The 144,179-nt window shown below is 42.7% G+C and overlaps 2 protein-coding genes across 3 annotated transcripts in view; both read left to right on the forward strand.

Annotated features, from left to right (window-relative positions):
- Nucleotides 1-1,228: 1,228 nt before the first annotated feature.
- Nucleotides 1,229-61,098, forward strand: TEAD4 (TEA domain transcription factor 4). Its single transcript, XM_063321933.1, has 12 exons — nucleotides 1,229-1,293; nucleotides 1,640-1,718; nucleotides 34,932-34,996; nucleotides 35,897-35,959; nucleotides 39,703-39,837; nucleotides 40,690-40,733; nucleotides 42,918-42,973; nucleotides 43,765-43,895; nucleotides 44,842-45,015; nucleotides 56,397-56,537; nucleotides 58,009-58,161; nucleotides 60,859-61,098. Exons 5-12 carry the CDS (start codon nucleotides 39,727-39,729, stop codon nucleotides 60,970-60,972), a joined length of 924 nt encoding a protein of 307 aa, XP_063178003.1. The 5' UTR covers nucleotides 1,229-1,293; nucleotides 1,640-1,718; nucleotides 34,932-34,996; nucleotides 35,897-35,959; nucleotides 39,703-39,726; the 3' UTR covers nucleotides 60,973-61,098.
- Nucleotides 61,099-70,109: 9,011 nt separating this feature from the next.
- Nucleotides 70,110-144,179, forward strand: part of TSPAN9 (tetraspanin 9) — a 201,045-nt gene continuing 126,975 nt past the window's right edge. The window contains exons 1-2 of one of the 2 annotated variants that reach the window (XM_063321946.1): nucleotides 70,148-70,240; nucleotides 81,333-81,377. The gene's annotated coding sequence lies outside the window, so the exon portion shown is untranslated. Of the gene's footprint in view, nucleotides 70,241-81,332; nucleotides 81,378-144,179 lie in introns of both variants that reach the window. The other variant, XM_063321945.1, reaches the window with a different exon arrangement.

Genomic DNA, 144,179 nt, shown 5'->3' on the forward strand with positions numbered 1-144,179 from the left:
AACAGATGCAATACAGGGAAGGTTAGCTGAGAGCTGAAGCTGAATGGACAGGAAAAGAGCGGCTTCATAGTGAACCAGACCAGCGATCAAACCTAGTTCGAACCAACCTGCCACAAGGCAAGTCTGACAGGCGTGGGAGAATAAAGGACTGCTACCAAGCTGGGACTGCCTACTTTGGTGGTTGCTCCAGTTTTGTGCCAGAGCGTGCTTGGAGCCACAGTGCGTTGTCAATGTAGTGATGGGTCGTGGAACGTGCTTTGCAGATGAGGACGGGGAATTGAAGGCGGAGGGGTAGAAGGGATGTGTTGAGCCTCCACAGAAAAAGAGCAGCCGGTTTAAGGTCCATTACCTGCAGAGCGATTGAGGAAAGCCACAGAGGACATCCCTTTGCTGTTAAGTGAGTAGTTTACTTTCTGGGATGCTCCTGGGACAATTAAACTGTTACGACCGCTTCTGCAGCGTTGGGGTCGGTTTGTTTTGCAGTGGCTCAGCTACGCTGGGTGGAAATCACATCACACATCCCTAAGGGGCTTCGAAGAGGTGTTGTCAGCGGGCTGCGCCCGGCTCGAAGGGGCTACCCCGGGGAGCCATGCCCCTGTGCCAGGCCGCGGGGGGGACGGCTTCCGTGGGAGCGGAGCCCCCTCACCCGGCGCTCGGAGCGGGCGGCTGCTGGGCGGCCGCCGCCGAATCCCGGCAGCGCCGGAGTCCCGTCCCCGGGAAAGCACCAGGCAAGCGACGCCGTTTCCAGGGCTCTTCCCCCGGCTGAGGCCGGCCCGTCCCGGCCGCGGACTCCCAACTTCTCCCCGCCCGGGCGCCGCGCCCGCCCTCACCGATTCCTAGAGGCGGCGGCGTCCCGGCCGTTCGCGCCGCCGCCGCCCCCTTCCCCCGCTCCCCCCCGGCCGCCCGGAGTTTCCTTCCTCCGCTCCCCCCCGTGCGGGCCCCCTCTTCCGGCCATTGCCCGCCTTCCCTCCGCCCCGGTCACATACGGCCCCCGGCCGGGGAGCGCCCGGCCCCGCCGGGTTTTGTTCCCAACTCCGCCTCAGCCTCAGCCTTTCTCTCGCCTCCCCCCGCGCCAGTCCCCTCCCCAGCCCCGTCCCAGCCCCTGCGTTAGCTGGCAGTCCCCTCCCTCGGCCGCGTTCGTTTCATACCAACTCTCATTCCTCGCATTCCTCACTTCCTCCTTTCAAACTCCAGGGGAAATAAAAACCCTCCCTTTTCCTCCCGAACTCCTGCCCGGCCGCGGCTGCCGCCGCCCCCTCCTCGCCGCCCCGCCGGCCGCTTCGCGCTCCTCAGGTGAGTTTGTGCGCTTTGTGCCTCCGCTCCCGCCGCCCCGGGCTGACCCGCCCCCCGCCCCGCTCCGCTCCCCGCCCGGCAGGAGCTCCCGGCCCAGCATTGTTCGCTCCGTCCCCGATGCTGCGGGACCTGAGGAAGGGGGAGCCCCGAGGGCCCACCCCGGAGCCGCCCCGAGGGCAGCCGCGGCTCCCCGGCAACTTTTCTTTCTCTCCGACTCGGCAGCGGCGACGCTGAGCGAGAAGCTGACCCGCCCGCTCCCGCCACGCTCCCTGCGGGGTCGGGGTGGGGATCGGGCGGGAGCGAGGGGCAGGCGCGCAGTAACAGCCCTTATCCGCTCTTTTGGCAGAACGTCCTGGAGCAGAAGGAGGATTTGAAGCCGGTCCCCGCCGCCCCTGCGGAACAACGGCCGCTCCTGCCTCGCTCAGGTCGGGACAGGCTATTTCGCGATGGCTTTCGCGCGGGGTGAAGGAAGGGGTGCGGGTGCCCGCAGCAGAGGGGGTGCGAGGGAGGGTTTGGAGCCCCTCTCGTGTGCGACAGAGGAGGCACAAGTGTACAAAAGAAGCGATGGGAACATCCTCAATGGAGGTTCCGGCGGCTTCTCCCGTCGGGAAGGGGCTGCCGGCGCCGGTACTTGGGGAACTCAGTCGCTTGTCGCATAGGCGGAAAACTGCTAGCACTTTTAACGGAAAAATATAGGTTTCTGTAGCGTTTGTAGAGATGTTCTTGAGGGAGGGTGGAGAGAAGGATCAGTACTTTCTGTAATAAACTTTAATGTAAATTACGAAAGATGATTTGGGGGGAAAACAACAAAACAAAAAAATCATAAGCAAACCCATCCGTGAGAAGGCGTGAGGGTTGTTACAGGGCATTTTCCAAAAGATGAGGCAATATTGTTTTCCCAGATCAGTTAGTCTGAAGTTAGAGTTGAGTTTTGGTGGCATGCCCCTGGAAAGGATTTAAAGTAAAAAAAAAAAAAAAAAAAAAAAAAGCAAACCCAAACAAAACACGTTGCCAAGTAATCTTTTATCTTATGCAGATAATTCCGTTTAAATGGTTCCTTGCATGGGATGCTGAAGATAGGGCTTTTTTTTGTAGAAGGGGGAAGGAGTGTAATCCAGCGTATTTTAAGAACTTCTGTAAAGTACTTTGTAGTGAATGGTCATATATAAGTAAAAAAAAAAAAAAAAAAACCCAAAAAAACCCAACAAAACAACCAAACCCAAAAAATCAAACCCAAAAAAACCCCATATAGACCAAACCCCAACCACAACCAATCTACCAATTTTTTTTTTTTTGCTTTTGTTTAACCTGAAGTTACACTCATGTTACTTTCTAACCTTGAGTTCTGCGAATCCTCTGCAAAGGGAAGGTGATTATTTTTTTTCTTGTTTCCTATTACTCAGAACACATCGGCTTCCCCTAGACTTGATCGCGCTGTCTGTGTGCGAAGTGAGTGGAGCATTCATTCATCTGTCTGTCCATCCGTCTGTAGATATAAGAGGTTTTATTGTTTCTTCACCTGCAGAAGGCAGTGGGCAGTGGGACAGGGCATAGAGTAACAGGGAGGAGCGAGAGGAACAGAACTAGAGGGAAAGCAGACTGGGTACATGACAAGTGCTAGGGCAGGGTTGAAGCTGCCGTGCCGTCACCTGTGCGGTTAAAGCCTTTTGGTCTTGATAGCTGTTTCTTATGCCAGAGAAGAGGCTGGATTGTGCTGTAATGAATACAGAGGGGCTTCTTTATTAGGGCTGTTGGATGCTGAGGAACTCTCTGGTTCTCTTTAGGGAGTTGGGTTCAGTCACATTACGGAATTTTCCTAAATCCCCGGTCTGGATGGTTCCCTCAAACTTGAGCATGCAACAAAGTCTGTCATCTCTAAACTGGAGTATCAGCTCATTCTTTGTTTCCTCTCAGAGGTGATCTCTGGCGCAATTAGTGTGTATGTGAATGGTTGTTAGGAATTTCTCCATTCTCTTGGTTCCTCCTACGTCTTTTGGATTTTTTTTTTTACTGATGGCATTAAAGTATTTTAGCTTATTACTGTGGTAAGCTTTTTAATGTTAATGTATTACAGAACATCTGTGGTACAATGGTATGAAAGTAGTACTGCCAAGTGCTGAAGAGAAGGGCTCCATGTCACTGGATCTTTCTTGTGGTTTAAAATAAAATCACAGTTGCTGTTGGTTTTCGTACTCAGATATTTGTTTCACAGAGCTTGAATACAGTAAGTAGAGTTTTGAGAAGGTTGCTGAAAAGTACAGTTTACAATAGATGCTGCTTGCATATTTCTTCGGAGTGATATTATACTCATTCACAACTTTCCTTGGGAAAAATGTGACTTTTTCTAATTGTATCTTTCAGCTCTTGGTTCTGTCACAACATAACTCAAGCAGCAGGTCCATGAAGACTTTAGGCTGGCGCTGCTGTAGACAGGACCTCAAGCTGTCCATTTCTGTACTTGTCACACCTCTTTTCTTTGTTGCTGGCGTGGGTATTGGCACTGCTGTTTACTGACCCGGCCCAGGGGGCTGATCCAAACGAAAAGTAACACCCTCTTCTAGCAAGTTAGTTTTCAGCCACATCTGTTCTCCAGTCCAGTTAATCATACGGTCACATAAATGCTGGTGTGTCTGCAGAAGGATGTGCAATTACTCTGAGGTGGGCAGCGGGGGAAGAAGGGATACTTTCTTAGCAACGTTGCCATCTTTTCCCACCTTAAGTAGTTCCTTGGACCATGTCTACAGTCGCTCCTGTGATAGTGAAATGATTTTCTGTCTTATCTATCCACAACTGTATCTTAAGAAAGCAAATATTCATTGTTTTAAAGATCTGTTATACTTTCCTATAGCTCAGATTTGTTCTTTTGTTCATTTGTTGTTTTATTTGGGTTTTTTGTGTAAATGCTATGCAGTGGATTTTCCAGGGATTTTCTTGTGCAACTTTTTGCCTGATGTCAGAAAAAATTTCTTACTCTACTGCAACAGTTTTTGCCTTGGTGTATATTTCTGTGAAATGATTGCTTATTCTCTCTCTGCATTTGCACCTTCTAAGTTCTTACAATCTCCTAATAAGATGAAACTTTTAATATTTTTCAACGTCTATTATTCTAAGCGTAATGATTGGTTTTTATACTCTTCACTTTCTTCAATTTGTCTGTGTTCCTTATGCAGAACGAGATCTAATATTCCACGTGTTGGAGGTGATTTGTGTCTCTGTTGCCTGAAGTGATACCTGAGCGTGAGCAGACAAAAGTTACATTTTCTAGAAGTATTTGCTTTGCAGACAACTCTCTTATTTGTTCAGCATACTCACTCTTGCATGTCTTTAGCTCCTGCTTCTGGCAGGGCTTTTTCCTTTATTTATCTCCCCCTCCCTCCCCCCCCCGCCTTTGTTGTTTGTGCAATTTCTTTGCATTACTTTTTCCACATAGTCTTATCTGTCCCTGCTGCTTCTCTTGTTTGTTTTTGAGCTGTCTGAATGCCTTTGAGTTGTTTCCATCCACTGGTGTTTGTCGACTTCATTCTGTATCACCTTCAGATTTCCTTATCATTCCCTTTATTCGGCCTTAGATCTCTAATTAAGATGTCAAAGAAATCCCGACAGACAAAGATCCCTGCAGCAACCCAGTAAATGCCCCCTGTACCTGTTGGTTCCGCTTAGTTTTGAAGCCGTTAGTTAATTTTCTAATAATATGACCGGTACTCACCAAAGCCAATTTGAAGTAATTTTTCAGCTATGATTTCCTTGGAGAGTCGCAAATGCTATTCTAAATCTAAACCTATTACGTCATGCACTATATTCTTTTCATTCCCTAACTTCATGGCAATTCTGCCCTCCTTTGAAGAGCAATCAAGTTTATCAAGATTTACAGTAGTGTATGCTCCTCTCTCTCTCTCTCCAACTTCTGCATTATGTCCACCACCATGCTAAATAAATGCCCAACATGTTCCTTTGTAGAGCCTTGTCAGGAATTTGCCTGCGTGGAGCTGGTTGCAAGATCTGAGACTAGATTATTAGAAACAGTTTGGAGGTGGTGTTTTGGGTTCTTCGCTTTTTGGGTGGTTTTTTTTTTTTTTTGGTGTTGTTCCTACCCCTTGGGTCCTCCTTTTTCTGGAGATGATGCAGTCACTCCCCTTTGTTTTTTAACACTATATGAATTAGACGTCTTCCTGCTAGGGAGGGGCAGGTTTTCCAGTTCCTGGTGCCACTGGCTGAGTCACTGGCTCTGTTTTTCTGTTCTGTTGTATGTTTATAATTACCTTGTTCTTACCTTTGTTAGAATATGATTGCCAAAGGGTAGGTGTTTTACTTTGCTGTACTTCTAGGATGTGAGTGCCAGTGGCTTTTAGAGCCTGGAAATAAGCCTTTGAAGCATCTGCTTTGCTATTGCCAAAGAGAAAATAAATTAGCATAGTCCTCAAAGTGCACCCCTTCAACCAGTATGGTAGCCATTTAATGACAGATGTCCAGACAAAGTCTAACGTCTTGTTACCAGGACTGCTTTAACTGAAGGAGGAAAAGTCAAGAGAGCACTGAGCAGGTGGATACTGAAATGGAAAGGAGGATTTGCTGATGTGTCTTATGTTCATCTTACCTGATCGTACTTCTCCATAGCAGGTCCTTGAAATAAAGCTTACTGATACCAGACTAGCAGGATTTTGAGAGGCTCTCTTGGTTTGAAAATCTTGTCAGTTTAGGGGGAAAAAAAAAAAGGGGAGGTGTAAGAGAGAGGTTTGCATAAGAAGATTTTCTTTAAGTACTTTCATTGATCTTTTATTTATCTGTCTATAAATAAATAAAATACTATTTATTTCCCTACCCCTGTTTGTTTGTGAAGGATCAATGCAAACGGAAGAAAATAACTGTGCGGGGAAAACAATGTAAATCACTGTTTCTATCCGCCCGGTAAGCTAACTGAAAAATAGCGAAGCAGCATCTCTTTCCACTGTTTTTTTGGTCACAGGTTTTATTCGTAAGAACAGGTTTTAAAAATGAGACAAGTCTGTGGCTGTCTGTGTCCCTTTAAGAGTCTAGTTTTGCTTGGCTAGTTGCCCTTGTTCTCCTGTAGATTAATCCAGCAGAAGGTATATAACCTGTTGACCTTCCTGGTGAGAAGGGTCTGGAAGGGCAAAGAGATAAATCGGAAGGTTCGTGCTTTCCTGTAATATCTGGGGGCAAGTTTAACCTGTGTTTTTCAGCTTTTGGCATTTCTTTTTTTTTTTTTTCCCCTCTTTTTTTGCTTAGTGTTTCCCATTTGGTTGTGGTTGTACTTACAGGTTCTCATGATTTTTCACTTGCTTTCTGTGAAGTCCCTATATGTTTAGCAGTTTAGAAATGACAGTGTGTTTATGCCACAATTGAGAGGGAAGAGTTCTGACCTCAAAATTACACTAATCTGAGTTGAAGACGGCCCTACTGTCTCTTGTATCAAAGTGGTAGGAGAACTGGAATCTGGCTAAAATGGCTGGTGTCTGTTTGTCTGCTAGGTAATTTCAAACTCCTTTACGGAAAACCAAATCAGGTGGACTTTCCTCAGTGCCAGCCCTCAAGAAGCGATCATCTTAGCTGTAAGCATTGAATGTTCACCTACTGCATGTTCCAGGTGGGGCATGTACTCCAAAACTGAGCTGGAATGGCTTCTGAATACTCCAAGACGGTGTGGCTTTTTTTGGTAGCCATGAGTAGGGTTCATTCGTATGACATAGATGTTTCGTGGTTGTTCTTCACTTTACTCAGGCGTTGGTTTATCAAAAGTATCAAACACCTTTAAGCTGCCATCTAACTACTACTAAAATCAAGGCACATGCTTAATTGGATGACTGAATTGAGGTCCCATTTTATATACCTGTTCTGCCTGTTTGTGGTTTGCTTTTGTCTTGAGGCTTTAGTAAAGGGCTTAGCCCTGGCTGGGCAGGTCATGCCTGCAACACAGGTCACCAGCAAGCACTGCAAATGCAGAAATCTGGCTGTGTCTGTGGGTTGTGTGGTCAGTGCTTCTGTCTATTCTGTTGTAAGCCTCTTAGCCCAGGTTCAGCTATTTCTTTTCTTGCAGACTGGGTATAGTTTTGGAGCTAAACATTTTCACTGCTTTGGGTGAGATTCGCAAATATCTGTCTCCTGCCTGAGTTCATGTGAAATTCTGCCATTAATATCACGGAAGCTAAGTATGTCACAGTTCTGAGTGTTTTTTTGGGACACCTACCCTTGAGTCCTAGACAAGAGGTTGAGAGATGTCATGAACAGGAAGCAGGATTAGGAAATAAGAATTTGATTTGGATATCATAAAATGGACATAATGAGTCTCTCAATTTCGTGTTACTTGTCAGGAGAGACTGAAAAGACGCCTGACTTCCAGGGTTAGACATGAGCCCCTCTGAAGTCACGCTACTTGCAATCACAAATTACTTTTGAAGTTCACCTCTTCTTGTCTTGAAATTCTTGTCTGGATTTTGCCCCCAGTCTGATTTTGTCATTGGGTGGTTTGCTTAGGTTTTTGTGGTATAATTTTTTCTATAGGCAAGATGGGGGGCTTTTGAGTCTAATGGTGAAATTTTCAGGACAGCTGACTTTCAGAGGGTTTAGGAGACAGACTTTTTTAGGTTGCTATTAAAGGTTCCATACCCTTTAATAATTAAGGGAATAATACTCTTTGGAAAGATGCTAAGCATCATCTATTTCTGTCTCTAGCTTGGTTTGCTATGACTCAAGTAATTTTTATCAGTCAGTGTCTACACTTGTGTATACTTGAAGGGACAATTGTGATTTAAACATGTTTAGCTAACACTACTGGTGATTCTGCGATAGCCCCGTGGTTCACTGCTTTCTAACCAGCTCTGTGCCTGTTGGGAATGACTCCTGGCGACTGCTGCTGCTAGCACAAGAGTGGCTAACCATTTTCACCCTGCCACAACCTTCATCTGTTTGGGAAGCTGTGAAACACACGCCACGTGTCTTGGAAAGTCAGGAGAATGGGAGCTCTGGGAGCAGTTCCCGCATGGGAAATAACAGTGACTCCCCAGGAATTGCACTGTTCCTTTGAGGGCTGTGGCCAGCCTAGTGTGTGGCTCAGTCCCAGGGCAACCTGGCAGTGTCAATCTCTGCTGCCCTTGCTGGCTCATTTTTCTCTCCCAGCTGAGATGTAAATCACGCAGTAGTCACTTTGTCAGTGCAAGGCTGGTGGCCTTGTGAAGTAGCCTGTGTGTGGGAGCTGTGCACGAGTTGCCTGTGGCTCAGGCTCAATTCCCAAGTTGGCCACCCCTAGACTAGCGGGAGCAGAACCAGCCTTTTAAGTTTTGTTGTTGTTGGGTTGGGTATTTTTTTCCCTCCCCTCTTTAGGGCAAGCAAGGCTCTGTGTTCTGTTTCCTTTATCACAAATGTAATTAATTGGGTGGTGTGCAAGGCCACACACAGCCTTATCTCATCACATCCTGTTTGACCGAATTATCCAGGGCTGCAGGGATAGAAGTTCTCATCTCTCCTTGTTTTGATTTATATCACTGTGCTGGACACTACATCCTCTCTCTGTTTCAGTCAGAGCTCAGCTACTGCAATAATTTACGTGTTGTTTTGCTTTGCTCAGGAAGTCAGGTGCCTTTTGAACAGCAGTTGCCGCAGGCAGTTTCAGCGTAGCAAGCAAACGAAGCTTAATTTTGTGCTAGGCAGTGTGGTAAGCATTCAGCTGGAGCCCAAGTTTATGTTGGATATGATCTGAGGCTAGTAGTGCTTGTTCCTTTGTAAACCGGTATTATTCAGTGGTGAGACAGAGAGAAAAATCTCGCAATGCAGCCTATATTACCTTGCCCAATACCCAGAGGGAAATCTCAGTTCTCTTTTCTTCCTTGCCTGGTGCGGTTGACAATATGTTAAGAGCTTTGGCTTCACCTTTAGCAAGTAACACGTACCTTAACTGGTTTTATCCACAGGATTAGGCAGCATTACTTCGGTGTCCTGGGTGCGTAGGGATATTCACAGGGAATAGCCAGCATTGCTCAGGGATTGCAGGAGGCCCAGGGCAAAAGGTGAGATTGTAGCCAGGTCACCACTTAGGGCCTAAGTTGTTATGTTAGTGCTTGAATGGAGCCCCCCCAAAAGGCTCTGTGAACTGCACCCACCCATCTCCACTGTCGCTGGGTCTTGCTCCAGGCTGATTGAATGACAGGAGTGCAGCTCCTGAGGAACTCACGCTGGCTGGTGCTACACAAGTGCTGTTATCTTCCTAGATACAGTTCAGTCAGTGCTAGTTAGTCTTGCATCTTTATTTGGCTCTGCACAGACCCTGTAAACGTGTTCGTGATTTCTGTCCTCTTTTGTCTGCAAGCTTTGACAGACCTTAGTTATTGTTGAATAGCTGCTTTCCCACCTTTTCCTGTAGGTTTTTTTCCTGCAGCCTTTGAGTTGCACTCCTCTTGGAGCTACTCATCTACTGATTGCACTCGTTCTTTCAGAGGAACTGAGCTATTATTGTAGTGTCCCGTAGAATTTCCCAGCCTCCTCCCTCTGGTAAGTTTGAATGCTATCTTCCATTGTACCTTGTGCAATAGATTTTGTAGTATTCCAAACTGTTGCTTTCCTAAAGCTGAATCTCCTTGTACGACTGCATTGTGTAAGCTCGTTTGTTAGTGTGTTCTGGATGGAAGTAACTGACTGGTGGTTGCTGTCTCCAGGTTTTATTATTGTTATAAACTACTCTAAAGTAGCAGTTTGAGCAGCAGGACATCTGCTCTTCTGGCTGAACTGATTCTTTTTTTTTTGCAATTCTCTGACTGCTGATCAGATATGAAAATGTTGTGGTCTGGATCCTCTATAGTAGTAGTATTTGGCTCATGTTATCAAGGTAGTGAATACCGGGATTGTTTGTTTTCATTTGCATTACAATGACATCCAGGAATACCTGTAAGGGGAAGCAGACCCTGCCCCCACAGCTTGCAGTTCCATTAAATGAGAGTAAGGATGAAGGGACGTCCTTGGTAAAATTAGGTGACTTGCTCAGAAGCAGCGGTGGAACTGCACTGTCAGGCTCCACACGGCTCGGCTGGCAAGTCTTCTTGCCTGGGAGGGCTGAGTGAATGGGAACATCTCTGGTCGTGTGTCGTGCTTGAGACCGATTCCAGCAGGGAAAGGGGGTGGCCGGCCATAGAGTGGGGGGAGTCTTTTGGACAGACAGAGCAGCTCTAAGACGTCTGAACAACTGGAGACAGCTGGCTGCAATTTTTCAGATCGTCAGGAAAGTATGATTTTGTGTTGAGCAGCTGCCACAAACACTTAAGAGGGAGCTGTTACCAACAGTAATGACTGAGGGATTGATATTAGAAAGCAGATGTGTCAGACTACGGAGTCTGTTAAAGATGTGCTCCCTGTCAATGAAACCTCACTGACGGGCTCTTGGCAGCTGTCTAGCCCTGCAGGATCTCTGAATCTCAATGAGATACCATGTGTGAAAGGAAGGAGAGTTAGTGTTGAAATTACCAGCGTCGGAACAATTAAAAAAAGGTGCTGGAGCTGAGAGATTTTTGTGCTTTTTCCACGGTTTTGCTTTCCTCTGACCCAAAAGCCTGTTTTTGTGAGTGACTCATTAGGAGATGGGCCATGGCAGAAAGAATAGGGACCAAGCGTGAATAAGAAACAGTGTTTGGACAGAGGGAAGCATAAGAAGGAAGTAGAGATAGTGAGGAGGTGGAGGGGCTGTGAGGGCCTCGTGTCTTTGAACCTGGGAGAAAATCCATCCAGCACAAAGAAAGGTAGTTAATCGAATCTCAATAAAACAAGTGTGGGATCAGAATAAGAACAACCGTAAGGTACAATACGAGAAATATGAGAGCCAAGAAGAGGAGTGTAAGTTCAAATGGAGGGAATCTGAAGAGAACAAACACCAAGCCTGGGACCTCTGGCAAAACTTCCTGTTATGAGAATGGGACAACATCCTCTGACTCCTCTGATCCCAAGAACTGTGGCCGGGGAGGGGATTCAGATGGGGAAGGAATTGTCTGAGCATGCCTGGGAATTGGGATGTCTGTTTAGTGATTTCAGAATCAAATTCTCTCCACATCAGAAGGAAGCTTTGTGATTACAAGCTCTTCCACAGGCAGAACTTAAAAAAAAAAAAAAATTTGCAAGCACTAAAATATTTAGTGATATTAGAACACTCAGTAATACATTGACTGCACCAGTAATACATTAAATACACCATTAAAGTTACCCAGCTCTATGTGTATAGCTACTATTGATTGAATGGGGAAACAGAAGCAAACTGAAAGCTTGATGCTAACAGAAACATCTGTATTTTGTTAAAGTAGTTTCTAATGAATATTATTCAAACCTGTCTTATAAATAACTCATTCAACATTAGCATGTTTCTGGAAAATGCTCTGGTGATTCCGCTGACAGTTTTTCAACTTGCCATACTAATAAAGCCATTGATGATATAGTTTAGCCCCCAGCTTCTCTACAACTTGCTTTGCTTAGTTTAATAAATGGCCACCAGTGACTATTAATAAATGGTCACTTCGGCCACCAGTGAGTTCAGATCAACAGTGCTGGAAACAGAAGGCCTGAAGTGTTCAGCCAAAGAAGAGACCCACAGACCAGACAGCACCTGACCAGGTCTCCCTGTATTACTGTTGATTGTCTCTGAGCACAGAGTATCACCTGGGATTGCATGTGGAGCTTACTATTTAAGCAACATTATTTAAGAAAACTTTGCAGGCCCTTTAAGCCCTTGGCACCTTACTGAATTAGAGATACAGAGTTATAACGGTTTTCATGGCCATTTCAGTCTATGGAATTTCTTCATAAGTTATCAAAAAGAAGGCCAATTTGTGTTAGTGTCTGGGTGATTACTGAGGTTTCAGCTGGAGATGGCCAAACATCCTTGAGTTTAAAGTCTGTACACTTCCACTTTTCTCACCATCCACCGGGAATAGCTTTAGTGCCAAGAAGGGAAAGCAGAATCGGGTCCCATGGTGTAGAAAAGTTGGGACTAGCCACGATAGCACATTTCGGTGCCTGCCGACCTAGTTGTAACTTGGGATAGGACTAACATTGCTGGTCAAGGCACAAAAATAAAAAAAAAAGTATCTACTCAGTTCAAGATTTATGTAATTTCTTCCCTCACTGCTCTTATGTCCCGCGTCCCCCTTGATTTGTCCCAATGTGAGATAAGGCTTGCATATTCTGTCTCTTGCGTTGTGGACAGCATGTTTTATCCTCCACTTACTCTGGAGCTTAGATCAGAAAGGACCCAGTTTCCTTTGTCACCAAAGGCACTTGGTGCAGATGTGAAGCCTTGTAAAACATGAAACAATCAGGCAACAGCTCCTAGGATTTAGATGCAAGGCAGGAAGAGGGGGGAAGTTATACTTCAGATATATTTGCTTAGTTTCCAACATAAAGAGTATGCCATACTGAAATCATCTGCTAGGTATTCATCTGTGTCTGCATGCACTTTAAGGAGATGTAAATAACTAGATTCAAAGTAGGTGCTTTTTCTGGCTATGATGGCCATATGTTCCGCTGCTTGATAGCAGAGGTTGTAGCTTCCAGTGACCATGGCTTTTGGGAATCATACAGTTGAGCAGTTAGAGTATGATTTCACTCGGTGTGGAGCTTGCTGGCTGTTGTGAGACTTGCATTTCCAAATGCAGGTGGTATTATGAATACACTTGCTGTCACACCGTAGTCTTTCTGAATTCCTCCATTTCTCAGTCTGTCAGCCTAAGTTAAAATTAGCCTGTGCCTTGTGTCTGTGGAAATTTTAATGTGCATTAAATACAGAGGGCCTTGACAATCTTCAGGGTCTAGGGATGCTTGGGGAAATATCAAAAGAAGAACAGCTGGAACAGATAGCTCCTGCTTCTCTGTCAGAGTCCTCCTGTGGAAAGCTACTCCTCTGTGATTATTCCCCAGCAGGACAATCTCTTGAATACACATGTAACTTTTTTTTATTGAGCATCTGACAGTGAAAGGGGATTTACTGGTGGTAGGTGCTTGGTGAGGGAAGCAAGTGTTACCACTTCAGGATCTCTTAAAGTCACATTGCCTGCTTTGGTGCCATTCACAGTGTGCTTGGGATGTCTGTCCCAGTGGTAAAGGCCAAGCGTGAGTTCCCCTTTCTGCCCTCCTCACATCCCATTTTATTCTTTCTTCCCGTGCTCTGCAAGTGTACAGCATGGGTCGGACGATTGAAATAATCTAATGTAGGGGCTGAAGTGGTCAGGTGGACAGTGGTAGGCCAATCTAGTGATTCATGTGTTACAAACATTCTCATGGAAATAAATGGTATTTTCTAAATGTTTCCTAAATGTCTATGTGAACAACTTGTTAAAATGCTGCACCATGATGTAAGAAGTATACTGTGTCTGGAAATTACTCAAATTCCCAGTGTTGTCTTATTTGTTTCCTGAGCTTTCGGTGAGTTTTGGAGACGTAAAATAGGTAACTACGGCTGTCTAAAGTCATTAAGGAGCAGCAGAACCTTCTGAGAGCCAGGGTTGTCAACTCTTACAACTTCAGCTTCTGAAATTATAAAATTCTTAAGAATTTCAGCTTTTATTAAAAAAAAATAAATAAATCTAGTCTTTATGGTCTTGGAGAAGATTTTGTAAACGTGAAATCCAAAGAGGTAAGAAAACAGACACTTAAAAAGGAGTGTATGATGTAATGTTTTTTTTTTTTAAGTTGATATCAGAAAAGTTTCTAGAGCCATGCGCCCTAAATTTTTGAACTTCTGAAGTTGACTGAATGGACCTGCTTTGCCTATTTGGCAACTAGGGCACAGCACAAATTTTGTTGTAGCTAGTTTTTGACGTAGACCATGCTCGAATTTCTCCTCTGTTCTCCTTTATATTATCACTGTGATATTTCTGAGCTGGTCTTGGCTTGGTGTCTTGCACACCAGGTAAGCAGCCCAGCTTTGGGACAACAGTTTGACTTGGTATCTGAGACTTCTCTCTTTACTCTCTTATTCAATGCAAGTTTGATGATTCTGTTGCTCTTGCCAAAAAAACCTTATTCTGATTTTCTTGCTACACAATTCTTTGTGGTGATAAGCAGGGCAGTTCTGAACTCTCTTTTAACTGCATTCTTTGTGGCTCGGCTAACAAAACTATTAAAAAGGTAAACAAACAGTTTTGGGATTAAGGCAGAGAAATTACCTGTGTTTTTAGAAGCCATTTGTTCTCAGTATGGTTGACTGGAAGTGTCTGTACGGTCTGAAGCTGCTTTCTGAATGAGTGTTTCAGCAGCTCCACTCAATGACATCAGCCTCCACTGTAGGTGTTCATAAGTAGACTATAATTTATTGTAGTTTTCAAGAGCTAGCAGCTGTCTGCTTAGGCTCAATGAGAAACCGGTTTCTGCTTCTGCCCAGTGGCAAATCTAATAGCCTGAGACTGGTAAAGGATGAGGGAGCAGAGAGGCACAGAGAACTGAACACATTTGCCCAAGGTCGCTCTGAAGATGAGCAGCAGAAACAGGCTTAAGCGCCTAGGATTCTTGACCTGCAACCTAGTGCCTTTATCCTTTTACTCACGGTGCCTTCTGCTTCTGCCAGCATATAGTGCTGCAATTCGGGAGACATTGCATTAAACTGTCTGGCTCCAGGAATTGCTTTTTAGAAGTGCAGCTGATCCTTGAGAAGAAGAAATGTCAGTGTTAAAAATGACACCAACTACTAACTCTGATCCAGTGAAACAGTATCTAAGAAAATTTCAAGCCCAGTACTCGGTGATGACTAGATAATTCATCACTGCTTTATTTTGTATAGTCTTTCACACGAACTGAATCCCTGTATGCGTGCTTCAGAAACTTAAAAAACAGTTACACAGATAATGACAGCAGAGGGAGAAGGAAATTAGGAGACAAAAGCACAGGCAAGAAGACAGCTCTGAGGAGAATTGGGAAGTGATAGAGAGTTAATGAACCAAAGAGATACGGGAGCAGGCTGTTTTATCAGAAGGATTTGCAGAAAAGATTTGAATCCGAACATTAATAGAAATCAGGCACGTGGTTGAGTTACTGTTTAAGGTAATCTTGAAGTTAAAACCCTTGTCACTGAGGGTTTTTTTAACTTTTTCTTTAGAATCTCCAAATTTTCCTAGAGAAGAGGATTTCTAACTGACAGATGGGATGTGTTTGTCATCACAGGTTCCGAGTCTGCTTCTCCGTGTGGCACCTTGGAGTTTCTAGCTGGCACCATTACCTCCAACGAGTGGAGTTCTCCCACCTCCCCTGAGGGGAGCAACGACTCAGGGGGCAGTGAGGCCTTGGACAAACCCATTGACAATGACGCTGAGGGTGTGTGGAGTCCGGACATTGAGCAGAGCTTCCAGGAAGCGCTAGCCATCTACCCACCATGTGGACGGCGGAAGATTATCTTGTCAGACGAAGGCAAGATGTATGGTAAGGAGAAAGGAAGGGCACATCACAACAGTCCAGGCAACCTGCACCGTGCAGGCCACTTGCCTTGTACCAAATGATGTTCTGAACGAACTCTTTTCTCTCAGATGATCCCAAGTTGATGCAGTTGGTCGCTTCAAGTTGTATTTAGGAAAATCAGTGAAGATTTTAACATTCACAGATCAAAAAGAATTATAGATGTCTTTTTCAGGGGAGCATCAACAGCAGACATCCCAGAGTTGGGCATGCTACTGAACTAATCTTTGGATAGATATCATATAATGACTTCATGGTGTGACTAAGTCTGTCTTTTATGGAGTCTCTCGCTGCCATCTCCAACGTTCTTGTTATTCTAACAGGTAAAGGTCTGTGTCTGGCCCTAAAGGGCAGAAGGTCAGCCCCTGAATCCTTGAATGGCTCTGCTGGCGATGTGCAAACACCTAGTTTGTACACTTCAAATCTTAGGGGAAGAAAGCAGATCTCTGGCTGCTCCCTTTCGTTGTAGTTTGCCTTCTTATCGGATGTCTTTCACCTGTGGGTTCTTCTCAGCTAGCTAGCTACCCATCCCTGAATGCAGAGAAGCGCTGGCTTGCAGCTGCTGCGGAACTCTACTTTTTAGGTGGTAGACATTATTTTGAAATGGATTTTTGACCTCTTCCACAGTTACAGTTTCTCTCTTGATTTTTGTCTGGTCTGGTCTGGATTTTCTAGCTCAGTGTTGGAAGAAGCCACCTGGTACTTCTGTGACTAAAAAGCAAAGCAAAGGCTGAGAGTGCACAATATTTGGTTAAAAGTCCCAAGGCGTTAAAACTGTTTCTCAGACTAGCACTAGCAAGGATCTTACGGATGGCAGCCCTCTTTCTATCCAATCACTGTTTGCTTTTTTTAGGTTTACCTAAGATCTGTGTGTCTGCAGGCTCCATCATGGGAGCACCATGCCCTGAAGGATATGGGGCACTTCACAAGTCATCCTGCAGGTTTCTGTCCACCCATCGGGCCATTGTTCACTGAGCTGAGGAATAGATTGCTCTCACTATGGGGGCATGGGTGGGGTCTTGTTTACGCAGCCTTATCTCCAATGGATGGTTTTACTGGGTACATACATCATTGTATCTCTACAGAGCAATGTATGTTGAGTGAGGCTGATCACCGTGAGGCTCAGCAAGTGTCAGTATTCTGATGTAGACGTCAATTTCTGTTCTGTGATGGCACAGACATTTTTGTGGTTGTGCTATGGAACCGACTAGAGAACTAATCCAGTTTAAAACCAACACAGCCAGAAAGGGGAAAAAAGTGAACTTTAATTTGGATATGCCCCCTGATTTGTTTTCACTGCACAGCTACTTGTGCTGATACTTAGAGAAGGGATGAGGAGAGTGGGAATGAGCAGCCATGGTTGAGGTGAGGGTAGGACTGCTTCTTTCAGAAGCAATGCTTGCTTAAAATGTTATTCAAACCAAAATATTATTTGAAAATTCACCCATAGGCATAGATTAGTGACATGCTCCTTCCCACTGTTAAGTCTGCACTAGTTTTCAAGATAGGTGTCTTTTAAAATTACTGGTGAAAAAATACAGTTGTGTTTTAAGACTGCCTTAATTTGCTAATCATTCTGCATAGTCCCTGAAATACTTCATCTTTGGAATGAATGTGTCATAGCAGAGAGCAAAATGGGCCAGAAAAGAAATAAGAGTGAGAGCAAAAGTAAAAATGAAGTAGAATAGACTACAGGAACCAACAAGACTTAGTTGGGGCCTTACCTAGCATGGACTGGTATTTAATGGAGTCTCTAGTTAACTACGCTGGGGATCTGCAGAAGGTAAAATAACCCACTTGCAGGGTGAAAAGTTTAGGCTAGGCTCTGGGAGAAGAAATGAATCCTGCACGCCCTCCCCCACTACTCCAAATGGGACAGTGTCCCTGCTTGCCTTCAGTGCACCTGTTCCCAACATGGATGGTTGGTTTGATGTGCTTCTGAGAGAACTTGAGGCATTGATTTATGACCTCCTTTGCTTACTAGACTCCAGGATCCATGCCAAGAAAGCGGGGCCCAGCCTGGGATCTATAGAAAGATATGACCGGGCAGGGAGAATAAATATAGTCCCTGATTTCATCTTCACCCCTTACGAGCCAGCTCACGGAACAGGACAAGCTGTATGTGGAGCTGGCCCTGCCTCCAAGGGGTGGTTGTTTAGCTGTCCTGTGGCTGACTTGCACTGAACTCAATGAACCAAGGAGCGAGGTGTTACAGAGAACTGCGTGTGCCCCTTTCCCTTCACAAAAGGAGAACCGTTTCGCTGTTTCCCACTGAGGAGTAGCTTGTGTGGTACTATGCTTCCGGGTATGATGTTCCAGGTCCCAGGATTTGTGGAATTCTATATGCAATTTATATACTTACCTGTTGTGAGGCAACCTGTTATCAGTTTAAAGTTAGTAGTTTGTAGTGGTAAACATGTTCAACAAGCTGAAGTATGCAAAGCCAATAGGAAGAACTTGCACTGTTTTGTTTGACTACATTTAAAATTGTACAGAAAGTTGTGCTTCGGCCTGTACACAGCCTTCATGCTCATGTTCCCCAGCCTCTTCCAAGTCGGCTTGCTTTTTACAGCCTTTTAGAACACACTCTGCTGATTGCTAAGTGAACATGATTCCTACTTCACCTGGAAGTCAGCCAAGCCTCTTCTCTGTACCTTGATGATCTGCGTCTTGATGCCTTTGCTGCCTTCTTTTTTTTTTTTTTCTTTATCTTTTCCCCTCCTAGACATGTTCCATTACTGGAGGCAGCATCCTGACTGAATAAGCTCATACCACAGTACGGCTCCAGGTATAAGCGCTCACTGTCCTCTCCAGCAGTCTCTGCTTACCACCTGCTTAAGGCACAAAAAGCTGTCTGATATGGGATGCTCTCTTTTTCTCCTAATCATTGTGTTGACATTAGAAGCAGTGAGTCTAGAGCACCATTAACCTATTATCTGGTGCCTTCTGATACCACCAAGTTCCCGCAGGATCATTTTTTTAAGTGTTGCCTGCTGGAATACTATGGGGGTACCATATTATAAATCTGGCTCTTACACTTTCCAGCTGTGTTTTTCCATGGGAGAAATAATATCTGTAGTATTTGTACCAAATAAGCAATCACATAACTTGGTGTTAGAGTCACCATCTCCTGGCATCTTCAGTACTGATTTAGAGAAAAGAGAGGAAAAAGCTTAGTGTGATTTGCATGGAGATGTTAAATAGAGCAGGTCTCCCAACACTACTGAGGACAGAGAAATAAAAACCAGTAACTAGTAAGTGATGCTAATTTTGACAAAACAGTGCGGGGGCCTTGATTTACAAGTGAAGAAGTAAAAGCTTGGAAGAACTGAGCTACTTACTGCCTTAGCCATACAGCATTCACTTCTGCTGCACAAACATATGGCTTGGAGGACCTTTTTATAAGAGAAGCTAGAATTGGTGTCTGCTTGTTAGATTGCTGTTATGTAGGAGGCAGTAGTTTAGCAGGGGGTTTACAAACAGCTCAGCCATTTCTGTGCTGAGCAAGGGGGAGCAGACAGCTGGGGGTGTTACCAGAGACAGGCCTCTGCTTTGTTTATAACCATATGCTGACTGAATTGTTGCCTGTTTCCTACTAACCTTCTTACTGTGTGAGAAAAGAGTTAGTCACTGAGCTGATGTTACAAAGAGTGATAATGAGGAGACAGCCAGCAGTAGCTAATCGCCAAGGATGGGATAACAAGGAGTAGTTAATCACTTCAAGGTTCTTTTGTGCATCAAGTAAGTTCTCCTATACCAATTAGGACAGAGCTGTGGCTACTTCAAGGAACATCCTTATCATCGTCAAGAAGTTGGCCAACTTACAGTACACTTCTACTGTCCTGAGATGACTCAATACCTTAAAAGGATAATGTGAGGAAGGGTATCCCCACCCAAACGACCACCAAGGAACTCATACGTGCGCAAAAGTGTCGTGCTGATGCTGCAAAATTTAACACGCGGATGCAAAAAGGCTATTTGGTCATCCTAATGAATATGTAAGCCCAGGTGGAGTTATGTATTAGGTAGGTGGAATTATGAGCATCTTCTGTGTATAAATAATGAGTGAATGTCCCCGATAAGGCGTGCTAGATTTGTGGGTTTTCCCCCTAGCACCCGACATCAAATAAAGCAATATCTCCTCTCTAAACTACTTTTGGTTTCGAGAGCTTTTATTTCAGGTAACAGGGGCAGTCATCTATCTCCCAGGCTGGTGCCATCTGTTTCTGAGTTGAAGCCCTAATTTGTCTGATAGGAAATACTTAAAGATGTCCAAAGCTCAGAGGCTGAGTGATAGAAGGATAGTTAACCATGTTACTAGTTAAAACCTGGAGCAGGCAGTGAACTGCAAAGACTTGAGCTAGCAACATGAAGTAAGCTGGCATAAAAGATCAGTCTGACGAAAACTACCATGTCACAGGTGGTCCCTCCCACCCCTGTTCTGAAATGACTAGGTAAATCTGCAGAATATTGGCGTCATCTCAAAGGGTTCTGTTATCAGTTAATGTTTTCCCCAACCTCAAAAAGGCACTAAAAGTAAAACTGAAAAGCAAACAAATAAAGTCAAAGAAGCACAAAACATACAATGCCTGTCCCAGTTCATAAACACCACTTCTTGACGGGAGGGAAAAGCATGGTAGCTATTACAAATATGAAAATCTTCAAGGTGTCAGTCTTCAAATGCTTTCTTTCTATATCTAGTTTAGCATCTCACCTGATGATGTTTCCGTCAAAGCAATTGGAACATGCTGAGAATGTGCTTGCTCAGTTGACACTGAACTGGCCAGCTGAAGTAATTGCAAAATTTGAGTTTCAGCTGTAATATCCCTCAGAGAGATACTTCTACAGTTCCTATCCCTTCCATTATTGTGACCTAGTGAACTGTAGAACAGCCCTTTATCCCACAGTTGGGTAACAAAAGTTAATCTCCCATTTTAAACACTAGAAGATGGATGAAACTTAGGTTTGTGAGCAATCGGTCAGGATCCAGACTTTTCCCTCATCTCCTTTTTCTGGTGGTAGGTGTGATATTCTTGGAGTTGCTCAATGTCAAGGTTTTGTTTCACTGAGTCAGCTTTCAACTTTGCTTTTTTGTGGTTCTACTCCTTTGCAGTTGACTAGATGAAGCTAGATTTCTGGAGACCTTTGCAACAGGTTAAACTTCTGCTGGAGTTTGTCAAGTTTGTTTTTCTTCCGTCCTATTTGTAAGTCGAGTTTTTGGTTCTTCAAGTTAAACTGTATGTCAGTTTAAATGGTGTTTTCTCCATGCAAACATAAAAAGAAATATTTTTCCAGAAGTTCCAACCATTTCCGAACTATTGAAGAATTTACCACTTTTGAAATGCCAACCAACCAGGAAACTGCTGTTGCAGTTAGTACTGGCTGGGGCATCTTTCCTTAACATACTTAGTACTGAACAGAAATCTATTAGCAGTTTTATTGTGTATTACATGTTACCAAAATTATTGTGACTACTTTTTGGGGGGGCTTTATTCTGTTGTTTCAAAAAAGGGCACATACTGTTTCCTGTCCCTTTTAATTTTTATCAGCTTTGTAGTCCCATTTTTATCCGTCAGGCTTAAAACCAAGCATGTTGTGCAGAATTATGTCTTTCTCACTGTATACGTCTGCAGTCAGAGCTTTCATCATCTTTGTGTAACTTCCTTCATAAGCAACACTCTTCTGGTTCTTCCTCTGACTTTTTCATTTCTAGGTTTCAAATGTTTAGTAATTCTCCAAGGTAGAGTTGATTTGCAGTGGTATGTTGTCAGCAAGTCAATTTTTTTGCATTGTAAATAGCACAGCCACTTTAATGGATTCCTAGTTTAGTAAGCCAGCTTTATGCTTTGTAGCTGCATCCATTCATCTGCCTTGTACCTGAGTGACTGTCACGGTTTCATTTGTCAACCTTTTCCCTTGTTGCAAGTCATTGTTTTGCTTTTCCTGTGCTTCTGGATAACTTTACACACTTCCATTTTTTTTCTGAGAAGTTTAGTAAAAAAGCCTTAGTGGTTTGGTTTTGTGTTTGTTTTTTTTTTTACATTTTAAAAAACACTGCATACTTTCACAATTACATCCAAATATTTCCAGTTGCTAATCTGCTCTTACATATACAAAATGTTCATTTACATTTAAAATTTCAGATTGAATTAAAAACCTGAGAAAAAAATCAGACATGGAAAAGGAAAATTAATAATGTCCACTGGCTTGAGTTTCTTTTTTCCTTAAAACAAGCACACGTAAAGCCCTCTTCTGGACAGGTTTTTGCCAACACATAACCAGAAAAATCTCAAAAACAGGGGTTGAGTTCTGAGAAGAGCAACGAGCGTACCAGACTTAACATTGAGCTCTGGGAGTCGGAGGGACTGATTTAGGAGGAAAGATTAAAGTAGCTAAATATACATAGCTTGGCTAAGCGATGACTGAAAGGTGGAGGGTGGGGGGACACATAATAACAGTCTAAAAATATTTGAAGGGTGTTAACATTTAGGAGGGAGAGGGATTTTATGTGGAACATGTGAGCATGACTAGGATTAATGGGAGAGAAAGAAGGAATACAGGATGGGTATCAGGAGAAGCTTCATGACAGCATGGTGCTCGGTGCTGAGGTATCTCTCTTCTGTACCCAGTTAGACTGGAAATGCTGTTGTTTCAGACTTATAAATTGTATCAGACAAAACTCTAAGGAATATATTTGTAAAACTAGTCCTAAGGAGTGGTGGGTGTGCGTATGTATGTGTGTTTTGTATGGATGTGAGGTGGATTCTAGATTAAACATGCTTTCATTTTACACAAGAAATGGAGAACAGCGGGCATTAGCATTAGGTGGTGACGGAATATTGCTTTCCACTGTGAATATCTGCAGGTTTTTTTCAAAATTGTTAGTATTATGATTTATATTATGTGTGTTTTTGTGACATGAATAAATTTGAGACTGTGGACGCAGAGGCCCTTTCTCAGGTCTAAAACAGGAAGAGCAACCTTCAAGATAAATACAAGGAGTGCTTTCTCAGAATTTGTCTTAATTCTGTTCATTAGTCAGACATTGGGTAGAGAAGGGTGATCGCCTTTCTCAAGCAAGGGGCTGCACATACCTAGAGGGAGCTGATAAGTGTCAATATGGAGATTCCGTAGGGACCTGGCATAGGAAAAAAGGAGCTTGCTTATTTCTACAGTGCAAGTAAGCAAAACCTATCACATGAACTCTCTTTTAAAGTATCTTTCAAAGGCGTGCCTTATTGCTGGAGGGCGTGTATGAAATATAACTTAACAAAACTTTATTGAAGTATCCCTATACGTATGTTAAGCAAAACCAGTATAAGACAGTGTAACCTTTCCAGGTTCTAGTGCCTTAAGGGGTGACCCAACGTGAAGGAAAGCTGCTCGATCAGGAAAAGACAGTATTACAGCTAAAAGAAGAGGCAGTATTCTCATTCATGTAGGATCCAGATAATGAGCACAGGAGACCTAGGGCTGTCTGTTGGTTTCAACAGTTGCTCATTAGCTAATCCATAACAAGCCCTGTATTGTCTGTGTATGATGAAGATCTGGGCAGCAAAACTGGGAAGGCTGTGTGCAGTTTGTGCCCAAACAGATGGTCTTGTAAGTCTGTTGGTCACTGGCAGAGCTGAGTTAAACCTCTGGGGCTTGGGTACACCTGCTGCTGAAGGGTGCATAGCCAGCAGCTGTTCCTCGTTGCTGTCACCTTGAACTTGTGACCCATCTTCTGGGTACTCCTTCAAATTCCCAGAGGCCCACTGCATGCACATATACAGGCATGGTCGTGCTCTGTCTCTGACTTCTGGAACAGGAAATGACATTGTCTTCATTGAAACTTTTTCGTGTAAAAATGTTTTCAGAATCACTCTTTCCTCTCAAGTGTGATTTGTACAGTAATTGCAAAGCCCTTTTCAGGAGCTTGCATTGGAGTCTGTGAACTGGAGTGCCAGGAGTGTACTCATTCCCAATAGGAATGACCCAAGTTGTTGACTGCAAGTGCTCCAGACGTAGGCCTATTTCTAAACATGACAGTATTACAGGGAAACACACGTGCATGTATGGTATTTAGCACAATATTGCCTTCAGCCTTGACTGGGGATTATGAGCATTCCTGCATAGGAAAACTCCATCATCATCTTTAGTTGTAAAATCATAGAAAATGCTGCTGGGAGGGACCTTCGAAGGTCATCTTATCTGTTCCTGTACCCAGAGGCAGTGCCAGCACTACTTAAACTGTTCATGTCTAGTCTGATCCTTTGTGGCTAAGATTGGAGGAAAGTGATTTGACAATTCTAGAGATAGTAGCTTTCACCTAGAAGGTAGCTGAAGCACCTAGATATTTGCAAATTTTCTTCTGGATCCGCGCACATTTTTAAGTATCCCTGTAGCTTAAATAGTTTTGTCATCCTCTTGTTCCTGCTCTCCTGTCACTGCCTGAATCATGGTTGCCCAGCTATCTATCAGACTTACACTGTACACACAGTCAGGGAAGAGATGTTTAAAGAATGTAGAACAGAATTGCTCCAGTGTTATGAGCAGAAAGAGAGCAGGAGAGGAAATATCACAAGCCACTGTAAGGAAATTTGATGAGGTTGGCGGAATTCAGCTATTATCCAAACCAGTTCCTGGGTAGCTACCCAGTTATGAAGACTGCGCTTCTGCTGGGCTTTCCTGTCCATTCTCTCTTTTCACCTGTTGCAGAGTATGGCATCTTTTTGCTACTGCTGGGATGGTGTCAAACTGTTCTGTGTTGAGACTAAGAGTATATCTCCTTCAGAAACAGTGAGATGACCTAACAGTTCACTGCAGAAGAAGAGAGGAAGTTCCCACTCCCGTTACCTTGCTCCTCTGCTCTGCTTCCAGTTTTGTGCTCCCACTCTTTAGGCTAACTTCAGTTTTCAGCAGACCTCTTGCTGATCCATTTTACTTTGCTAAACCGATAGCAAACTACTCTGGCAAAATGAGCTGGACAGATTTCTGACAGATTAGAGAGCTGAACTGACCTGTGGAACAATTTTGTGAGAGAGTTAGGGAAAAAAGGCAAACACTTTTTCAGCAGTAGCCAGACGTTCATTTAAGCTGAAACTATAACTTGATGGTTTAAAGTAATCATGGGCAATGACTGCACTCCAAATTATTATGGCAAAAACTGAAGACTGGTGAAGTGGCAGCCATTCCACTTACAAAGTCAGTATTCCTGTATTCATATAACGCAAGAACAGTCTCTGTGTTCTTTTGCTCTCCTTGAAGCTGCAGCAGAATTTTCAGTCAGTTAGCTGGGCCTGGGTCCTGGTGTGTTCTTACATGTGAAGTGAAGTAGTCACAACCCCTCACAGGACTATGCCAGACCAGTCCGGATGCCTTGAGAACTGCGTGGTTCTGTGCTGGTCACACAGCAAGTGGCTACATGGATCTCACGGACCCCTTTTATCTCCAATTTCTGCGATAGCTGAAGCTTTGAGTACTTGGTCAGCCTGTCATCTGGGCACGTGCACAAGATTAGCACTTGGGGCAGAAATCTGCTAGAAACAGCGTACTACCGTTGGTGCCAGCAGAGGCAGGTGGCTGCAAAACGAGGAGGAGAGGTGCTGAAGTTTTTGCTATCCTTTGAGGCAATATCACTGAAGCACTGCTGAGAGTTGCTTTCAGATACCTCGCAGCTATTGGAAGTTATTGAAACGAGCAGACAAGATGTTTATTGACCTAAGGAAGGATTTAGCAGATGTCTGGGTCTGTAATGTGGAAATGGGACTCACAGGAACTGGAAGATGTTGTTATAGTTAAGCGTTAATTTCAGTGCTACCCTCAACAGTCGTGTTTTTCTGAACCTGGGCCTTGGTGAGTAAAGTGTTTGTGCTTGTATAACGTGGTCCTTCTCAGGTGTCCTAAGAGACTGTAAGCTGTTAATTTGACATGCCTGACGTGCAGGATGGTTATTGGTTGTTTCAGGTGTTATATCTGGTACACTCTCTGGCATCTGAAGGACGTGTATTGCTATATGGAGCTGCTTCAGTGTGATCGCGGGATTTCCGAGCCAAACTGAATGTAAACAATTTCTGTAAGTTTCTCATCAGTCTAACTCTGGAACAAGAACTCTAGCACCAGAACAAGTCCCAGCGCTGTTCCTGTTGCAGCCTTTAATGCATATATGGAGGAGTACATATTGGATGGATTATCTTACGTTTCTATGGCCTGAGGCAGTAATGTGGGAAAACACATCTGATGAGGACATTCAATTTAGGCACTGAAAAACTGTATTAAAGGCTGAGGGGTGGTGGAGAGCTGCGTAGCCTGGAGCTTCCCATTAGGCCGATGGCGAGGGATTGCTGCATGCATACATTGTTGTACCTTAGTAAAAGTTCATCTTTACAAGGAACAACTCCACGTGTCTTTGGGGCAGTAATGAGGAGGTACTTTAACTCTGTCTAGCCTTTACACAAACGATGCAAGCACAGGAAGAACCTTGCCTGTATTCTTACCAGTCTGTATGTTTGTGAGGGTTAGGTGGTGTACAGTTCCGGGATACAATTTCTCTGGTGGAAAAACAGGTTTAAGAAGTTCTGCCCTGATTCTTTCTCCGTTTTGTCTCTGCTGTGCCAATGCTGTGGTTAATATTGTCAAAAAACGCGCTAGCTCACCAATCCAATTAAAAATAAGCTGATTAGGAAAAACAAAACCAACAACAAAATCCAAATGGGGGGGGCTTATTTTTGAATTTTTGGGAATTAGTTTAGACTGGTGCGTCTTAGTCCTTATCCGCCGCCTCCCCTCCCCTTCTTCCGGTAATTTAATTGGTACAGCTGCACACACGAGTTGGTGGGATATTGCAGGAGGAGGAATGACCAGCTGAGGAGAGGGGAGCCTCTTCAGGTTGTTTTCTTGATGAAGAATTTGTTGCTGTAACTACCCGTGTGGTGACTGACTTTTCATTTATCTCCATTCCTTGTTTGGAACTAATAAGAAGCTTCCCAAAACCTGCAGGGTCTGTAATTATTATCCCTCAGTCATGCACCTTGCGTAAAGTGTTGTAAATTGGCCATCAAGAAACAGCAGTTTCTAAATGGGGATGGCACTTCTTGTGTTTCTAGGTGTGAATTTAGGTTATACAGTGGAAAAGGAGAGGAATAACCTTCCCAGCAAAAGGTCTTTTTGCGCAAGATGGGGTTTCAGTGTTTAGACCAGTTAGTAAATGAGACAACTGAGTTTTAAGACTCGAGACAGATTGCTCACCCAACTGCCATTTCCACACGTGAGGTGCTTGACTGGCACATTCTGCCCAGCAAATAGAGCTTCAACTTCTTTGTCCTTTCAAAAGAGGAAGGAGCTCAGCACTTCCACAGTCAAATAATGAAAACAGGTATGCCAGGGAAGAGCTGATGAAGTGGTGATGCTAATCACTTCAGTATTGTATTGTCAGGTTCCTGATTGTTTTGATAATTTTCAGAAGTACTGAAAGCTTTCTTTGAGTCTTCATCTCAAAATCCCCTTACTGTAGGGACTACATGAGCTCAGGGAATCTCCTTGTGGAAGGTTAATACTGAGCAAATTCAGGCATGGAATAAATGAGTGAGGAAACTTTCTTCTCACAGCTGAATATAAAATTCTCTGGTATGTGTAACTGTGCTATGGGAACGTGAACCTGAACCTGACTGTTAAGCACTGAAGCTCTGCATTGGTGGGTGGAGATATGTCTTTGTAGGACAGGCCAGTGCAGTAAAATGCAGTATGGTTTTCTGTGGTCTCTTTCATGGGAAGTGATCCCAGTATGATGGTCACAGTGGTGTATTAAGTCCTTTTATTGCCTCCTGAATGTAGTTCCCTGGGTTCAGTGTAAAAGTTAGGAATAAAAATACAGGTTGTTTAAGAAAAAAAAAAAAAAGCTTCAGAAGGAGCTCAATCAGAGTGAACTTCGTTATTAATATATCATTTAAAGAGTTGTCTCCTGCTCCTAACTAAAAATAAACATGCTGCTCCTGAGATCGTCCACTGCTGTTGGGGCTACTTCCCACAGGAATTTGCCACACTTGCAGTCCAGATAAATGGGAAAAACAAGACACCATGCTGCATTACTTGCTCAGTATGTTTAGTTTATAGGTACCAACAAAGTCTGAAGACCAGTGAAGAGCAAACAACAGAGTTTAGACATTGATGGTGGGGGAGTGAAGATGGAGGTTCCCAGGGAGAGGTAGAAAGATAGGGATGAATAGGGAGATGGTTATTGCAGAATTTTTATTGACTTTGGGGACAGCCTCTGCTCTGGTAGTGGAATTCATAGTAAAAGTAGGAGCTGAAACAGAGAGGGAGGAAAGGACTGAGCCTTTGAAAGAGTTTGGGTGTTGAATGTCATCACTGTATTATATAAGTTGTATACCAAGACAAAGCTCAGAAAAAAGGGGAGAAGTACCCATAGGAGAGATAGAGGCTAAAGTCTACAACTTCATAAACAAGTTTCCTGAAAAGAGATTTTAAGGTTGAAAGCAAGCATGATAAGTAATCAAGAAAGATGTGACATTAATGATTGCCAAAAGTCAAGGAAGATAGTAAGAGATGAAGAGAACCCAGACCAGAGAAGGAGAGGTCGCGTACTGCGTTTCCTCTCACCTTGAAAAAGCTAGGCTGGGAAATGGGGAAGACAGCAGAATTTTCTCACCAAGGCTTTGGTAAGAAAAGATGGTTTGTGGTGAAGGGAAAGTCCAATAAAGATAGCATTAAAACAAATGTTAAGGATTATATCAGTAAGAGTTGAGTATCTGTGCATTTTGATGAGAAGATGGTATTAGCCATCAGGAAGACAAAAGTGTGGTTTTTGATGCATGCAGCCTTGTTTCTGGAAAAGGTGATGCCCAGGAAGGCATTTAGTGTAGCTGGGAGGAGGGAGCAGTGGAATAAGAGATGGAAAGCAAGGCTGTGCAGGGAGGTACGGATTGGGGCAGATCCCAGTGGCAGTTAGTCCCATGTTGTACATGCACACGTGAACATAGCACGCACTGCTTTTGCCTCGAGTGTCATTCTGGTAAGACTTGCTCGGCGGTTAGTTTTGCTTTGTATGCATAGAGAAGCATTGACATTTGGTGGGCAGCTGAGGTGTCCCTAAATTCCCTCCTTTGTCTATATTTATTTGTCATGCTGTCTGATGCACACAGTTCATTATGTTTATGTTGATTCTAATGAACAGTTAACTAAATGCTTAGCAAGTTCAGGAGACAGCCATGTCCCAGGAGCTAACATTAAATGACACAAAGAGATTGAAATGATAAGTGAGATGGCTTCCTTGACCTTGCTTTGATTAACCTTCCACTAGATGCAGCTGGGTAGCTGCTTCTGTAGTTCTCTTACCTTTGCTGCACTTCACAGGTAGGTGCATATGTTTGCTTTGGGTACAGAAAAGATAGCACTACCAAGAAGCAGATATTTTCATGCAGTTTCCCATTGGAAGGATTTTGCAGAAATCATCGAGTTCTTTTCTCTTGCTCATCACAGAAGAGAGGCTTTTGGTTCTTCTACTTTCCTTGGCAACAGGTGTGTGTGGAATTATAAGGCTTAAAGACGTGCTTTATCTGCCTCTTGTACAAGCAGTAATATACCATTACTAGCAGAAAGCCAACACGAAGCTTTGATGTAAGACTGGGAAATGCTGTGGGGAATTTCCTTGATTTTTTCACCCTTCCTTAGAGGTAGACACTTCTCTCCTGTTATACCTAAAGGAGCACAGGTGTAGAATTGAGAATCAAAAAGCCTCTTTATTCACTTCTCTTAGCAACACCTTCCTGGATGACTAAATGCAAAATTTTGCAATTTAGTGTAAGACGGAGCGGGAGCTAAATTTATGCCCTTTGAAATTTATCTGAGTGAGAAGTAAAGAACATAAGAGAGTATCTCTTTACTCCTTTTTTCATGCCATGCTTCCAAGGGGAAGGCTATGGGGAGGATAAAGAGCTTTTGGGTGCCGCGCTGCAGTTGGTATGTTGGCCAGAGCTTCATGAAACCCAATGCGCAATTTCGACAGAGAAGGCACAACTGTTGGCAGGTTCTGGTGACCATGTCAGGCCTCAGTGGGAGTTATTCTAAGAACACAACATATGATCAGATTACTGAGAGACACTTTACATGGCTCTAAAAAATGAACCATCTGATGGTTTATGACAGCTCTGCCTGTTTTCAGCCAAGTGAGGAGTGCTAGTCTTTGCTGACCCTGCAGCCAGGGTCATGAAACAAAGAAAGCGCTTTCCAGAGGCTGCAAACCTGCAGGCTTCCAGCAACATAATACCTGCTTATGTCTACCTTTTGATAAGAAAAACAAAAGACATTTAGCACTTGCTTCTCTTGCCGTTTTGATTCATGGTAATTTAATACTTTCTTGTGGCAGAGTTTACTGGGCTTGTCAATTTGCATAGTTCTATATTTAGTAATCCCTGTGCTGCTGATGTCTTTGTAGAGTGGTCTGGGGTTTTTTTGCTACCAGTATGTTTATTAGCTGCCACCTTTCTGTTTTTTCCCAGCTCTGTGGGAGCACAATTCTGGAAGAGGAAAGCAGAGGTACTGAGTGGCAAATGGGAAGCGAATTCTAAAACTGGAAATTCTGAGGATCCGCGTTTGAATGCTCTCTGCAGAGAATTTCTATACCAGCTTCTAATATGTGCAATTTGTACAACAGTTTCCCCTCCCTCTAGGCTTCTCCAGTGAAGTGCATGGCCTGAGACAGCTTTGCAATTTTTGCTGATGTTGTCAAAGACAAACAGTTAAAGACACACTTAGGGAAACACCTCCCACTTTCCCAGGCTTGACTCCAGTTTATTGCCTCTCTTCCCCACTTCCTAGTCTCAGCTTCCCTTGTTTTATTCTCTGTAACACTCCCTCCCTCCTAATTCCTTCGATGAGGTGCTGGGTGGTGCAGGAGGTTGGGGTCACTGTGTAAAGGTTTCTTTCTGCCAGTCCTTGTTTTTTAGTTGTTTTTTTTCCTCTGGTGCTTCTTGCTGCTTCTCTGCATCTACATGGGTTCTCGACGGGCTGCAGTCCTTTCAGGGTTGTCCCTGCTCTGGCATGGGTCCTCCATGGGCTGCAGTTACCTCAAAGCGTATTCCTCCTGCCATGGAGCACCTCTTTCCAAGGGTACTTTTCCAGCTGTGTCCCCAACAACGTCCCCTACCATGTGTCTTCTTTTCTCCTCCCTTTCCTCCAAATGTGTCTTTTTATATATCTTGCATTTCTCCTTCTGTGCATCCTCACATGTCTCCTTTTTGTAGTTCCTTTCGTGTGTTTCCTCATGTGTCTCCTGCCCCTTTCCAAAATATGTTTGAGCAAAGGTAGCTTGTGCTCCTCTGACTGGTTGAAGTTTTGATGGATTGTTGTTTTCATCCATTTTGGAGATGGCTGGCATTGACTGTGACTATTATGGGGCTGTTCATGGCATCCTTTCACACAGATTAGCACTGCAGCCTTCTACTGCTGGAGTAGTGCTCTGTCAGACTGCTCACTCTTGGCTTTCATGGAAACACAACAAAGCTAAATGTGCTCCATAACATTTATTATATCTGGTTGAGAATCCATTGAAATTAGTTTTGCAAGGATGACCCATATTTGAGCCATTGTCTGGAGAGTTTCCATGTGTTCAAATTGTCAGTATAGCCCAATGCGCGCCCTTTAAAAGTTTGCCTGAAATTCTCCACATCCGTTTCTTCTCACGGCTAGTTTTTCCTCTCTTCCATTAACCCATTCCCCTTGCTCCTCAAAGGGTCATCTTGGTACATATAAATTTTCCTTCTTGTTTCTTTATAGATAATGGGGTTTGAGCACCTTGTTTTGTTCTGCACGTTTTCCACTTCTGATGTGTGTCAAACTGTCTTTCTGAAATTTCGTATACGCCAGCGTCTTGTGTGAGAAGAATCACTTCTGTTGTTTCTTACCTTTTAACTTGGATCCATGTCCAACAGATGGAGGCTTTGAAAAGCCATAAATATTATTCTTGGCACTAGGAAAAGGTGGTGTGGGTATGTGTTGCTAGTAATTGGTCTGGACTTTGTAAAAATGGTTACACTGGTTGGAAAAGCAGCCAGGTGGAAGGTAGCGTAACAGCATCTGCTCCCATCAAGCTCTTCTGGGCATGTGACCATGCTAATGCTGAAACTGTGGGAACTGAAGAGGTCAGTGGTTACACGCTGGTCGTTGGGTTTCTGGCACAAGGAATAGTTCCTAATTTGTATATAGAGGAGCTGGAGCTGTTTTCTTTTTTCAGCTTCAGATGTGAATTTCTCCAGGGGGAATAAGGAGAGCTTCTCTAATGGCACCATTAGGAAAAGATTAAGATTTGTAAATGTAAAATGCCTTCCCATCCCTATGTGTGCTTTGGTTACATTTCGTGAACATGGCTTAAATTCAGTCATGGGCATTTACATTCTTCTGTTTCAGAAACAGATGGAATTAGGAGCTTTCCCCTTTCCAAAAGAGTTGGGTAGTCAATCTCTAGCATAGAGTCCTTCCTTGCATTCATTTTGTTCAGGGTTGAGTTGAATGAGTGTAAAATAAAAACAGATGACAAGTTTTTCATGGAATATTAAACTACTGGAATAAATATTGCATCTATTTTCACTGCTTGCTTATTTGATGTCTGTGATGTCCTAATGTACAAGTTCTCCATTCAGCCTATAAACTTTCCGTAGAAAATACTGTTTTTTTCTTATTTTGTTATAAGTAAACTTCACAAAAGCTGTGGCGCTGCTTTCCGGTTTATTCCTGCTCATTCCTCAAACACTTGCAGCCATATAAGATGTCCCACAGCCTTGCGCTTCCCACTCACAACTTTGTATTGAGGTACTGTATCGCTACTAGTGTGGTCACCACAAATGTGTTATTTTGCAGAGCCTGCTCTTTCTGTCATGTTTTCTGCCTTGAATCAGCCTAGAGTTCAGATGTGTAGCGGCTGCTTTTCTGCTTCTGTTCTTTATTCCTCCGTCTCCAGGAAGAGAATAAAAATCTGTGTGTGCGTGTGTGTGTGTCTGCTTAGATTTGATACATGGGAGCTAGTGTATGGAACCTGCGTAGTCTGGCTCATGTCTTGGTGTCCACTCTCAAACAGTACTGTGACGCTAGCTGTGAATAGGGTCTAAGCGTGCTTCTCCTGTTCACTGCGGAAGTTGTCCCCTCTGAGGGGCCCTCCCTCGGCGGTAGCCAGGGGGGGTGGGGTAGGGGGGCAGGCCCCCTCCCTGGGGGGGTCTAATCTCACTGCGTCATCTCTTAAAATCAAGGGGTAAAACATAACTGTCTTCAGCCTGCAATGTATGCTTGTTCTATAATTGGACAAGGATTCCTTCACCTCTTCCAACCAGTGCCTCACCTTCCTGTTTTTGGGAACTCCCCAAACCTTCCGCAAAGCTAAGCCTCCTTCTCTGTAACTCTTCTGAAGAATGTTCCTTTTTTGGGATGCCTGCAAGAGCCTGAAAGCACTTTTAATTCACTGTTTCATGTCACACTGATAAATTCTGTGTAACTATTTCCATGTACTTCCCCATTGTTATTTATTTTCTTGTATTTGGAGTCACAGAATGACAGACTCATTTCAGTTGTAAGGGATCTCCTCAGATTGTCTAGTTTGGCCTATTGCTCAAGCAGGGTCAGCCACAGCAGGTTGCCCAGGATTGTGTTCAGTCAAGTTTTGAGTATCTCTGAGGATGGGGACTCTGCAACCTTTCTGGCCAGCCTGTGCCAGTGTTTGATCACCCTTACAGTAAAAAAGTTTTGTGTTTTTTTTATTTCTTTTTTTCAGATGGAGTTTCAAGTGTTATAGTTTGTGCCTGTTGTTTCTTATCCTCTCTGGACACTATTGAGAGGAGGCTGGCTCCCTCTTCTTCGTTGCCTCCCATCAGGGTATTTATATGTATTCATAAAACTCCCCCCGAATCTTCTCCAGGCTGAACAGGCACAGCTCTCTCAGCCTCTCCTCATATGAAAGATTCTCCAGTCCCTTAATCATTTTTGTGGACTTTTTTCTGGACTTACTCCAGTATGTCTACATCTTTCTTGTGACAAGGAGCCCAGAACTGGATGCGGTACTCCAGATGTTGCCTCAGCAGTGCTGAGTAGAGATGAAGGATCACCTCCCTTGACCTGTTGGCAGCAACGCTTGTGATGCAACCTGGGATGCTGTTGGCCTTCTTTGTCACGAGGGTGCATTGCTGACTCATTATGGGCTTGTTGTCAACCAGGACCCCCCAAGTCCTTTTCCGCCAAGCTGCTTTCCAGATGGTCAGCCCACTGCATATACTGGTGCTTGATGTTATTTTTCCCCGGGTGCAGGACTTTGCATTTTCCTTTGCTGAACTTCATGAGATTTCTGTTGGCCCATTTCTACAGTCGCAGTCCTTCTGAATGGCAGCATAGCCATCTGGTGTATCAGCCTCTTCACAGTTTCTTATCGTGTGTGAACTTGATGATGGTGCACTATGTTCAGGTCATTTATGAAGGTGTTGAACAGTATTCGCCCCAATACATCACTAGAGACTTGCCTCTACCTGGACTTTTTACCGCTAATCAAAGTCCTCTGGGCCTGTCCGTTCAGCCTCCTCGTCTGCTTATCTAACCCATACTTTCTCAGTTTGCCTATGAGGATGTTGTAGGAGACGGTGTCAAAAGCCTTACTAGAGTCACAGTATGTACAGCTCTGTACTCATCCACCAAGATAGTCGCCTCATTGTAGAAACTCAGGCTGGTTAAGTATGGTTTGCTATTTGTAAATCCATGTGGACTACTTGCAGTCACCTTTTCGCCCTTCATGGTTTCCAGGATTACATGCTCCATCACCTCCCGGGGACTGAGGTGAAGCTGACTGGCCTGTTGTTTCTTGGATCTTTCTTCTTGCCTTTCTGAATGTTTTAGGGAGAGTGGCTTTCCTTTTTCTTCTTTGTTTGTACTTGATCCATGTTTACAGCTTCTATACACTACAGTGATGCAATTATTAAGCAAAGCATATGATTCTCATTTTTATTGGTAATTTTAAGCTATACAGATGCAAACTGGGAAACAGAATTTGCAACCCAAAGTTCTGCGGCTGAAACTCAGATCTCTACCATGTGAACTAACGAGTACCTTTCTAAGAGATAAAATAGTGTGACAGAGCACCACCCTACTGCCGATCTCTATAGATAGATAATTACATTGTGCATCTTTTCCCTGGGGTCACAGCTTTCTAAACTTGTATTTGCGTTATTTCTCTGTTCCAGGACGAAATGAGCTGATTGCCCGCTATATTAAGCTGAGAACAGGGAAAACACGCACAAGGAAACAGGTACGTATAAAGTTTTCCCTGTAAACATTTGCTTCTCTGAACCACTAGACATGATGAGGGCTTACGAGAACAAATGCCTTGCTGTTTCTGCCTTTGCTGGAAAGAGGTTGTTGTGCTGAGTTGGTTAATGGTGGGAAAAGGCAGCTCAGGCATTTTACAGTAGGCCTGTAATGCTCATGTTTCCCTGCTACATCATGACACACAAATTTTTCTACTGTTAAAGAGTGTGAGATTTTATTTGTTTGGTCTACTGATGAATGTTTCAGTGAACGTCAGTGGTCCTCTATATGAAGATTCTTTGTTCAGGCCAGACAGATGCACAGCAACCATGAATTTGAAAATACCTGTCACACAGGATGAAATTCTTTGTAATTTGGGAATGACAGTCCAGGCTATGCGGGACAAAGCACTGAGCAACCTAGACCTGCTTTGGGTAGGGAGTTGGTGGATGACATCCAGAAGTTCCTTCCAACCTAAATCATTCTATGATACGTTTTGGCCCACATTAAATATGGGGAAGTTCTGAGGATCATTATATAGCAACCAGAGATATGGAACATGGGTTTTCCTTCTCCCAAGAGGAGGCCAAGATGAGGAGCAAAGAGATCAGAAACTCTTAATCCCTAGATTTAAGGATGGGCTCTTTAGTTTTAGAGGAAGTGTCTGGCTTGATAAAGCCATTTGAATTGGAAAAGGCCTTAATGGCCCATCTTTGCTGGTCCCCCACCTCATTTCATGACACTTACGTTTATGTTATGTTACGTCATTGCTACCTCAGCCTGCCCTCCCCTCAACTCTGAATAACTCCCTCTTGCACACGGTGCCTAAAGTATGTTTACTTCTGCAAGTAGCTACCAAGTACTCCTCTGGAATGAAGATTGATTTTGTCTTTCAATGCAGGTATCTAGTCACATCCAGGTCCTGGCAAGGCGGAAAGCTAGAGAGATCCAAGCCAAGCTCAAGGTATGATGGGTATCCTTTAGCATATCACACAAGCCCCCTGAGTCAGCCATTCCCTCATCCGTTCCCTCTTTGAATAGCTTTAAAAAAGGGTGAGATTAGCCTCTGAACTGTAGTAAGACAGGGAGGAAAAGGTACTTCCCAGGAAGTGTTGTGCAAACACTTGTATTGTTGTAGCTCTGTGACTCACGTTCTCAGCTGTGACGTCTCAGCTTCTTCCTGAGAAGGAGTGGTTTATGCTTACAAATACTGACAAGTAATCAGTCCCTGGTGTCACGCTGGCCTTGGGAAAGGGTGGCCTTATAGTTACTGCAGTGCTAGTTCCACCTCTACTAGTGGTAATGATATGGAATTGTCTGTGAGAAAGTGTTCTGAGTTGGCATAACCACTGAGAGGAAGCAATAAAGCCAGCTGGCATTTTCTCAGGTAAAACGGTGAATAGACTTTGACCCTTGATTAATTCAGACCTAATTTGAAGAGGGTTGACGAGAATGAAAATAGTTGACTACTTGCTTGAGCAAATCTGTGTTTTCCTTTCTGTAGGAAGAGCTCTGAGATCACACTAATGAACTGATACCTCTTGACATTTACTTCCACTCAGATTTGAAGCAGGGAGATGGGTTTTATGCTCAGACTGAATTGCCAGAAATGTCAAGAAGGTTAAGTTTGTGGGTGACAATTGCACAAGAGGGTGTCCCCTGTTAGAATGTGAGCCATCCAGAAAGGGCTTGCCGAGCAGGATATGAGGTCTGGTCCTTGTTACATGTCAACAAGACAGCCAGAGAAGGAAGGTCCATGCTGACCTTCCTGATTTGGTATGGCAGTAAGTGATCTGGAGGGAAGTGTGTTTGCTTCCCTCATCTTCCATGCTTCAGGTGATGATGAGGATCTTGACAGCCCAGTCCAGCCCTGACTATTGAGTGGCTGGCTGTTAGTGCTTCCTCTTGGCTGTCTGGGCAACTCCTCGCTGAGCACCGGGAGAAGTGGACTGTCTGCAAGTGAACCGTTGGCACTCAGTCTTGACCAGTGCTGAAGTGCGTGCATCCCTGTTGCAAGCAGTGATTACCTCTAAGTCATGACTGCACCCCCCACATCCCATCCTCAGGTCCATTTTTGGAAAACGGTGTTGTATCTGTCATTAGCCTGTTGTGTTTCCAGCTGCTCTGATAAAGTAAAGGAGCTACAAATTACAACTCTCTAATTTGGTGCTTCTAGGTAGGGCTGCCTAAGCTCGAAACCTGTGGTGCTGTTAAGCGGTCAATTCAGGTGGAAGCCTGCTTGAGAGGCAAGTTAGAGCGAGTAGGAAACAACAACTGCCCGGGGTGTTAAAAGATTTACTGCTGCTTATATCTGTAACCTTGATTCCGTTCCTTGTGTGTCACAGCTCTGGGATTTGGCATGATTGAAAAGCCGGTCAGCCGAGCCTGCTTCCACTTAGCACACAGGAGCTGGCCATTTTTGTTCTCAGGGAATGAAGGTGTCTCGGGGAGCTCCATGGAGCCATTGGTTGTTCTCCTTTTACACCACCCAGGCCATGCTGTGAGCTCTGCCCAGCTGCCTGCAGTGAACCATTCCCCAGAACCAGACTGTTCCTTTCTGCCTGCAGAGGCAAGTCTGTAGCACTGATTCAACTCATTTACTTCTTTGCTTTCGCTAGTCATTTTCATAGAGCAAGGAAATGAAATCACAAAAGCTGCTGCCCTTCTTCCAAGTTCCTGCTGATAGCTGTGCGTTCTTCCGTCACTGTTAATCTTCCATAGCAAGTATACGTTTTCATATGTAAATCCTAGAAATCAGAGCAGCGGCACACTGACTTTTCAGAGCAATTACTATAATACTGTTGTCTCCACACAAATTGGGGCGTCTTCTCTAAGTGTGCACTGTGCCTATAACAGATAGAGCTGGAAATTAGGGTAAAGCCTGGAGAAAAATCTGTTCCCAGAAGTCAATAGTTTTCCATGCCCTGGGTGGCTAACAAATATCACCTGTGCTAAGGAAAAAGAGGGAAGTTGTGGTGGTATTATTATTATGCGTTTTGAAAATAATAAAAGAAAGTACAAACACTGCAAATGTTTCGTAAAAGTTTTTGTTGCTTCATTTTCTCATTTATTTCTTTTTGCTGGAAATACGATACAAATGAATACAGAACTGTTAGCTGAAAGTGAAAGGAGATGTCTTTTACAAAAACATGCTTTTTCCAGCAGTCTCAGGCATGTAAACAAAACAGAAGAGCACAACAGGTGTTAATGGATAAAATCTTTTCCCTTCTTAATTGGTGTTTTTTGTTTGTTTGTTTGGGTTTTTTTTACTTTAACACTTCCACAAGTAAATGCTTTTTCCCAATAAACTCATGTATAAACTCAGGTAGACAAATACGATTTTTCAAGTGAGAAAGTAAGGGGAGGAAAAAAATCCTTTTCTGCAATGGCAACCGGGAAATGGTGCTTATCTGTGTCATGAAAAAACAGAAAAGAATCCTTACCCTTAACAAACGTTGTAGGTAATCCTTAAGGTATTCCCTAAAGCATAATTTAAACTGGATTCTGAAAAACTTTCCCATAGCTTTGGAGAATCTTAGGAATTTTCTCAGCAATTAAAATGTTTCCCTTCCATTCACTTGACTTGTACTAACGGGAGTCTCAGATACTGTAAAAAAGAAGATATGCAAGTTTTGCCCATTCCTACTGATCATTCCACTCGGACGTTATCATTTATTCTTGAGCTTTTGTTATGACGCCTCCTCCAAATGTTTCTGTGTTAGACACATCAGAATCCCTGGACTTTGAACTTTAAAAAACCTTAGAGAAAGTGGAGGAGTTCAAGTGAGGGGAGACCCAAGGGTGAGAACTTACTGCAGGTCAGTGAATGCAATTGGGAAGTGAGAATTCCTGAGGAAGACTGCGAAAGCTTACCTCTTTCAGCAGTTTCTCCAAGCCATGAATTCATATGTGGCATTGCTACTATAATTATAATGTAACAGATAAAGGTGGAGTGTTTGAAGGATGAAGATTAATTGGAGTGAACGTAGGAAGAAAGGCAGCATGTGGGGAAGTGCTTCTGTATATCTGTTCATTCCTCGGAAGAAGAAATGAAGAATGCTATTTGTTTTAAATATGCATCAGACCTCCTAGTCGTTGCCTGTAAAAAGGTGTGCAATTCCACAGCTCTGTTAAACTACAAAAGGGAATGTCCTTGCATATGTGCCCTGGGAGCTTTATTAAGATTTCCTCTTTCCCCTGGGATAGGAATAAAAAGATCCACTCTACCTGAGACTAATGCAGTCTCAAATTGAGGTAGTCTTTTTGCAGTGATGATGACAAACTCCTTTTATGACCTTGTTTTTAGAGGGTTTTTTGATAAGCAAGAGCCTTTCCCATTGAATATTCTTAACAACGATTAAAATACAAGAGTCAATTAGGGTTGTACTTTCCCTTACAAAACATTTCAGCTGTGCAGCTGAAAGCCTTCAGACAGAAAGGATAAATGCTTAGCAGTCTCTAAAACAGTCATCCCAGTATTTCAGAAAGGATGATTAATTGCATCTGAAGCTATAGTAATGGGTGAAAGACTTACATGCTTTGAAGAGTTCTTGGGACAGTTATTGGCAAGTTTGCCACCCAGGTTTTCAGAGATGCTTGTTCCCTACAAAGAAGCTGATGAGAATCCTGGTTATGCAGCATTAGACCCAGGCAATTTGTTTATCATGATAATAATTCCGGTTTTTCTGTTTCTACTCTTGCCCACAGGATCAGGCAGCTAAAGATAAAGCCATGCAGAGTATGGCTACAATGTCATCTGCCCAGATTATCTCTGCAACTGCCTTCCATAGTAAAATGGCCTTGCCTGGTCTCCCACGACCAGCCTACCCTGCTGTTTCTGGGGTGAGTCATTCAGTGTCTTGGAGGAGTTGGGCTGAAGACACTTGAGTATTTGAAAGGGTTGGGGCCTGCTCAGGAAATCCCTGAGAACATCAGAAGAATGGGCCAAAAGGCATTGTCTTTGTAGAGCAAGTATGTCATATGGCTTCAACAGTTTGGGTCTGATTTTGTGCTCACGCGGATGTAAAACCACAGAATTTCACTATATGCTTTTTTTAAAATGATATAAGTGAGAGAGAGAAGAGAGAAAGAAGAAGAGAGAAAAACCAGATCCTTTGGGTTTTCAGCTGCCTGAAATATTATTAGGTGCCTGTTTCACTTTCTTAGTCCAGGATCTTGTTGGATCAAAACCATTTGGGCCATCCTGACCCTTTCTCAAGCTTGTCATTCCCAAGCTCATCCTGAGTGCTTTGATCACAAATCGATGGCCCTTATGTAAAATCCTAGTAGAGGAGGCCTGTCAGCATCCCCTAACCTTTGAGTTGGGCCTAGTGAGCTTTCATTTGCCAAAATACTCCTGTGGAGCTCTCCTGAGGAAAATAGTCCCTCTAAGAGAGTGAGCATTATTAAAGCTTTGGAGATGGAGGCACAAGGTGCACACATAGTATTTAACATTAAAAACCACTGTTGAGTCAGTTGCTTGCGTGTCACTAGTAGTACTGTGTAGAAAGAAGGCAAAGACCAGTCAGCATCTCCACGAGGACGAAAGCAGGAAGGTAGAAAGAAGAGATATAGCTCAGTCACGTCTTTAAAAGTCTGTGAGGTTGTGGTTTCTTTCCTCAGAAAGGAGCAAGTCTTGCTTTTCATCTCTGTCCTAAGAGTGGTGACTTTTGCCTGTATATTGTTCTCTTGCAGTTTTGGCAAGGAGCTTTGCCAGGCCAAGCTGGATCTTCCCAAGAGTGAGTATTCCTTCACGTAAGCATCCAAAGCAGGTGCTTCTGCTGCTTCCTCTGCGGTGCCTGAAGAACACCGCGAGCTATTACAAGATTTATAAAATGCTAAGATAATGCAGTCTTTGCTCTCAGACAGATTCCCTGACCATGGATCGAAGACAAACTGAGAGTCATGAGAACATCTGAAATAGATAAAACCCTTCATGTGGTACCTTCAACATGGATTACACCCCTTTAATGTCACATGACTCAAACAGCCTAATATAGGTTATTTTAGGGAACTGTTGAGTTTAGCAGCCTGATAGAGCTGAGACTGCTGCAGCTCCATGCTCCCAAGCCCAACCAGTAGCAAGGGTGAGCATGTATTCCTGGTAGGCACGCACACAAATATGCACATACATTACACATACACACGTAAACACGCGTCTGGCCACACAGGACGACACAGACAGACAATGCTTGGCACTTACACAAACACAAACAGCACCAACGGCTTCATCCTGTACCCCTTTCTGGCTGATGAGGGTGAAGGTGTGTTAGTGGGAAATAATACGCGCGCACTGTGGGTCCATCCAGTAGCTGCCCGGGGATCCCTTGTCTCCCTGTGTGCCGGCACCCAGGCAGGTGAGCCCCCAAGGCCACAGCCCCACTCTAGTTGCCGGTGCAGGCACCTCACTCGCACGCACACAAACATATGTGCATATGCACAAACACACACACACAGAGTGAATCTCTCCGGTAACTGGACTTAGATAGACCCAGTAGCTGGATCTTCACTTTCCCTGGTTACCTCCCACAGAGATAAAGGCACACGCATATTCATCTTTCAGTCCACTTCCAGACTCCGCAGTCTCTCTGTTGTTAAGCCTGAGCCTCCTGGTCCTTCTGAAAGCATCCTTGCCCCTGGAGACACACACAGCTGGCTCCCAAACCATCTACTTGCTGGCTAGTCTGGCGTAATAGTCGCGACTGATCACACCCTCACTCGCTGCTGACGCTCTAGAAACAAACATACACACAGAACCCAGAGGCCCTCATGCAGGAAAACAATTGGAAATAGAATTTAGTAAGAAGATCGGACAGACTGGACTGACAAGGTGCAGGGCATGGACAGACAACTGTCCTGACCTTCTTACATGTGACCGGCACCTTTTATCACCATACTGTCCCTAAACATCCCTGTAACAAATTCTGTGCAACCCCCAAATGCTCTTCCCTTGCATTTCATAACGTGTCCTGTACCACCTAGGCAGTAACCCCCTCAGTTTGTAAGGTGGCTGGTTTGTAAGCCTCCTGGCTGGATCACTGGGCTGGTTTCACACCTGGGCAGTAGGGCTGATGGCTCTCCTGTCTCAGCCCTGGGAGGGGCCAGCGCAGGGCCATTGTTCCTCTGCGCTACTTTGTTGCTATGGAGATATACTTTTTATCACATTACCTAACAGTAGCAATTTAAGCCAATTTAAGGACAAGCAGGTGGGAGCACTTTCTTCACCCAAGAGACGTGTTCCTGCTGTCTCGTGGTGCTATTGATAATGCTTGTGGCACAGATCAGGGAACAGATACTATTAAAATATCTTGTGGGGGGAAACGGCTAGTAAAAGAATAGAAGCCATCCTATAAGAAATAAAAAGTAGATTTTATGCCTTTAGCTTGAAAGCGAATGTGGAAACATCAATGTGAGAGGTTCTTTTAGAAGCTTTAAGTATCTGCTATCCCTTATGTCAGATGACGTCTCCAGATCCTGTTTTTCCTTACAGTGGTGTTAAAAAGGAGCTGAGCTAGACTCCGTTGTGGGTGTGGAACATCTCTGAATCTTGGCCTAAAAGCCTCAGAGGCATACAGCCCAGACCTGTATCCACTTGCATGAATTTAGATCTCTCTGTGTTTGAAAGGAAAGGATAAATGAATGGCCACCAGGTATCCACAGGCTGATGAGGATCTCTGAATAACAAGTCTGCAGGGAGAGCCTGCTGAACACCTGCAAGGAGATCTTATTCAGTCCAGTCCTGGCCCCTTACTCTTTTTTGAGTCTTCCTCCACGACCCTCTCTTGCCCACACAGAAAGATAATTTCCCAAAGCCACTTCTGCCACTTTCTTACTTGGGGAAAATACTCGATCAGTTGGTCAAGAGTCTTTTTGTTTGTTTGTTTTGTTTTTTGTTAACCGTTTCTCTTTGTGTATTTCTGTAGCGTGAAACCTTTTTCTCAACAACCTTATGCTGTACAACCTCCTCTACCATTACCAGGTAGGTAAGGAAATGTAGTTCCTTGCTTTGAAATTATATTCCGACTTCAAAAATAGCCAACACTTTAAAAAGCTTAAAAATTATTTTTAAAAAATATTTTTACCTATTGAAATATTTCAGTGAGCTCAAAATTAATTTTTTATTATTTTCCCTTATCACCAGTTTCCATCCTTTCACTGAGAGAGCTGAAGCTTTTTAATTTTGTTTTATTTAAAAAAATCCAAAACTTCTTGTTATAAGACTGGTTGTTTTGGGGTTTCTGTTCTGTTCTGTTTATTTTCAGCAGAAAATAAAAGTTTGTGTATCTCTACTGTTCTTCCACCATGCTGCATGTACTAGAACACTGTTTTTCGTCATAACATGATTGCCTTTCCAATTTTTCATTAAGTAGAATAACAAATGTCTTTTCCTTCTCGGTTTCCGCATTTTGAGAGGTTAATGGTCATTTTAATGGTGATGCTTCATTCTGATACTAAAGCAGTTTATTTCACTGTTCATTTAGGGCTCAATCTAGGTCTCTTAAAGTTGCTGAACATGTTTTCTCTGGTGTCAAAACCAGGTAGATTGTCTTTTACATTATTACCAACCCTTACAGTGCTGTCTTAGCAAAAGGTAACTAGCAAGCCATTTAAAGCACAGGTATAGTGAGGACCTTGTGAATGATATTTTTGCATGATGACTGAAGTCATAAGAAAATGTAATTAGTCAGCTTTGACAACAGGTGTTCTATTGGAAAGCTATTGTGAACTTTTCTCTTTCTAAATTGTGTTATGTAAATCCTATGTGCTTAGGGTTTGAGTCTCCTACTGGCCTCTCGCCTTCCCCATCAGCACCAGCTTGGCAAGGACGAAGGGTTGCTAGCTCCAAACTTTGGATGTTAGAATTCTCTGCATTCTTGGAACAACAACAAGACCAAGACACAGTAAGATACACACTTGACTTCCACCCCTCATTAATTTTTGGTCTTCTGGTGGCTCCTGTTCATCATGGATATGTCATGCTACTCTAGGTTTATGGAAATACTTGCTTCATTGCTCTAATGAGAATAGAAAGCCTTCTTTGGGAAACACAAGATATCCTTCTCTTAGAGGGTAGAATTACCTATAGTGATATAGCCAGCTCTGTGCCATGTGCTTCTGGCCTCCCTTTCCAGGGTCATGGATGTTCACATACCAGACCTCGAGGCACTGAGGTCAGAAGACAGTGGCACAGCCCCTGCTGGGCTGTTCTAGCTGTCCCATTCAGCCTTGGAGGATAGACCCAGATTTAGGTGACGGTAAGGTCACATGAAGCCACATATTTCTCTGGTGTGCTGGGAACTTAAATTTGGGGACAATTGGGATGAATTTGCATCAGTGTTTTTCCATGGTGCCAACTATAAAATGAAAGTAGTAAGATTTGCCCGTCTCACTAAACCTTGTGATACTGCATCTTGAGACGTACATTGGTGATGAGCCAGTTACATTTCCTCTGTCTGAGATAGGAAAGTTCAGAAAAGATTTGGCTCGTACCTTGCTGTGGGATTTCAGGTAGGTCTTCACAGGACAGGATCATTGATGTCTGACTGAGTGACCTGTGACAGGTAACGCTGTATCTCAGGTTATTTCAGACTATATAGCAGCAGCCTGAGGCAATGGTTTAGAAGTGAAGATAGGAAAAAAACCACAGCAATAATGTTTCAGAAGAAGCAAAAAGCATGGATGTATTGACAGAAAAGAAATATCAGCATGAGCTGGTATTAGCAGAGGTACTGTTTTAGAAAGTGCTATCAAGTCTTCAGTGACTTCCAGCAGTCTTTTGTGAAGAACCATGAATGTTCAGTATATACTGAACAATTTCCTAATACCATGTTTTTCCTCTTCTTGCAGTATAACAAACACCTGTTTGTGCACATTGGGCAGTCAAGCCCCAGCTACAATGACCCCTACCTTGAGGCAGTGGATATCCGGCAGATCTATGACAAGTTCCCTGAGAAAAAAGGGGGCCTGAAGGAGCTTTTTGAAAGGGGGCCAGCCAATGCCTTCTTCCTTGTCAAATTCTGGGTAAGGGAAGGACCCTTTGTAGGGTACCCATTTGCTATGAAGTTCTGACTTTAAAAGCGGTGGACTCACAAGCTTTTATAAGACTGCCGCCTCCCAACACATTTTCTCTGTGCAGGCAACTTAATAGAGCCACGGTTTTCACTGGAGATCCTTCCTTGACTGCACAAGGCCCTCATTCTGGCCTGGACCAAGATGTACCTTTCACAATGTCATCCATAGAGTCGTTCTTGAGTAGTGCCTGGAGATTCTATTTGCTAATGGTAACTTGGGCCCTTTAAAATTTTTATTTATGTACAAGAGAAGAATTCAGTGGAAATTATTCTCTGCATAATCTTACGTGTTCACTTCTCTCAGTGTTGAGTGACTTCTCAATCAGAGGCAGCATTTTTACATCTCCTCCTATCTCGTTAGCTGCATTTTGTGTTATCGTTATCCAAGTACTAGTAATTTACAGGTGCATATTTACACAAGGCACAAGGACAGACAAAAATAAGGGAGACATATAATGAAATTGGATTATGTTGATAATATATTACTGAAATGACTTCTGGTAAGTTGGCAGAAATCAGCCTGGCAAAAGCCTACTCACTCAATTTGGAATTTTGTGCGTTAGCTGAAATTTGCAAAAACTGTGCCATTTTGCTTCAGGGTACACACAAAATAGTTTCAGTGATCGATATTATCATAGGTATTACGAGATCAAAAATAATAGCAGCTTGGGGCAGTTGCATGCTAGATGGCTGAGGGAAAGTGTAATGGGATTTGGAGCCTTTCACCTTGAGTTTACCACTTATAATTCAACCCCAAGTCAGGAGTGAGATAATGAGAAATGAGCTTTCGTATCTCATACTCTTCATACAAACTGGCACTACAAAACCTCTTAACTGGTGCTTTCAGGAGAAGGAAGTGCCTCGAGATGCAACTTCCCTGCTGTCCCAAGCCTGGCCTCTCTAGAAGTGAATTGGAGAATGTTGGGTGGGACTCTGCTGTCTAAGTGTCTGGTGCTTAGAGCCTTAGTTACTGGTGATTCTTGGAGACACATAATTTTACTACCCTGCTACTGAGCTGGGCGCCTCATGGTGTTAGCCTCTGTCAGAGTACAACAAAGCCTGCTTGGAAAGGTTGTTGAAACAAAAAGACCAGCCCTGTTCTGGTAGAAGAGAAATACTTGGGAGATACAGCAGCACCTTGCTGAGAAGAATATCCTTTGACAGAATCCGGGTAGCAATTGCCCTACTAAGAACTGTCTGGAAAAGGAAACAGAAGTCTGATGTGACAAAAGAGTAAGAGGGGATAGCTTCTAACAAATGGTCCTTGGAAAAGTAGGAGCTGGGAGAGCTGCATGCTGTGGGGCAGGGATTCCAGGAAAGTCTTCATGTGGAGGTGAAGAGCACTGGCTCCTGTGTGGTATCACTCTGAAGTGCTTTGGAAGTTTCAGGAACCAAAAAGGAAGAGCTTAGAGGGAGATGTTATGTGGGGAGAATAAAATGCTTTGTATTCCTTGACTTAAGAAGAGAGACATCGTAACAAAATTGTGACCTGTGATTTTATTTATCAAAACTGTTAGTGTGTTTTTGTTCTTGTGGGGTTGGATTTGGCATTGTGTTTGTTTTTTAATATCAGAAGGATAAATGTGGCCTATGCATCATGTCAGACCAACCTAAGTTAGGCTTTTAAAGGATTTATATGGTGGGATGTCATTAAGTTGGACACCTTCTGGGCTCACGTGAGGTGTCGTGTTCAGAGGTCAGCAACTCACTGAAAGTAGTCTTGCATGAAGAAATATTACATAGGGTTTGAAATACCTTTACTCCAACATATGTGTGATGTCCTGCGGCTCTGCATCTGTACACTTATAATGACAGGGATATTTCTGGGCTTGGTGTAATATTTTGACTTTCCAATTCTTTTTTCGGTACCCTTGCATTGCTGAATCCCATCTGGAGTTAACATCAGTTTTATTGGTAGAAACACTATGGGCTGTCACTTACAATTATGCTAATTTTACAAGTCAAGTCATTGACTGAATGGAAGCTTCTAAGGCTTTTAAGAAGTAAATCGTGCAATCTTGTTTTTGTTTCTCAGTGTAGGCAGTAGTAGGGGGACGAAAACACCATTCCTGATGGCATATTCTGGATGAAAAAAAGATTGGGGGCACTTTTATGATTTGCGGTGTGTTTCACAGGAGTACTTACATTAATCCTATTGCAAGATTTCAGCCAGGATCTCTAAGGCAATATAACTAAAGCAGTTCAAAAGAACTTTTTTTTGCGGAAAACTGCAAACCTTTTTGAAACTTTGTATTCAACATGCCTGAAATATTGTGGCAGTGCAGGCTTACGCTTAAACATAGCATGTGAACCATGCCTGTAATGCACCGTGCTACTCGTGTCATGGGACTTCCTGAGTTTGGTGTATTGCAGTAGATGCGTATAGTGCAACCGCCCCAACCAACAAACACTTTTCACAGATAAGGCAAAGTGATTTAAAAAAATAGATAACCAGAAGAAACCTAGATTTCAGCTGAGATTTTTATATCCCTCTGCATTTTTATACTTCTTTAACGGTATATGCTAGGGTGCTTTTTCATTTTGCTGCCTGATTGCTCTGGACAGCTATACAAATATACTGTTGATGTCCAAAGATGTGTTGGATAAAGCAATTACCACACTGTTGAATTTATAGCATCATTTTAGGATAAAAGTATTATCCAACAGCGAATTACTGGTAACCTTGAACTTGGTAAGTAGAGTTACATACTTGAAGAGGTGTTTGGAGACATGAAAATAGGATTGATTTTTCAAAGGTTCTGCATTGAAGTGGTGGTTGCAGGTGACAAAGACTTTTGTATGTATGTAGTTTTAGGCTTGAAGAACCTGAGGCAGGAACCTGCTGCTACTACACTAAGTATTCAATATACCAGATGATCTGTTGTGCACCAGAAGCCTAACTCTAAACACCAGGGTTGGGATTTCTTGACATCACTGATAGCACTTAGGATCTAGTGTGACTGAGAAAGAGATGTTCATGTTTGTTCAATGGTGCTTCGAACAATTTATACAACAGCCAAGAGTTAAAAGTTGATTAATTTGAAACATGAGTGGTGTTTGCAATTCTTTCTTGATTTTGGCATTGAGAGTTCGGTACAATGAAGTAACTCTTGGATTTGGATTGGCAGGTTGTGTATGACATCTGTGTGACATTTCTCTGTGCCCCAAGTGCATTCTAGCACACGACAATGAATGTGAGACATTAGCCTCCCAACACATGGGCAGTGGCAGCTCTGCTCTTTTCCAGCGTAATATTATCTCTACCACCTGTTACTTGGTTCTCCCCATGAACTCCTATACGCATCGATATTAATAGTTTGGGGAAGAGGCATTTTCAGGGCTTTGCACATTAGCAGAGTGGTGCACTTGCATCTTAAAGCTTTCAGAAGTTGTGAGGTTCTGGGTGGAAGACAGAAGGAAAATGACAAACGAGAAATTCAGGACAGGCAGTACTTTATCCAGAACAGCCATCTGCAGAGGGGTGGCTTGGGGGAATTACTTGGGAGACCTTTCCTGCGAATGATGAATATGTGTAGTAATTTCTTCTCCTTTGTGATAGGCAAGCTGAACCAATCACATCACTGGGTGTTTTCTTTCCATTGAACGAATTATACTTTTGTGGAAGGAGCTGAAGGGTTGCGCTGGAGACTGCTCTCCTGCACCTGGCTTCTCTTCTGTACCAAGCAAATCCAGTCAAAACAGCCACAGCGCAAACTCCCCTTGGCACCCTGCCCTGCCCACAGTATGCCTTCAATCCTGACCTGGCAGAAACCGCCTGGAGAGCAAGGAGATGGTAATTTGGTCTCCATGTCCATTCTGTCCTTGGCACTTCTGAGGTAGCAAACAAGACAGTAGCTAGCAACAGAGATTTTTATAGAATCATGGAATCATAGAATGGTTAGAGTTGGAAGGGACCTTAAAGATCATCTAGTTCCAACCATCTGCCATGGGCAGGGACACCTCCCACTAGACCAGGTTGCTCAAAGCCCCATCCAGCCTGGCCTTGAACACTTCCAGGGATGGGGCATCCACAGCTTCCATGGGCAACCTGTTCCAGTGTCTCACCACACTCAGAGTAAAGAATTTCTTCCTGATATCTAATCTAAATCACCCCTCTTTCAGTTTAAAACTGATACCCCTCATCATATCGTTACACTCCCTGATAGAGGGTCCCTCCCCATCCTTCCTGTAGGCCCCCTTTAGGTGCTGGAAGGCTGCTATAATGTCTCCCTGGAGCCTTCTCTTCTCCAGCTGAACAACCCCAACTCTCTTAGTGTGTCCTCATAGCAGAGGTGCTCCAGCCCTCTCATCATCTTCGTGGCCCTCCTCTGGACTGGCTCCAACAGGTCCGTGTCCTTCTTATGTTGGGGGCTCCAGAGCTGGATCCAGTACTCCAGGTGGGGTCTCACCAGGGCAGAACAGAGGGGCAGAATCACCTCCCTTGACCTGCTGGCCACACTTCTGATGCAGCCCAGGATGCAGTTGGCTTTCTGGGCTGAGAGTGCACATTGCTGGCTCATGTTGATCTTGATCTTTGCACATTTTTTCTAAGAATGGATCTGGCAGCCCATTAATTTCACCTGCAGTCACCAGCAGCACCTCCTATTGGTACCTTATGTAAGGAGACTCGGTCAACAGCCCTTCTTTTACCAAAGTTATTCCTCACAGTGTTCAACAGTATAGAGATTGTTGGCAGCAAAAAGCAGATTGAAAAACTGAATCGCGGAGGGAGTCTGTCTGCTGGGTGTCAAAATAACACAATCCTGGGGGGCTACCTAACTTGCAGCTACCGGTACCATTGGCAAGGCCTTCTGCTATCTTTGGCTAGCTCAGAAACTCTCCCCTTTCCTCTTTTCTTGGAGGCTGAAGCTGCAGAGGCACAAGTTTTGGACTGTTTTGAAGAATTGTATAGCATATGCCTTTCCATTGACCATGTGGGACCTGTGTACAAGATATCAGCAAGCTATGGTTTCTCATGGTATTTAATGCCATTTGGACTCTGGTGCATTCATTGCTTTTCAAAGCCTCAGATAAGCTGAAGACCGATTCTCAAAGGTCATATTCCCCTCTGTGAAGAGTTTCAGAAAAATTTTGATTCATAGCCTCATCCTAGTGGGAATGAGTCCTTTCTTGCTAATCAGTTGTGAAACTTACTCCCACCAAAGATCAGACAAAAATCTTGGCTTAGCATATGGCTAGGACAGTGCACAATGCCAATTTTTCTGTGTTTCTTTCTTGCGGTTGCGGAAGTTGAGTGATACACTCAAGCTCATCAGAGCTGTTTTTTCAGCAGAGCTGCTAAGAGACTCAGACCACCAGTATGATTTAAGAAAAAAAATAAAAAAATTAATACTAGCTTGTTGAGGGTTACTATGCCCTTCCCTGAACAAATCTCATCTTTTCCCTCTAGAAATCTTGTCTTGTAGGTATCTAAATATTCTGTTTACTTCTCTGGAAAGGAGGAAAACTCAGGTGTTTCCCCCAAAATATGTAGATCAGCTCTCTTGCATGCAATGTGCGGACCTCTGAGATGTGCTAGATCACAGATACCTCAGTGATTGTAGTTTCAGCATGTTTCGAAGTCATCAGGCAAGCTATGGCCAAGTACATCATCCGTGCTGAGCTTGCATAGTGAGTCGAATGCATCCCAGACGCATCAGATTGCTGTTATGCTAGAGTGTGCACAGCTTTTTCCATCTAGAACTTCTTGGACAGAAAGCAAGAAAGAACCATAACTTTGTCAGATAAAGTAGTGTGGTCCAGTTGGTGGTTCATGACTCAGATTTAGCTTGTAAGATGCCTCGTCTCTTTGATCTTCTACCTTTGCCCTTGAAGAGACAGAGAACAGCTGTTTGAGTGGTGGACACCACTTCACCAGCTGACTGCTGCTGCTGCCCCTGCAGCAGTGCCATCCTGTTGCTATCAGTGGGTAGTAGGACCCTGGGAGGCAAGGCAACTCAGTCCATTGGCTATGGACTTTCCTAAATCCTGACTATTCTCCTTTGGCTGCCTAGGCTGGGGTAAGGAATGTATCCAAGAGTTATCTTACTTGTTGTTGGACATACTAGTGCCAGTGAGGAGCTGAGGCACCTAGGTTCTAGTCTGAATCACATTCAGTTACGTATTCAACAAGTCCATGCATTCCCAGACTATAAAGTGAAGATTAGCCTTCCTACTAGATGAAGTGCTGGGAAGATGAATTTCCTTTAAGTCATAGTCGCTGTTATTCCCTTGTATCTTTGTAGGATGGAATGTGCTGGAGATCTTTTTCTGCTCACTGTGGGCACTCAGCTCAGGATTGGGTGTGTGCTTTGACACAAGGTTTTCTTTAGAAAAAGAAACTCCGAAAGTCAAGAGAAAGGAAGAGTCCTTTCCCCAAAGGAGCAATGTGGTTTCTAGTCCTGACAGCCTAGGTGTTGAGAGGAGCTCATAGGAATGTAGTCATGGAGGCCGTAGCATTTTCAGACGTTAAGTTAAAAGCAATAGCTCTTTTGGCCATTCGAGACCTCATGATGTGCAGTACGACTTTGCCCTGGTGCAATCCTGGGAAGTTTAACTGCACACATTAGTGATTTACCTCAGTGTCCAGATGACATTTAGAAGTTAATTTGGCTATGGCAGGTTACAGTGTTTTTCCTCAATTTTCTGCCTTGTGTCCCTTCAGGAGGTGAACATCTCCATAGCAGGCAAAGCTACAGATTGGAGTTCCACTCCTGAGCAGTTCTTTGGTCTCGTATTCGTGTACGTCATTGCCATGTTCAGTTTACATGAATAAACCAGGTTGCAGATAACTCAAGAACAGATATGTGTATGCTAAATGATCTCTGGTACTTCCACGTACCAGTAACTTCCACGAGAGGGTGGGAACCAGCAGCTGTTAAGTAAATAAGCTGTAACTGTAAGGCCAGCAGTATCTGAAGAGCCACAGCTCCATTCTCCTGCAAACGTGAACTGGAGCCCTCAGCTAGCTGCTGCTGTCATTCCCTGGAGTTGCTGAAATTCCACATATGTACATTTATGGTCTGAGATTTTCAGAGGTGACAGAAGGAGACGGGTGCACAGCTCTTGTTGACTGACCACCCTAAGACAGGTCTGGCAGTCCTAGACCATAAAAACGGGACATGCTTTAGAATAAAAGGTGCAGTGTAAATGTCGAGGAGTTCCAACGTGAGCCCATCACTGCAACGGGGCTTTGAGGAACCTCATTGTTCATGTTAGTGAATGGCAATGACTGCTTAATTCAAACAGTATTACCATAATTTTGCATACTGGCAAATAGTTTAATGTTGATTAATTAGATGTTAACTACCTGTGAAATTATACGGTCTGGTCTTTTGAAGGGAGACTCGCTAAATTGTGGGGGCACCTAGAGTAGCTTCTTAGGGCTAGTGCAGCTTTTCTTATGAAGTGGAACTAGCACCTTTCTGCTTTGCCTCATACTGACTGCACTAACTTTTTAATTTGCCATTAAGAGTTTAGGGGAATGTAACCTTAACTTTACTAGTGAGACACTGAAAATGTTTGTCTGGTGCTGCAGTGAGGGCCTTTGCTATGTTTATGTAGCAGTGGTCTGACCAAGCTTCTGTAGCCTTGACCTTTTGTTCTGTTGACCGAGTGGACAATTTCTTTGGGAAAGCAGAATTGGGTCCATACATTGTGTTTATCATCCCCAAGGGAAATGAATAGCTGAAAAATATTGTGAAGGACTCCTAGTCTAGTTCCTCTTTGGAGAAGGGAAGGAATTAATCTTTATTCAGACAGCTGGAGTATGGGTCAGATAAACAATACAGTTAGTTGCATTGACATGTAAATGAGTATTACAGTAACTCAATAAAAACCTAAACCAGAATACAGTAGCATTGCTGCTCTCTAATACATGTACAATTGTAGTGCAAACAAAGTAGCTGCAGAACTATAGTGGAGAAAATTTGATAGCAAGGACTTCGGCATGACCATAATAATTCTCTTTGCAACTTGAATTATGATTAAGTCTGTAATGTCTGTTCCTTGTTGCTATTAATACCTGTGCTACCAGGCTAAAGCTGGCCTGGATTTGCTCACATACACTACTCCAGTGCAGGCAAACCATCGGAGCGTAACACTGCATTACAGTTGCTTAGGTGGTCACGACAATGTCAAAGCTTCCAGTCTTCCTCCAGCTGTCATTTCCAAGTCTTGTGCAAAAGTTATCACTACCTCAGTGGTGCAAATGTGAGTGATGTAAAAGGATTTTTAAAAAAGTTTTTAACCCAAATTGCTTTATTGATATATTTTAACACATGTGCCCAAATCTGTTTTCAGCTCAATGAGGAGACAGAAAACTATGGGGGCAAAAAGGGAAAAGTTAGGAGACGCCAGGAACATATTCATCTGGATAAAATGTTTTGTGAAGCTTTCTTCTGAGGAGAAGCAAACATGGGAATAAAATAATTGCCAGCTTTGTATGACTATCTCCTGATAAATCAGAGGATACTTTTGTATGCAGGAGATGACAAATGAGGAAAACATAAAGAGATGAGTGCACAGCTGGTGTAAACTGGTATGAATGTATTACGCATGTAGGGCCAAGCATATTCACAAGGGTTGAAGATCTGTCACTATTTCAGAGGGAGGGATTCTACTTAAAAGGGGAGAGTCATAGAGATGGAGGCAAGCCATTCTGACAAATGGGCTTTCTTTTATCCATAATCTTTGGTGAAGATGGTACAACTGTAAAGGATTATGTAGAAACTGTGTGAAACAGTCATTTTGAAGAGTGATTTACAATCATGTATTTAAATACTGTGCTGTTATGATCTCCATTAAGAGAAGAGTGAGCAGAGCGAAAGCTGTATGTCCATCCCTAATACTGCCAATGTTGATGAGAACATTGGAGCATTCTGTGCCTGGACTGAATCTTTGTCCCACTAGAATTATCTGAATGCTACAACTGCTAGTCTAGGAGGTACCCGAGGAGATGCATTGCCCACCGCACTTCATATAAATTTGTCTTTCACTTGCTCGTGAGTTTGTACTTTAAAAAAAAAATCATGGTAATTGAATTTTATTGGTTTGTTTGCTTGGATCTTCTGTGGCATCACTTATCTAATGCAGATGGTAGTTTTTCTCTAGGTGGAAATAAGCGTGCACAATGGCACAGTGGCAGCAATGCCCCAGTGTTGGGCTAAGTGGAAAATGGAACTGTATCTTCTGAAATAAATGGGGAGATGGTTTATTTTATTTCTTTTACCACCTCCTCCTTCACCCACCTGAAGTGGCAAGTTAACAGCCATGGGAATTGGATTGAATGGAAATACTGCACATTATTACATGGCTGCTTTTCCTGCTAGTGCTTTTGGCATCACTGTTGGCAAAATGATGAATTCTTCTGTGACAATAACTGTGTGATGGGAGCTGCTGGTGAATGTTGTGGTACAGAAGTGGCCCAGGCCGACTGTCTAGGAGAAAAACTTTTAACTTGAAAGGAATGACAACAAAGCATGGCTTCTAGCAGGTTACTAGTTACTGCTGTTACTCAAACCCAGCAATCACTAGAAAAAGCAGTCCTGCGTTCTGCTTTCCCCATTGCTGCCCATCCTCCCGACACATGTTCTTTGTCTGAACACACACAAGTGCTGCTGAGTCGGGCTAGGTAACTGATCCCACTGAGAACTAGCTGAGCAATTCCTCGATGAGTTTTGTAATACAGCTACAGAAACATTTGTGCCAGTACAGGAGGAATGAGGAAGCAAAAACTGCTCTGGGACAGTGAGACTGCTCTCTCTTGGTGTCAGGACCAGCCTGGTGTTATCAGACTACAACTCTGAGGTGCAGTTTCCCAATAGGCCCAAGCCAACGTGATTATGTGTTGCTATCAAAATAGGCAGTCTTTGCGCCCTCAGCTTTTGTGTCTGTTCTCAGCTCTTCCAGCCTCTGCAGCTTTGTGAGGATCCAAGTGAGCATTCTTGTCTGATTGAAAACTAACCCACCAAAACCACACAAAGTTTGTTCTAGCTGTGATCAGCTCTCTCATCCGTCTAACCACGGAGTCGTACAATTGCTAACGGTGGCACAAAGGCAGCAGCATGCTTGTGTGGCTACAGATGGGGAGAAGGCTGGACTGGCAATTTCTAGATTTCTTGTGAAATTGCTATTGAAGAGAAATAGGCTAGCAGTATTATCTCATTGCAGAGAAGAGACAGGTGTTTTGTACGGCAAAGAAAAGGGGTGTTGATTATTGAGGTGGTCCACCTCCAAGGCTAGCATTGCTTGTCCTAAGTGCTGCTCTAGAGCTCAGACAAAAGACCTTCACTGACATTGGATAAGAAAACCATGGCATGGTTTTGGAACTGGAATGGCATCTAGTGCAGTCCTATTCACACTGTATCCACTGTAACAGGAATATACTTTATTCAGTTTCTTGTTTCCCTCAATTCAGCAGGAAGAATAGAATAGTCTGAAGTAGCCTATGGAACGGACCTTTTCTGCTGATGTAAGCTAGCACCTGCGCCTATGGAGTACAGAGAAGCTCTACCCTTTCAGTTTTGAAAGGAAGGGAGCGGATCTGGGCATTGCCACACACAACCTTTGTGTTTTCAGAGCTTAAGGGAACGGCCTCTTCTTTTCATAAGTGTGGTTTGACTGACCCCTGGTGGAAGCTTCAGAGAATCAGGATTTTTAGGAGATGGGTCCCAACATGAGGCTTCAGTTGGCCAACCTTAGGCACCCACGTTTGAAAACTGTGGCTGCTAATGGAGATGGGTTTGTATTCAGGTGGAACTGGGCTGGATCGATCAGCAACCTACATTCCTTATGTTGCATCTTGTCTACTTACATTCTTCGTATCATAGTAGCTGAGCATAATGAGCGTGTGCACATTCCTTCTTTCTGCATATCCAGGGTGGAAAAGCTTTATTACAGTGCTGTACTCTCCTTAGTGAGGCAGCCCAGTCTAGCCTGTCTGTTGCCTTGCTCTGTCTCTGCAGTGCTCTCCTGTCTGCACTCCACAGCTTTGTGAGTACCTCCACGCTGTCCTGGCACTGTTCAATTACGGTAAAGATCAGCTAAGGCAAGCGGCTGTGCCATATGTTTTTAATGTTAGGAGGGTATTCCACCAGATTTCCCCAATGTGTATGCAAATCCCTACCACCATTTTCTGAAGTGGGAACTGGATTTTAGTGCATAGTCTTCAGATTTCCCCTGCTGGCTTGATGCACACCGATCTGCTTAAGGAGCTTTGGACGCTCCAATACCTTACAGTCTTAGCTACACAAGACCTCTTTAGGTAATGGTGAAAAAACACCACAACCATCTATTGATAACCATCTGTTTTTCTTGCCTTTTTTTTGGCAGGCTGATTTGAACACCAATATTGAAGATGAATCCAGATCTTTCTATGGCGTTTCCAGCCAATATGAGAGCCCAGAAAACATGGTCATTACCTGTTCCACCAAAGTATGTTCCTTTGGAAAGCAGGTGGTGGAGAAAGTGGAGGTAGGGAGCAGACACCTCGGTGCAAGGTTCTCTCTCTCTGCTGTTTTGTCACTTCAAGTAATTGCATCCTGCATATATCTCAAGGCAAAATATATCCCATGCTTGTTGTCAGGGAGATGGATGCCATAGATTATTATTTCCGAGACACGCAAGTGTAAGATTGCTCCAGTCTGCAACATGGCTTTGTCTCAGGACTTCATTGAAGGTCTGGTAGTACTTGCTATTTTTTTTGTTAAATCTCAGTTTCTGAAGACATGTGAATATGTAAAGCTCTCAGCTCTGGTGATTCTCTAGGGTTTTTTGGGGAGCAAAGAAAAGCTAGGAAACCTGGACCCTTGTTTTGTAGTCCAGAAAGGTGAAAACAAGTAGGCGACACCTCACTCTCATCGGTGTTTTTAAACAGATCATTTATAGATTATAGCCATTAATTAATAGGCTGTAATAGTTTATAGACTATAATCTTATGATATTTTGAGGCTTATCTTAGTGCTTGTACACTTACAGCTCGAGCAACAGTGGAGCTGCATAACCATGCACATATCTGGCATTGAAGAAGTTCTTTCTGCTGCCACATTCTGCTGCTGAGAGCTGCTCTGACCTGCTTCCTGCTGCTCTCTTTCTCAAGGAGCCTTTAGATGCAGGAGGAGTGTCTGCGTGCAGAACACCAAGTGGTTTTGCGGCAGCTGTCAATTCAAGCTACATCCTTCCCCAAGACCCGTCTCTAGTCATACGATAGACATGCCTGAAGTCCGCAGTCCGGTTATGTATTTGCATGGTGGGATAGATAGGCCAAAGAAAGGTGTCATGGTGCACAGGAAAAGAGACCAAGCTCTTGAGGTGAAAGGAGGTAATGGGTATTTAAGGCTTTGCTGTGAAATGATAGAATCCAGCCTCAGCTTCTGTTCAAAGGGAGATGAAATACACAGGAGCTAAGGTGTGAATGTGAACAAAAAAATCCCTCTGTATAACGTTGGCCAGACCCTCTCCTAAAGGGAAGCAGAGATAATATGGTCTCTCTCACAGGCTTTAGTCCTTTACAGCTGTGAAGCATCCTGAGCATATGATTACCATCATTACTAGGAGCTTCCTGGTCTTGCTAAAGCAGCGGTTTTTAACTTTTTCAGTTTATCCACACCTAATATTTTTTCCAGTAGAGATACAGACCATAGTACAGCTGACAATTGGTCTGCTTCTCTTAGTTACCTTTCACGGCTCATTGGGAGCTTGCTGCTCGTAAGCTGGAACCCGCTGTTCTAAAGAAAAAAGAAATCAAGCCGAAGAAATTAGAGGGCTCAAGGATACTGACCTTGGTGTGAAGTACTGTAGAGGAATGATTAATCAGCTCATTACTGTTAGTAAAATTACTTGAAAATGACATTGTAATTTTTCTGTTCTTAGTCCCTTTATGTGATTAATGCTACTAATGTGACAACATTAGTCCCATATGCCCCTTTTGCGTTTTACATTGCAGACAGAGTATGCACGCTATGAAAATGGACACTATTCCTATCGCATTCACCGTTCCCCTCTCTGTGAATACATGATAAACTTCATTCATAAACTCAAGCACCTTCCTGAGAAGTACATGATGAACAGTGTGCTGGAGAACTTTACTATCTTACAGGTGGGACTTTCAACTGTTTTCATTGGAGCTTGGAAACGTGTAAGCCCCATGCAGGAGTTCACTGTTGTGAGTCAAAGCAGATTTCCTTTTACAGCTCGGCATCTAGTTGAACTTAGTATCTCTTACGTGTGTTGCATCTCAAGACCATTTATGCAGCTCTAGAGATAGTACCTCATGCAGAGAAGCAGCAGAAGAATTTGAGAGACCCGAGGAACAGAGGGGAAAAAAAAGAAAGATAAAGGGAGAACTCGTGATACAGAGAGACAAAGGATGCAAAAGTCAGTGAAGGAAATGCTCATTCCACTCTTAGATGAACGTTGAGGTCCTTTCTGTGCCCTGGCCCTTTTTGCAAGGTAAAAAAAAAAACAAGTGCACTGTTAAGTGGCTATATAATTTTGTCATGGGAAGAGTTCTTCACTGAGCAGGTAGGAAAAGAAAAAAAGTTGTTTCCTCAGGACCATCCTGAACCTGAAAAGAATATGGAGGCACATAAAGGAAGGGCATCATATAAGGGAAAAGGCATGTTGGGGGAAGCTCTGTGGCACCTTCATGAATCACTGCAACCTCTAGGTAGGGCAGTACTACAAGGCAACAGCAACTAGATTTGCATTAGTGTCTATGTTATACCAGGAGCCTTTCCAGGCTCGGATGCAGCCTAAATTTGGGAAGAGGGCAAAGACAGCTTAAAAGGTGGATTTTCCTAATGGAATGAGTTCTGTGCTCGCCTCTACAAGATGCTTCACAGATCTTTGCTCAGAGAACTTGAGTTTGGGTAAGTAGAAGAAATGCTAGAGGCCGTATGAAAGAATGGAAATCAAGTGGTCTTCGTACCATCTGGAGATCTTGTGGGACTTCATACAAGCCCTTTCACTGCTCTGTGGCTCAGGTACCTCAGCTATAAAAGACAAGGTTAATAATGTATCTCCTAGGGCTTTAGGAGGCTTTACTCCTTCATGTTTGTACTAAGGTCTTTAGCATCTGAAAGAGGAGTTTAAATGCTAAAAGATTTTTAGATGAGCAAAGGCATGAAGGGGGCAGGATCTGAAAGATGGAAGGCCTGTGTGTTGTAATCCATACCGAGGAACACTGTAACTGCTTTCTGCGTGTTTCATTCCTCAGTCAGGCCAGTGCTTGCTATAAATTTTATGAACAAAGTTGTCATATAGTTACACTTCCTCTGGGGCTTTATGTTTTGAGTAATCTCATGTCCGTCCCTTCCTTCTGTCACAGAGAGGCATGTCTCACGTAGGTACTGGCACAGCCTTTTATATACTGCCTTGCAGTCCCACTCCCTGAGCAGCAGGCTGAGCATTTTCCACCCCCCAGTCCCCAATGGGGACCTGAAAAATGATCATGCTTAATGCAAGGCGTGCTGCCAGTCCTCCGTCCCCACTACCAACTTCTGAGGCAAGTCTAATTATATTTTTTCTAGACACCTTCATGACATTAGATACCCCTAATCTCACAAGCATGATTTATCTTGCTTTGCACATTGCTCTGGATCTAGCCCTCCAAGATTTCAGAGCCCATTTTTCAGAAAAGGCTCTGGTGCCTTACCACACGTGGACGTGTATAATTCACAATGACCTGCAGAAGAAAGAGAAGGGTTAGTTCAGCTACAAAAGCATACATGGAGTAAGAAAAGAAAACAGACTAGGCCAAAATCAGGCTGTTAAAATTAATTAAGAAAGTTTGAAAACAGCTATTTTCTTTGTTTTCACAAGAATGGTTGGGGTTTTGGTACAGTTCAAGATGGTATGTATCTTCTGCAGTTGATTCGTTGCTACTGCTGATAAAAATGCATCTCCTCCTGCAGGAGAGAACTGCTTGAAGCTTTAGCTATGGCACAAACTCAAAATGACAAGAATGTGCAAAGTTGTGCAGTGACAGAGAGAAGGAAGCTGAGCTAGGGTGCAACATTTCGCTTGTCCCTGCCACATAGTGTAGGCAGGGCATGCTTCTGAAACTAGGACAACACTGTTCTAGCACCATGCTGCTGACACTGAGTCACGTTGCAGAGAAGCTAAGGTTGCTGAGGGACCATAGAAAAAGAAATGGAAAAAAGGGAGCTTCTGTAAGAATGCATGAGGGCAGCAGCCATCTTTCTCCTGACATCTACAGTGTACGGAATGGGAGGCGTAATGGAGTCAAACCTGTAAGTCTCCTGTAAAATGAATTTTACTCTACAATCCTCATGGTCTGTGTCTACCATTGACAAGCCGGAGCAGATGGAGGGATAGAACTGTTCATGGCTGTGATACATCAACACATACGTGAGCAGGAGTGGACGTGCCACAGCAGGTGGCCTGTCTATACCCAACAAACAGAGCAAAAAGAGATTTTCTGTGAAATACCTTCTCTCTCCTGAAATCTGCCACACCAGGGGATGGGAAGCAGAGGACCCAGTGGTCCTGCTTCCACTTATGTGGTCACTGCTTAGTCATGGCTTTCTTTTCTCCACAGTGGTCTCTGTTCACCTCTGTCTCTTTCCTGCATTGTAGTCCTGATGCTGCAAAAGTGCTTTGCTTGGGTGTGTGGCCACGTTGACTGGGGGTTGTGGTGGCAAAGCTGTGTATCATTTCTGTGCTTCTCTGTTCTTTGCCTATTACTGACTTTTTGCTCTATGTTAAATGTGTTGGAATATGTAAGCAGAGAAAGAGCAGTTGCCATCTCAGCTTCTTCTCCTTTTCTGTCTAGGTTGTGACAAACAGGGACACACAGGAGACGTTGCTGTGCATAGCATATGTTTTTGAGGTGTCAACTAGTGACCACGGTGCCCAGCATCACATCTACCGACTGGTGAAGGACTAGAGACTCTCTGCCCTGAGTCGTCCATGGGATGCATGTCTAAGAAAAAAGCCTGTGCTTGAACAACCCCTGCCCCCTCATACCAAACTGACAAATAAACTGCAGATATTGTGTATTTTCAGAAAAGCACCTCTGAGCTGTTTTGTGATTCACCCGGGTCAACTAAGTTTGTATCTCCAGGTTTGTGCAAATGGGGAAAAGACTTGGAGTCAAAGAAACAGGCAAATAACCGCTTAAGGATTTCACCACAAACAGCATCCTCTGGAATGTATTTCCCACTGAGCACACGCAGGGTGTGATCATACACATAAGAGGTGTGGTGTGCACCTGAGCATACAGTTAGGGCAATGGCAGGAGCTTCCACAAGTTTGACCACATATGAACAGGTTGAAAATATTCATGCTACATCTTGTCTGAGTGTGTGCACTCATGTACATTCATTTGTAGGTCAACACGTGCACAGACATGCGTACCGTACATTTATATAGATAGCAGTTGGACACGTGTGAGTACATGCATGTGTATAGAGATTGCACATGTAACCTACATATCTGCCTGTCTAGCTGTCTACCATAGCAGGTGTACAGTCACGGGCTCCTTCAGCCTTCCTCCTGTCAGAGGCTTCTGTGCATGATAGTGAGAGACCACTTCATGCAATACTTCTGAGGAGAAATCTGCTGCTGTCTTGAAATCGTCGTGTCTTATTTGAAAGCTGATATTGAGAGCAGTTATTCTTTGCTAGCTTGTAGAGAAGTGTGGAGGAACACACAGTGACTTAAATCTTTAGTATTCCTCTGGCTCATTGCTGGCTGATAGTACAGAGTTTCTTACTCTGAACTGTTTTCCAAAGCCTGTGTAAAAGTTATTGAAGCCTATAATGCTGCCTCTAGGTTTGTAATACTTAAGTTTATGACCTTAGGGTTCAATACAATCTTTTTCTGACTCTCTGTTTCAGCCGGGTGAGTTGATTCCTCACAAGGAATTCATATTCCAGCAACAGTGTTAACTTATAAATTGAGTTAGACAAGTTTATTATGGTAAAATTTTGATAGGGGATCCCCCAAAAATTTTTGTCTGAAGCATGAGTTCACATTGCTATGGCTGTCAGCAGTTAGATGAAAAGCAAATGACTAAAAGACCATTAACAAAGATGACAGATGGCTGTGTTAACTGAGGGGAAAGTGTGTACTGAAAAAGCTCTTTCAACATAATCGGTGATCTGGAGGGAGAAAGTAGGGTAAATTAATCTACAGATAGCATTAAAGGAGATTTTTGCAAGCTGAGTACGTATGGAGAACTTGAGCAACTTGAACACCATTGAAACACTAGGCTTCAATTGGAAGAATAAATACTAAGAGTTATTTGAAATAAAATTTAAAAGGTACTTAAAAGAACAAGAGAAAGATGGCAAATGAAAGGTAAATTATCAGAAAGATAATCAGTCCCTGAGAGATACATAGTCAGAACGTGATCCAAAATTGGACAGCATGATGGAACTAATTGCCAGAGGACAGGTGCACAAATACAAAATGACGGTGACAGAGATAAACATGACAGTCAGATGAAAATCTCACAGTGCTACCCACTCAATTTTAAATGGAGACATACACTGGAGGATGAACATTTCACTGCCTGTGGAAAAGGTGATTCCAGGCCGTATAAAGGGTATTTTATTTGGCCTCGCACGTGACTGATCCTGAGGATTTCCATTTCAACAGAGATTTCAAACAAGACCAGAATATAGGCTACTTGCAAAGCCCTACTGAGTGCTTCATATACAGGTGAAATTTTGGAATGGAATGGAATAGAATGGAATAGTTCCAGTTGGAAGGGACCTACAATGATCATCTAGTCCAACTGCCAGACCACTTCAGGGCTGACCAAAAGATAAAGCAAATTATTAAAGTCATTGTCCAAATGCCTCTTAAACATTGTCAGGCCTGGGGCATCAACCACCTCTCTAGGCAGCCTGTTCCAATGTTTGACCACCAGTAAAGAAATGCTTCCTGATGTCAAGTCTAGACCTCCCCTGACACAGCTTTGAACCATTCCCATGCATCCTTTTGCTGGATAGCAGGGAGAAGAGATCAGCACCTTCCTCTCCACTTCCCCTCCTCAGGAAGCTGTACAGAGCAATGAGGGCAGTCCCCAGCCTCCTTTTTCTCCAAACTAGACAAACCCAGAGTCCTCGGGTGCTTCTCACAGGACATACCCTCCAGTCCTTTCACCAGCTTTGTTGCCCTCATCTGGATGCATTCAAGGACCTGAACATCCTTCTTAAATGGTGGGTGCCAGAACTGCACACAGTACTCGAGGTGAGGCCTCACCAACGCCGTGTACAGTGGGATAACCACCTCTTTTGACTCACTGGTTATGCTGTGTTTGATGCACCGCAAGGTGCAGTTTGCCCTCTTGGCTGCCAGGGCACACTGATATTGAGCCTGCTGTCGACCAGCACCCGCAGGTCCCTTTCTGCAGGGCTGCTCTCCTGCCACTCCTCTTCCAATTTATACTTGCGCCCAGCGTTACTCCATCCCAGGTGCAGAATCTGGCATTGCTTCGTAAATTTTATGTCACTAATCAGTCATTGCTCAGTGCTCCAGTATATCCAGATCCCTCTGCAAGGCCTCTTGTCCCTCAAGAGAGTCAACAGCACCTCCCAGTTTGGCATCATCAGTTAACTTGCTAATGGTACATTCAACACCTGCATCGAGATCATAGATAAAAATATTGAGCAGAACTGGCCCTAGAATTGAGCCCTGAGGAACACTGCTGGTGCCTGGTTGCCAGCCAGGGGTAGCCCCATTCACTACAACCCTTTGAGCCCTGCCCTTCATCCTGTTCTTCACCCAGTGCATTGTGAGCCTTCTCATCCCACAGCTGGACAACTTGTCCAGAAGGATGCTGTGAGGGACAGTATCAAAATCCTTACTAAAATACAGAAAAAACTACATCCACTGCCTTCCCTTCAACCACTAGGTGAGTGACTATCATAGAAGATTATTAAATTATTTAGACAGGATTTGCCCTTTGTGAACCTATGTTGACTGTGCCTTATGATTGCATTGTTCTTTAAATGCCTTTCAATAGCCCCCAATATGATCTTGTCCATAATTTTTCCAGGTACTGAGGTTAGGCTAACAGGTCTGTAGTTTTCTAGGTCTTCCCTTATGCCCTTCTTGTAGGTTGGAATAACATTGGGTATAGCTTCCAGTCAGTGGTGTCCTCTGATTTTTGCGCTCATGTAAGCACAAACTGCACTAGGACTAGCCTTACAACACATAGCTCTGTACCACTGGAGTCCCAGTGGGCCTGGACAATCAATTAAATGTGGAAGGGGACTTAATTGCAATTCCTATTATTACATGCCAGTTGATCTGTTGTAACTGTCCAAGTGCAGGTTTCTGTCTGCATGTAGAAGGCCCCCCACGGGGCAGAGGGCAGGGAGTATTTACTGTGGAGCAGCTGGTGTGATACCGCCTCTGACAGGCACACTGCGCTTTGCTGGTCATGGCCTGCATCTAGGTCATAATCTGTGATTTGAAGCCTGGGAAGGAAAGGATGTGGGTAAGGAGGGTAGCAAAGATGATGCCATGAAGTCAGAGCTAGAGAAAGATGGTTTGGCTCTTATTATGGGAAAAGGAGTCAATTTATTTTTTATATATAATGAATACCATTCCACACACGCACACACCCCTCCCCCAATCTTGCAGACTCTACACTCTCAGAGGCTGCTTTTAAGGACTGTGCATGGCTAGTGCTGTTAACCTCTGTGCAGGAGCCAAAAGTGGCTAGTAAAGGACAGAGCACATTTTGCACCTATTAAGCAAAATCTACATCTTCTTCCCGCGCACAAAGTTCCTGCTGTGGCTACTCTCTCCAACACAAACAAATGCCTTCAAGAACTGACTTCCAAACAGCAACACAGAACACAGATGCTGACAGCTTTCCGTAAGAACTGTATGGCTGGTAACCAGAATCAGTTGAGCTTGGAGAAGGACAAGCCAAGTACTTCAAACACCTAGAAAACAGTGTCTCGAAACGTCTGCTCAGTGCTACACATGAAAAAGCCACACAGGCGCAGTTGTGCTCTTCCCCATTGGGTGCCCTTGCTAGCCACAGCAAGGTGACCAAACCACCTGGACCGAATTAACTATTTCTCTGCAAACCAACCAGCCCTCACAGTCGGCCATGTAGGTATGAATGGCACACTGGCTACAGTCCATTACCGATGCATGCAACTGCCTATTTCAGCCCTATGCAATTTCCTTCCTGATGTGTGAACCATGCGTGGAGCAGACAACAAATCAAATAAAACCTCACTAATGAGAAAAAAGACTGACTCTTGGGAAAAGTATTTTTAGCCAACACAGACAACAAATATGTTTTGAAATGGAAGCCTGTACAGAGAAAGGGCAGTGTTTAGTCTTCAGCGATGGAATATCGCTTATGATGTGTATTAGTGCCCTTCTGCAAACGTGAGCCTGGTGCCTTGCATGCATCCACTGCAAGTTTATACCAGTACAGCAGACCCCATGGAGTTGTCCCTAAAGGAGATGAGCCCTACAAGTCTACTTAGTCCATCATCTGATCATGAATAAAACCACATTAGCACAGTTTTAAGGTGTTGCCAAAGCAATGAATACAAGCCAACATGCCAAAGAACAGATTAAATTTTAGGACAGTCAATTTAGGGACTCTCATGCAAGTCTTCTTCTCACTTAGTAGCAATGAAAGCCTCTTCCCTGTCACTGTTCCTTTCTACTCTTGCTCTTGGAGTTCACAGCTCCTTGGTGTCAATAAGGATGTCTCAGCAAGAGACATCTACCTACCTTTCAAACTCAGTGGAGAAACAAACAGAAAATTCATGTGTCTGGGAGAGCTCACTTTTATGGAGGCTACCAGATGAAGAAGATTCAATAAAGCTGTGAGTACGGGAAATTTTGATTTGGACTGAAAGGGTTCTGTCCCCTTGCAAACTGGGTGAGATCCATGCAAAAATACTTCAAAGACTGAAAGGACTGTAGATCTCTGTCCCTAAGGGGTCCTTTATTGGAATTTCACTAGAAGAAACCAGACAGTATATCAGAACTAAGAGCCAGCTGCAATTTTGATGAAAATAAAGAAAAGAAAAAACCAAAAAGCAGCATATGTTAAAAAAGCTAGCCTATTTTCAAGAGGAAAGGCTAAATTGAACTCTGAACAACCAACAATAAATGAGGATATCAGAGTGTAATTTCTGTTGGGGCAGAAATACTAGAAATATTAACCTTAGCCTAACTTGCTGTAAAATCAAAGGACAAAACAGCAAAAGCTGATTCCCCTGATAACTTTGCAACCACAACACTGAGGCATTAGGAGATAAAGTGAACAAAACAGGGATCGAAATATCCATGCTTTCTTTAGAAAAAAGCAGCTCAAAAGTTTGCATTCAACTGCGGCTTCTTTCTTTTTGAACCCATACGCTTCTGTATATCAGCCCTCAATTGTGCAGCTACATCTGCTTGTGGAATCATGTCAAACTATGACTGAAATGATTCCACTTAAAGATAGTCTTATGAGATAAGACACAACAGACCATGGGTCTGAGCAACACAGAACTAGGTAAGACAGGAGCCCTCCCTTCACTTCAAAACCAAAAGAGACACTTCAGGTAAGACAAGTTCATTTGAATTCATTAATTTATCTGTGATGAAGGGGTGGGAACTTCTTAAGCTGACATTGCCAACAAAGAAAACATGCAAGTAGGCCTAGAGGCAGAGGTAGGGATTGAATTGAAATCTCTTTCTACTTCAATATCTATACCCAAGGTTGATTATTTCCTTGAGTATTACATACCTGTTTTAGCCTTTGGTGCAATGGTTTCCCAGTAACTTTTTCTTCCCCATTATACAGCTCATTTTTCCTTGGTTCTTTGACATCTTGAACCAGATGGAGTTGAAGAACTTGAGTGGTGATAACAAAGAGTAAGAACTGGTTCAGACAGGTGACAACACCCTCAAACATGCTCTAAAGCTATAGCAGATGCCGAGAGAACACGTGCTGAACCTCCAAGAAGCTGCCAGGGAGTCATGCAGCTTCATCAATCCTGCAAGCACAGTCTACACCAAAACCAAGTAGCAAGGCAGCAGACAACCAACATGCTTGCAATGGAACAGCAAGAGCGGGGCTTCTTTACAAGGGAAGGCTAGCCAGAAGCTTAGGTTGGACACAGCTCCTTCAGTAACCTCACAGACTGAGGTATAGTCCCATAGCATCTAAGCAGGTAAGCAGAGCAAGGGTTGCAAAAGTTTCCATTGATAATCCAGTCACCATCAGACAAAGGCCTTGTCAGGGCTGAAGTCAGCCCAGGACTAGACACGCAGACCTACAACATAGTCCAGATAATGACTGGAGCACCCAGACCTTAGCATAGATTAAGCTCCTGGGCTAATGAGCAGTGTGTAGGTACACAGAGTGAAACCCCAGGCAGAGCTAGTCAAGGGCACCAGAGGCCCATTAGTGCATTCAGGGTCCCAAGAGCAGCTTCCCCTCCCATCACGGTGTGTCCCACACCTTGCAAACATCTGCTTTTTTGGACAAACTTCTTGGACACCAGATCCAGATCTACTATGCTGGTAACCATGTTTTGCCTGCATTTGGGTAATTTAACATGCTGATTCAACAACAAGTCAAGACTCCAGATCTGTGATCCATACCATTTTTGGCCTCTTAAGTGAGCCATGAAGTACTGGTGCTCATTCTGACAAAAATAAGCAGCGCATCATTAAAGAAAAGCACCCCACTCACCTCCTTCAAATGGGCAATACAGCAATAATGATGGGAAGAACGTGAATATAGCAAAACTAGAGAGTCTAGATGGATGATTTCTTTCTGCCAAAACGAGAAGCACCTACTTTCATTTTCAATCTCCCTAATTTCGCTACAGTATTCAGTACACTGTCATGCTATTATTTCATCTGAAATTGGTGGCCGGGACCCAAAGCAGTCTGTTACACTGGAAAGCTGTGTGTCCATTTCTAGATGCCTGAAACGCAGCTACGCAAAGCTGTTTTCAAAAACTGTATGTAGCCTTTACGTTTGCTGGTCAGATGCCATAAGTTCAACTGAAGAGTTGCAAACTCTTTCTGTTCCTCATTGTATGGAAAACATCAGAGTGCCTCCATGTTAGATTTGGTCACATGTGGAAGACAGCTAGTTGAAGCTGAAACAAAAGTCTAACAAGATAACTTTCCTAAGCTTACTAATATATTGAGAAGAGATTTGCAGCCTAGTGCATTCTCCTTGGCAGAAAGTGCATCTGCAGTATCAGCAACTCCTGTCCCGTCCCCAGTTTCAGAGTGATCCTCAAATTCTTCCCTAAGTGCTTGTCAAGTTCATACAAAGCTCCCATATAATTTTTATCTTCTTTCCAAGCATTTTTTACCTTCTTTCCAAGGTAGACTCCAAATGAGGACTTGGCTTCACCTATTCACCTTTCACTTTGACTTGAACTACAGAAATCCCATATACCTGGGTATAAAGCTGCTCGTGCTTATGCCAACAGGTAAAGAACACAACATCATGCTGTCTCTGTTAAACCAACCAACCAACCAACCAACCAACCAACCAACCAACAGTAACACCACTGCCAAAACTGTCAAGCTTGTCCTCATTGTCTACTGGCTTCACGCACTGCTCATCTTTGAGGAAGTGGTTCTTTACCTCCAGAGTTTGAGCCTGAGTTATTTAAAGATTGACAACAATTCTGGAATGCCAATCCTTCAGTCCTCAGGTACAATGGAGTTACTGCGTTAGAGCTACAGCATCTGGGAGGTGGACCTTTTTTGGAGCCTAGAACGAAAGAACCAAATGAAATTCTCTCCACTGGTCTCTCTATCTCCTGGTGCATTGCAAGACAGATTTCCTTCATTGCTTGCTTTAAGGTAAACACATGGCATTTTGTACATAAATAAATGAAGAACGGAAAGCTGCTGTACATGCTTCTCTTCTGGGGGAGAGAGGAACAAACATGCGGCAGGTGGCAGTTGTGTTGTTGGCAGCACTACCACCAGGACGCTTAGTCTCCTGAACTGAGCAGTTTGTAAAAACCCACATAATTCCACAGAATGGAAGGCATGAGAGAATGTATTTGATGTGAACGTGCCCTTGAATTGAGAAGCATGACAACAACAGCAGCACCAGAGAAGGAAATGAGAATACACAGGGGACGTAGGAACCTGAAACAGATCTTCCTTACGCAGAGATATTTACGGAATAGCCTTGAGTTGCTCTTCATACACTGTGAAATACAGTTCCCCCCCAAGAGGCCTGTGTCCATACCTGCACTGGTCTGTCCATGTAGGTATCTCTGCTCCAATTCTAGGCCACTTCCCCCCGACACGCTTTGCTTAGCGGTCTGCACCAGAACCTTCTCCAGCTGTGTTAAGATTCGAGAGACACTTCTGCTGGAGACAGTGTCTGAAGTTGGTTAACTTTTTGTTGCACTTCCACCAATACCCGACACCCGGGGGAAGGCAGGTGGGGACTTCCTGCAGCATCTCAGAGGATCTCCCTCACGGACTGCAGCCTCCTCCTGCCAGGGCAGAGAGCTCAGGCAAACACTCAGACAAGCTCACCTGCTGTGCTACGAGCCACAACAACATAATGGCACTCGTGGGCTTGGGACTAACGAGCAGCTTAGCCACGGGTTTGCCATTTGCAGCAGCGGTCTAGCCGCCAGTGGCTTACATTCATCCCAGCCTCCTGCCGGCTCACAGCTTAACCTGGCTACTGCCCCTGCCTGCCGGAACCCAGCGAGGCGCTCAACACCAGGCCCCTCTCGGCAGGGAAAGCAGCTGAGGGAGGTGGGGGAGGCGGTCAGCCCCGGCGCAGCCCGCGAACTCTGGGAGGGCGCAAACGAGGGATGCCCCTGGGGTTCCGGGGGGCTCCCGTGGGGTGCGTGGGCGGCACAGGGAGCGGGGCGGGCCCCGGACGAGCAGGCTTCTTGGCAAAGCCCTCAGAAAGGGGATCCGGCGCGGGATGGCGGCGGTCTCACGCACCAAGCGGCGTGAGGCGCGCTGGAGGACTGGGCCGGCGGCCCTCCCTCCCCTCCTCCGCGGCGCTGGAGCCTCCCCTGGGCAGCGCCCCCAGCTCCTCCCCGCTCGGTAGCGCCGGTCCGAGCCCCTCCTCCCGTTTCCGCTGGCAGGAGCTGGATCCGTGTCCTGCCGTGCTCCTGGTGCTCCCCCACCACTCGGCCCTATCCGGCCCGGCCCGGCCCAGGGACGCGCGGGTGAGACCCGGCGCCGCGGGGGGCGGTGGAAAGTTGTGGGCGCTTTCCCGGCCTTGGGAGATGGCAGGAGCGGGGCGGGGCGGCGGCGGCGGGGGGCAGCCGGTGGCGGGGGTGCCGGTCTGGCGGTTGGGAGGCTCTGGGTGGGCGGCAGGGTCCCGGCGGGCGGAGCGGGGTGGGGGGTGCTGGAGGGGTGCGAATGGCTCGTAGGGGTGAAGAGCATGTGGAGAAAACAGTAACATCCCCCCTCCCCCCAACCGTCCTGGGGTCTGTATACATTTTTTGCGGAAACAGGAAAGTTAGTTCAGAGGGACGAGAGGAGCCCAGCGGCGTCTGCGTACGCGGTCCTGCTCTCTACTGAGGAGCCCGCGTTGCCCATCTCTTAAGGGGAGCAGCGAGGTTTCCCCCGGCCACCGGGGGAAATACGCCTGCAACAGCGCTGCTGGCAGGCGGGGGGCTTCCTTTCTTCTCCCCTTGCACACCCCCCGAGGCTGTAGCGGGGCGTGAGGGCGCAGAGCCGGGCCGAGCCTTGGGTGGGTGGGAGCGCGGAGAAGCCCCCGCGGGGGACAGAGAACGCGTGAGGCTGCGGGAGGGAAGCCCGGGAGGCAGGAGGGAGGCTGCGGTCCCGGCGGCGATGGGGGAGCAGTCCCACGGCTGCCGGGTGGGCTGACAGCTCTTTTCGGCAGTCGCCCGCAGAAGTGGTGCCAACGGTGCCTGCCTTCCCCCTTCTTACATAAAACTTGGCTCCAGCTTTGCCTTTTCGCGTTCAAACTTTTGGAAACTTTTCTTGCTGAATCTTGGATATCCGCTTGTCACTGTGCTCCTGATGGGAGGTGGGAGCTCCATGAGCGCTGCCCCTCTCAAAAAGGCCTCCAGCTCCAGAGATTGCTGGTGGGCAGAGAGGAGAGGTATGGGGATGCTGCGGTGGGGGGAAAACCAGACTACAGGGGTGAATAAAGCTGCCTTTCTTTACTTAGTCCTTTTATCATCTCTTTTGTTCTGTGCTTTTATTCTGTATAGTTTTGTGGTTTGAACCGCAGGGCTAGGAATGGGGGCACCTGATTTTCCTACCTGACTGCACTGAACTTATTTTAAGGCTTTGGGGTAAGTCACCTGGGATGTGACTAGGAAAAAATTGGATAATCTCCAGAACAGCCGTGAGAATCAAATCATGAGACTTGTTTGTGCTGTTACTTCTAGACGTGCCTAAACTTTACCTGTGGATGCCAAAACTTTAACATATTGCTGTAGGAAAGTTCTTAGTAACGGGTGCCACAGGTAGTTTTAATGGTTTGTTTACGTTGATAGATGTAATTCTTTATAGCCAGAGTGTAAAATGGCAAAGGATAATAGCCACTGAAGAAATGCATTCATATGAGTTACATCAGCAGAGTAGCCAAGTTAGCACTCAATAATTTAAAAAATATCAAAAGATAAATTATCAGTGTGATGTGCACGTGGTTGATAACACCAAGGAAAAAAGTCAGTCTTTATATTTCTATGGCTTTTGCTTCCATTTTGCATTTTTTGTGAGCTCCAAGAATGAAAACTGGTGGAGCTAATGTAGCTTCTCCCTCCATATCTTTCCCTTTCACGTTTTTAGACCTGTGCTGTTCAAATTGCAAATCCTACAGACAAGGCCTTTTCTGTAATGGGGCTGTGGAATTTATGGCAAATTTGGGTTTAGGCATCTACACTTCCTTTAAAACTAATTCTCATGAATAAAGCTGTTTGAGAAAACGTTGGGGTCAGAATATAACTAATGCAGCATCATTTGCGTTATTCAGACAAAGCTCTGAAGTTAGAATGGTCCTGTTCATCTGTCTTGAGGGGGTTAGAGGGTTAACTGGGAATGTCAGTGTTATCTTAGTTATTGTGGCAATTTTAACAGAAAATAGCCAGAGGAGATGCATATCCCACAGTCTTTGCTTTCCTTGCTTTTTAAAGTTACTTTCTTCCAAAGCAGGCCAAGCCTCAGCCTGTCTGTGAGTATATTCCTAACACAACCGTGTTTTTGTTTTTCTTTGTTTAACCCCTCTCTTCCCAAATGCACAAACTAAAACATTGCAATAAAGAAGTGAAACATGGGAACAGCACAAAATGAAGTAGCAAAAAAATACTGCTGCAGCAGTGCTTGGAGGTGTTACTTTTGTATTTGTGGCACATGTGAAACTAGCAGTTTGCACTAGAGAATCCAAGACTTTATCTCAGTATTACCCAGAGAGAGCTGGTATAGGGTTGGTTGGGCTTTGACCAGAAGAGTCTGCTTGTTTTAGAAGCAGTACATTAACATTCCTGTTGCGCTTGGGTTTGACAATTGAAAACCCATCTCAGTTTTTCACTTTTGTCGTGTTTCGGTACTGTGGTATTTGCAAGTGACTGATGCCCCATTAGTTTTCTGTATTGCAAGAATGTCACTACATTTATTGATGCATAAAAAGAGATGAGAACGCTTTAAAAATGTTGGGCACGAGCCAGCAGTGTGCCCTGAAGCAAAGTCAGCCAACAGTATGCAAGGCCATATTAAATAAGACTGCAACCAGTATACCAAAGGAAGTGATTATCTCCCTGTACTTAGCATTGGTTAGACAGAGTCTAGAATCCAGTTTTCTGCTCTTGGAAACAAGAAAGGTATGGATAAATTGGAGCTAGTCCAATGGAGGGCTACTGTGACTGCTGGGGTCCAGAGCACATGGCTGTTGGTAAGAAATGGGGAGCTGGGAGCTGAGAGTGGTAACCCAGCTGGCAAGGCAGGTATGCTACCAGCCAGGGTCCCATCCCGTGGTACCAAGTCAGGCAGCTAGTGCCAAGCAAGAGTCTAGATTGCCAGGCAGGTTTGTGGTGCTAAGGCAGGTCCAAGATCAAGTTGAGAAGTGAATCAACAGGTCAGGATCAGGCCCAGTGGTGATTATTGGGGTCAGACACAGTCCAGTTATCACAGAGCGGGTCCAGAGTGATGCAGCAGGTCTGACATCAAGTGAGGAAGTCACACCATGGGCCAGGGCCTGAATCATCAGGGTCCACGACCATATACAAGCATGGCTGGAGACAGGCACACCTACAGCATAGCTTTTGCAGGGACTGAAGGCCAAAGGCAGAGCTCAGACAGAGCCCCTGAGCCTTTAAAGGCCTTTCACTGTGCTCGGGGCCCTGATAAAGTATGAGAATAATATACTGAGGGAACTGGGCTTGTCAGCCTGGAGAAGAGAAGACTTTGATGGGACCTATAGTAACCTTCCAGTACTTAAGAGGAGGTTATCAAGAAGACAGAGCTAGGCTTTTGACATTGGTATGTGGTAGTTGGATGAGGGACAACAAATGTTGTTGGAGCCCTCAGCACAAGAAGGACATGGGCCTGTTGGAGCAGGTCCAGAGGAGGGCCATGAAGATGATCAAAGGGCTGGAGCACCTCTGCTATGAAGACAGGCTGAGAGAGTTGGGGTTGTTCAGCCTGGAGAAGAGAAGGCCCCAGGGAGACCTTATAGCAGCCTTCTAGTACCTAAAGGGGGCCTATAGGAAAGCTGGAGAGGGGCTGTTTGTGAGGGCATGTAGTGATCGGACGAGGGGTAATGGCTTTAAACTAGAGCAGGGTAGGTTTAGATTAGACATGAGGAAGAAGTTCTTTACAATGAGGGTGGTGAGGCACTGGAACAGGTTGCCCAGAGAGGTGGTGGAGGCCCCATCCCTGGAGACATTCAAAGCCAGGCTTGATGAGGCTCTGAGCAACCTGATCTAGTTGAAGATGTCCCTGCTTACTGCAGGGGGGGTTGGACTAGATGATCTTTAAAGGCCCCTTCCAACCCAATGCATTCTATGATCCTATGTAAGTTGAAAAAAGAAGTTCAAGCCAGATATAATGAAAACCTTTTCTGCTATGAGGACAGTCAAGTGTTGGAACACGTTGCCCAGAGGGGCTGTGCAATGGCTGTCCTCACAGGTTTTCAAGGCGGAAGTGGACAAAGTCCTGTTGTGCCCTCATAGCCGACCCTATGTAGGATAGAAAAAAAGTGGAATTAGATCACTTCATACGCCCAGGGAGGTGGTGGAGTCACCATCCCTGAATGTGTTTAAGAGTCGTTTAGGTGTGGTGTTAAGGGATATGGTGTAAGGGAGAACTTTGTAGAGTGGAGTTGATGGTTGGACTCGATGATCCCAAGGGTCTTTTCCAACCTAAATGATTCTATGATTCTATACTTAGTAAAGGAATTTAAAAAAAAAAAATTAAAAATTTTTCTTACTATGCTCAGGGTTTGTGCTGGAAAGGTGTTTGTGTCAGGGTAGGGCAGGGGGCCGAAGATACTTTATATATTTGAAAACTTGCTTTCCATTAGTGATTCTCAATGGACAAAGTGCCTTTTTAGTGTAAGATCACTTAAAGATGCTTTCTGGACTAGGTCAAGCTGTGTTCTTTCAAAATTCTTGTAGGAATTGTGATGACTAGAACATGGTGCTGAGCTTGGGAAAAGACAGTGCGTGATCAGGGAAGGGTTCTTACCTGAGGGTTACTGTCTTTGAGTCTGTAGAAAATAGAATAAACATGTCAGGATTAGCAGAGCGCTTCCTCAGTTGTGACATGGTTGTTAGTGGACCTTAGGGTTGAGTCAAACCTGGTAGGGCCAGCTTAGCAATACCCAGAGAATGGGAGTGGATCAGAAATAGGTCTTTGTCTTTTCCTTTCTACATGGCAGTGAAATTGTGGTGAAGTAGGGATGTGCTGAGGAACTGCCTTTTCGTCACTCAGTACAATGCATGCTAGAATTTAGTTCTGAGAAGCGCTCATTTGGAAGATACAAATTTTTGTATATTTTGCTCATGTGTAACAAGATGCTCTATTGGAGACAGAAGAGCTATCACTAGTGCACTCTGTCCTTCCTCTCCATCTCTTCTGGCTTCCTAAAGCTGACTTCCAAAGACTGTTTCTTCTGCTCCTTGTAGCCTCTCTCAGATGAAACTTGCATTTCTGAATGTCAGCACTATGTTTTCTGGGGAAAAAATCTGTCAGTTTGGTCTCATGGGTCACTTCCTCTGGTTCAGTGACATACTTCCTGGGGTGTGTTTGTGATGAGGCAGGATACTCTTCTCCAGTGAACAATGTTGGATGGTTTCCTCATTGCACAGGTGTTTCTGGGAAAGTCATGTGTCTCTCTGAGTTGTCTATTGCCACAGTTAGATGGCACTGTGCTTCAGCTGTCTTTCAACCCCTACCTCACCTTTCGTTCTAGGCCTGCTTTTGAAAGCCCTTCCTTTTCAGGCTCTGTTAAACTGTTTCTTCTGATATTCCAAGCACTTGCACTCATTGCTATCAAAAATAAACCTTAAGGGCTAGCGTTTGTAGTATAAGGCATGAGATAGCCTTATGGGGGTAGCTCCAGGCAGATGAGGCGGACTTAAAGGCTTATTGGAGCATATGTTTATGATTTAGTGGACAAAGGTATTAATTAAGCTTAGCATTTCTTTGCAGTGGTGTGAATATGATGCTGGGGTATTATGATAACACTGAAGGAATAACATCAGTTTAAAAGATTTGGGTTTGCATTGATCTTTGTTTCAAAAGGCATAACAGAAAAATTTTTCTTATTTAAGTTCTTTTGAAAGCACTTTTTTCTTTTGCTGTGAGAGTTCTCCTTTCTAATGCAAACTCTGTCCTGCCGGCCTAATGCCTGGTATTTCTGAAGGTGGAAATGACTAATAGCTAGGGTGTTTATTTCCATGATCCCTTTTACAAATGCAAAAAAAGGAAACAAACTGCATTAACTAGTGGAAAGCCGTTTACATTTCTGAGGCCAAGTCACTGCATGTCTCTAGGATCGGGTGAACTGTATGAACTGAACTTTAGTTTCTACACTGATATTGTTAAAGTAGAACTGCCTGTACTGTGGACAGTCTTCACCGATTTGCAATTGCTTGGTCCGGTCTGTGTATACTCATAATAAGGATATGATGGAGTATATCAACCTCACGCAGGCGTAGGACCACAAGAGCTGTATTATCCTTATGTGGCATGTCTGGGGAGGAGGCAGGGCTAGACTGAAGAAGGAGCTCAGGGGAAGTAAGCGAAAATGCAGGAGTCTTGAGAAGGCAGTAGGCTAAGGGAGAGGAAGTCTGCGGCCCTCCCCCGGGAGGAAGGTCTGAAAAGGAAGGATGAGGTGGTACACTGCATAGAGAGCTGATTTGAAGGAGACTGAGCTCAAAATCTCGTGACTCTGTCCTAGGGAACAGCAATGACCTCAAATCCTAGGGAGTAGAGCACTCTGTGAGCTCTCCTGTATTTGGTGCCCTCCAAGTTGATTCCTAATTAAAGTGATTTGACCTGAAGGATTGAGGGAGGCAGGGCATGAAGTTGAAGGAATCCTGGGTTTAGGACACTGGTGGGAAGGACTCATAGGAAAGAAAATGTTGTGATGAAGCTAGACAAGTAGCACTTTCTGATTGGTAGTTTTATCTGTATTCAGGGGTTGCACTGTTCTCTATAACCTCTAGGTAATCATTACTAATATCCAAATTAATATGGCTGTAGGGGGGCAAACCCTGAGAGACAACACTGTATATTCTAGTGTTACTAGCCCCAGTTCCTAGGCTTTCGCAGTTTGGTAGTGAGTGTTGTTTCTTCAAGTGCCTTATCACAATATGTTGACAAACACTGTTTTTATGGTGATTATAGCCATACTCAAAACTCATATTGAGCGCAGGCAAGGAGATGTTCTATTTGAATTTGCTCATTTCTAAAGATTAAATAAATCAAGAATGCTTTTGAAAGCGTGTTTTCCTTTCTCTGTGTCTATTGCTGTTTTTTACCCATAACTCTGCATACAGTTCAGCGTAAGGTGGTTCTGCCAGGATGTTCAGCTGTCTTTATTTTGAACAGTTCTTTGATTTCTCGAATATGTACTTACCCCAAAATCAGCTTCGCATTGCATTTTGTGTTAAGACTGTAACCTTATGTGAATGAAGATTGTTGATTTTCCTTGTTTGAAGAAAGTGCAGCTGAAGTTACAAAGGATTGAAAGCAATGTTTTAAGAGTGACTAGCATGTTGTTTCCACTTGAGGACAGTGTGCAGATTATTGTTTATATGTATTTATATGCACGTGGATAAAATACCATCAAGGGAATGGGATAATGGCTCTGGCAATAGAAGAGACGTGAACTAACAGGCAGACAGGAGCGTGCCTCCTTGTAAACTAAATACTAAATGGCTGGCTTAAAAGCCTGTAAAGGAAACCTTCCAAATATTAATAAAGTGATTCTTTTTCATACAGTATAGTGTTTGGATCTCTCTGGTGCCGCTGCGCTGTCTCACAAAGTTTTGGCAAGTAACAGTGACTCTGAGTGTGAAAAAGGCTCTTGCTGATCTGTTTCCCAGTAATGGAGAAAGTGTCAGGACAGGCGAGACTTTTGCATTTCGTAGCACCAGGGACACTACTGATAGCAGCAGAAGCAGCTATGAGGAGCTTATAAATTGTGTAGACACCTATTGCTGAGCTATTTGGTGCTGTAAAAGATGAAGAGCAAGGGAGGAGAACTGCAACTCTAGAAGAATTTCCAACTTATTCTCCTCACAACCACTCGGGACGGAAGAGGGGCTGGATCCTACACTATGAAGATTCTCCTGTTTCAGGTGGGTAATGGGAAAGACCCAGTACAGTATTTCAGGTGAATGTGGTCTTAGATTAGGATAAGAAAGCCATGGTGAAAGTAATTGCTTGGACCAGTGATCTGTAGAGGGATATGAAAGAGAGGAAGATAATTCATTATGAACAGGAGCTTTTTAGAAGTGTTCTCTACTTCAAATGTAGAAGGCAAAGTGAAAAGGACTGTGAAGCAGAGAAGGGTTCTTCTAGGGAGAACCAGGAGGAGGAAATGAGGACAGAGAGTTTACAGTTCCCACACCAATGTGGAAATTCATCTGCGTGGCTTTCAATTTTCCAAGTTCCATGTTGTCCCACCGTTTCCTGGTGGCATGGTGACCACAAAATATCTCCCAAGAGTTCTACAAGAAACCCTCCCCTTTTAATGCTATTTTTCTTAAAACAGTTTCTCAAGACAACTTTTTTGAAGCAGTCGGTTTTCCCTGAAAAATCCATCTTCATTAGGCTTTCCTTCTCTTTTTTGCTCTTAGGCTTTCCTTTTGTTACTCCACCAGTTGAAGTTCCCTACTCTCCACAGACCCCCAGACAATCTATTACGTCTTGTTTTCTTTACGAAAGCAAAAAAATCCTGCTTGTGTCTCATCCTAGTTTGATTTTCACCGCTATGTAGTCTCCATCTTCAACCCTTCCTTCTCATTTTATTCTCCATCAATTCCTCCTTGAAGAGCTGAGGAAGTTCACTCTATGGTAAGAGAACCACACATTCTATTTTGCTGTCTGTAGTCCATTTCTTCCTCACTGTTTTTACACTAAACCACAACAGGGGAAATAAAACTACTTCGAGTCATATGCAGCTTTTTTTTCTGAACTGCTTTTTAAAGAGCTTTAAAGAGAAATGTCGCTTCGTGCAGGAATCTCGACCTTTCTTCATGCTTTAGCAAGTAGCATTTAATTCCTCTGTTTTTTAAACTTGAAAGTCACTTCTGAAAATCTTCCTAAGGCACTTTTCTTTTTTGGACCTGCTAAGGCATCTCTCTCCTTTGCTCTTAAGAGGCACTGAGAGGTTAAATTCTTTGCTCTGAAGTCAGTAGAAGAAGATAGCTATCAGGCCGTTTCTGCTTGGATCACTAGACAGCCCTGTTACTGTTTCAAAGATCTGAAAATGGTTGGAGATGTAGGTTTTAATTTTATTAATAAAATACAATCATCCCGTGCTTCAGGGACAAAATACCCCCACAGCAAACTTGAAACTGTCTGTGACAGCCAAAGTAGATATTTACCTGGTGCTCGTGGCGTTAGTCTAAGACATCCATTTACAAAAGCAAACAGACTTTGCTTGCCCTTGGGACGTGATTTGAGGAACTGAAAGACGAGCACGCTTTATTTTAGAGGACCAAGCGTAGTGATGTACCTAACGGTTATCAGGAGGTAAGTGCCTACCAATCATTGAGCTTTCTAGAACATAAAAGATCTACTTTTTTTTTCCCTAGGTTTTGCTAGCCCTCACGTTTGCCCCTGCTCATTGCGGGGGGGGGGGGGGGGGGGGGGGGGGGGGCTGGACTAGATGACCTTTAAAGGTCCCTTCCAACCCAACACATTCTACGATTCTGTGTTATAGGGCTTCTGGTTTGGAAGGCAGCCCTGGCTCCTGACCTCCTCCTGCTGTGAACACTGGATTGGACAGATTACCTGGGTGTTAAGTACAGTTCCCCAATCATGTAGACAACATGGTGAAAGATGCAAGTTTCTGAAGGATTCGCAGGGTGTCTGTTCCTTGCATCATCATTTGTTACAACAGCCTTGTACCTATCTGACTCCTGTAGTGAATCTTGGAGGGTGTGAACTGAGCTCTTCAGTTGCATCTGCCTGTGAATTTTTGTCTCATCAGTTCTGGTCTGTCAAAAGATTCTTGTTTCTTTGAGTTTGAATGAAGTTAATCTTTAAATGTAGTTGACAGCATACCGTATGTTACATCTGTTTGACTAAGTAGCCAACATCTATGCAGTGGAAGCATGGGAAACTTGGATTATTTAATTCTTGAAATTATTTTTATATTTTTATAGTTATCTTTACTAAGCCGCAAAGCCGCATTTGACTTTAATATGATTAATTCAGTTGCTGAAATAAAGTTGTCTCTTGTGTCTCTAGGGAGCTGGTTTGGTTGGTTAGTTGCCTGCACGTGCTTGACGTAGAGCCTGACATCAGTGATGAACCTAGTGTTCATATAGTCTTAGTTCACTCTATGGAAGGTGTATAGAACTGATGTGTATGATGTGTTGAGGTGTCCATGTGCTCCAGCAGGTGTAGTGTGTGAACTGTGAAATCAAGAAGACCTTCTGTTGGTAAATTAATTCTTAAAACTGAATGTGAAAAGATTGAAGGTGAAGGCAGCTAATTAATTCCATGTTTACTTTTCTGAAAGGGGCAGTAGTTAGTTGTGAAAACGCCAATCTTGAAACCGCGTTTTCTTATCCATCTTTAAAAAATGCTTTCTATTTGAAATCTGAAAACATTTAGAAATTAATTACATTTTCACAGGTATGTTTGAGTACTTTTTATGACTTAGAGACTCTGTTTCCAGAGTTTAGCTCTGTTTCAGAATCCTACATGATACAGTGAGGCAGCCTGAGAGAAAGCATTAATTTAAAATGCATGAACAACAATGGAATAATAGAAACATTTCTGTTCACTAAGTTTGGTGAATAATCACCTTTTTTTAATAATCAATCTGTACTTTTTCTATGCAGCTGTAATAATTTTTATGGGTTTTTAAACATTTGGAGATGGTACTGTTCTGTGTCTCTCCTCCACGTGGTTGGAGGAAGTCCTCATCTCACATTTGTCAGTTTGCTAATTTTGTAGCATCCTTCTGACATTGGGGTGGTGCTGTTACAGCCCTGAAAGTATCAGTATGAATTTGAAAAAGTGGGGTGCTTGTTTGGTTTTGTGTGATTTTTCACTCCAGCAGTGGTTTGTTGGACTAGAAGCAAAGATGAGACCAGTCAGAATGTGGGACTGGTGCAGGAGAGTTCAGGGAAAGGTATTGCTTAATTTCTGTTCTTGCTGCTGTAAACAGGTCATCAGGTGTCTTGGTGATGATGGGGACCTGAATAAAGGGGAAGAAGCATTGGATTTTTCTGACTAGTATTGGGGAAGAAGCATTGGATTTTTCTGATTAGTATTTCTGATTTAATTGACACACAAGTTTTGCTTTTCCCCTTAATTTCTGTTTTCCCTTTAGCTTCTGTGAGTCTGTTTTAAAATTTTGCCTATTGTCATTATTTAAATTTGAGTCCGGATGAAATCAGTATATTATGCCCTTGAGACCGACCAGTGTTTAGACTTCAGAAGCATGTGGGATTTGACATAACTTTTCCTGTTGTTTGTTTGTTTCCCCCCCCCCCCCACCAATCCCTCCCTTTCTGTCCTCTTGAGGTAATTATGTTTGTGATTGAAGGTGAGTCCAAAAGGCAATGAAGTTCACTTTGGGCTTCTTGATTTCTCCAGGTTTGGTCTGCGACTTTTCTATTGGCATACATCCAGTTACCTCAAGTAAGTAAGATTTCTCTGAAGGGTACTCAGAGTCAGTCAATCTGATCTTTAATGCTGCTCACATTGACATTGAGGGGAGATGAATTGGGCCAACACTGAGCCCTTCTGAAACCTTCCTGTGATCTGTTATTTTCTTGCCAAAAATGCTGAGAGAGTCCAGAGTAACGTGGTGGTTGTTGGGGTTCTCTCCAAGTGCTGCTGTAGGTACCCAAGGAAATGTAACAGAGGAGGACAGTAATTCTCTTCATTATATGCAAATATTCTCCTTCCTCTGTTTTCTTACCTGTCTCTGACATTTGAAGGGAAGGAAGCAGGGAAGAACCAAACAGGGTTCCTACTGATAGCGCTTTCGTTAGTCCATACAAGTTTTGTCCTTCTATGCAAGCGGTATTTTATAAACAGGCTTGGAAAAATAGACTTATCTTGGAGGCCCCCAACGTTACCCTTGCATTTGGTGTCCTGGTGCAGCTGTGGGCCTATTGCTGTGTGTTTTTTCATTCCCTATGTTCTTCAGGGATTTAGCCTTGGCTAAGAATTGAGTGGAAAATGTGGCACTGCCTACCTTTTATTATGTTCCTGACATAGTAGAGGAAGCAAATTCTGGCCCTTCAGGGAAAGGAAAGGTGAGAGCCACCTTTCTGCTGAATGCCACACGTTCTGCTGCAAGGGGTGCAGTTTGGTAGGTCCTAGAATTGGGAGCAGCAGAGAGATAATAGTCCACTCATGCACTTGGCTTGCCAAGGACTGTTGCATACCTCTGTGCTGCTTCCGTAAAAGTTGTAAAGACAACTGCAGGCAAAGAACATCACCCATTTTGGGATAAGTGATGAGAGATTACAGTCTGTGAAGGAAAAAACACACACTGCAGTTGGGAAAGGCAAATGGTAGGTGAGGCTAAGAAAAAGAACTGCTGAAGCTTTTCTTTACTCTTGTGTTAATTATCATGACAGATGATGCCACACAATGACTCAGTCTTGGGGATATGGAAAAGATGCATTGACTGACCTTGGGATGCTCTTTATGTAAGGGACAACTGAGAAATACACTGAGAGGGATTTTTCAATGTCAAGGCAGTAGTTCTGTTGTCTAACTGCTGTGGAAAATTTCACTTGTAGGACCTGTATGTTTCTGAGAGAAAAAAAAATAGTAATAAGATGTATTAATAAGAGGTGTACAACTAGCTTAAAATATGTACATTTGCTATTGGACATAACCAGCTTCTGGATATTTCTGTTGCAAGAAAAAGAATGAGGAGATAGTTGGGGGGTGTTAGACATTGATATAGGTAACATCTGTGTTTGTAGTAAATGAGACAAAATGTTACAGTATGTAAGATAAAGAACGTATGACATCTCATGCTGTAGAATTTAAGACAGTTATAAAAAACTTCAGCTTAGGCATAGAACATGTCTCCTGCAAGGCTGCTGTGTGTTTATATCCTGCAATAATTTTTTCATTACTTTTTGCATGTGTGCCATGCTCTGAATCATACTGACTGATGCTCTGTTGATTCCTGGGTCCTAGGAAAGCGGGGTTCTCTTCTTGGGTGATGGAGTACACCAGGGAAAAGATAGCTGCAGGAGCTTGAAATGGTTATTTGTTCCAGAAGTTTTCTTTCTGTTCATCTGTGTGCCACTTGAAATGATTCCTATATTTTGAGCTCTTTCATCTTGTTTCCACCCCTTTAAAATTTGATACTGGAGAAATTAATGTAACATTATTTATAATGTTTAAACTGCCTTATGTTATGAAAGTGAGAATTCCCACAGCAGCCTTAACTCTTCCTCCAGAAGAGAAAGGACATCAAGTGAGTGTCTTAAGTTACACCGTTATGTAGGACTGAGTGCTAGGATGTACTGTTTGGCAAATATTTACATTTCAAATTTGGTCCAAGTCCATGGCAGTGTTGAAATATCATACGGTAATTGTGCTAAACGATCATATTACACTGGTAGATGGGCATAGGCTTGCTTCCCGGGATGCTAAACTGTGATTCACATCATCAAGGAGTACAAAAGAATCCGCATCCCTCTGAGAGAGAAGATAAATAGGATGTTTCAAACTTTTTTCTTGCATGCATGGTAATATGCAATTTTCTCTCCTTTCTGTTATGTTACTGAAATCAGTTTCACAGCAGATTGAAAAATTAGTATCCCATCTCTAATGGAGGTCTAGAAATTACCTCACTTTCTTTACCTCGCTGATCAGTGTCAGCTATAGGATTTCATATACCCTTTACTGTAATGTAAGGATTTTCTTTTCAAAGGTGTCCATTCTGCTAAGAATATAAAACTTTGTCATGTTGAGCAGAATGGCAAACGTGCTTTTTACTTTCTATGAAATAGACTCATGCATATTAAAAAGCTTGTCAGACTTGAATTTCTAGTATCTGAACAATAAATCTGTTGTTAAAATGATTGAATGCCTTGCTAGCATGTGGTGTTGAAGCGGAGTGAAATACTGCTACTTATCATTCAAAATTAGATGCAGCGTATTGCAAAAGCTATTGTAGGAAACAACTCAGTAGAGAAATCAGACCTAGATGATTAGTGGAGACAGTCTTCAGTTATATCTTAAAACCACCATTTACTGTGACTTTTTTTTAATTCTTTTTTTTTTAATTTTAAAATGTCCATAAAGCACTATAAGCCCTAACTGTTTTGGACTGTGAGCAGGGTTATTGCTCCCAAATTCTTTCTACTACACCCAGCAGGAGTGAGGTGCAGAGAGGACAGCCTGGGACGTACTGTACAAATATAGGCAGAAAGTTCCTTGAAAATGAGATCAGACAAGCAAGGTGAGAAAGAGAAGTATGAGAACAGATTTAGTTAACTTATTTGGCTGTCTTACAGAAACAACTTGATGACCTGGTTGTGTCAAAGGCGCATATTTATAAAAAGTGTGTAAAGTGCTGGGATGTTCCACAGTTGGGCCAACACCTTGTTCCTGTCTGATTTGAGTGACTTCTTGGCATTGGTCTGTCTGCTTTGTCACATGAAGAGCTTGTCCAATTAAATGGATGATGTTAGATCAGGTCTTCAGGAACATTGTTAGAAGTCCTGCTAAGGTGGCGTGAGGAAAAGAAAGTTCTTCTGGGCAGGAGCCTTGGGGTTGGCCTTTGGCCAAGTCATGGTAATTTTGTTTACAGGGGTTTCTGTTTTAAACTGGATTCTGAGGCCTCGAGGCAGAATTCTAAATTATCCTGTCCTGTAAGTTACTAAGTAATATGATATAGCTAAGCTTTAATGTGTCATAAACTTAAATCTCCATATATGAGAGCACCCCACTGGCAAAAGGTAAATTATTTATGGGCAAAGGAAAATAATTTCTCCCAGAGATATTGTTAAGAGCTATTCACTAGCTCTTCTCAGGTTGCTTCAACCTAGAATATTTGCCGGCATCATTAATTAACTTAAGGGGTTCTCTTTGGTGCTACCACTGTCGCCAGGAAAACATGTTTTCTTATTACTGCTTCTCCCTTGGGATATCGGATTTGTGGTCCTCTCCCACAGGTAGATTTTTATTTAAGTTTTTTAACACGGAGAAAAACTTTCACTTGACTCTTTAGTGACATGTATAACCGTGTCTCCTTATGAATGGTAGGGTGAGGCTGTCTCTTACTCATTTGTCACTGGAAGAATGTGTCACTGATGGAGCACCATTTTCTGCTCTTTCTTAGCTTGTTGTCCCTATTGCTTGTCACCAACCTCCTGCAGAGCTGTGGTCCCTGGATGCCTTCCATGCAGCAGTTCTTGAGCATGGCTGCCTCTGAAAGCAACTGGGGGGTGCTTTTCTCTGGTCTGAGATGGCCCGTGGTACATGTTTTGTTGCTTGCAGTGTATTGTCTCCATCACTGTGATGAAATGGAGAGGCCTCATTTTTAATAGTGATATGTATATGTTTATATGCTAGCCTATTGGACAGCTGCGAACTAAATTGAATTCCTTAAAGCAGTAGTTTTCAGTCTTTCTATTGTCAGACCTTAAGCATTTTCTTCTGGAGGCTGTCTGTACAGTCAATTCAGGCCCATTTTGAACTCTGATTTTTCAGCTGCTGGATTTAAATTCTTGACCCAGCTGTTCATGTCTGCTCTGCCCACCACGCTCCTGCTGCTCAGCTCCAGAGAGGCTATGTATGGTTAGGTGTGTTCGTCTTAAGGAACCAAGAAAATGAACTTATTAGAGTACAAAAACTTTCATTATCAGTGGATTCTTTCTTTCTTTTTATTCCTTTGCATAAAATCATTGCCCTCATAATCCCTGAAGAATTTCCTTCAGTGTAGGAGAGAGAAATTAGGTCACAATCTCTGTAGCTCCATGTTGGACGTAGGTGGGAATTTCAGGAATTACACGACTTTCCTTGCTAGTAGCCCTGATCTCCTCCACGTCATTTTCAAAGGGATGGCTCTGTTACTCAGCTAGGTTTCCCCCGAGCAGAAGTCAGAAGTCTTTTCCTTATGTACTCTACCTTTCCTTATATACTCTAGACTTTTTGTATAGTGTATCATTATGGATTGTAGAAGTCATTGCTAAGGTTTTTTGCCAAGTCCATTGTTTGGGCTGAAAGTTCAGTGCTTTTGAAAAAAAAGTTGGTAGGTAAAAAGAATAGCCATTAATCCTAGTTCTTTCCCTTCGATCAAGCTAGTTGATCACTCTTGCCCTTCGAGTTCCTGCCGTTGCGGTACTGGGAGGCTGTTAGCTTGTTCTCTGCCCTGTGCTGTTCTTGACTATGCTACTCAGCTGTTTATCTTTTCCATCCTGCCAGTTCCCTTACCGCCTGCCTTTATATTGCCCTCAGGCTGACATAGAGATTAATTGTGACCTAGTATTGTAGAATTTTTCCTGTCCTCACTCCACAAATGTTTAAGAAGGAAAACGGGAATTAGGAAACAAATGGTCAGTTAGCTAGGATTTGGTGTGCAGCATAGGAGGACAGAGAACACAAAGCAGTAGTGTTAATGGGAAAAATATGGCATAAATGCATTATTGCTGTATAGAGCTTAGGATGGGAGAGATGGAAAGCCTGTTGTATTTCCTCTAATTTGCCCTCAGTGGTGGGTTTCAAAGGGTTATGGAGAGACTCCCCAACGTAACTCACCAGGAGACTTCTTTTTCTAAGTGGGCTGCATCAAGCAAGTCCCAGACCCTTTTCTGATTTAATTATTTGATTGAGTTGAGGGTTGATAAAATCTATTTGGATTTTGATAAGATATTCAGTGACAAAGCCAGGCTTGACTGTATGTTGCTAGCAGTGGTAAGAATGGGGGAAGCCACTGTGAGCATGAAGAGTGAACTGTGTGTGCCTAAGAACAGAAATGGGATTTGGTGCCTGTGACTCTGAGCAGGACAGATGACAGATCTGTGGGGAGCAGTTGCAAAAGCATGAAGTCATCCTTACAGAAAAGTGAGTTTGAATTGGTGGAGAAAGTAAGCTTAAAGCACAATCCGACTTTGTAGAGGCTCTGTCTCTGACATAACCACAGAGTGCTGACACTGTGGTTATTTTGGATTGTTCTCAGCCTAAATAAGCTGAAGGGTGATGGATTTGTCACACAACACTACTGATAATAATAAGTATGTTAATACCAGTTACTGGGCAAAACCCATATAATGATGTATATCTTTTGGTCATATTAATTTTTGTAATCTTTTTTAAACGTTTGTGCAATTTAAGGTGAAAACAGAAAACTAGGTAGTTTCAGATACCCTTTTTTTAGAGTGGATTTAATTTCAAAATGTATTTGCTTTTTTGTAAACATACTTTTAAAAAGATAATGTCTAACAATTAGCTTATATTGTCTCCAGGGGGTTATTTTTAGCCTAAATAGTGTTTATTTATCCAATTGATGTTTAAGAGTTATATGCTTCTCTGACAGCATTTCCTACGTTCTTCTTACATGCCTTGTGCATGCTAATATTAGAAACAGTCGGGAGGAAGTTAGTGAAGGCTGTATGTTGTGACAGGTACATTTTGTTCACTATTTTGATGTTAATTTTTTAATGGTTGCTATACAATTTAAACTTAACGTTGTGAGTGGCGTTGCTTAAAATATATGTTATTAAATCCGTTTTTTTTCCTTGTGGCTTGTGATTCTAAGTTCTGTTCACCTACTAGAAAGTAAAGATGTGCTAACAGCTAGTTTCTGTATGGGAGACCTCACGCAGAAAAATTGTCAAGTGTGCTCTTTGTCCCGCCACACCTATGATATTTGGTGCTGTTTGGGTCATTCCAGAGACACGCATGATGGGCAGAGGACTCCAGGGGTGAATTGAATATTGAACAGTTTTGAATAAGAAAATTGGTAAGCTAGCAAAACTGGTATTCTTCCTTGTAATTCATTATTATAACCCTGTCAATTAAAAAAGAAAATTTGTGAAAAGCCGGAGAGTATGGCTGTATAAGAGTACTATTTTTTACCTTTGGCATTTACTGACATTTGTATATGGCTGTCTTTCAAAGCGAATGGCTGAAATAAAAATATTGGGGGCAACACTGACCTTTGTTAAGATTTTTTTGTAAGTCACAAGTGTTTGTTGCTTTAGTCTTCATTCTGCTTGTTTGGTTTGTTTTTTTGTTGTTTTTTTTTTTTTTTGGGGGGGTGTGTGGTTGGTTGGTTTGGATTTTGTTTTGTTTTTGTTTGTTTGTTTATTTTTGCTTTAAAGCTGCCCACAGCCATCTTTTATTTGTTGGTATGATGTACTATGCAATGAAGACTTAAGCCGGCAAAGAGCTTGTGCCAAGGAACGTAATTTTTAAATGTTTCCTGCTTTTGTATTTTCATGCGAGTGCTTCCTTTGATAACAGCACAGAACAATACATAGACTCAACTCTATGTTTTTTTTTTTTTTTTTTTAACAATTCTTACTTGTTCAGGAACAGTGGTTTACAGTTGGCTAGTACCAGTCATCTACAGCTGGTGGATGAGGGTGCAGTTGAGGGAATCCAGCCAAGCTCAGACAAATTCCTGTTTGTTAAAGCATTCAGAGCAACCCAATTTGAAAGGTAGTAAAGGAGGCTGATGAACCTCAGATGAATGAGAAGATAGTAGCAGTAGGTGGAAAGAAATAAAGTCTTGGCATGGAAATTTTCTATTTTAAGGGAGGGTGTGTGAAGAGAGAGAAAAAGACTGATCTTCAACATTTTTATAGGTTAAAATACTGAAACTGTTTAGTGATTTTTTTTTTTTTGTCCAATTTTTTTTTCCCTGCGCTCAATTTACAGAAAGCTGCAGCTATATTTGTGTACCTTTGTTTCAAAATAACATCTGGTAATTCACCTTATGCATTTTTATTTGCATTGTCATAATTCCATGGATACCCACTCAAAAAAAACATATGAAGTAAGTACTTAAAGTTGAAAATATACAGTATTATTATACACGCTGTCCTATCTTTTAATTTGTTAGTCTTCCAAGATTCTTAAAAGAAAGCTTTTGATTGCTTTCTGACATGTACAAGAAGGGGAGGTTCACTGAAACCTGAAGATGGGAAAAATAATGAAAGAAAATTGTGTACTGCTTTTCGTATAGCTTATTATCTTTATAGACTGTAGAAGCCATCATCAAGGTTGATGGTGGGGCTGTGAGTTTAGTGCATTTAAAACAGTTTAGGGGTACAGTTAGGTAATGAATACCTAAATATAATACTCAAGAAATCCTACTTGGAGAGGGATATTAAATGTTTGGTTTCGGCTCTTAAGTCTATTCTCCACCTATTAAGTTAAATTAGGGATTTTCAAGTGGTAACAATTTCTCTCTTCACTGACTGCTGTGAGATTCTTGTCCCTTCCTGTGAGAGTATAGCACTTGGCGTTTCAAGACTGCACATGGTCTCTTATTTTAAGTGAAGCACCGGCAGACTCTCCATCATGGTGTGTCTACTGACCAAGTGACACAGTTGACAAGGTGCTCACAAATGTCCTGTCAAGGGACCGGTGAGACTTCTGGTACTGTAAGAACATGGCACATGAGCGTGTCACCATGTGATGGGAAGGTTGTTGCATGAGATTGGCTGCGTGTTTATTATTCAGCAAAAACGGAGGCATTTTCCTCCCATTTCAGTAACTTCTTTTATGCAATGGGAGTGCATTATGGGAGCGTCAGGAAAAAGAGAGAAAGGAAACAGGCTGCAGGCCCTTGGGGAATTAGTCTGCCCACAGCTGTGAGATAGTCAACAAAGATTACGGGAAATGGGCTTTGGGGGAGATGTTATAAAAATGGATGGATGCCAGACTAGATGCTGTACTCATTCAGAGATTCCCAAAGGATGGTTCATGTGCTGGTTGTGGTACCTGAGCATGCCCATGCAGCAGAATTATCATGCAGAGAATGTGCATAAAGCGTTGTCATGAAGGTATGTAGCTGAGCAAAGTGATTTTGAAACTTCTGTACTTGATGAGCTCTGGTCTCCTCTACTGTAGAGCCTTTGACATTCCTATGAAATATTTATAAACATCGTTCTTGTTCTTAAAACTGTATTTATCTTTTGACCTCCTAAATATTTAACTGTGCTTCAGAGATCCAGAGTGCTTACTGTGATGTAATGCTTACTGCTGATACTGATGTGAACAACATGTAATTTTTTGACAGTCTTCACAAAACTGCTGAACAAAAGTAGCTGTGTAATGCGGGTGACTGTATGTGGAACTGCGAGTCATGGGAGCAACTCGAAGCCAAGTATTACATCAGACTCTGCATACCAGGCAGCAGTTTGGTTTGGCCCTGCTGGGTTATTGCTGCTCTCAGAGTTTGTGACAGCAAGTCTACTCATGACTGGCAAGTTTTAATCTAGATTAATGACATTAAATAGGGGTCACACCATTGACTGTTGTGGTCAGATACTTGATACTATTCTACAACTGGCAGGCTTCATGCTTATGATGGCTCTTACGGAGCAGATATGGTAAGGATAATAGCACTATAGAGGTGATACACAAGCCAAGGGTGACAATCTGTGTCATGGAAATTTTCCTAAGATGCTTCCAGCCTGATGAAAGGCTTGTGTCTGTATGACCTTATGCATCTTGGTACCCATATCAGTATGTCTGCACTGAAAGAAGCGTACGGAGGGAGTGGGGACACTGATTTAAATTGTCCTGAAACAAATACTGCTAAGTAAGCGCATAACCTGTGGGTGGCCAGCGCAAACATTCCTCAATGCTACGAATAAGCCAGCACTCCTTGAATGCAGAATAGGAAACAGTGGTGTAGGCATATGCCAGATATCAATGCCATTTCAAATACCATTTTAAAAGTATTTATAAATGCAGTTGCTTCAGAGTGGTGAGCACCCAAAATTAAATAAATATTGATGTTTGTGATGTTACTATCAGAAAGGGTATTGAATCTATTATACCACTGGCTCCCTTGTTGTTAGGGTTCTAAGGTGAGATCACTTGCAGAATTACTCAGGTTCGAAGGGACCTCCAGGGATCATTTAGCGCAGCATCTGCTCAAAGCAAGATCAATGCTGACTTCAGGCTAGGTTGCTCAGACTTTGTCCAGGTGGGTTGTGAAAATCTACATGGATTTAGATTTCACAACCTCCTGGACATCTGTTCCAGTACTTCATAGCAGTGATATTTTTTAATGTTCTGTGGCAACTTCAGTTTGTTTTCTCTTGTTCTTCTGCTGTATACCTTGGCAAACAGCCTGGGTCTGCACTCTTGGTAACCTTCTCTTAGGAACTGAAAGGCTGCTATTACGTTCCCCCAAAACCTTCGCAGGCTAAACAAGCCCAGTTTCCTTAGCCTTTCCTCACAGATCCAGTGCTCTAGCTCCCTGACCATCTTGGTGGCCTTTGACTGGACTCACTCAAGTTTATCAGAACCTTTCTTGTACTGGAAGGCCTAAACCCAGATTCAGTAGAGTGTTGAGTAAAGGAGAATAATCACTTCCATTATCTACTGTGTATGCTCCTGGGGATACAGTTCAGTAAGCTTTTAGCCTTCATTGCTGTCACAACATAGTTCTGACTCCTGTTTAGCCTAATGTCCACCAGGATCTGCAAATAATTTTCAGCAGAACTCCTTTCCTCTGGCCTGTCTAGGTCCCTCAAAATAGGTAGCCCTGTCCTGGAGCATATTGTCTGTGTCTGCTAGTTTGCTGTCACCTGCAAACTTCATGAGAGGGTACTGTGTCACCTTCTCCAGGTCATTGATAAAGATCTTAAACAGGACAGGCTGCAAGACAGACCCATGGGGTACTGTACTTGTTACTGGCTGCCTACTTAGAGTATGACCCTTCAACCACTATTCTTTGAGTCCAACCTTCCAACCAGTTTTTTACCTATCTGGTTGTCCACCCATCCAGACTGTGATATTGTAACTTGGATAACAAGAGTACTGTGAGAGATGGTTAAAAGACTTGCTGAGGTAAATGACATCCAGTGCTCCCCCATTGTCTACAAATCCAGTTGGTTTATCGTATAAGGCAATCAAGTTGGTCAGGTATGATTTATCACTGGTAAATTTGTGTTGACTGTTCCCACTCACCAAGACCATCGGCGCATGCCCAGAAATGCGTTTCAAGAATACCTGCATCACCAGTACACGCTGTGGGCTGACTGTCTGGAAGGCAGGACCTTGAGGTCCTGGTTGACAGCAAGCTGACCATGAGCCAGCGATGCACCCTCGTGGCAAAGTCAGGCAACAACATTCAGGACTGCGTTAGAAAGAGCATTTCCAGCAGGTTGAGGAAGGTGGTCCTTCGTCTCTGCTCAGCACTGGTAAGCCAGTGTTAAGCCAGGTGGTAAGCCACCGTCTGGAGTACGGTGCCCGGTTGTGGGCTTCTCAGGAAAAGAAAGGTATGGATGTATTGGAGCTAGTCCAGCAAAAGTCCACAAAAATTACTAAGGGACTGGAGCATCTTTCATATGAGGAGAGACTGTGAGAGCTGTGACTGTTCAGCCTGAAGAAGAGAAAGCTCAATGGGGAGAAAGCTTACCGATGTGTATAAATACCTGATGGGGGGAAAATGAAGAAGAGGGAGACAGACTCTTTTCAGTACTGCCCACTGACAGGACAAGAGGCAATGGACACAAAACATGACATTCCATGTGAACACAAGAACAAAGAAAATTTTTTTCACTGTGAGCATGGTCAAACACTAGAATGGGTTGCCCAGAGAGGTTGCAAAGTCTCCATCTTGGGAGATACTCAAAACCCAACTAGACACAATCCTGGGCAACCTGTTGTAGCTGACCCTGCTTGAGCAGGGAGCTGGACTAGTTGATCTCAAGAGCCTCCTTCCAACCTCAATGATTCTGTGATTTTCCCAGGTACCAAAGTGAGGTTCACCAGCCTGTAGTTGCCTGGATTGTCCTTTTTCCCATTTTGAGGACAGGTTTGCCTTTCTCCAATTGCAGGAGACCTACCATAACCTCTACAAACTTTCAAACACGATATTGAGTAGTCACATTGACTGATTCTTTTCAGTACCCTAAAATGCATCCTACCTGGTCTCAAGGACTTCTATGTGTTGAGATTTTTTTAAGAGATACCCTGACTCTGTTCTCTTCTGCTACTGATAGTCCTTATCCTCTTTGAACCCTCTCTCTGGACACAGAGGCCTGAGACCTTCCTCATGAAGGCAGAGGCAAGGAAGACATAAAGAACCTCAGCCTTATTTGTATCTGCTGACAGTATATCATCCGTCCCCCAGCAGGCCCATGTTTTCCTCTTTTACTCTTTCACTGTTAATGTAGCTTTTCTTGTTGCCCTTGATGTTGCTTGCCAGTTTCAAATTTAGGTGGGCTTTGGCTTTCCTGGCAACACTACCTGCTAGGTAGGGTTTCTGTATTCCTGCTCTTTAACTTGCCCTCATTTCTATTTTTGGTGAATGTCCTGTTTGTGTTAGAGCTCAGACCTATGTTCCTTGTTTAGCCAAGCCAGTCTCCTCTGTGTATGCTTATTTTCCTGAGTAGTAGAACAAACTGTTCTTGTGCTTTGAGGAGGTTGCCATCAGAGACCTGCCAGCCTCTCCTTCTCTGGTTTAAGAGCTAGAAGGTCACTCATTCCAAACCAGGCTACTGATTTTCCTGATACTGCAGGCCTGGACTACATGTAATGTAGGTTTTAGTGATTAGTGACGTGACAGGCCTTCTGTGAGGCTGTAGTAAATACAACTCCTGATCTTGCAAAGCCAGTAGTACATATGTAATATCAGACATTGCGTTCAGAAAATCCCTGGTTATTGCTGCACTTGGGTCACAACAACCCCGTGCAGCATTACAAGCTTGGGGAAGAGTGGCTGGAGAGCTGCCTGGCAGAAAACGACCTGGGGGTGTTGGTTGACTGCTGGCTGAATATGAGCCTGCAGTGTGCCCAGGTGGCCAAGAGCACCTGGGCTGTATCAGGAACAGTGTGGCCAGCAGGACTAGGGAAGTGATCGTTCCCCTGTACCGGCACTGGTGAGGCCCTGCCTTGAGTACTGTGTCCAGTTTTGGGACCTTCACCACAAGAAAGACATTGAGGTGCTGGAGTGGGTCCAGAGAAGGGCCACGAAGCTGGTGAGGGTTCTGGAGAATAAGTCTTCTAAGGAGCGGCTGAGGGAGCTGGAGTTGTTCAGCCTGGAGAAAAGGAGGCTGAGGGGAGACCTTATTGCTCTCTACAGCTACCTGAAAGGAGGCTGTAGTGAGGTGAGGGTCGGTCTCTTCTCCCAAGTAACAAGCGATAGGACAAGAGGAAATGGCCTCAAGTTATGCTAGGGGAGGTTTAGACTGGATATTATGAAAAATTTCTTTACTGAAAGGGTCATTAAGCATTGGAACAGGCTGCCCAGGGAGGTGGTTGAAGCACCATCCCTGGTGGTATTTAAAAGACGGGTAGACAAAGTGCTTAGAGATACAGTTTAGCGATGGTTTTTGTCAGTGTTAGGTTGATGGTTGGACTAGGTGACCTGAAAGGTCCTTTCCAACCTAGGCAATTCTATGATTCTATGAAGTAGTATACCTATGCTATCACATGGAGGTAGAGTATCTGAGTCCCGAAAGTGGAGTAGATGTGTTGATACAGTGTTACAGCTGAGCTAATCATCCTTATCTCTCAACAGGATTAATTAGGTCAGGAGCAGCACTGTCCTCATGCAATTACACTGTCACTGGTTCTGCAGTAAACTTGGTCAGCACTAGTTTAGAGTAAAAGCTGTATATTTCATGCAACAAACCCAACCATGAATAACGGATTTATGGATTTCCACTGAACTATGTGCTTTCTAGCTTTGGACTGGGCCCTGACTCCTTCACTAGTAGCAATCCAGATGTAGTGGTAATTTTTTTTTTTCCTAGTCATTAAATCCTTCATCTGTATTTTGCTTTTTTGGGCCATTAGATAGCTTATCTGGAGAGCTTATCTGTTAGAACATTTATCTTTCCTCTATCAGTACCTAATATTCTTAGGAAAGTCTCACTTTCTGGCATATTAACTTTATTTTGTTATTAGCGCTCAGTATTTCATTTAATTTGCTGGTAAAGGACTTTATGCCTTCAGAGGAGGTTTCCCTCTGAGCTTCCCTTATTTTGCAAGCTAGTTAAACTCAAGTTAAAATTCATATGTGGGGCCTGAGGAGGAAAAGAGGAATTTTTCAGCTATGCTTATATATAAACAACTTATTTTAAATAAAGTGAGTTATAAAAGCCAGTATTCTCCTTTAGTTTTAATGTTTGCTTATCTTACAGCTTGGGCTGTGGAAATCAACGATTGATTCTTTTCTCTTTTAAAATTCTAAACATTTCCTTCTTTAGCATCAAGAAGGACTTTTCCTTGGGCACTGTTTTCAGTTTGCATAGAAATATAGGGCTGAAGTTGAATAAAAAACCTCCCATAATTTCATGTATCCAGCTGCTGTGGGACAGAATTGCCCCTTACAAAGGTGTTCGAAAACCTTCATTATAAAGAGAAGAGTAGCCGACTGCTCTCCTAAAAATCAACTTTTTAATTTTTAGCTTTACAGTGTTTAACAAGAAACCATAATAATAAATTTCTTAACTCAAGTGTCTTTTCAGTCTTCCTCTTGGCTAGCCTTTGCATTAACTTTAACACTAGAGGGCGATTGAAACACTTCAGTTCTTTCAGAAAAACAACTGGGGAATTGCTTTCATTTTTTCTGAAGAAAAATAATAATAATAAAAAAACAACACAAAAACCCTGGAGAGCAGAAGAACGGCTTTCATTTTTCATTACCAAAAGAAATGAGTTTTGTTAACCACCTCTTATACAATGTTAATTTTTAGCACTTAATTTGCTTTGTTTCTTCCAGTCCTTTTAAAAACTAAAAATCTAGCTTCTCACTTTCTATCTTTCTTTGTGCATTTATACCTCTGTTGTGCAGTTAGGCTGATCAGCAGTGAAGGAGGGAGAATAGTTTCACATTTTAGTAGCTATGAAGACGTGCTGCTTCTCCTTCCTGTATGATTAGCTGGCTGTTTTGAACCACCTTGTTTTGAAACAGACACAGATGCCAGAGATGGGAATGTATTCAAAATCTCTACTGTTAATTTTTCTCGAGAGAGGAAAAGTTTATTTCATAGCACTTAGAATTAATTTTCTATTTTTTGTTAGTATGTAATTTTAAATTAAATGCCCAAACACTCAAGTTGATCTTTTCGTGTTCTATGCTTTGCTTCAAAGTCATCTTTTTTACCTTAGCAGAGCTTCAAAATAGCAAGTCCTGTCCTTCCAGATGTTATTCTACCCTCTCAGCAATCAGAAAACATAATCCAATATGAAGACTTAAGAAAGGAAAGGTCAAACCAGTAAAAATTGATTCTTTTCAGAGCTCACATGAAAATTGCGACAGGAGTTCTTCTTGGCTTAAACCTACAATTGGAAACGTTACACTTTTTATTAAGAAAGTGTGGTGAAATACATAGTGAAGCACAGTACTTTTTGTAAATTGCTTCAAGGGTGTATCGTCAGAGGTGTGATATTCATCTGTTCTGTCTGTAAAATAAGAATCTATTCTGTCCTGTGATTTGGTTTCTTATGTATCTTTTGGGGCTTTAGTTCCCCTCTTCCTGTTTTGAATCCATTACGCTTGCTGCAAGTGTTGAACAATGTTTTTCAGCAGCCCAGTGATCAAATGTTTGTTTGCACTTGAACTTTGAATGGTGTTTGGAACAGTAACAAAGTAGTATCAGTAAACCTTTAAGAAAGAAACTCTGTCTCTTGTGGTTTGTGAAAGAGATCAATCTGATTTTTCCTTGACTTGGTGTCAGATGATTTGTTTCCTTCTCTACAAATTATGTGATCTGAAAAGTAACCCGTGCCACTTCTAGGGACATATTGCACCCTAGCAATTTTATAGTGACAGTAAGGACATAGTGTTTTCTCTTTCAAGCTAAGCTTCTGGAATTGTGTATTTATAAGAAAATCCTGTCTATTTTTATGAAAAGCTTTTCTCTAGCTTTCAGAGCTGGAGAGAAGAATTAAAATACCTTAGCTATAGGCACAAGCAATAAGAGAAAAAAAATGTATAATTTATTATTTTGGAGAAAACAGAAAAAAAAACCCAACTGGTTTCAGGCAGTGGACTGCGTGGTTTGGCTTGTGACGCTGACACTGATGCAAAACTATGAATTGCAGTTTTCCTGGGTTTGAGGAGAGAAAGGCCTGAGATGGACTCACTGAGAGTGGAAGGGCTTTATCTCTTTTTGTTGTGATATCCTGAAAGTGCTGCAGTTTTTTTGTGCCTTTGCTTGATTTCTCCCATCATTTATGTTGCAGAGAGTATCTGTTATCTCTGACACTTCCTTGGCAGTTTTGGACATAACAGGCAATCTCACCAGCCTATGTTGGTTGGTGGGACAGATTTTGGAAACGGTTGATGCTTGCTTAATTTCTTCATATGGGGTTCTGCAAAGTGGGAGGCTGCTTGACTTTTGGCAGTGCCATAGTACTACTTTAATAAGAGCTGGTTTTCCATAGAAATGATTCTAAAAAATATGCAGCAGTAGAGCACTTTTCTTTCTCTTATTGGTTCTGGGTCAAAAGAAGGAACCAATTAAAATGAGCAAAACTGTAGCATTTTCATTTTGTTCCTAACTGCCAGCCTGGCAAATTGAGGGATTGTAGTAGGCTTTATTTATAACGAATAGAAGAGAAGTTGCTGAGGGACAAATTTTTTTCCTGTCATACTTAATTGTTCAGTTGTGATTATGCCCTGAACTGTCATTATACAATTTCATTGTTTGTAGACGTGTAGAAATTAAACCAGCTGTAAATTATTTTAATGACTTACAGTCAAGGGTAAACTTCGGCTCCCTTTCTCTGAACTGCCTTGCCTTCATAGGACAAAAAGGAGCGATAACCCTTCATTGGCTATTTTTATCATTATATTTAATAGATGAAACTGCAGCTGTATGTAGGGAATAAAGCTGGTGGAAACACACTGCTATTCTGATGACATTTTACAGCAGATTGCATTTGAGCTTGACTGCTTAATAGGCCATCCGTCTTTGGATGCGGATCTTGTAAAAGAAATCGCTTTGTAGTAGGCACTTTCTATATTTTAATATTAAGACGTCATATTTAAAGGTCCTAGTAGATAAATAAGCTTTGCTTCGGTATCTTCCCTTTGCTGCTTCTTAAAATATGAACGATTGGGAGACTAGCCTCTTTTAGTAGCTTGCTTCATTTTTTGCCTGGTTATGCAATGTCCTGGCAGCAGTTACTTTCTGCTCTCAGGAGAAAAGTTTTACAGAAGTTTTAAGATTTTGATAGTCCATTACAGCTTCGTTTAGTGTTTAAGAATTTAAAGGAAACAATCCTTTTCCAAAAAATTTAAAGCTTTCATGTTTTTGCCGTAGAAAATTGTGCTACCATTCATTACCATTTACCTCTTGGCTTTTATTTTGATCTTGTTGAAGCTTTGCTTACCAGCACACCACTGTGCCACGTGGCGTAAAGGAGGGTAGACTGGGGCAGTCAGAAGGAGTTAAAGAAATCAAGCTGGTGAAAAAGTCCTGTGGTAGGCCATGATTCTTGTTCTCTTCCTCCTCGAATCTCTTCTCTGTGCAGTGCGAGGAAAATGTTGGATATCTTCCTGTACTCCGCTGCAGTCTGTGTGGGTGGGATGGGGACAGTGGAGCAATAGCCGTTTTTCCTCTGTTGTGCAGTGGCGTGGTTGTGTACGAGGAAGTGATAGGAGTGAAATATGGGAACTTTCCTTCATAATCCCACTCTCTCTGGAAGATCGGGAGTTGAGAAACACTCGCCCAGTGGAAGAGTTTTGCAGAAGGAACTAGCTGCTGCTTATTTGCCCCTGGGCTTCTTTCAGTATAAAATGAATTGGACTGCTGTCTGTTACAGCAGCACTGCATTGGTTTGGCTGGTGAGCCAAATAGCTTAAATTCCTCTTGTAAACGAGTTAAGTCTGTGAGGAACTAATATAATGGTCTCTTCCTCCCTAAGGGTGTCAAGCTCCTGAGAACAAACACAGAAGCATTAGCAATAACAAAAGCCTCCTCTGTCTTGCTCCAGTTTCTCGTAGTTTTCTGATAAAGAAGCATCTGGTACAGCCTTTAGCTGTCCTGATACAGGCAATAAATCCTGATACATTGCTGAGTGGCATAGTATTACAGTTCATTTTTATAGAAGATTTTTCATGGAGAAGGGAGCAGCGCACAATAGGTTTATTTGTTGCACGATAAGGTCATTCTCTAAGAATAAGGCAAAACTACAAGCATTTTATTTTCAATCAGCATTGACTTGTGATTAGTTACAGCTTCCCACAGCCAACCCTGTCATAGTAATTTTTATTCTGGGTCATATACAGTGGTTGTAAACCATATTAAAAACAAACAAACAAACACACACACAAAAAAAAAATCCCCAAAGAAATGTGTTTGCAAGAAGACTTCTTTTTGACATGAGTCATACAGTGCATCAGCTTCTCACAGGTGAACTCTGTTACGGTTGGTTAGTGTATTTCCCATACGTAGCAATGTGGGAAATGAGTAGTAGCAATGCTGGTATCTAAACCACTCGGATATTACCTGCTTCTTGGTGACGTAGGATGCTATGGATCAGCACATCTGCGCTGCATGCCTCTATTCCTAAAGTAATCCTATAGCTTCCTTCTGTATGAAGCTAAATCTGCTTGTAATGTATCTATTCAGTTGCTTAAAATCTGACCCGCGTATCTTGTTAGTTGTAGGAAATACCTTAGACTTTAAGAAATACCTGGGATATTTTTTTAACTGCAGGTTATAAAAGTAAAGGGGAACAGTGTTAAATATTTTGAATGAGAATAAAATAATTCCATTTTTTAATAATGAAAATTGTTTTCAGTGGTTTCTAAAAAGATGATATTAGAAGCTTTGGGTGTAGAAGCATTTGAAGATACTTCAAGAGGTAGCTCATTGCATTTTGATAATACACTTAAATTACATGTTTTTAGAGGAACAGAACAGGATTGGCAGTGGCATCTCTGTTTTAACTGCATATGTAAACTATATTTTATGTTGAAAGGGGCCATCGTTTTCTCACTTATAAACCAAGGGATATGTAGACAATGATGTGATTATGGGTCTGCGTAGTGTGTGATTTATGTGCTAATGATTCCTTTAGTGATTTCATGAATTACTGGTGGTTGTATTTGTTCAAAATGGATTTGAGCACCCTTAACTGGAAGTAGCTAAAGCAAAATTGGCATATCTACCCAAAACATTTTTGCACTTTGGCTGGGCAGTGACTGGCTTGAGAGCAGCCCTGAAGAAAAGGACTTGGGGGTGCTGGTAGACGAGAGGCTCAACATGAGCTGTCTGTGTGCACTAGCAGCCCAGAAAGCCAATCGTATCCTGGGCTGCATCAGGAGAAGCCAGCGGCCAGCAGGTCGAGGGAGGTGATTCTCCCCCTCTACTCCACTCTCGTGAGACCCCACCCGGAGTACTGCGTCCAATTCTGGAGCCCCTACTACAAGAGAGATATGGACGTGCTGGAACGTGTCCAGAGAAGGGCCACGAGGATGATCAGAGGGCTGGAGCACCTCTCCTACGAGGACAGACTGAGAGAGTTGGGGTTGTTCAGTCTGGAGAAAAGAAGGCTCCGAGGAGACCTTCTAGTGGCCTACCAGTATCTTAAGGGGGCCTACAAGAAAGCTGGTGAGGGACTTTTTAGGACGTCGGGTAATGGTAAGACTAGAAGGAATGGATTAAAACTAGAGATGGGTTGATTCAGACTGGACGTTAGGAAGAAGTTCTTCACCATGAGGGTGGTGAGGCACTGGAACAGGTTGCCCACAGAAGCTGTGGATGCCCCATCCCTGGAAGTTTCTAAGGCCAAGCTGGATGGGGCTTTGAGCAGCCTGGTCTAGTGGGAGGTGTCCCTGCCCATGGCAGGGGGGTTGGAACTAGGTGATCTCTAAGGTCCCTTCCAACCCTAACAATTCTATGATTCTATGATTCAAAAGACTAGATTGACAAGGGAAAGTTAGAAATTAGCAGGAGTGCTGGTTTTGGTTGAAATGGGCAGGTATTGCCTTCTTCCATTCAGTACGCTGTGTAGCTGGAGGGAAGGAGAACAGGACCATAAAAGAGTTGCAAAGGAGAAGACGTGGATAGTTTTCTGTCAAGCTAGTTGTGGGGTTTTTTTAAGCTACCAGACTTCTAAAAACTCAATTATTTATCGAGATTTGAATTTGGATAATTTGCTGCAGTAATTCACGAACAAGAACAAGAACAAGAACCTTTGCAGAATATGGTAGTGTGGTAGTTGCTACCTTACTTCTGTCAATACAGTATTAATGGCAATTACCTTTAGTAATATAAAAGAAATAGTAACTAAAGTTATCCCGTGAAGAACCAGGTGCGTTTGAAGACCAGTGATCTGCAGCTGATAGCGCTAAGCTCCATCAGATATCTGGGGAAAGCAGGATGGCTGGGTACACGTTTAACCCTTTTAACAGTGGCATGAAAAGGCCTCACTTTTGCTGGAAAGGTGCAGGTTTTGCTTACTGAATCTACCGATTGCCAGCTTTCATGCTCAGTGCTGCGTTTGGTTTTTTTTTTTGGTTTCATGTAGAGTAGTTCTGCACTGACAGGGCACCAGCTTTCTTATTAACAAATTGTAAATTATTAAATAAGCATCTTCCCAATACTGTCATATCTGGGTCAGGGAAAAGAAGTGGCTGAGCGCCAGCAAGATTTTCTGTGGATGGCCCAGATCGTATTACAGATGTTACGTGTCACTCATAGTACTTTCTTTGGATTTTGTTCACAATAGATTGCAATTTTGCCATTCTTCATTATTTGCTTCCTTGAATGTTTAAAGTTCACAGGGTAGATAAAGCAACTCCAAAACAGGTAAGTAACACTGAAGGTTGTGTGGATGATAAAAGAAGCTGGAGGGTGCTAATTATTCCACTGTATAAGGCAGCCTGAGAGAAAATCCAAAATCAGAACTTCTCATAAGTTCTGCTAGATGGGATACTGTGTGTAAAATGTATTGAACTTCTCTGAAGATAAAGGATTAGAAAGAAAGGAATCTCTTTGTGCTGGAAGAACTTGAGGATTCTACAGGTAAATAGAAAAAACAGGAGATACGTGCAGATTGGAAAAGTATTTAATTTAGTGGAACGTCTGTGAGTTACTTCAGTGTAACTGCTCCAACCAAGCGAATCATGTTTCAGAAACTGGTGTTCAAGGAGTATGAGCTTTCACATTTGGGACTAGTAGCCATTCAGTATCATGTAAAACAAATTGGAAAACTAAGAGTTGGGGAAAAAAAAAAAGCAGCGTTATGCTGTAAATGCACTGCGGATGTGCAGTAGCAGCCATACGGGAGCTCAGTATTGCAGCTCATTTATTATACTGTAATTCTTTCCTTTGTGTATCAGCAAGCTTCCTGTTGGAGTTGCAGTTTAAATAAGTTCTTTAAGGTACAGTGGCAAGTTGAATTTTGCTGATGTGATGACACAGTATAAAATTTCAATCTGTCGCAATTTAAGAGTGGGACTGAGGCACACTACATGTCTATCCTGGAAAAACTGAAGTGTAGACAGGTGACCCCAAGCCTTCATTGGGGTGGCAGTACTTGCTAAAGTAGTGCTTCGTGGTCAGTGCTGTACTCTGCCCGTTCAGTCAGGAGTGCTTATTAGAGCTCAAGCCTTGCTTTCAGCTTCTTGCATTTCCTTGTTTCTGTAAGCATTGTTAAAGGGTATTGTGGGCAAAGGCTGTGGCTTAAAGACTGTTGGGATGTGGGAGGCTGGGCCTGCTCTGCAGAATGCAGCTCTGAGTGGGGATCCTTGGGGTCAGAACAGAGACTTACTACCTGTAGCTGTTCAGATGATGGGACGTGATGTGGCTTGGTGAAGTCATAGGTGCTTTGATGTGTGTCAGCTACAGTCCACATCTCAGTCCTGTGTGTCAGCTACAGTCCAGCATCTCAATCCTGTGTTAAAATGCACAGAGCTTCAGAAGATACCTTTGCACAAACAGTGTAAGACTTTCCTCATTAAAAAAAAATAATTTTTTTTTTTTTACACCGAGGGGTCCGAGATATGCTTCGTAAATGAATTTTCTGTTGAACTGAAACCAGAACTGAACTCAAGGTCAGTGGTGGTAACCTAAAGGGTACCTAAGTGGAGAAAGTCCGTAGTGAAAATAGCCTCCAGCAATCAGCTGGGGATACTGTTGAGCTCTTGATTTAAACTGTAGTGTTTCTCTTCCTTTCGTAAATCCTGCCTTCTGGCCAAAGGGCTCATTTCCATAATTGCTATGTGTCTGGTTCTCCAGCATAGAGTGTACATGTGTATTGCTGTTTTCATTGGCTCAAAACTTCCAACTGTTTGTCAGCAGCAAAGATGCTGTATCAGCTTCTTGCTCATTACGGCTGGAGCAGGGAACTGCCAAAACATTCTTCAAAGAAAGAAAAAAAGGCAATGCAAATGTAGTGGTCAAACAGCTGAGAGGGAAAAAGTGCTTATACTTTTCATTTTTTCCCCTCGTTTTCTCCTCTTCTTTCCTCACTGTTCTCTGTAGACTAACTGAGCTTTAATTCCTAGACAGCAGAAGGATGGAAGCCTAGCTAGTATGTAGAACTGAAGATCCCCAAAGTGTGTTGTAAATAGGGTGTTTATTGCCGTTCCCCTTCTGGATGTGGGATCCGAAAGCATTGGTAGCACTAAGTGACCTGATGTAGCTACCTATGAAGTCCCTGTTGCAACTGAGAGGAGAAGCTGAAAATCTCTTGCAGCCAATATGCTGTGGTTTCTTACTTGAACTGTTAAACCACACGCCTTCATTTGAAGGTGTAACTTCTAATTATAAGCTTATTCACTATTCACCCAGCTACTGCTTGTCTTCCTGATTTTTTTTATAGTCTTGTTTTTAATGGTAAAATATGTGCAAGACCTAGGCTATTGCAGCTTCTACCAAGAACTTTGCCAACATGTAAGTGCTAAGCAGCACCTCCTTGATTTGAAAAATGAGGCAGCAAGGAATTATTGTTTAGGAGTATTTCTTTTTACTGAACATATTGCAGTATGTTTATTTGTCTGCTATGGAATGTCATCCCGTATTCTGTAATTCAGAGTCACTAGGATCAGAGGGATGTGGCACAGGCTGGGTTGCATTTTATCTGTTGGCTACACCTCTGTAAGACTACAGACTAATGCTCCATCTCCATTTGAGGTAGGAGGGCAGTGATGTTGTCCCAGAGCGGGGTCGTTTACCTGGTGTGCAGACACCAATATACACACAGAGTAGAGGTATTATCTATTTATTTATATTAGTGTAGTTCTTACTTAGTGAGAGATTCTACCTTCTAAGATATATTTTCCCTTTTTAAAAGTACATTGTGCCTTCTTAAAGTACATCAGTGGGACTGAGATCAAGTGTTGCAGCAGTCCTCATACTTATTCCAGTTCCCAGAAATGACAAAAGGCAATATGCCATCTGATACGTTTTATGCACAGTGGTCCCAATCACCAAGGGCCTGGCTTATTGCCAGTGAGGACCTGAGTAGGGCAGAGTTTCAGAATGTGCTTGTGGTGGTCATGAATGTCAAGTTTCTGATGCATTTCTGAAATGAGATGTAGTAACAGCTGCGCATTCCTATCCCGCTGCAGAGCAGGAGGGGAATTCATGTTCTGATTCACATTTATTTGCTAGAGTGAGCTTCTGATTCCCTTCCAGGTGGTGGTCAACTGGCTCTCACTTGGGTGTCTTGAAAGTGCCTGTTACATCAGAAAACTCCAGGAACTGGGAGTGAAGGAAGAGGGAGAAGAATGGTCAGCAGATTTCAAAGAGCATGTTACTAAGAGCCTGGGGTGATGATGAGTGTGTCGGCTGCATAAGGCCATAAAAAGATACAATCACGGGAGTGAGGGAATTCTGTTCCTGGTTCTTTAAACCACTTGGTGATGTTGATTGGTTTTATCAGCCTCTACTTCAGTATTCCGATCTGCTAGATGGGATACTGCTTGTAAGATGTATTGAATTTGACAAAATGAAATTCACTCTGATGCAGCCAGTTACCAGGGATTGTATTTTTCTACTATAACTTTCTGTAGCCAGTGTGCAGAAGAGGGTGTCCACACGAAACAAAGGAGTAAAAGATAGTAACTTCAGCTTTTTCTGCTTTTGTTTCATATAATGCATCATCACCACTACTTGCTTAACAGCTTTTGGACAAGCTTTTGTCTCAAATAAGATGCTGACATTCTTGGAAGAATTACTCTGTTTTATTTCCCCTGCCTCTAAAACTTGTAATAACCTGCTGATTCAGAAAGGACTCTGGCTCCCTTTACCTTGTGTTCTTTCACTGCTGTATTGTTTCCTTTCCTCAGGTCCTCAGCCCAGTCTAATTACTGTCAGTGCAACAGCTGCTGCCTGTGCACTGCTGAAATCTCTGTGTCGGTCCGTTTCAGTGAACCCCCTCTCATATCCAGGCTCAGCTGAGACCTACCCTCCGCCTGTGCCTCTTGCTTTTGTCTCCTGTTATCTAATGACATAAAGCGTTTTGGTGCACAGTTTGCATTAATGAGATAAAAACAGAAATTGCCCCACAAAAAACCACACAAGCACCGAACAAAACCGTATTGTGAGAGACAGTGGCTCATTTGGAGCCTTATTTTGACGACCTTAGAATGGAAAAAAAAAAAAATATCCCACTGTGCATCTTCATGTCTCACTGAACTCTTTCTTCAGTGAGTTAAGGTCAGCTTCCTTTCCCGCCAGCTCTTTGTTTGATCAGGAGCATGCAAATGTCCAAGATGCAGAGCAACACAAAGGGATGTTGTGTCTGTTCATGTAGCATAAGTATATACATAGGACAGGACAGCATCCTCTGAAAATGTAATTAAATGTAATAATAATAATAAAAAAAAAAGGAGTGGCTGTGAAAGGCATGTATGCATTACTCTAATCCTGATTCTTTCAGAACAAAGAACAAACGTGGATGTTGCTATTCCAGTTGCAGCCTGTTTTTCTTAGTCTACAAGCATGCAGGAGAAGAATCAATTAAATAGAAAGTAAATGTAAAATCACAAAATAATTACCAGTAATGCGTTTAAGGGTGGCCTCCTGTAAGCTTGCTTTCTTTGCTCTTTCTTGGTCCTCTGTAAAGTTCATATAATAAGTATAATGTGAAAATAAGGGATAGAAGGAAAAAACCAAACCAGTCTCGCTTTTGTATCGTGTGAAGAATGCCTTTAAAGGGGTTGGATTCTCTTATATAATTTGTTTACATAGGTTATTTCACTCTCTAGACTAGAAATTCAGATGCACCAGCAGTATGGCAGAAGCAAGATTGGCGTTAGTATGAAGGGAGGGAAACAGAGAAGGGAAATAAGGGGACAGGGTGCACATTAAAGCTTTGTCCGTTCTCTCTGCCACTTGTCCTTTTTTATTTTAAAGCTATTTTGCGTTTATTTGCCATTAAAGTTCACTCTTTCAAGCTTATTTTTCACAACCTTGGAGACCAGAACCGGAATCTCCACTCCCTTCCCGCCCCTCTACCTTTGCTAGTATTAACTAGAATTTAAAAAAGTATCTGCAATTTCAGAACATACAGCACAACTGTAAAGTTGCCAACAGGGAGTGACACTGGAGACGTGTACTGGTGCATCCGAGGAATTGTGGTCATTCACTGACGCTACCTAGTATTGCACACTTGATCTTATGGAAGTAGCCATGCAGCTGAGTCTCTTATTCTTCTACCCATTCCTACCCTCCCACTGGTAGATGATGGTTTCCTCTGTTCCTACTTAAATATGTTGTCAAATTGGCATACTAGAAACACATTGGAATTTGTAGGTGACACAAGCGTTTGAATTATCTCCTTGTCAAGGTAAGAGCTGGGTTTTGGCTTTTGTTTTCACAAGGCAGAAAAAGAGAAATTTGCCATTTGCCTGTGATTTCTTGATGACCCTATCAGAGCTGCAGGAAGTGTGGGAACCCGTAATGGTCACTGTTTGCTGTGCAGTGCGTGTATTTGGACTTCTGTCTGCTTCTTTCTGTATGGAAATCTCGGAAGCCTGGTCGTTATTACGGATCTGGTAACCTGATAGAGGTGCGGCTGCTGCAGCTCTGTGTCTCCAGGTGTAACCGCTAGCCAGGCTGGACATGTATTCCCAGTAGGGACACACACAAACAGGCATGTAGACACATACATACATATATATATATATATATATATATATATAAAACATGGTTGGTGACATAGTTAACACAGAAACACTCTCTGGCTGAGCAGGATGGGTTTGTTAGTGGAAAATATATATGAACATGCAGTGTGGATCCCTCCAGTACCTGGGTTTAGATACTATCTGCTCAGCAGCTGGGCTCCATCTCCCCAGTTGCTGGCACCTGAATCTATGAGTCCCAAAGGCTGTAGCCCCACTCCTGGTTTTGGTATAGAGCCCCTCACTCACAGACACACACAGGCAGCCCCCGGCATTGTGAAGCCCCCAGTAGCTAGCCTTGGACATAAGAGCCCATCCAGTAGCACTTCTTCCAGTTGACCTCCATATCTCAGTCTCTCCAAAAGTTAGCCAGGACCACCCTGATCTCTCCAGAAGCTGATTCCACCAGAGCTTCACTCACAGAGACACACACATATCTGTCTGCACATATCTAGGCACCAGCCTTTGAGTACCAGTCATTCCCACACAGAGCAGAATTTTTTTTCTCCTTCATTTATCTTTTTGTATGACTCTTATTCGAGAATTCTTAACTATGGGGTAGCTGCAAAACCTCTTTGTGTAGGATGTGACAGTGACTGATGATTGGCTTTCTGGTCATCTTTGCATTTATTTTTCTGTTAAGGGGTTTTCTATAGTGCTCATTATCTGTGTGTTTATGTGCTTATATAAAGAAGATTCGCAATGTGATGAACGGTGACCTGACAGGGTTAGTGAGCACAGTTCTAGGTAATTTATTTTTATGCTACTGCATTTTTCCCTGCAACTGGTAAAATATAAGAGAGATGAAAAGGGTGTGGGAACTCCAGAGATACCTCTTGTCTTAAGCTGTTTTGATCCAGCTGTTAGTTTGGCTCTAGTCCTCCAGTCCCCCCTCTCTATCCCCTTTCTCTCTCTCTTTTTCTTTTCTCTCTCCGCCCTCCAATCTGCCACAGCTGTTACAATTTCATCATTGTCTCCAAATACCACATTTCCCATTAGCACCGCAGCCCCTTCAGTGCGAAGGGCGATATCATTGGTGTGCTTTGCATGTGTGTTACCGTCAGGTGATCTGCAGCCAAAGCAGTACTTACACCTTTGACTGTTGAAAGGCTGAATTCCTTGGTAAGAGGCATAGATAAGATGCAGAAATATCAAAATGTAAGATATGCAGACTTGCTGGCAGAAAATGGTTAAGCCCTTTTGTTCCCATTCTCAGCTTTTCAAATGCCTTTGCCGTGCAGTTGGCCTTATCAGTATCTGATTTAACGCTGGATGCCAGCATACTTATTCCTTTTGGCAGTTTTAGTGCCATGTCACTCATTGGTTGTCACAGTTGTATCATATATTAGATGGCTCATCCTAAAAAACGATTTGCAGGTGTGAAGCCACAGCCGTTTTAGTATTCTTCATCTATCTGTTTGGGTTTTTTTTTTTCCAGCTGATTTTTCGGTTTGTGTAAACATGTGCGTTTTGAATCAAGTGCTTTTGTGAAGTTCTTTCTGCTCACTGTATTCATTTCTGCCTCATATCCATTTTGCACTTATCTTGGCTTCCCAACAAAACTCTGGCAATGCCCTTGCTCTTTGCTTACAGCCTCCTGCAGTTACAGTCTCTGCTGGACTCCTGCAAGCCTGGCAGTGCGTCTTAATTTGGACCTAAGAATCATCTTGGAGTTCGGATTTGTTCCTTGCTGTCTTGTCCTTCATATCGACACAATTCTTACTGAATCATTTGTGGGTAGAAGAGATCAGGAGCAAGCCATTAGGTTTTTCACATGTGCAGTAGGAACTGCAGGTCCCATTAAATGGCATAAAGTAAGTGTTAATTGTAGCGCTCCTTTGCCCCGTTTGTGCCCCAATGACTAGTTCCCTCTGGTTCTCTTAACCCAGGTCTTATTTACTTCCTCAGACATAGGGTTTAGATTTTTTAGAAATATGTATAATACCTGGGTGGAGGGAGTATCTGCAACATAAATTAAATGTCCTAGGACAATGCCTGTAGATTTAACTTACTAAAGCACTGGGGAACCTGATTGTTGGGTACAGAATAGGCCTTTCAGTCATAATTGGTGGGAGGCACCTTGGTATATACCTGCATGTGTAGCCTACATGTGTGTATCTATGTGCCAAAAGAGACTATGTTGCCTTGGATGTATAAAATGAAGTCATGGGGCATCTCTGATCGCTGATGCAGAGCTTCTACGCTCTTTGCACACCTGAGCATTGAGAGTGTCTGTGTTGTGTTACATACCATTGTATATTGGCTCTTTTCTACGCTGGATGCATATTGTGAATTCTGTTGTGCGGCTATGACCTTACTTTGTGCAATCTGAGACAGTTTAAAGAAAAATACTTCCGACTTGGTTTGTCATGTTACATTCTTCCTTCTTGAAAAGTGGTAAGGGTATTTGCACAACACCGACAATTCCAGATATTCTTCTCTCTTCTGACATGTTTGTTTCATTAAATCATTTGCGAAGAGATAGAGGATGCAGCTCCTTTTGCAGTGTTACTTGTATAATGCGTAGGCTTAGGATACTATCCTGAGGGCAGGAGCTGCAAAGCTAAAGGTTTGCCAGAGTGCAGTGTGGGACATTGGTATTGGTTCTGGGGTTCATCACAGAATCAGTGAGGTTGGAAAAGACCTCTGGAGATCCTTTAGTCCAATCCCCTTGCTTAACGCACAGTTAGCTAGAGCAGGTAGCCCAGGTCTGTGTCCAATTAGGTTTTTACTATCTCCAAGAATGGACATTCCACAAGCTTTTTGGGCAATCTGTGCCAGTGTTTGATCAGTCTTAGAATAAAATAAGTTTTTTCTTACGTTAGTCAGAATCTCTCAGCATCTCCTCATATGGAAGATGTTCCAGTCCCTTAATCGTCTTTGTGGCCCTTCACTGGAGTCGCTTCCGTATGTCCATATCTGTCTTGTACTGGGGAGCCCAGCACATGACATAGTACTCCAGGTGTGGCCTCACCAGTGCTGTGTAGAGGGGAATGGTCACCATCCTTTTCCTGCAGGTGATGTTGCTCTTAATATAGCCCTGGATGTCACTGGCCTTCTGTGCCTCAAGGGCATGTTGCTTGGTCATGTTCAACCCACTGTCTACCAGGACCCCTAGGTTTGTTTCTGCAAAACTCCTTTCCAGACAGTCTGCTCCCAGCATATACTGGTGCATGGGGTTATTCCTCTTCATGTGCAAGACTTTGCATTTCCCTTTGTCAGTTTTCATGAGGTGCCTGGTAGTCCATTTCTCCAGCCTGTCAAGGTCTCTGTGAATGATGGCACATCATCAAGTGTGTATCTGCCACTCTTCTGGGTTTTGTATCATCTACAGAGTTGTCAAGAGGAGAAAGTGGTAATGGCAAATACAGCCTCATGAAATTCTCATTTACTTCGGTAGTTCAGAGTGAAAGCAGGATCTTGCCAGGTGACCTAGGGAGAAAGAGTGTTTGTTGGGTGCAGTATGGCTTCATTGTGTATAGTTTAAGAGAGCGTTCCTCCCCTTCAGGGCTCTTGGAATTCCCCACTGATGAGGACTATATTGAGTCCTTTCTGTGTTTTAATTATTCAGGAAGGATGTCCTACACTACAGAGCGTTTGCTGATATAAAGGCTGAAATGAACACTTCAAATGACTGCTTTTGATGCTTACCTTTGATCCTGTAAGTCAAAGAGGTCCTAGATGGAAATCCTTATGAGGTTCTAGGAAGCCCTGAGGGCTGCAGGTGTTGTTTCACAGTACCTGAGTAATGCGCAGCACATTTTTACTTAAGGAAAATGCAATTTTTTATAAATAAATATGGCTTTGTGACTATCCTGCACGACCTTTCTGTTTCTTACTTTTACTAAGAAACAGGGAGGAGCCTTGCTTTTACTAAGTCAAGAGGGACCTGCTTTCTTCTGCTGTCTGCAACTTGATGAGCACGTGATTTTGATATGCTCCATTCAGGACAGAATGCTCAGCCCTCTTCCACCGGGTGTTGAATGCTGTCGGTTGAAAATTGCATCCGGTATGGCTAATGTCCACAGTAAGCAATCCTGAAAGTGCATTTTTCCCTTGTGTTTCTTGACCTAGAGGCTGTGGGGAGATCACTTCAACAATGCATTTTAAACTCTGCGGGCACTGGTCTGAAAACGGGTGTTGAAAACTGATTGGCAACTTGCTTTGGGGATGTGGACTTAACCGGTTCGTTCTGTTAACAGTGTTTTTTATGGACTTATCTGTTACAAGTCTCATCAAGTCCTGTCTGCTTTCTTCTGCCAAATAAATATTCCCTAATAATCCACAAATCTGTTCCTTCATTGTCATTATTTATTTGGTAGTTTAATAAATAAACTATCTTTTTTTTCCTCCAAGAAGTCTAAACTGACTTAAACGTGAGCTGCTCCTTGGGTGAACCACGTAGTAGCTTCTGTATAGCGTGGTGTATTTGTCAGTGGTCTTTGAAGAGCCACAGGTACTCTGGGAAATCAGCACTATATAGTGATGTTCCTGAGGGGTGTGGCGGTGTCTTGGGAGAAGAATATGAAATTGGTCTTGCGTGTGTTCAGGGAAGCATTTAGTTCTGGGCTTCCTGCATTGTACTGAAATTCTCATTTCTGAAGTTAACAATTAAATTCCTGGCTATTTGCAGGATATGGACTGGATCTCCCATAGAACCCCACTGCACCTGCCTTCCTACTTGACAGAAGAACGTTAGTAATTAGTAACCAGTTCATTTAATGAATGCTTATTAGAATGCATAAGCATTCTGAATAATTGTTTCATAAACAATCTGAATAAACATTTTGAATAATCTTCTTTTAAAATTCAGTTGTTCCAATTAATTTTCCATGAGTGTATCTTTAGAATAGAATAGAATAAAATAGACTATTTCAGATGGAAATTTATTTCAGTTTAACTTCTGCTCTGTAAACATCCTAATGGAGGAATTGCACATGCGATCTGCAGCACCATTCCCAAGGAAAGAAAAGAAAGGAAATGCAAATTTTGTTCATGTCACTCACTTATGAATAGGTCCCTGCAGAATAATAAAGAGCTTCAGTGTCATTGGCGCTTTTTTTTTGTTTTGTTGTATTTTTTTTAGTTGGCTAAATAGTCATAGACTTCACATACACAGTATAAGGTCCTTTTAGCTGGGTACCTTTTTAGGAGAGTTCTATATTATATTACATGTCTCTAGCTGCTGGTTCAAATTTCTAAAGTAGGATTTTTCTGATTACAAGCTAAAGTTTGAATTTCCAGTCCCACTGAATCCCCCTCCAAACCTGCTGACTATACCAGGCAGACCAATATTCTACTGGATTTGGAAATGTTCAAGCTACATTCTTAACATTCTTTTCTCACAGGAAAATATCTGTAAATAACTCTGTCTAAAATTTCTTACTCTGCTGGGTTTCCTGTCGCCCTCAGGAACTTTAGTGCCTTCTTTATTTTGAGTGTTAGTATATGTCTGAGAATAACCAACTGAGGGTATGATGATTGATCAGTGCCATTTGGCTAAAGGAGCATATGTTGAAATATGCCTTTCCTACCTTGTTTTGAAGGTACAGAGTGTCACTTTACCTTTGCACATATTAAGGGAAATTTTTATTTCTAGGTTTTAATCTTAAAACAGGGTTGTTGCGGTGATTGTTTCTTTCTTTGTTTCCTGCAAGAGTCATTGGTTCTATTAAGGTTTTGTGATTGAATCTCACCCAAAACCTTTTTTTTTCCAATTCTGAAGTTTTCATCCACAAAAGTCAGTGTCAAAAATTCTGTTACATTTAGTGTATCAAGAAAAAAGACAAAAGTCCAGTTTAACTAGAAAAAAATGCAAAACTGTTATTGAGTATATAAGCTAATTTAATCTTAAGATTGAATTTAAAACTTTCTTCCCCTTCAAGACAATTGGGCAAATACATTTAGTCTCACTTCTACTTTTTTGTCTGATTCCCAAAGTTACTCCTCATAGTTTCTTTTGATTCAAAATACATGAGATGATAAACTCTCTCAATAGAGCTATGTTTAGGCCAACATTTTCAAACTTTTGCGCTTAAAAATACAGACTTGAATATATTACCATTTTTTTTATATTAAAAGATATTTTAACAAAGTTGCAGATAATCGGCAGTTTTACAAATTGACCTTAAATATGAATTCCAGAGCTTCAAGCAAGCAAATTTCAAAAGTTAGTATTCTTAGTTTGGACCACTACCAGTCCTCCTTAAGCTTGGGATGTGAGGTTTCTATGTTTATCTGAAGAATTCCTGTTTGACGTTTTTACTGGTTAATTTCTCTCAAAACCCCCAAATCATCTATTTGTTGTCCAGTTTCAAACACTTGATAGAACATCTGAGGAGTGCTAGGTAGTTCACATTCATCATGGATATTATCTGATGTCTTTTTGTGACTTTTCAATCCTGTTAAGGATGGCTGCATGAGTCAGTCAGCAAGCTAGTCAGGACCTTCTACAGCACTGTGCTGGGGCAAGAACAAAATGGGTTATGGCTTGGTTTGGGAGAGTTCTGTTGATGTGCCAGCTTTTAGCTGTGGTGTAGGAGCATGCTGGCTTGTCTCAGGACTGTAGTTGGAGCACGAGTGTAGAAAGGTGTGTATTATCTGTACTCTGAGCATATGAAGACTCTTTCTCCATAGTTGAGTGCCAGAGTTGGATGAAAGCCTTACCACATGCCTTAGTTGGGAGTGGATCTTTCCTCATTGAAAGGATGGGATACCAGTAACCAATGGAAGTGGGAGGAGTGGAAGTGGGAGCTGGGCATGTTTAGCTTGGAGAAGAGGAGGCTGAGGGGAGACCTCATTGCCCTCTGCAACTACCTGAAAGGAGGTTGGAGAGAGGTGGGGGTTGGCTTCTTCTCCCGGGTGAATAATGACAGGACCAGAGGAAATGGTCTGAAGCTGTGGTAGGGGAGGTTTAGATTAGATATTAGGAAGAATTACTTTCCTGAAGGAGTGGTCAGGCACTGGAACAGCCTGCCCAGGGAGGTGGTTGAGTCACCATCCCTAGAGGTATTTAAGAAACGTCTAGATTTGGCACTTCAGGGCATGCTCTAGTGGCAGAGATTGTATGTTGTTGTATTGGGTTTTCTTGTTTGTTTGGGTTTTTTTTGTGTGTGTATGGTTGGACTCGATGATCTCAAAGGTCCTTTCCAACCATGAAGATTTTATGATTCTAAGTCCTGAGCTTGGAAAGTCACAGTCTTCGTACAAACACCACCTTGGGAATTTCAGGATTTTTAGGTTTTCTAGCCTCAATATTCAACCTTGAGGGTTAGACGCCTATATGTAAAGAGAAATGTATAGTAACTGTATACTTTCTGGAAGTGAGACTACAACAGGTGGGCAAGGATATGCAAGAAATATGACACAATAGTTAAGAACTACAAGTGTTAGCTGTTCTAACGTAAGATCTTTTTGCTCTGGTTGGCTGGCAGTTTGAACTTAATTGGATCTTATTTTTTTATTGTGATAATTTATATTGAATTAAATTGCATAGTACTGGCTGATAGGAATATTATAAATGTAACAAATCTACTGGGTAGTCTATAATGCAAGGCATTTTCAAGAGCTGGCAGGTTTTGTACAGGTTGAATTATCATGCAAAATATCTAGAGCATATCATTTATGCCAAAGGTGCTGTAACATTGCATAAATTTAAGACTTTTATTCTGTTCTACCACGTTCATACACTAAAATAATTATAGGCTGCTGACGATGCAGCACCATTTAAGAAAATGAATGACTGAATGTTACTTAAGTCTATTGTTTAAAATGAAACTATGCTACTGTATTAAAAAAGAAAAGAAAAATACCCCACAAAAGCAGATGAAACGCTGTCAAGTCATAGAACATAACACTGGAATTGGAAGTCGCTCTCAGTGAAGAAATCGTATTGTTTTAACCTCCTTTTTTTTAAAGTGTCCTTACATGATGAAACAGTCCATACAAATGTTAAAATTTGGTGGGATCTCTGTTGCCATTAACTTTTCATATTGACTGTCTAAGAGTACGGGCAGTAGTCTGATCTGAACTGACTGACTGCTAAATCTGCTGTAATTATTTATAATCAATGACTGCGGGGAGGGGAATCATTATTTTTGGTATACAGTGATGCTCAGAAGTCCAAAGTTACTTAGGTCTTGTGTATACGCATAGTATCATAGTGATATACCTGATGGTTAGCACTTGGGTCTGAGTACCTACACCTTGAAGTTGAATCCAAGACTGTCTGCTTGACTGTGCCCTTTCTGGAAACCAGCTTCTTGTATGGATGTCAATGGGACCATCTCTGAGGGCCTGTTTGTGCCGTAGGAATCCAGGCTATCTTCTGGACTCTAGGAGAGCTTGTCTGTCCACTTAGGCATGGGGTTTGTGAGGCCTGCAGGGGACAGGAGAACTTGGGGAACCATTGAGAGGCTATTGGCACAGAAGCGGTCGGTTCTGTTGTCCTCACCCTTGCAAACAGGTTGGGTTTACCAGCCAAGTACTTGGCTTTATCTGACAGTCCAGATGAAAAATATTAGTAAACTATGAGAAACACTTAAGAAAAAAAATCAACCCCTAACCAAAAAAATCCCCCACCAAGTTACATCTGCTGTGAAGAACAGCCTGAAGAGGTAACCTTGAGCCAAAGAGCTTGGACAGTCAGTAGATAGGGCAAAGAAATGATGTGGAGAGATGGCCCATTTCGAGCCATGGATGTGTCAAGCCTGCGTCAAATTGAGAAGTAGCACTTGTCACTCAGGAGTCCTTCCTTGTTCAGTGCTGTGTCTCGCTAGGTCATGATCCCCGTTGGTTACCTATTAGTATCCTACAGCTGTATGGCCCTCGCATAAGGCTGGGTTCGATGTTGTCCCAGGCAGAAGCAATGGAGCTGGAGGGGAAAGGGGGGGAGGTGGAGGATGGGGAGGGGGAAGGATGAATGGATGGATGCTCGCTTGGTGTTATAGCCGTTTTGGGCTACTACTCCTTGACTCCCCGACCAACCCCCTTAACGTAAAGACCCCGAGTACAAGCACAGTGTTAACTATAGTCTACAATGCATCACAAGTAGTTGCCCCTTCAACTGTTTCTCATTCACTGTCAACATTGAAAGAGAAATGGAAAAAAGTGCAATGGAGGAGGAGTAATAGATAACTAGCTGACGCTATTTACTAGCAGCTCTTTCCACATCAGAATGACACTGGCAAACCAAGTCCCAGTCGTTCTAGAAATTTTCAATAAGAGCTCAAATACTTAGTTTCAGTTGTGATAGGTGTATCGTTTTTTTTTTTTTTGCTTCACATTAGACCTCTGGTTTAATTTCTTGTATTTCTAATTCTGAGCATTCTAAGCTTCTTTTTAAAAATAAGCCGAAGCTATTTACCTCTAGTAGTTGCCAGGACAGAGGGGTGTTGATATAAACAGATATAGCGGTGCTCTGTTATCCCAGCCTTCCAGAAAACTACTAGTCAGCAATAGCTACAGTGAAAGACAGGAATTTACTTGTCTTGAGGTGATTTAAATTAAGGGTGTGAACTTAAAGGTGCTTGTGGAACTGTGCTGGATTTTTCTACGATACATTTTATTCCAACTTCGTTAAAACAAGTGAATGAACTGTAAAAAGCTTTACAATTGCAATAGAGTGACCTATAGTAGAGTGACCTATAAAGAAGTTAAAACAAGCTGCCTCAGGTTTTTTCTCTCATCTCTGCTGCTTAAAGAAAGCTTGGAAGATTATTTCCATATTTTCCCCACCCATAACAATAGAAAATCAGATCTGGGTAAACATCAAAAGATCTTTTCAGTAATTGGAGAGCAGTGGCATCACATCTTTCAAATTACTTTACTTTGGAAATAAATTATTACTTAAAGATTCCCCCCCCCCTTTTGAATTCTGTGAAAAATTTAAGGGTGGAAGAACTATAGGTCCAAAGCTGAATTGTCCGTTTTCAGAAAACAGTGAAACCCAAACTTCTCCACTCTACTATATTAAAGAGGTGCAAAAGTCCAAAACATCTTAAGCAAAATACTTTTTTTTTTTTGCAGTGCAATTTTAAATTGACAATTTTATGATAATCTAAATAAAATGGAAATGATTGGTTTTAATGTTGTTTGGCAGTATTAGTTTAGTTGTTATCCTCTGGGGAAAACTAGATTTGCTGTTAACTTTGGTGTTAGTTTTGTTTGGGAGAGGGGGAAAACAGGAAAATGAGTTTTACTGCTTCTCATCATATAATGAGTGGTCCATTGATTGAGAATTTTAATTTCCATGTGGCTTGTATCATGTTAAAAACTCAAAAATTACTTATTTGCTGCTGTAATATTTAATTTAGGATTATATAATATTGAACGTGGCTTGAAATCTGGAAATTAGTTAAAACTATAAAAATTTGTTACATGGGTGTGAAGGCTACATTAATTGTGCTGGAAGCTTAAAGAAAAAATGTTTTTAAAAACATGCTTTGCATTTAAAATTAGTATTAGGGCAAAGTATCTATAATATGTTGAACTGTGTTTATTAGTCACTGTGTTGAAGTATAAACATAGAACTTTATCCCTGTGTATCAAGGGTTTTTTTTAGACAGGAAGAAACCAATTTTTTTTTTTTTACCTGCCCCCCCCTTTTTTTTTCCTTAGCTTGCAAATTCATGTGAGGTGGTGATGAAACAAAAATAATTGATTAGGCTGGAATGAGAACAGTAGCTTCTCAGAACATACTGCTGCTGTCAAAGGCAACACCCCCCAGTTGTACTCTACACTTTATTTAACAGCAAACCTGGAATACTTGAATATGTTTATCTAATTGAAAATATTTTAATAGCTTGGCAATTTTTAGATCTTAGAAGCTGTCATAACTTGGAATTTTTAGTAATTACAGATGAAAATATGCCTTATACTTGCACGTATATCTGATTTACTTAAAGCATTGAAAGACAACACAGTCAGTGGTCGTAGCCAGCACAGGTTCATGAGGGGAAAGTCCTGCTTAACCAATTTAATTTCCTTTTATGACAAGGTCAACCACCTAGTTGATGAAACAAATCAGTTGGCCAATGGAGGCCAGTTTTTTTTTTTATTTTATCAAGGCTTTTGCTACTGTTCCTCACAGTATCCGTCTGGATGAAATGTCCAGCACACAGCTAGACAAGTCCATAACACGTTGGGTGAGCATTTGGCTGATGGGTTGGGCTCAAAGGGTTATAGTAAATGGTGTTACATCAGGCTGGCGACCAGTCACCAGTGGTGTTCCCTGGGGCTCAGTTTTAGGGACAGTGCTCTTTAATGTTTTTATAAATGATCTGGATGCAGGAATCGAATGTACATTAAGTAAATTTGCCGATGATGCTAAATGAGGAGGAGCTGTGGACTCCCTCGAGGGTAGAGAGGCCTTACAGAGAGATCTGGATAGACTAGAGAGCCGGGCAATCCCCAACCATATGAAATTTAAGAAGAGCAAGTGCCAGATTCTCCACCTGCGACAGGGTAATCCTGGTGCTGATCTCCTCTCTCCAGTGGCCAGCAACAGGACATGAGGAAATGGAATGAAGCTGCATCAGGGGAAGTTCAGCTTGGGCATTAGGAAAAGGTTCTTTGCTGAGAGGGTGGTTGGTCATTGGAGCAGGCTCCCCAGGGAAGTGCTCACAGGGCCAAGCCTGTCAGAGTTCAAGGAGCGTCTGGATGATGCTCTTGGTCATATGGTTTAGTTTTAGGTAGTCCCATGAGGAGCAGGGAGTTGGACTTGATGATCCTTATGGGTCCCTTCCAACTTGAGTTGTTACATGATTCCATGATTCATTCTTTTACCTACTGTGTTTACTTCGTGGAAAATTACATGGCTTCCATTTAAAATGCAGCAACCACCCTCCAAGTTCTTCCAAGTTCTTCACAGTATTTTAAAGAATTTGTTTTATTTCAGTTACTCTGCACACCTTAGCTTTTTCAGGTTTTGTTTTTAAGAAATGGCTGTCTGAAGTCATTTATGATATTGATGTAGCTTTTTGCATTTGAAAGATGAACAAAGACCCGGGATACTGTTAATTCCTGCAAGGTCTGGTGTAAAAGTGCTGAAATACATTTTTTTAGCTGCTGTGCGGGACTGTTGGAGAGGCTAGTTTCCCATCGGGGTTTCAATTTCAGAATGAAAAAGACACGTGTAGCAAGCAGTCTCTGCATTGCCATGTTGCAGCAGAATCCCATAAAGTGAGGTATCCATCTGTAATTCAAAACTTCAAGAGGGATCCAGCTGAAGCAACGAAGGTCTCACTTTTGGCATTCGCGCAGCAGCTGCCTGGGCATTGTGCCATTCATCAGAGGCAGTACGCATTCCCTCTCAATCCTGCTGTGATTCCCTTCCTCCCTCCTGTTTCAAATGCTTTCGTAGAGCTGAGCAGTGTGAATTTCCATCAGAGGAGGTGAAAGTGGCGCTGCTCATTCTGAACATGCCAGGATTATTTTCCCAAGTTCAAGTCCCACTGAAGGTTTGTTCCTGTTTTTCTCCTCACCGTTGCTCCCTTGTAGCCCTAGAGTTGGCTTGCACTTTGGTGTAATTGCAAGAAAAAATCTGAGAGTCTTTTCCAGGCTGAGAAAATTAATACATTCTGAGCTGTACTGTATTACCGGTAATCCAGTTATATTCGGTCCTTTGCAAATGAAGACCATAAAAGACAAGCATCTTTGATCAATCTCAGTTACAGTTGCCATGATATCCCATTCTTGGAGTCAATTTTTCAGCAACAGTTGGTACAATTTCTGAATGTGGAACTTAATTTTTATTGTTACATGTTACAAATGATGGTTGGGGAGATTTTTATTACCTCATTTTGTGAGAAGCTATAGCTAAAAACATAAATACCATCCATCTGTCTGCTGGAAAAAATGAAATAAACCCCAAAACTTTGTTTTCATGAAATAAATCTGAGGGACTGCTGCACAAGAGCAGAGAGGGAATACCTGATGGGTGGTCTATCCATCAGGGAATATCTCTCTCTCTCTCTCTCTCCAGTAAAAGCCTATTTGAGGAGGCTGGTGAGCATTTAGATGAGGTCCTAAGGAATAAGACAACTTCCCATTTTATAGCTATTGTGGTAAGATCGTTGTGTTTAAAGCTTGCTTCAACTGTTTCCCATTTGGTCTTGGTGGCCATGTACTGAAGTAAGAAACTGCTGTGTTAAAACAGATGTGGAAGTAATGCTGATTATGAGTAATCGTAAATCTTGATGATTGAAAGAGCCTCTCTGGGTCACCCCTACCCAAGATGAGATTCTACACACAGAAACTTGAAGATACTTCTCTGAATTGCTCTTAAACCCTTCAAGTTATAGAGTGTTGCAGCTTGCCTTTTCTTGTTAGCCATCCTCCTTTTGACCTTTTTTTTAAATCCATCATTCTACTGTGTTTAAGGGAAAAAATCCAGGAGGACAGATGACATGTATCCGTATCACTGGTTTGCATCCAGCCCAGGTGATAAGGTCTGAAAGCTATTGCCAATTGATAGCTTTCTGGTGGGCTGTGAGACATGAGCTACCACGCAGGCAGTAGAGAGTAGTGAGTAGAGGTTTCTGGTAGAGAAAAGGAGTTTTGCTGCTTAGTCCCTATTTACAATGCCAGCAGAGGTGTTGAGACAGAGAGTCCCAGGAGACTGAATTCCTTTGAACCTATGTAGCCAAAAAATAATTGCGTGTCGTTCAGAACAGACTGTAAGGGAGGCGACAAATAGATGTTGTACGAACGCAATGATATTGTTTTCACATTACAAGGTATTAGAAGCAAATATAGTAAAACCAGTAATAGGAATAAACTATACTGGTTTTACGTACTAAGGAGGAAACTGAAATAACATTACTGAGGCTGCAGAAGTTAAGCGCTGACAAGAAGTAAAAAGCAAAGGGAGCTCACAGGGGCTGTTCTAACACCTGGGAAAAGACAGCCTTGGCACAGATTGACTGAAGAAGGTACAAAGCCTCCAGCCTTGGAGGCTTTTAGGAAAACGTATTGTGCAAGCTACTCAGATGGAGAGTGCAGCCCTGGATAGCGAGTAGATTTTTCTGCAATTTTTGTGAAGTCAGGCAGACACGAAATGTTTCCCACAGAGCTGTGAGAGGGGTAGTGTTTTTCTTCCTCCGCTGGTCTCTTGGGGAGCGGTTACAGGACATCTCTACTGTTTCCCAGCTGTGAGTGTGGCATGCAGCATCTGGCAGAGCAGGAGCTGGGGCATAGCTTCCTGCTGAGCAGATGGCTGTTTCTGTTGATACTGCTTTTGGACAGAAGGGTATACCAAATGAATTCTTGAGCCCTACTTGTCTGTGAGGCTGATTCTGTGAAAGCTGGGGGAACCATGGGATTAAGGTACATGACTGCTGTTCAGTTGCCTTATATGGATTCAGTGTGATGCCACTTTTCAGTGCCCTGAGATGCCACCTCATTGTCTTCAAGGGGAGTGTGCTGCACCAGACAGCCGAGGAGCACCTATTTTGCTTTTTACTAATCTTTCAGTCGTAGTTAGTATGTGCTGTGTAAACTTTGCTCTAAAGACAGCCTGCAGTGGCCTTATTGTGATGATATTGGAGTGCTTCATAAAATGTGGACTTAATTTTTCGGAGCTCTCATTTGAGGGAAAGTGGATGGTTGCCTTTTCTCCATTGTAATGCACGGGAGTTGAACACAACGCGGTTCAGAACGTTTTTCTTTACTGGCTGCAGAGTTTTAGACCCTGCATTTTTTCAAGACACCTGGTGTTAAACAACAGCCTGTGTTCACAGTGCTGGGCCCACTGTAATTGTAAGTGCTTGGCCATTCTGCCTGCAGAGCAACCTTGGTCTCCAATAACACAACTAAGAAACAGGGAACGTGATTAGCAGGAACACAAGTATGTGAGGAATCTTGCTGTTCATTGCAAAAAGCTCTGGTAAATGCAAGGTAAATGCATGTTGGATTTCAAGGACAGGAGCTGGCTGGCTTGACTGCCAGAGCATTGTTCCTATTTGTGCAGTCGTGGCCTTCTCCATCATAGGACCTGTATCCTCACGTGTTACGTGATTAGATTGTACAAGATACTACCTTCTCTCTAGAGCAAGCTGGTCACACTCATGGAGTGTGGAAGCCACTTTATTTTCATAGAGAAAATAAACCTGTGATCACATGAATGGATCCACAGTGCACTGATAATGACGGTTCCCACTGTTTAGTGGTGGAATTTGCAGTCCTAATGTCCTTTTAATGCGGATCTCAGCATATCATTTCCCAGGTTTTAAAAAAGCAAACATTAATCCCCCTCAACCCTTCCATATGTGATGTGCTGCTGTCGTGGACTGTAGGCAGGCACTTCTAGATTCACAGCACTGGTTTCCGCCACTTTTGCTGCTAATGTCTGTTCCATCAGTGTTTGCCAAGCAGTTGCCCTCTGTGTTGGTTGCTTTGCCTTTGGGCTTTGTAGCTATTAGCTGTGCAGTAGGATATGTAAAAAGGCAGCGGGGTCTCACCTCGCACTCTGGTAAGGAGCGAGTTCGTTCTTGGAGGAAGTTTCCCTTCCCTCAAAGATAAGTTTGTCTCTACTATCAAGTTTCAGTGGTGACTTGCATATCTGTGGTTTTATTTTAGTCACCTTCTTCTCCTCTGGCCTTTTCATGTCTCTGTGCTCCACAGATTTTTCATATTTGTGTTCTTGTTGCTGATCTGTGTCACTGGTGTTTCTTAGGGCTCGCAGTGTAAGCAGATGGGTTTTCCACACCATGCTGGTGAGCTTTAGAACTCCTCCTATATGGTATTTGACAAACCACCAACTTATGTGGAAAGTAGACCTGCAGGAATATGACCCTGGTATTCATCCCCCTTTGAAGACAACTCACAGTTTATAAATATGTTTATAAATAAATGTATTGCTATTTTCATCACTGCAAATACGGCCTGCTGTTGAGATTGATTCTGGTAATTATGAAATCGTTGGCTTTTCTTCACTTGTCATGTTTTCTCATTAAATCTGACCAAAGATTTATCTTTTTTTTTTTATTTTTTTCTGGAGAACATTTTGCCCAAAATGTTGTTGTGCACAAGGATAAAGTGATGTTTTGAATGTCCCTTTCTTGGTCATGAGGTTGATTCATTTAACTCCCTAATAATGTTATGTGTTCCTCCCTACTTTCTTTTAGAATCTAAGACCAACCTGTTGAGCGCTTCTGCTGTCTCAGAGTAATTTCATGATACTTACTTGCTCCTTCCATAAAGGAAGCAACATAAATAATTATGAATTATTTCCTTAAATACTTACCATTTTCCATGGTAGTGTTCACTTGGACTCACATTCTAGCACACGCATGAGCAAGAGTATACGGAGAAAGTGAAAATTACTCATTAATGATCTAACACCCTGTTGTGATCAGAGTTGAGATCTATAGGCTTCAAACGTGAAAGATCATTTCACCTGATGAGAACAACAGGTCCTGAATTGTCTGTTGGCAGCATGATTCCCATTTTCTGTATGTAAACGGAAAACTGCAGTTCTGTTGTCAGTAGGGTGGAAGAGCTGGAATGAAGATATATCAGTATTCCTAAAATGTATGTGTAGCCTAAATGTTCACAGCTCATTCAAGATGTGACCTTCAAAAGAGTTATGCAATACTCGAGTTCGGCACTGAGCGTGCAAGGTTTGGTTTGCTTCATTTTAGTTTTGGGGGAGGGTTACACAAAGGAATAGATTTTGTAAAATGTGTTAGTTCTCACGTGGTCACCTCAAAATCCATAATTCCTGTCAATGTCTATTAAATCACTAAATACTCCATGTGAAAGAGCTGTAGAGTGCTGAGTGCCACTGGATACTGAAAGGAAGGCTGTTGGGCTCTGAGCTTTCTTAAGAATTTGAGGCTAAAATGCTAATGCCCCTTCCATCTTGAAGAATTAATGAACTTGTTGACTATAGCTGTTTGGTTTTGGTTTTCTTTTCTCCTTTTGAGTTGTCTCTGTGACTGTTCTTCTGGCATTTTATATGCTGAGTTTTTCAGTCTAAGGCTGTGAGGTATATTCACCCTCCCTTATGAAACTTCGAGATCTGCCTTTACTGTTCCCTTTCCTCTTTTAGACTTAAGTGCTTGTTCATTTCCCGCCCCTCCCCCCTGATTTCCCACTGGTATCTCAGGATGCAGTGCCCCTGGTGCTTTGATATGCTTGGGCTTACACTTTCTATTTGAGCTGAGCTCCCTGTCATGGGATAGTTACAGGCTGCATTCCTGTGCTGGAAATAGATGCTTTCTGCATAACCTGCTTCCTTATACCCTTTAGCATCTAAAGCCTCTGGTAAAGCACTGTCTCCACTACCATAGATGGAGCAGCACAGGAATCATCAAAAGCTGAGAAAGGTGACGGGGCAAATGTAAAAGCTTGCTAGGTTTCTAAGAGGTGGAAGTTCAGAGTGTCTCTTGGTCATGGGATACTATTATTTTTGTTTAAGCTAAAGGAGAGAACCTATCTTTTTCTTACTAGATATACACATAGGAAAAATCCCAAATACCTTATGAGGCATGGAATGATTTGATACACAAGCGTTTGTATTCTCTTCATTCTCCTCTGTACCCTTAATAGGAAATTATTCAGCATGTGCTGCTTTTGATTTTGCCAAAAAGATGTCTTCTCAAGAACCAAAACCTGAGACATTGCTCAGAATGTATTCTGGTGATTATCAGCTGGCTGTTTAACTGTTGTTTTCTTCCTCATTGGAAAAAAGGAACTTAAGGGGTTAGTTATTCTTCATTTCAGGATCCTATAATATTAGGCAAAGACTCTTGTAAACAGGAATTTCTGTAGTTTGGAATTAATTTTTGCCTGTGGTTCTGTCAGCTGCGGTTTTTGCCTGTGGTTTGGAACGACTGCAACTGACTTCGGGAAAGTCACTTTTCTCATATGTGTATCTGCTTCCCATTTTTAAAATAGCGCTTCCTTTGTCTCTTAGGATTCCAGCTCTTTGCTGCAGAGACAGCTTCAAGTGACAGGGTCCAGTTGTTGGAGGAGGCACTTCTTGAATCATGACAAGCCTAAATTCGGCTTCCCGGTCCTGCCAGAGGTTTCCCTGCGTGAGCTTTGGCAGTTTACTTGGCATCTGTTGCTATCCATGAAATGGCATATAGGCACGTCCTGCTGCACAAGAATATTCAGGGGGTACAACTTCAAGAATGGACCCAGCTAGTCGGTGGTTGCACAGTTTTTGAAGCTGACCTTAAATGGGGATTGCTGTGATCCATCCCTGCCCTCTTTTTCCTGAGCATGCTTTCCTCTGGGTGCCTTGTGGTACTGCCCTGGCCAAAATGACGGTGCTTTTTTCACAGGGATAGTTTGTGATCAGCTCAGCTTCTTGAAAAGTCTCACCGAATAGATACAAATGCCAGCTCCTGGGAAGGGTGGGGTGCTGCAGAGGAAGTGAGGAGACCAGAGGAACTCAGGAGTTTGGATTTGCAATGGCTTTAAGTTGCCAAAACCGTGCAACCTAGAAAGAGACTGCACTGTTAGTGATAAAATAATGTTATTGAATAAACAGTCTGTACAGACCCGTACAAAGGCACCTCATTCTCTACAGACTTGGTGTTCAGGTCCTCCTTGCTTGAAAGATGGGGCAGAATAGCATCTTAAAGTAAAAATCTTAAGAGTTTTCCGCTGCCAACCCTAAAGTATGTTGAGAGATTTTCATCCTCCACTCACGATCTGTATTCCGCTCAGTCCCAGTGTTTCTTGTTCTTGAATGTACCTCCCTGTGCGGAGTCTCCTCCTGTTACTCTGCTGTGCCATTAATACCGTTCATAGCCTTTGTCCCTGAACCCCAAAACGGCTCCTCTTCTTTTGCTTTAGTCCTTTTCTCTTGCAGAACAAACCCAACTCTCTTTCATGTTGTTCTTGCTATGTAGGTTGCTTACCCTCTCTCTTTCTTTTCCAAGGTGCTACAAGTGCAACACCATCCCCACCCCCCAAAAAAAACACCGAAAAAGCACAAAAGATGGTGAGGAATTGAAAATAATGTATGTGATTTGACTTGGTCTCCAGCATGCAGGGCGTGAGCAAGTCCTTCTGAAGGCATGGGGAAATGCATTGATGATGCAGTGTTGCACTGAAGAGCAAATAGTTCTGAGAGACATCTCATAAGAAACAAATCACTGGGAAAGGTAACTCTGGGGCTCTACCTTTATTTCTTTAGCGTCCCTGCTGTCAGGAGAGATCAAAATACTATAATCCATATCTACTATCATATCAGGGGGATATGAATTTTTAAGAGCAAATTCTAAAGTTGCTACTTAACAAAGGAATTGGGTTGTTTTTATAAAATTGCAGCATGTTCTTGATAACCTGTACCGCCTGCCCCTGCTTCCCTTGATTGATTCTTTGGGTGAAATAAGTGCCATGGTTAAGCACAAAGGCATTCATGATCTCATTCACACCAAATTTCAGAGAATTCTGTTAGGTGATGTGGTAAAAGGGTCATAAACACAAAGGAGCGGAAGGTGAGGGAACACCGCTAACCTAAAATAGTGCAAAGGGAACACCCTTACCTGGCTCCTCCCCAGGCTATCACAGGAAAGGGATCAGCCTATGGTCTGGGTGTGAAACCCTTCAAGACGAGTCAGCATGAGAGGCTGGTCAGTACATTTGTAATCATCAGTGACATTAAATTTAGCAGGAACAAATGCTAGATTCTGCTCCTGGGATGGAGTAACACCATGCACAAGGATAAATTGGAAGAGGAGTGGCTGGAGAGCAGCCCTGCAGAGCAGAACCTGTATTTAGTGCTGATGTGGCCTCACCTCGAGTACTGTGTGCAGTTCTGGGACCCTCCGTTTAAGAAGGATGTTCAGGTCCTTGAATGCGTTGAGGAGGGCAACAAAGCTGGTGAAAGGACTGGAAGGCATGTCCTGTGAGGAGCAGCTGAGGACTCTGGGTTTGTCGAGTTTGTAGAAAAGGAGGCTGAGGGGTGACCTCATTGCTCTGTACAGCTTCCTGAGGAGGGGAAGTGGAGAGGGAGGTGCTGATCTCTTCTCCCTGCTATCCAGTGATAGGACGCGTGGGAATGGTTCAAAACTGTGTCAGGGGAGATTCAGACTTGACATTAGGAACCATTTTTTTACCATGAGAGTCATCAAGCATTGGAACAATCTTCCTAGAGGAGTGGTTGATGCCTCAGGCCTGTCAGTGTTCAAGAGCCATTTGGACAATGCCCTTAATAACATGCTTTAACTTTTGGTCAGCCCTGAAGTGGTCAGGCAGTTGGACCAGGTGATCATTGTAGGTCCCTTCCAACTGAAATACCCTCCCTTCAACAGCTGGCCTCTTGCTAGAGAGGGAACTTCTTTAACTTGTGATTTATGTAGTACATAGCCCTTTGTCTCAGAATAGCCCTCAGGTGTTTGCAAAGAAACGTGTTTGTTTTTTTTTAATTTGTTCTATTTTCTTACTGTTTGTTTTGCTTTTTCAGCTTCTGTGTTAAGCCAGTATATGAATGCAATAAATATCTTGAAAGTAAAATTAGTCCCCATTACTCCTAATCTATAACAGAACCATTCTGCATTCATCAGGCCATTGCTATTAATGCAGAATGGAAAGCAGTGGCTGATGTGTACATCCTCAGACAGTTTCGTGAACTGAAATTCAAAGCCAAAGAAGTTGTACAATGCATATGTGCCTTTACAAACTCCTGGCCAGCATCGCCCCTTTATTTATTATTTTCTGTTGCCACTGGAGCCGTTGGTCTGTGGCATGTACCAGAAGAGCATTAACCTTGTTTTTTTTCTTGGTTTATGACAGAGTATGCATGTGAAAAAACACACCATCCTCACTCATTTCTCCTCTTCACCTTCCATGTTCCCTGCAATACATCCAGTACTGAGAAATCTCTTTCCCAATCTAATACAAACAGCATCACAGAAAACGTTTAGAAGCTTAGTCAAGGTAGAGCTTTATCTTGCTGGTCTTTAAGCATACATATGAGAAGGTCTTCCTTTTTGTATGTGTTTACCCCTTCCTGGCTTGCTAAAATCAGAACCTTCTGAACTGACTGAACTGCTTGCTCCTGACTGCCCTGCTCTTTCCTCCCTTTCCAGCTGCCTTTCCCTCAGGCATAACAACAGCGTTGTACCCTACACCTTTGCTTTTTCTTACATTGTATGCATTTGCATTTCTAGGACGTTCTAGGTCTGAATTCCCATCTATCTTCTCTTACCTGGCCTGTTTGTTGCAGCTCTTCTCTCTGTCACACTGCTTGGCATCTGTTGCTGCCTTTGAGACTTGCATGCCAGCTTTTTCTCACGGCATACTGATGATCCTGTCTGCATCTTCCCCACCTTCCATTTCTCTGACACTAGGGTACAAAAAGGATGCTTTGGTCAAATGTCTCCTCCTCCATATATTAGCCACTTCAATAAACTGCTTTTCACTCTGCTCAGTTGTTGCTTGATTGACTGAGGAAAACTGATTAAAAGCATACAGAGCCTTATGTAGCTCAAGTGCAAATTTAATAATTTGGTTTATTAAACACCAGCTGTCTCTGAATGTGTCGGTTCAAAGAATGAATTTTCAGTGTGATTAGAAATACTTTGTATAGGATGCATGGACAGTCAATATTAAAATTTACCACTATGAGAAAACCTGGAAAAGTGAGATTGAGAAACTAGTCAGATGTTTTATACTAGAAATGGGGAAGTGCTTATTTCTCTTTCCTGCTGTTCAGTACTCATGAGGCCACATTGGGAATGCCATGCCCTGTGCTGGGCCTCGCAGTACAAGAGGGATGCTGACAAGCAATTCCAGGGAAGTGCCATAAGGACACTTCTAAGGGTCTGGAGCACATGCTGTTTACAAGGCCCAGGTGGCTGGATTAATTTAAGAACAGGCTGATTTGTGTAGTCTTACTCTACTTAGAGTGGGTAGGAGGTTCTCAGAGATGAAGAGGAAGGACAAGAGGTAGTCGTCACAGTTGGTGTCTGCATAAGTCCCAAATAGAGGTGAGGAAAAAATTCTTCCCTGGGAATGCTGCTGTGCGAAGAGGTTACTCTAAGAAGCTGTGGAATCATCAACCTTGGAAGTTTTCCAAATTCAGATGGACAAGCTCTTAGAGTAATATGATATAGCTTTGAAGTTAGTCCTGCTTTGAGTATGGGGTTGGACTAGGTGATCTCAAGAGATCCTTTCCAACCTGGATTGTTCTGTGAGTGCAAACACTATTACTGAATGCTTTCTCGTAGCAGAAGGCTGACTCTTAAAATTTCTTCTAATGTTAAAGAGTGATTAAGGGAGCATGTGAAAAAGAGGTTGATTTTTTTTTTTTTTTTCCTGTTCCTCGCCCCTGAGTTTAAATAGCTTTTGTTTAGCAAGCCCTTTTTGTGGTGCCGCTATTGTGTGATTATTGTTTTTGTGATATGGTAGCTAAAATGAAGTGTTGGTGTGAATAAAGACCTTCAAAAGAAAGGCAAGGTTTTCATAGCAATTACTGTCCTGAAAGTGTAACTGCTGGTAAAATAATGGGCCTGATATTAAAAGAGGATGCAAAATTAAGAGTCTGCAGCGTGACAGAATTGTAGGCAATAACAACATGAGTTCATAAAAAATAAATCTTGCCAGACAATGTAATTGCTTTTTTGATAGAATTGCAAAAATAATGATTTTAGGGAACAAAGAGGGAAGTAGGTAGATGTTTACTTTCTAACATGAAGATTAATTGAAATTGGTTTGGGTAGGAAGAGTATCAGGTGGATTGAAAGTTGTGTGAAAGATAGTAAACAAAAGCTGATTATCAACAGCACTGCAGTGGTTATATAGGTTGGGAGTTAAACTGGTGTTGTGTAACATTTCTGTTAATGATATGGCAGAAGGAGAGAGAAAATACTCTTAATGATCTTTGAAAATAAACCGGGAATTGGGAGCCTCGGAGCAGAAGAATGAGGGGGTAGTGGGTTTAGATACATAAAGAGAAAATAAAATGAGATTTAACTTGGAGAACTGTTAAATCAGGAGCACGTATGCTATCTAGAGCATATATCCTAAACAGAAGTGGGGACAGAGGGGGTTCAAAAGAGACATGCCAGTTTGTGGTACTGAAAATGGCAGCTAGGGTCATAGAACCCTTTCTGAGCAGGGGACTTGGTCTTGCCCTGACACTGGACAGGAACACCTTAAACTCCCTGCCCATGCCATTGGGCTTGAACAACAGAGTACACTGTTTGCAGAAATCACTTAGAATAAACTTTGTCCCGTCTGCACGAGTCAGTACACCCTCTAAGGGTGTTTTGGAGGTACTGGGATGACCTGTTGGTAAAATCTGTTGTCTGGAAGTACCTGTCTTGGTAGAATGAGATTGGCTTGAAAATGACTGATAGGAAATGATTGCACCCAGAACTGTTCAGATAATAAACTGAATGAACTTTTCCACACGGTTATGGGAATATGGGGCTTAATGTCACAGCTTACGGTGGAAGGTGTGAGAGGAAAAGGATACACAGCTGAAAGTGTGTTTTGGTGGTAGGTCTTCTGAACTCCACTTCTTAAGTAGTGTTCTCAGCATGTGTCTTTTGTATGATGCGTTCTGCATATCGTTTTCAGAGAGCACTGCGCAACCTATACAATCCTCTGACTCCACCACACTAGCAAGGGCTCACTTTTTTCAATATTGATAATGGGCACCTGCTAGAAGCAGGTCTGTACAATGCCAAAGCTTAACTGATTGTTTTTGTATTGCAGACTTGTCTTAGGAACTGCAGTAAGGGACTAGACTTAAAAGCTGTAAAACACAAAGCAGAAAATGATCCTCGGCTCAGAGTTTATTATAACTATTATGGTGCCTCTCAAATTCTTTGACTGCTCACAACCTGCTTTGGCCCTCTAGCATGTAGAGTGGTTCAGTTCTACCATGCTAGGTGCAAGTTGAGAGCTGATAATGAGCTACGTGGGTTATTCTCATTTACATGAAAGGATGTAGTATGTACATTTGATCTCATTGTATAAAAGATCATGATCTGGAGATAAAAAAAAAGGTATTTAATAGTGAGTGAACCTCACCTTCCTAGCCTGAGAAGAATTTTTAACCTGAAATTAGCATTAATTATTTATTTGGAGATAGTTAAGGATCAGGACAATCCATAGCTAGGTTGCTTTTTTGGCGTTTGTTTTGTGTTTTTTTTTTTTACTTCTGTGCCTAGTGAGAGGGGTGTTAGCACAGCTAAGATTTAGGTAAAGGTGTTTTTTACACTTGGAGGAAGAATTTTGGGGCTAACATGGTGATTAAATTAGAGGTCAGAGGGCTTATGGGGAGCTAAGTTTCAATCAGAACATAAGCCCGTGAGAGATGCTTATATGAAGAATGAGGACTGTATCCCAGTTACAAGTCTGTGCTAGACTCTTGAAGAATTCTTAGCTGGCTGAAGTACAGAAATAAGCATACACGTCTGAGTATTCGTATAACTTTATTTAGTATATAAACTCAGTAGCTTGAACTATCACTAATACTTTCTGTCTTCAGTTTCATTTTTGTACTTATCTTGTGTTCTGGATGACTCAGTGCTGCTAGGGTGGAGTGTATTGCTAGTTTTTCTACGTATTGTAGAAAATAACAGTTGTGTTAAAAAAAACCAACTAATATTACTCTGAATGTTGTTGGGAGTGGTCTATTTGAGCATTGCCTGAGAACTGTAAAGCTGTGTGTAGAATGACCAAAATATTTGCATATTTGGGGATCTTTTTTTCAATGATTACATGAAGGCAGCCTTTAAAGCAAGCTTCTGCCTCATCATCTTCTAGCCATGTTGCTTTCATTATTGCAGTCGCGTTGACTGCAGCTCAGCTGACAACTTCAATCAAACTCCCTCTAATGTCTTTAGCAAAACACTGTCTCAGCTTCAGAGGTCTGGCTCTCCTATAGGCATGTAATTTCTTTTAGCTCCTGCTTGCTATTATGATTCCAGGGACACCTGTGCCTGGTCATAAGAATCAGGTTCAGTTGTTTGCAAAAAAGAAAAAAAGTATTTATTTAATCCTCATAGGCATAGAAATAAAAATTACAATCAGGTTAATACATGAAGATTCTGCCATCCAGTCAAGTCAGGGCCGCTTTACGGTGGGAGTCCATAAACTTCCTTGCAGAATGCCCTGCACTGAAAGAGAGCGCCTGGGCCATTTTTCACATACCTAAGGTTCATGACTACAGCTGTCAAACTACCATTACCTGACTTATGAATATTCTCTTTGTGCTGCTGTTATGATGTGTACTTGAGACTACTCTACACACTATTAGAGGTGAAGGTGTGACCGCCTGGTTCCAGTTCCGTCTTTTACCATTTAAAATTCTGCCAAAATCAGAATGAATGACTTCTGATTTTCTTTTGGACTTTTTATGGTTATCCTAATTATCATAGAATCACAGAATGGTTAGAGTTGGAAGAGACGTTATTGGTTGAAGAGTTGGAAGATCATCAAGTTCCACCCCTCCTGCCATGGGCAGGGACACATCCCACCAGACCAGATTACTCAAAGGTCCATGCAGCCTGGCCTTGAACACTTCCAGGGAGGGGGCATCCATAGCTTCTTGGGGAAACCTGTTCCAGTGTCTCACCACCCTCACAGTAAAGGATTTCTTCCTGATATCTAATCTAAATCTACCCTCTTTCAGTTTAAAACCATTACCCCTCACCCTGTCGCTATGGTCCTTGATAAAGAGTCCCACCCTGTGCTTCCTGTAGGTCCCCTTTAAGGACTGGAAGGCCTCCCTGTAGTGTTCTCTTCTCCAGGCTGAACAACCCCAACGCTCTCAGCCCGTCTTTAGCAGAGAGGTGCTCCAGCCCTCTGATCATCTTCATGGCCCTCCACTGGACCCGCTCCAACAGGTCCATGTCCTTCTTATGTTGTGGGCTCCAGAGCTGGACGCAGTACTGCAGGTGGGGGTCTCACTAGAGCAGAGTAGGGGGGCAGAATCACCTCCCTCGACCTGCTGGCCACGCTCACCCCCCTCCTGCCCCCCCCCGACTACAAGACCTCCCCTGTGTCCCTCTGACGAGGCCGTGCAGGGTAAGAGCACGGCATGCAGAGCGCGAGCCCGGAGTCACGTGCGTGCCCGTTGCTCACGCAGGCGCTGGGTCAGCCTTGCAGGCTATTCTGCCTTGCTGCTATTGATACCCCAAACACGTGCTGCCACGCGTTGGGTTGGGTTTCCAGGACTTGTGTAGCACTCTGCCTGCTCCTTTCCCTCAGGTTTGACTGAAGCTGATAGACAGTCTAGTACCATGAATCTTACCACTTTAGAAATCGAGAGTGAAAATAAGTCACGCGATCTGGGGAGGGAAGAGTGGCTAGAATCTGTTGCTGTTGCCATGTTGCAACTTTGTTTATAGCTAAGAGGTGGATTTTTTGTTTGTTTGTTTGCTTGTTTGTTTAGGAAGTGTGGAGGCAAAGAAGCCACCAGGATAAAGTAGCACTGACCACTGGAATGACTTGGGTTTATCGATGGCTGTATTTCTTTTAGGGCTTACAAGGAAGTTTAGCTAATTTTCTGCATGTTCATGCCCTTCTTGGACTCTTCTAACAGCTTTAAGTGTGCACTTACGTGTACTGACATGCTGAAATGAGACTTTTAAAACTCTCGGGGAGACCTGATCTTGTTAGGAACAGAAGAATTGCTTATTATTATTTTTTTAATCGATGGGAACTATGCCATAGTTTTTTATTTTGGGCTGTAGTGAATTGTTTTTCCTCTGAGTTACAGCAGACAATGCTAGTTTAACATAGAACGTGGCCACTTGCTCTGGGAAGAAACTGTTGTCAACCTGCGTGGCTACCACGATTAGCCTTGAAAAGACGAGTCGTGTCAGGGTATGAAGATCCATTTGATTCTGTAAAAACGAAAGGAATGTACAGCACTTTGAAGGTGTGTGCATAGGATTATTTAACTTGAGCATCAAAATTAATTGTGTTTTATAGTCACACGAGTACTGGAAGTTGGGAAGTTAAAAAGATTTCCGTTTTTTCAGCAGCTCCCTCAAAATAGCTCGTTAGCATTTTTAACAGCCAAGGAGCAGCCCCACGTTTGTTTGTTTTTTTCGTATTTTATGCTCCTTGTAAAGACATAGCAAACACTGCAGAGGAGTGTTTCCATATGCTAATCCTTGCTGTGACAAAGAGGTTAGAGCAACGTGACTAATAATCCTTCAAAATCCCAAGGAAAATAAGACACCGTGTATGTCTGCTGCAGAATGAAACATCTGGGGGGGGCACAGCCCCGTGACAAGACTTTAGGAAACTGTTAAAGGCTCTAACAATAAAGCAATTATTTGGGAATGTGGCCAGCTATAGCACAATTTTGCTTGGTAAATTGCCTTTTTCCTTTGAAAGACTTGTCCTTTGCTCAGTTTTTTGATGAAAAGCTTTAGTAATCAGGCCCATATGCATTATTCATATACTGAATCTGGTATCTCTTTTAGTACTTATGGGAATAACAGCTGCTAACGTCAGACTCCTGTCCAAAAAGTTTTATTCACTCTTATTGCAGTAACATCTGAGATGCCCCAAACTAAGGTGTTTGAGTGAGCAAAAGGATTTTTTTTGCCCTCCTTCTTCTTCTCCCACCCTCTCCTCTTCGCCACTGATTGTTTTTATGCAAAGTTTCATGGACTCTCCTTTCTTCCTCACTGGGGCTATGAGAGGAGAGCAGTATGATAGGAAAGCTGTAGGGAGAGACTCGCAACACAAGGTGTATGTGAAACAACTTTCTAGACTGTTTGTAAAAACTGACATTATTTTATGTTGATAATGCCCAGTTAGGGAGATGGGTGCATCTAAAACTTTATCAGCTTGTCAGATCAAAGTCCTTAAATAGCTTTCACCTGTCATAACATAGTGGCAACACCAAAAGAAATTTCGGTATCGCTGCGCTCAAGGATTGAGATGTTTTCTCCCATATAAATAACTTTAATTTGGGATCTTTCAGAAATTTACTCTTGCGGAGATTAAAACAGTGCTTCATCTGTTCAGCTGGTACATCTCTGGGGGCAGATGGGTTGTGTTTAAATAATTACTAACCCCTGTTTTGTCAAATAAATCACATTCCTTTCCTTGGGGAAGGTCCTGCATTCTGACAAATACACCCCTGGTGATGGGTAAGACTGGAATTTGTTTTGTCATTTCTTCTGTTAAACGTGTTTTTCAACAAGAGAGTAATTAACAGATTAGAAAGGATAACTACCAAATTAATTCACACAAATCAGACAGGCTTTATGATCTGCAGATACTCATTTGATAGGATGAGGATGTTCCTAATTTGTCAAATCTAGCTACTGATAAAAACCACATCTTTTCATCTTTTTTTCTCCCTCCTCATCAGAGTGATGGCAATTTCAACTGGCCAGTTTTTCGGTGCCTGCGATTGTACTTACATAGTTAAGCAAGTCACTACTACTCTATCTTTAGAGCACTCTGCACCATGGAGTTCGGTGTCAGCCTTTCACGCTCCGGGGGTGAGTTGAGCTGTGATAGGAAATCACGTAGGTTCGAAGGAGAGGTTGGAGAGCACGTGGTCCAACCTTCTGTCAAAAGCAGGGCCTCAGTTTAGGTTATGCAGGCCGTTGTCAAGATGAATCTTGAATATTTCCAGTGAGGGAGATTCTACCATCTGCCTAGGCAATCTATTCCAGTGTTTAATTATTCTCCCACTGAAGGGGTTTTTCCCCTTATCTAGGTCAAATTTTCCTCTGAGCAACTTATTTCTTGTCCTGCCAACATATATCCTTGTGAATAAAGTACCACCCTCGTCTGTAGCTGCCTTTTAGTTCTTGAAGATATTGATTAGCCTTCTGAAAAGGGAGAGTTTTAAGTGTTAAGCAGCACATCTGTCCTGACCTTAGTATCTGCCTAAATCTGTAATATTAATATTTTATGAACTGAAACTTTTATTTCAAAATAGCGTGTAGCATCTCTTGAGGGTATCTTCATTTGGAATTCTGTCCCAAAGCATATATCTTTTATCTTCCATAGTAGAAGTCAATGCTTTAAGATTTCCTAGTATGGAGAAATATGCATCAATAACCTTTTAATTCCAAAGGTTGCCTGGTTGTTTTAAAAATGTGGTTTACAGATTGTGCATAAGATCTACTGGTGACCAGTCTGTGAAATCTGAGAGATAATCTGTTTGAGAGAACTTTGCAGCAATAACGTAGCGGTGTACCATGCCAGGTCTTAAGTGGTCTGGGTGTCTTTTTTAATTGCTTGAGAATGTAGGACGCTGTGTGGAAATCTGTTTTGGATGCTTTGTCTTTTAAGTATTTGTTGTTTATATTAAAATAAAAAGAACCAGATTTTAAATGTGAAGGATGTTGAAAATCTATGAAGATAGTTGTGACAGACATTTTGAAGGCTCTGGTGCCTGGAGACAATTCACCAGGGAACAATTTGTAGGGAAGAATTCATTATTCCCTCCTCCCCGCTCCCCACCTACAGCTTGGTATTGATGTAGTCTTTTAGACTCAGAGATCATCGATATTTAAGAGAGACTATATAAACATAACAGATGTATTAGGTAGGGACAAAACTGAGATATCTGTATAAATGGAGCTAAAAGTGCGACAGAATAGCAATAGGCACTCTTTGTGAGGCACTGAACTGGAATAAGGTTTCTCTGAAATGATCAAGACACTTTCTTAGGGTTTTTTTGCAGCATAATACATAAAGCTGGCATCAAATTACAGGACAGGTGCAAAGCATCATTCTGTTTGGAAAAATATTCTGTGTAGAAAGAGAAACAGCACCTTCCAGTTCATCAGCTCTGTTCGCTTTTTATGCTCAGAGATCTGTAACTCCTGATTCTATTGATTAAGCTTTTATTGCTTTTTGTTTCCTTTAAACCTACAGAGTGCCAGTGGTACAGCTGTCAGGGAGTGAGAAGAGTTTTTTTCTTCTTTATTTTCAATCTCAGGCCAAATTACTTACCATAGTTAAAATTTCTGAACCTTCGTTTTCAGTGTACGGGGCAGAAAGCATTCAAGTTGATTTAAAAGAGAAAAACACAGGGAACTGAGCTGACTTGATTTAGCAATCCTTGGAATACAAGAAACATGGTATTTAAGAGTTCAGTTTATGCAATCAGGTTTTGCTTGGAATCACCTTTAAAGCTTGTGTATTTGAGTATAGTATTTCTTCAAAAAGAGACAAACATACAGAATCTTTTCATGATTGTACCTGCCAAATTATCTTGCTTCAGCTTGCAGTAGAAGGGAGTTACTGATAAATATTTAATATAACAGTTTCCATGCTATTGGAATAGAAACACTAAGTACTATACAAGAGTGTCCTGTAATAAAACCAATGGCACAGAAGGAGCTGGGGGAGGAGAAGGCTGAAATGTGGTCAATTGATAAAAGTTGAGTTTCAGATGTCGGACAGGATGATGAGTTCATAAAACACGTCTGAAAAGTGTCTGGGTGGCCTGAGAGAATTTTCTGTTTCCTCTGGCCAGGTGCTTGTCAGGAAAGGGACTAGTGTGACACAAGAAATGAGCATATGAGAAAAATAACACAGAAGGAGAACCCATAGGCTGGATAAAATCCAGGGAGCAAAGCATCTTGCATTTTAGGAGCATTGATATTCAAACCTGTATAGATCTGTTTTATAGACACTGAGATTATAGGGTTAAAACAACAATGAAAGCAAACAAAACATTATCACATGGATTATCATATTGCAGATTTACTGTTAACTTGTTATTCTGAAGGGAAGAAGTATGGAAAGACTTTTCAGTAAATTAGGTTAGGTTTGAAATTAGTTTAGACTTGGACATTCAGGAGAGAAGATCATATATGTATTGCTGCTGTGGGCATCAAATTTGACGCCTACAAGGCATAGTTGGACCAAAGCTAGCACTGACTGCCCTTATGTGGTATTGCATTTTGGGTGCCTTTAGTTTAGTTCATGTTGCTTAAAAACACATCTGGTTACACACCATTTACTTAAGCATTTATGGCCGTGTGTTTGATGGATTCCTCTGAACCAGTGTGCAGAGCGTAGCATGAAGCATTGTGTTGGTTGTTTCTGAAACAAAATGCCAGCATCCCAATTAATTTGTAAATGGAAAATATCTGCCTGTGATGAATTAACAAAGTGCTGCTTCTAAAGGCCAATTGGTATTTCATACTGTAACCACCACATACTTGTTACATGCTTAAGTAGATCAGAGCAGACTGAATGACAGGTAGTTTTCCCCTCCAAAAACCACGTTTTTGTTTTTCAGTTGCCACTATGAGGATTTTTTGCAAGGTTCTCAGTTTCTGGCGGCAGATCAAGAGTATCTTAGTTTTCTTGTGTCTGAGGGACACTGATGGTGTGAATAGACTTTTTCAAAACTCAAGTGAATGTGGGCTTGGCTTTTGGGAAGGAGTCAAACATGCTTGCATCCATTCACACCCCATATTAGGCTCTGAATGCCTGGTATTGCAGCTACCACAGAGCATGCTCACCAAGTGTAAATGAGTCCTCCTTAATGTGGATAAGGTCATAAAACTGTGTTTTGCCGTTACACTTCTGCCTTTACAAAAGCTCATTAATTAATCTACTGTAAAAAGTTAAGTAGCTCCTACTGTAAATCAGGTAATTGAACTGCTGCATGTTTTTTGTGGCTTGACACACGGTCAAGTCAAACTGTACTCTGATTTTTTTCCCTTTCCTCCTTTGTCATTTTAAATCTCTCACACCCTTGTAATAAGAGCTGACATCGCTTACAAAGCTCATGTTACATATGCAGCACCATTACATAAACCTGCTGGATTAAAGTGATAGGTTTACCTTGGTTTCATTTTTACACTATTTCTTGTATCTCATGCAGAATAGATGAGAACCATTTAGCCTCATTTTTGTGATATGAGTAAGCTGGCTAAAGTATCTGCCTCCTCTTGGGATTTAAATCTCACTGTTGTTGTTGGCAAAGGGGTCAGTACTGGGTCCAGTCCTCTTCAATATATTCATCAATGACCTGGACAAGGGGATAGAATGCACCCTCAGCAAGTTCGCCGATGACACAAAGCTGGGGGGGTGGCTGACACACCGGAAGGCTGTGACGCCATACAGAGAGACCTGGACAGGCTGGAGAGATGGGCAAAGAGGAACGTAGTGAAGTTCAACAAGGATAAGTGTAGGGTGCTGCACCTGGGGAGGAATAACCCCGTGCACCAGTACAGGTTGGGGGCTGACCTGCTGGAGAGCAGTTCAGCTGAAAGAGACCTGGGAGTCCTGGTGGACAACAGGATGACCATGAGCCAGCAATGTGCCCTCGTGGTCAAGAAGGCCAATGGCATCCTGGGATGCATCAAGAGGAGTGTGGCCAGCAGGTCGAGGGAGGTCATCCTCCCCCTCTACTCTGCCTTGGTGAGGCCGCACCTGGAGTACTATGTCCAGTTCTGGGCTCCCCAGTTCAAGAAGGACAGGGAACTGCTGGAGAGGGTGCAGCAGAGAGCTACCAAGATGATGAGGGGACTGGACCATCTCTCTTGTGAAGAAAGGCTGAGGGATTTGGGTCTCTTCAGTCTGGAAAAAAGACGACTGAGGGGGGACCTTATCAACACTCATAAATACTTAAAGGGTGGGTGTCAGGAGGATGGGGCCAGGCTCTTTTCAGTGGTGCCCGGGGACGGGACAAGGGGCAACGGGCACAAACTTGAGCATAGGAAGTTCCACCTAAACATGAGGAGGAACTTCTTTCCTGTGAGGGTGGCAGAGCACTGGCACAGGCTGCCCAGAGAGGTGGTGGAGTCTCTTGTCTCTGGAGATATTCAAAACCCTCCTGGACGCGTTCCTGTGCAACCTGCTCTGGGTGACCCTGCTCTAGCAGGGGGGTTGGACTAGATGATCTCCAGAGGTCCCTTCCAACCCTATGATTCAATGAAAGCAAAAAGCATTAATTGCAAGACTGTTATGTTATAGACACATCATATTTTTAATGTTAAAGTTGACCATATCCCACAGTGATACCACACAACATGAAAGAAGCTTTATTGGGAGGGTAGATAAGCTTTATCGCAAGGGCAGATGGAGATTGTCAGATAGGGCTGTTGTTTTTATAAATCTAAAGAGCTTCAAGACAGGAAGGAATTAATGGACTTTGCTCTGGCTAAGTTGCCTCTTGTGGAAGTTTGTTGGAAGCCATAGAAAAGAATCGAGCCCAAACCAGCAGGATGAAATGTGGCTGTTGGTCAGTGGTTTGATCAGAACTTGAGAGCTGCTGTTAATGGTGCTTCAGGTGTGTTCGAGTTATCTTGAATTATTCAAAAGCTGTTTTTCATGAATTCAGGAATGCCTCCCTTGAAAGACAAAAGGCAGTATGTGTGAGGAATTGTCAGACAATGTATTACCACAGGTGGTAGTCTTCGTGGAAGGCCAGGAGTAAGCTGGGGACTGAACGCTGTAGGGGCTAGATCCCACCCTTGTTTCCAGACATTTCTGCCCTGGGGCATGGTAGGGCCCAGCAGAGGGGAACCTTGTAGTGTGGCTTAAACTGAGCCTACTCTACTGACAACTTTCATCTGTGATGCTACTGCCTCTGGGCAGTACTTAATTTATTTGACAGTTTGACTCCTTTAATGCAAGCTATTCCTCTTTGACCTAAAGGTGGAACCTGGGATCAGGTTTTGCTTGGAAATGCTGCTGGTAAAGAGCCTTTTGATACCTCACACATCTCTGATGGCTCTCCAGTACGGCAGTCATCTGTCACTTTCAGTGATGTCTTAAATTGTAGGCTGGAGCTGGTGATGAGTTAATGGGATAAGGAGCCTAAAATAATGGTGTAAGTTTGCTGCCCATTGTAGACATCTGGGTCTCTGCCAGCCCTGATGCAGTTGTTTTAAATGTCCCCATTCATGGAATCACACCTGTTTATGCTTAACTGCCAAAACCTGAATATTTTAGCAATGAAGGAATTCACTCAATTGTGAAAGGAATGTGTGTAGAAATGTTCCTTCACAGCATAATTGAGCAGGTTTCAGAGATGTGTGCTGCCTTTTAAAAATGAATGCTTACGTCATTCTTATGGTTCTTTCTTCAGGTGGAGCCATATTTTTTTAACAATTTTAAAAAAAATTGTTTTAAAGTTTAATAGTTCTGCTAAAACAGACACCAACTATCAGTTAATTCAGAACAGCAGACTGCTGGTGAAAGGTAGCCTCTTTAAAACAGAGGTTATAGAATATCGACCTGATTTTGTTCAAAGAACTTGTAGACGTTGGACAGGGTTAGAAGAGTTCCTGTATTAATGAAGTTCTACACTGTCCCAGAGGAAGAAGAGATGCCATCTCTTACGACAGACAAAAGCCTTCTGCTGTTTCCTAGGTTTCTTTAATCTGTAGTCAATTGGGAAGACATAAAAATCTAAACTGTCATTTAAAGTGGGAGTAGAAGAGAAGTACTCAGATCATGTACCTTACCTCTGCAAAAAATAGGTGCTAAATAAGAAGCAGCCCTTTCACTTCCTTGGCCCTGCTTTCTTTTTTTGGTCTTTAATTTTTAAAGCATGGTTTTGGAGATCTGATTTGTGATGTTTCGTCCCGTGGGGATATCAGGGATACGATGTTGCTCTGTTCCTTCCTGTGGTTCACAGCTTTCTACTCCCTTGATCTTGTTTTCTCTGTGTGCAGTAAAAAGCACTTGTCCACATATGCTTTTTTGTGTGCTGGGAGGGGACAGCAGTTGGTACTGCGCATTTATTTGCTTCATTGATGGCCAAGGCTTGGTTCAGCTTACATCAGCTTCTTTACAAGTAGTCCCTGGCTTTGAAGATGGGCTTGTTGACGATTTTACAGGTAACTGGTCTTACGCTAATGCTGTTGTGAGAAGAGCCCCTTTCGTCCTACAGGCAAGATACAGAATTTAAACTACAAGGATTTTTCCTGTGAGGCTCTGAAATGTTGGTCTTTTCAGAGACTAAATTTTGAATCTGAAATAGAAAGGCAGAATAGGAATGATGAGGAAAGGTCTGTCGAATCTGAATGACTTCACTTTCATGAAGGTGAAGGGTTGATAGAAACAGAATTTATTAAATTAATTTTGAATTTTAATATTAACTCTTGTCCTTTAAAAAGAGGACTTTTCATCAGCAGATCGAAAAAGATTATGATATAAACATAGCTCAATTAGAAAGAAGTCCTAAGATGGTTAACTGAAATTACTAGGGAGTCGGAGTTTTCAATAACAGGAGACATTGAAAAGATTAAATGCTTAGATTAATGAAGGACAGATGATACGGGATGTAATAGAGGATTACAAAATAATGAAATATGGGATAAGTACGGATGCTAGAATAGATGGAGCTGGAAGGCTTAATATTGACAACAAATAAGAGGAAGATGTTCTGTTTTTAATAGAATGCATACCTATGGAACTCACTGCTGTAAGATTGAGGCTAAGTTCTCAGCAGAATTTAAGAAGGATTAGCTGTTGATGGAGATGGAACAACATATTCATTGCTATAGAAGATGACATAAATGCCCTCTAATTAAAAGGGATGTAGATTCTTATGCTAAAAGGCATAAATGGACTGTTCCAAGACACCTGGTACTCTCTGCTCCCCAGCAGGATAGGCCTATCTGCTTGGGCACGTGCTGTTCTCTTGCCCCTCATATTTTCTATTTTCTCCCACCTGCTAGTAGGAGAATTGGTAAGGTAGTTGTGTGACTTTAAAAAAATGTCCAATATAGCTGGCTCTGAATATCATCACTATTAATGTCTTGTTTTCTGCCTGGATTGTAAACTGTCTGTTGTATGGATTGACTTGATCTCCATATGAACACTGCCAAGCCCAAGAAGACTCTGGGCTCTGGCTTTCAGAGCTTTTCAGAAACAAACAATAAACAGACTTCCTAGATTAGACTTCTTGAAGGTGAAAATAGCAATGGGGAATTGCATTTTTACATTATCTGTAGAGGGCTTCTTACAGATTTAGCATAGTTCATGATGTTGTTTGTAAACAAAACCCCAAAAGACCCTTGTGCTAGTGCAAATGTTTTGGTTTAAAAGTTTAAATGTAGGTAACAGTATTTCTATTTTTTATAAAGTTACATTTTTCTGTCGCTTTGGAAACGCAGGCATTCTTTCTGCTCATTCTGAGGGCCCCTGAGGGGACAGCCGGTATGACAGCGTGACATAATCACAATTTCGTAGCTGTGGGACTATGTATTGCATTTTGACCCTCATCTCCTGTATCTCCTGTGCATTAACATATCGAGTCATCACAGCTGCATCTGATGTCATGGTTTGCAACTAATTCCTCTGTACAGTTTTGAGACAGAATCTCATTCCGTCTCTGGTATGAAATCCTAAATGGGAAATCTCAGCCACATATGCACTGTTGGCAAATGTTTTCTAATGGAAATCCCAGGGACCAAGTGACATAGAATGTTTGGCACAGTGGAAAGTCTTGTAACGGGATCTTATTTTCTTGATCATCCATCCAGTGAAGGCCCCATGTCAGAAGGATAAACTGTTCTTATTGGTATATGGAACTGCAAACTAGAAAGTTTAGCTTAGGCCATTCAAAGAGGTTTTTAACTCTTTGCCTTGGGGAGGCAAGGAGCGTAAGTGTTGCTGATGAGGCAACCACAAGCTATTACACTACTGCCGTTGTGTCAGAGGAAATGGATTAATTCATTTCCTCTCCAGTAACAATATCACGGAAGATAATTTCTCTGGATGAAGTCAGGACTGATGAAGGTGGCTGTTGGATTGAGGTGGCTAGATACTCAAATGCCTATGTCTGTGAGAACAGATCCTTTCCCCATAGATCTCAAACTCAATGTCTTCTCAGGGGGTGCTCCTTCAAATGGTTCCTGCATCCTGGAGTGCTGTCCCACTCCTGTCTCTCTGCCAGGCCTCCTTTTCTTCAGCTATGCCAATGCTGGGTGGAGTCCCAGAATGTGGAGCTCAGACTTTAACAACCCATCTGAGCTTCCAACTTATGCTGTACGTACATTTACCTGTCCCAGGTCCATTTACCTGGCCCGTGGAGGTGGCTTTTTCTGCAGGTGGAACTGAGGGTTAGATAATGCCTGTTGGACTCTCTGGGTCCTGCTACAGATTGAACAGAGAAGGGCATGAGCTTGTCTCTGTCCTCTCTCATGGAACATTAGAAGAGAATCATTTACTGGTCAGATCACAGGCACCAGCTGTGACTGAGTCTGTTTGCTAATGAATCCAGTCTCCCCCTCCATCGTCTGTCTGTCCATCAAGCT

The sequence above is a fragment of the Chroicocephalus ridibundus genome, unplaced genomic scaffold (genome assembly GCF_963924245.1).
Source record: "Chroicocephalus ridibundus unplaced genomic scaffold, bChrRid1.1 SCAFFOLD_37, whole genome shotgun sequence".
NCBI lineage: Eukaryota > Metazoa > Chordata > Aves > Charadriiformes > Laridae > Chroicocephalus > Chroicocephalus ridibundus.

What these genes read in the sequence shown, in the direction of transcription:
- TEAD4 (XM_063321933.1), top strand. Translation starts at nt 39,727, where the DNA reads ATGCAGAGTATGGCTACAATGTCATCTGCCCAGATTATCTCTGCAACT. An exon ending in AACAACAAGACCAAGACACA is followed by an intron (nt 43,896 to 44,841) that starts GTAAGATACACA and finishes CTCTTCTTGCAG; the next exon opens with TATAACAAACACCTGTTTGT. An exon ending in AGAACTTTACTATCTTACAG is followed by an intron (nt 58,162 to 60,858) that starts GTGGGACTTTCA and finishes TTTTCTGTCTAG; the next exon opens with GTTGTGACAAACAGGGACAC.